This window comes from Chiloscyllium punctatum, chromosome 23, assembly GCF_047496795.1.
Source record: "Chiloscyllium punctatum isolate Juve2018m chromosome 23, sChiPun1.3, whole genome shotgun sequence".
Classification (NCBI taxonomy): Eukaryota; Metazoa; Chordata; class Chondrichthyes; order Orectolobiformes; family Hemiscylliidae; genus Chiloscyllium; species Chiloscyllium punctatum.
The window spans coordinates 92,226,097-92,338,719 of record NC_092761.1 but is presented as its reverse complement, the minus strand read 5'-3'; the positions used below and the strand labels follow the sequence as shown (position 1 = coordinate 92,338,719).

Here is a 112,623-nt window from a genome sequence, read left to right as displayed (position 1 = left end):
GAGTCACCTGTAGTGTGACATGAACCCAAGGTCCTGGTTGAGGTCATCCCCGTGAGTACTGAACTTGGCGAACAGCCTCTGCTCGGCCACTTTGTGTTGTTGCCTGTCCCGCAGTCCATCTTGGAACATGGACACCTGAAGATCTGAGGACAAATGTCCCTGGCCGCTGAAGTGTTTCCCGACTGGGAGGGACCAGGTCTGCCTGTTGATTTTGGCACGGTGTCCATTCATCCGTTATTGTAGCACCTGCTCGGTCTCGCCAATGTACCATGTCTCGGGGAATCCTTGCCTGCAGCATATGAGATCGACAAAGTTGGCTGAGTCACGTGAGTAACTGTCGCATACACAGTGGGTGGTGTCCCCACGTGTAATGGTGGTATCCATGTCAACACTCTGACATGTCTTGCATTGGTGCTATGACAGGGTTGTATAGAGTCTAGATTAGAGTGGTGCTGGAAAAGCACAGTAGGTAGGCAGCATCTGAGGACTAGGAAAATTGACGTTTTGGGCAAAAGCCCTTCGTCAGGAATGAGGCAGGGAGTCTCTAGGGTGGAGAGATAAGTGGGAGGGGGTGGGACTGGGGAGAAGGTAGCAAAGAGTACAATAGGTGAATGGGGGTGGGGATGGAGGTGATAGGTCAGAGAGGAGGGTGGAGCAGATAGGTGGGAAGGGAGGTAGGACAGGTCATGGGGACAGTGCTGAGCTGGAAGGTTGGAACTGGGGTAAAACAGGACGAGGGGAAATGAGGAAACTGATGAAGTCCACATTGATATCCTGGTGCCCGTCACGTTCCTCCTGTGAATGCGTAAGGAATGGCTGTTTTAATATGTTTAAGGCGGAAGCTGGAGAAGTGTAGCATCGTGAGGTTATCCATGGGTTTGTGGTAGATTGAGGTGCTGAAGTGCTCATCATTTGATGGAGATGCATGTGTCCAAGAATGAGATAGATACTAAAGAGTAGTCCATGGTGAGTTCGATGGTGGGATGAAACTTGTTGATATCTCTGTAGTTTTATCAGTGACTCCTCGCCATGTGTCCAGAGGAAGAAAATGTTGTCAATGTACCTGGCGTATAATGTTGGTCGGAGATCCTGCGTAGAGAAGAAGTCTTGTTCAAACCTGTGTATGAAAATGTTGGCATATTGGGGTACAAATTTGGTCTCCATGGCTTTTCTGTGTGTCTGAATGAAGTACTGGTTGTCAAAGGTGAAAATGTTGTGGTCGAGGATAAAGCAGATAAGTTGTCAGACTGTACTCGGAGATTGGCAGTTGATGGTGTTGAGTACTGAGGCAGTTGCCGTGATGCCCGTCATTGTGGGTGTTGCTGGTGTAGAGTGCTGAAACATCCATTGTAACAAGGAATGTTCCTGGTTCGGCTGGTCCGTGGGTGCTAAGTTTCTGTAAGAAATCCATAGTGTCGTGACAGAAGCTGGGGGTCCCTGTACAGTGGGTTTCGAGATGCTCTCACACAGGGTCCCATTGCCTGATGTGATGGGATAGAACTTTGAAAAGTACAGCATAGAACAGGCCCTTTGGCCCACGATGCTGTGCCGAGGATTAATCCTAATGTAAAATAAAATAACATAACCTACACACCTCTCAACTCACTGCTAACCATGTGCGTGTCCAGCAGTCACTTAAATGTCCCTAATGACTCTACTTCCACCACCACAGCTGGCAACATGTTCCATGCATTCACAACTCTCTGCGTAAAGAACCTACCTCTGACGTCCTGTTTATACCTTCCTCCTAACATCTTCAAACTATGACCCCTTGTACCAGTCAATCCCGTCCTGGGGAAAAGTCTCTGGCTATTGACTCGATCTAATCCACTCATTATCTTGTATACCTCGATCAGGTCTCCTCTCTTCCTCCTCCTCTCCAGAGAGAAAAGTCCGATCTTATTCAACCTTTCTTCATAAGGCAAGCTCTCCAGTCCAGGCAGCATCCTGGTAAACCTTCTTTGCACCCTCTCCAAAGCCTCTGTATCTTTCCTATAGTAGGGCACCCAGAACTGGACACAATATTCCAAGTGTGGTCTCACCAGAGACTTGTAGAGCTGTAGCAAAACCTCACTGCTCTTAAACTCGATCCCCCTGCTAATGAAAGCCAAAACACCATATGCTTTCTGAACAACCCTGTCCACTTGGGTGGTAACTTTAAGGGATCTATGTATTTGCACACCCAGATCCCTCTGTTCCTCCACATTGCCAAGAATCCTGTCTTTAATCCTATATTCAGCATTCGAGTTCGACCTTCCAAAATGCATCACTTTGCATTTATCCAGGTTGAACTTCACCTGCCATTTCTCAGCCCAGCTCTGCATCCTGTCTATATCATGCTGCAGACTGCAATGTCCCTCAATACTATCGACGACACCTCCAACCTTCATGTCATCTGCAAATTTACCAACCCACCCTTCAACCTCCTCATCCAAGTCATTTATAAAAACTACAAAGAGCAGAGGCCCAAAAACAGAGCCCTGTGGGACCCCTCTCAACACTGACCTCAGAATACTTTCCATCTACAACCACTCTCTGCCTTCTGTCAGCCAACCAATTCTGAATCCAGATAGCCAAATCTCCCCGTATCCCATACTAACTCTACCTCTTATGCTCACATCCAAATAATTGATAAGTAGTGAACCGAGCACTGATCCTTGTGGCACACCACTGGTCACAGGCTTCCAGTCCAAAAAACATCCTTCCACCACCCTCTGTCTTCTACCTTTGAGCCAGTTCTGTATCCAAATGGCTGGTTCTCCCTGTATTCCATGTGATCTAACTTTGCTAACCAGTCTCCCATGAGGAACCTTGTCGAACGCCTTACTGAAGTCCATATAGATCATGTCCACTGCTCTGCCCTCATCAATCCTCTTTGTCACTTCATCAAAATTGTCATTCAAGTTAGTAAGGCACAATTTCCCATGCACGAAGCTATGCTGACTATCCCTAATCAGTCCTTGCTTTTCCAGATACATATAAATCCTGTCCCTCACGATCCCTCCAATAACTTCACCACCACTGAGGTCAGGCTCACTGGTCTATAGTTCCCTGGCTTGTCCTTACCAACTTTCTTAAAACAGTGGCACCACATTAGCCAACCTCCAGTCTTCCGGCACCTCACCTGTGACTATTAATGATCCAAATATCTCAGCAAGGGGCACAGCAATGACTTGCCTAGCTTCCCACAGGGATCTACCTGAACAGGTCCTGGGGATTATCCATATTTATGCATTTTAAGACATCCAGCACCACCACCTCTGCAATTATAGATCCTCTACAAGATAAAAGATTTTATTTTTAATAATTCAAATAAATGTTGGTGCAAACCTGAAAACCATTCAGTGTAATTTCTCAAATATGTCCGAATCAGAAACAAATCCTGTTTCTTGCTGTGTTGCAATATTTAAAGTGTTAAAAATCCAGGCTGGGTTGGAAATGTTCATATTACTCTTTTAAATCTCCAACAATGAGGTTTAGAAAAGAGCAGTGCTGATTCTCCCCAATAGTAAGTGCTGCTGCGATTCCCTCCTAGCTGGTTCCTATCTGGGATCTTGCTATGTCTGCCAATGATCAAGACCCCAGTTTTTCTGGTCTGACTTTGCCACTTTGGGCAGTACCTGAGAAACGCACATAGTGCAGTCTCGGGTGATGGGGATGGGGGGAGCCGGGGCAGAAAACAGCAGCAACTGCCTGGAAATAAAAGTGATTCCGTTTGTGTTTTCGGAAAGGGGATGAACACCACCTATTGGCTGAGATTAAAGATTCAGCTCATTACCTACTGAAACCAGGCATTTATAATCTACTGGAGTAGCACAAAGCAGCTCCGTACTTAGCTAACTTCATACATTTAACTGAGGACAGAAATGCATCTGTGTATAAAGTATGGAACAAAATATAATAGCCTTGTTTCCACCCCACAGTGTTAATCCAGCTTTGTCCAGCACTGTCACTCCGTAACCCCCTTTTTCCCCCATGACCAGTGTTACTGACTATGGTCTCTCCTGAAGTTACTGTTACTCAGTTACACTCAGGGCGTGTCATGTTGTGGTTGTATCTTGATTACAACCACTTTCTCAGCTATCACCACAAAGCAATGACTGCATTAAATCCAGACCCTGGAGAAAGTAAACACAAGTAGTCCTTGCAGTTTATAGTTTTTGATTAAAACTGGAAGCCTTTGTAGATGATTCCTGTAGAGTTTCCAAACCAGTGATCGGTCCTGGGGTAAAGTTGAGAAGAGCAGGTGCATGGAGCACCATCACCCTCAGGATTTAAACCCCCTCGACTGGAAATATATCAGGTGCACTTGCTCATCACTGTCAGGCACTCTGACAGGGCTAGGGCTCAGGCTCAGGCTCAGGCTCAGGATGCACCAGATGGTCTGTATTGAACTGTCCAAGAAGGCAGCCCCATGAGTCTCTAGGGACAGGCAATAAATGCCAGTGACCCACACATCCCAAGAATCAATAATAGAAAGTTAAGTAATTAGCTCCAATCCTGGACACAGCCAAACATGAATGTCTGGTCAAGGACCAAGTGTGATGGTTGGACAGGAGGACAAGCATGGAGACAGTGTAGAGGATATTTTACTCTGTATTTAACACTAGGTCATCCCCATCCTGGGTGTGTTTGATGGGGACAGTGCGCAATAAACTTTATGCTGTATAGGAGTTTCAATATCAATGATGGTATCAGAACCTGGGAAACAAGATGGTTCACATAATCAGCCTAGAAGATGAATTATTTCTTCACTTCCACAGTAAGAGGGAGTAGTTTTCAACAATGTGAACAGTTCTTGGTTCGAAAAGTCAACAAAGGTGGTGATGCAAAGTTGCCTATCCCTCCATCGGGAGGTGAATTTGAAGGTTTCCCAGTGAAATGCTGACCCTGTTAGCACGCCATTGGACAAACTGTTTTGAGAAGGTCACGCAGAGATTCAGTAGAAAAGCGATTAAGGACTCTAACTGATTACCTAACTAACTAATCATAATCAATCGCCTAGCAGAATTTCTCAAAACATAAAAGTCTACATCAGGACAACGAAGAATTCACTGAACAGAAAACATGTCAAAATGAAATATTTCCTCTCTCCTGACCAACCTCCGATCTTGGGGTCCAAGTCATTGCAATCCACTGGCACCAAAATTTCTCCCCAACTTCCTCATTGATCCCAGTTCAGGATTAGGAGGACTCTGGTGCAATAGAATGACACTAAATGGATGGCTCTTCCAATGGGCTGATACAGGCATGATGGGTGAATGGCCCATTCTTTGCTTTGTTATTTGTTAAATCTAAAAGCACGACTGATTTTATAATCGTCTCTGGTGCAAAACATTACCAACTCTACACGTCCCAGCCAGACTGTACTGTCGTTTGGGCTGAACCTACCCACCTTCACTTCGGATTAATTTCTAGCATCTGGCAGTGATTGTAACTGACAGGCCATGAGCTAGGAAGGATGAACATTTTCATTGAAAAGGAGATAGAGGAAGCTCATCCCTTCTTCCTGCTCAATGCAGAGGTTCTCCACAGCAATGACTGATATCAGAAATGCAGCAAGACCAAAGTGGAGTTCCTAGGAGGCTGGTGCAGGTTAACCTTAGATTCAATTCCCTACAGTACCTCTGCTGCTCACCCTGTAATTATCCACACTGAGCCCGGACAATACAAGCTAAACATACCACAGAACAATCTCCAGTTCTCACTGCTGGCTTCCTCACAACTCCCAATTCAGATGGGAAGAACCATGACTTGGACAAACATTTATTACCCAGTTGTCTGTAATCGCCCCATGAGGTGGTCGTGGTGAGTTGCCATCTCAAACCACTGCAGACCACCTGCTGTGGGCAAATCTGAAATACCTTAGGGAGGGAGTTCACAAATTTCCATCCAATGATAGTGAAGGAGCTGCAATGTATTTCCAAGTTGGGATGGTGAGTGGCTTGGAGGGGGACCTTGTTCCCATGTATCTACTGCCCTTGACCTTCCAGATAGGAATGGCTGTGGGTGTGGAAGATTCTGTCTGAGGATCTTTAATGAATTTCTGCAGAGCATCTTGTAGGGGATACACACTGCTGTTCCGGAGCAGTGAAAAGAGAATGTTTAAGTGAGGGGATCTACACTATTTTTCACTCATTTCTTGGAATTGAGAGTGGAGGTTAAGAATTGAACTTTGAACAGCAGCTTTCTCTTTTTATTAAAACAGAGAACAAAGACAGATTTTCTGTTGGGAATCGGCCTGAAAAAAGTGAAGAACTGATCCAAGAACACTAGAGATGAGCCAGCACCAAGATTCAAAGAGGAGAGGAAAATGATTTTTAAAAAATCACAAGGCATTTTAAAACTAAAAGCATAGCGGTTTATTTGTGGAATGAATGTCCAGAGGAAGTGGTAGATGTTAAAAAGAGACTTAGATAAATACATGAATAGGAAAAGATTTGAGGGACAAGGGCCAAAGTCAGACCCACTCTGTACTACATCCTCAGGAGAATTCATACTCTCAACAAACAGTATTTCAACTCCATCTCAAACATCAAAATCTGTAATTAACAACAAACTTTTAGCTACCCACCTCCATAACCAGTGCTCCTCAAACATTCCAGAAGATTCAGTCGGCCTCAGGAACTACACCATGCAGCTGCCTCCCCCACGCTGATTGATAATGTCACTTCCGCCCCCATCATGGCCACTCCCACAACCACTTCCACCCCTCACAATTCCTCATGAACCACACGTGACATCCCTTCCGCCCCTCACATCATCGCTAATGTCACACGTTCAGTGACTTCCGCCACCCCTACTGCCGTGGGCACCACCACTTCCGCCCCCACCAGCGTCACTCACCTGCATTCCGCTGACACGCCCTCCCACATATCCCACTGTCACTATCCCCACCCCCCAGAGCCCTGAGGGGAACACTACCCCTGCTCATGACCCCACCCCCATTCCCCCACCATCACACCCACTCCAGTTACAGGTTCCGCCCCCAATCCCAGATCCACACCCACACCAGATCCCAGCTCCCAGCCCTGCCGAGTTTTCACCATCCCTCCAGACCTTCCCCTCACTGAGGATGAACGATCAGTCCTCAGCAAAGGACTCACCTTCATCCCCCTCCGTCCACGCATCAATGAATTTAATACACGCCGTGATGTCGAACAATTCATCCGTCGCCTCCGCCTCCGAGCTTACTTTCACAATCAGGACTCCTGCCCACCTTCCGAGGACCCCTTCGCCCACCTCCAACACACTGCATCCACCTGGACACCCCGCGCTGGCCTATTACCTGCCCTCGACCTCTTCATTTCCAACTGCCGCCAGGACATTAGGTAAAGGGGCTGTTCAGAGAGATCTGGGTGTTCTTGTCCACCAGTCAATGAAGGCAAGCATGCAGGTACAGCAGGTGGTGAAGAAGGCTAATAGCATGCTGGCCTTCATAACAAGAGGAATTGAGTATAGAAGCAAAGAGGTGCTTCTGCAGCTGTACAGGGCCCTGGTGAGACCACACCTGGAGTACTGTGTACAGTTCTGGTCTCCAAATTTGAGGAAAGACATTCTGGCTATTGAGGGAGTGCAGCGTAGGTTCACGAGGTCAATTCCTGGAATGGCAGGATTGCCTTACACGGAAAGACTGAAGCGACTGGGCTTGTATACCCTTGAGTTTAGAAGACTGAGAGGGGATCTGATTGAAACGTATAGGATTATGAAAGGACTGGACACTCTGGCAGGAGGGAACATATTTCCGCTGATGGGGGAGTGCCGAACCAGAGGACACAACTTAAAAATACGGGGTAGACCATTTAGGACAGAGATGAGGAGAAACTACTTCACCCAGAGAGTGGTGGCTGTGTGGAATGCTCTGCCCCAGAGGGCAGTGGAGGCCCAGTCTCTGGATTCATTTAAGAAAGAATTGGATAGAGCTCTTAAAGATAGTGGAGTCAAGGGTTATGGAGATAAGGCTGGAACAGGATACTGATTGGGAATGATCAGCCATGATCATATTGAATGGTGGTGCAGGCTCAAAGGGCTGAATGGCCTACTCCTGCATCTATTGTCTATTGACATTAACCGCCTCAACCTGTCTACCCCCCTCCCCCACTCCAACCTCTCACCCTCACAACGCGCAGCCCTCCAATCCCTCTACTCCCATCCCAACCTCACGATCAAGCCAGCAGATAAAGGGGGCGCAGTGGTAGTCTGGCGCACTGACCTCGACACCGCTGAAGCCAAACACCAACTCGAGGACACCTCTTCCTACTGTCCCCTCGACCATGACCCCACACCCCCATCACCAAACCATCATCTCCCAGACCATACAGAACCTCATCACTTTAGGAGATCTCCCACCCACAGCTTCCAACCTCATAGTGCGGGAACCCCGCACTGCCCGGTTCTACCTCCTTCCCAAGATCCACAAGCCTGACCACCCTGGCCGACCCATTGTCTCAGCATGCTCCTGCCCCACTGAACTCATCTCTGCACACCTCAACACTGTCCTATCCCCCCTAGTCCAGGAACTCCCCACATACGTTCGAGACACCACCCACGCCCACCACCTCCTCCAAGACTTCCTTTTCCCCGGCCCCCAACGCCTCATCTTCACCATGGATATCCAATCCCTCTACACCTCCATCCGCCATGACCAGGGCCTCCAAGCCCTCAGTTTTTTCCTCTCCAGACATCCCCAACAGTACCCTTCCACCGACACTCATTCGTTTGGCTGAACTGGTCCTCACCCTTAACAATTTCTCCTTTGAATCCTCCCACTTCCTCCAGACCAAAGGGGTAGCCATGGGCACACGTATGGGCCCCAGCTATGCCTGTCCCTTTGTTGGCTTCGTAGAACAGTCAATCTTCCGTAATTACACCAGCACCTCTTCCTCCGCTACATTGATGACTGCATTGGCACCACCTCGTGCTCCCGCGAGTAGGTTAAGCAATTCATCAACTTCACCAACACATTCCACCCTGACCTTAAATTTACCTGGACCATCTCTGACACCTCCCTCCCCTTCCTGGACCTCTCCATCTCTATTAATGAAAACCGACTTGACACTGACATTTTTTACAAACCCACCGACTCCCACAGCTACCTGGATTACACCTCTTCCCACCCTAACTCTTGCAAAAATGACATCCCGTATTCCCAATTCCTCTGCCTCCACCGTATCTGCTCCCAGGAGGACCAGTTCCACCACAGAACACACCAGATGGCCTCCTTCTTTAGAGACTGTAATTTCCCTTCCCACGTGGTTAAAGGTGCCCTCCAGCGCATCTCGCCCACATCCTGCACCTCCAATCGCAACAAGGACAGAACGCCCCTGGTGTTCACCTTCCACCCTACCAACCTTCACATAAACCAAATCATCTGCCGACATTTCCGCCACCTCCAAAAAGACCCCACCACCAGGGATATATTTCCCTCCCCACCCCTTTCCGCCTTCCGCAAAGACCGTTCCCTCTGTGACGACCTGGTCAGGTCCACACCCCCCTACGACCCACCCTCCCATTCTGGCACTTTCCCCTGCCACCGCAGGAACTGTAAAACCTGTGCCCACACCTCCTCCCTCACCTCTATCCAAGGCCCTAAAGGAGCCTTCCACATCCATCAAAGTTTTACCTGCACATCCACTAATATCATTTATTGTATCCGTTGCTCCCGATGTGGTCTCCTCTACATTGGGGAGACTGGGCGCCTCCTAGCAGAGTGCTTTAGGGAACGTCTCCGGCACACCCGCACCAATCAACCACACCACCCTATGGCCCAACATTTCAACTCCCCCTCCCACTTTGCTGAGGACATGGAGGTCCTGGGCCTCCTTCACCACCGCTCCCTCACCACCAGACGCCTGGAGGAAGAACGCCTCATCTTCTGCCTCGGAACACTTCAACCTCAGGGCATCAATGTGAACTTCAACAGTTTCCTCATTTCCCCTTCCCCTACCTCACCCTAGTTCCAAACTTCCAGCTCAGCACTGTCCCCATGACTTGTCCTACCTGTCTATCTTCTTTTCCACCTATCCACTCCACTCTCCTCCCTGATGTAACACCTTCATCCCCTCCCCCACTCACCTATTGTACTCTGCTACTCTCTCCCCACCCCCACCCTCCTCTAGCTTATCTCTCCACGCTTCAGGCTCTCTGCTTTTATTCCTAATGAAGGGCTTTTGCCCGAAACGTCGATTTTACTGCTCCTCAGATGCTGCCTGAACTGCTGTGCTCTTCCAGCACCACTAATCCAGACGTTAGTGGGACGAGGTTGGTTTGGGGTGATGGTCAGCATGGACTGGTTGGACCGAAGGGTCGGTTTCGATGCAGGCTCCAGCAACTGGTTGGATGTTGAATTGGTCAATCAAGGGAGGACTGGTGCCAACTGGCCAATCACAATTTGAGCTTTAGAAAGGACTGTGGCTTTTTGAAAGCTGCTTTCTTTTTAAACTTTGTCTATCCAGTTATCAAATTGTTGAAGTGTTTGAGAAAAATTTGGTAGGGAATAAGTAAATATTCCTAGAAGTCTGAAACTAAGTGCATTAACCAATGACTTTGGAATTCAGGCAAGACATACTACTCTTCTCTCTTTACAGATGCTGCCAGACCTGCTGAGATTTTCCAGAATCCACAGTAATTTGCTTTTATTTAGACACACATTTCTACTCATCTGTAAACAACTCGTTTCCCATTAATTTCTAAAGGCCTAGTATCCATCGCTTGAAACTGTTTATCGAACTGGCAAATTACAATTTGTATTTTATTTATCCCTCAACTGAGGAGATGGAGTTTAAGATCATAGATAGTTAAAATCTTGTTGCTTATCTGTTCTTCTAAAAAACGTTACTTTAAGCAACAAGTTATAAACTTGCGTCCAAGATGTTATTCATGATGTCTAATTCGGAACACTTGGGCATTCCAGGGTTTAATTGCACAATGCTGCAAACCCAGTAAGGGGGAGGCTGATTTGGTTTGCTGTCAGTGTTGGAACACAAATTACACAACTGTCAGTAACCCCTTTGTGACCAGGACCCCCATTACATTAGGGCAGAGGCAAGAATTAAACTTTCCATTGTAGAGGGTTCAGATAGTCAGAGGACTCAGATTGTTAAAGCCAACTTCACATGTTTAAAATAAAGCAATGCTAACGTTCACGTGGTTGTTCCAGCCAATTGACAGCTAAACACCATAAGACCATTAGACATAGGAGTGGATGTAAGGCCATTCGGCCCATCGAGTCCACTCCGCCGTTCAATCATGGCTGATGGGCATTTCAACTCCACTTACCCGCATTCTCCCCGTAGCCCTTAATTCCTCTAGACAACAAGAACCTATCAATCTCGGCCTTGAAGACATTTAGCGTCCCGGCTTCCACTGCACTCCGCAGCAATGATTTCCACAGGCCCACCACTCTCTGGCTGAAGAAATGTCTCCGCATTTCTGTTCTGAATTTACCCCCTCTAATTCTAAGGCTGTGTCCACTGGTCTTAGTCTCCTCACCTAACGGAAACAATTTCCTAGCGTCCACCCTTTCCAAGCCATGTATTATCTTGTAAGTTTCTATTAGATCTCCCCTTAATCTTCTAAACTCCAATGAATACAATCCCAGGATCCTCAGCCGTTCCTCGTATGTTAGACCTACCATTCCAGGGATCATCCGTGTGAATCTCCGCTGGACACGTTCCAGTGCCAGTATGTCCTGCCTGAGGTGTGGGGACTAAAACTGGACACAGTACTCCAAATGGGGCCTAACCAGAGCTTTATAAAGTCTCAGTAGCACAACGGTGCTTTTATATTCCAACCCTCTTGAGATAATTGACAACATTGCATTCGCTTTCTTAATCACGGACTCAACCTGCATGTTTACCTTTAGAGAATCCTCGACTAGCACTGCCAGATCCCTCTGTGCTTTGGCTTTATGAATTTTCTCACCATTTAGAAAGTAGTCCATGCTTGTATTCTTTTTTCCCCCCCAAAGTGCAAGACCTCACATTTGCTCACATTTGCTCACATTGAATTCCATCAGCCATTTCCTGGACCACTCTCCCAAACTGTCTAGATCCTTCTGCAGCCTCCCCACTTCCTCAGTACTACCTGCCTGTCCACCTAACTTCGTATCATCGGCAAACTTCGCTAGAATGGCCCCAGTCCCTTCATCCAGATCATTAATATATAACGTGAACAGCTGCGGCCCCAGCACTGAACCCTGCGGGACACCGCTGGTCACTGGCTGCCATTCCAAAAAAGAACCTTTTATCCCAACTCTCTACCTTCTGTCAGACAGCCAATCCTCAATCCATACCAGTAGCTCACCTCGAACACCATGGGCCCTCACCTTGCTCAGCAGCCTCCAGTACGGCACCTTATCAAAGGCCTTTTCCCTGGTCTAACCTACTTGTCACCGCTTCAAAGAATTCCAACAGGTTTGTCAGGCGCAATCTCCCCTTACTAAATCCATGTTGACTTGTTCTGCCCCTGCTCTTCCAAGAATTTAGAAACCTCATCCTTAACAATGGATTCTAGAATTTTACCAACAACCAAGGTTAGGCTAATTGGCCTATAATTTTCCATCTTTTGTCTTGATCCTTTCTTGAACGAAGGGATTACAACAGCGATCTTCCAATCTGACTCCAGTGACTTTTGAAAGATCTCAAAAACACCTCTGCTATTTCCTCAGCCAACTCCCTCAGCACTCTAGGATGTAGCCCATCAGGGCCAGGAGATTTATCAATTTTAAGACCTTTTAGCTTTTCTAGCACTTTCTCTTTTGTAATGGCAACCATGCTCAACTCAGCCCCCTGACTCCCTTTAATTGTTGGGAGAGTACTCCTGTCTTCCACTGTGAAGACTGACACAAAGTACTTAAGTTCTCCTGCTATTTCCTTATCTCTCTTATGGGTGGCACGGTGGCACAGTGGTTGGCACTGCTGCCTCACAGCGCCAGAGATCGGGTTCAATTCCCGCCTCAGGCGACTAACTGTGTGGAGTTTGCACGTTCTCCCCGTGTCTGCGTGGGTTTCCTCCGGGTGCTCCGGTTTCCTCCCACAGTCCAAAGATGTGCAGGTCAGGTGAATTGGCCATGCTAAATTGCCCGTAGTGTTAGGTAAGGGGTAAATGTAGGGGTATGGGTGGGTTGCGCTTCGGCGGGGCGGTGTAGACTTGTTGGGCCGAAGGGCCTGTTTCCACACTGTAAGTAATCTAATCTAATCTAATCTCTCATCACTTGGCTTCCAGTGTCAGTTTGAAGTGGCCCAATGTCTACTTTTGTCTGTTGTTTGTTTCTTATGTATTGAAAGAAACTTTTACTATCATTTCTAATATTACTGGCTAGCCTACCTTCATATTTGATCCTCTCCTTCCTTATTTCTCTCATTGTTATCCACTGTTTGTTTTTGTAGCCTTCCCAATCTTCTGATTTCCCAGTGCTCTTGGCCACTTTATAGGATCTCTCTTTTTCTTTAATACATTTCCTGACTTCCTACGTCAGCCATGGCTGTCTAATCCCTCCCCAGATAATCTTTCTTTTCTTGGGGATGAACCTCTGTACAGTATCCTCAAGTATACCCACAAACTCCTGCCATTTTTGCTCTACTGTCTTCCCTGCTAGGCTCTGCTTCCAGTCTTTTTTTGTCAGTTGCTCGCTCATGCCCTCGTAATTACATTTAACTAACACCATTACATCCAATTTTGCCTCCTCTTTCAAACTGCAAACTGAACTTTACCATATTATGATCGCTGCTTCCTAAGTGTTCCCTTAAGATTTTTCATAAAGTCTGGTTCATTACATAGCACTAGGTCCAGAATAGTCTGCTCCCTTGTGGGCTCCATGACAAGCTGTTCCAAAAAGCAATCTTGTAAGCATTCCATGAATTCCCTCTCTTTGGATCCACTGGCAACTTTATTTACCCAGTCCACCTGCATATTCAAGTCTCCCATGATCACCGTGACCTTGCCTTTCTGACATGCCTTCTCTATTTCCCGATACATGTTGCACCCCTGGTCCTGACCACTGTTAGGAGGTCTGTACATTACTCTCATTATGGTGTTTTTGCTTTTGTGGTTCCTCAATTCCACCCACACAGACTCCACATCATCCGACATTATGTCATTCACTGCCAAAGATTTAATTTTGTTCTAAACTAATGAGACAACCCTGCCCCCTCTGCCCACCTCCCTGTCTTTTCGATAAGTTGAAAATCCTTGGATGTTTAACCTCCAGTCTTGACCCCCCTGTAACCACGTCTCTGTGATGCCTACCACATCATAGTCATTCACGATGATCTGTGCCATTAGTTCATCTGCTTTGTTACGAATGCTACGAGCATTCAGGTAAAGTGCCTTAATGCTAACTTTCTTATCATTAGAGATATTGGAAGTCATAAGATGTCCCAAGTTATCCTTCCTTTTTGCTACATTCCCAGTCTGCCTCAAGTTTAAATCCACCTGCACACATGCTATCCTGCTGCTTATCTTTCCATTTAACTCCATACTCCCTGTCGCTTTCACTTTCCCTTCCCCGCCCCCACCCCCACCCCAGAAGTTTAAAGTCATACTGACCACCCTATTTATCCTCTTCACCCGAAATAATCCAGGTTCCAACGCGATCGCGAGAACCTGCCAGCTGTCTGTTCACAGCCAGAAAAACCATCGGCTAATCTCAGGCCAAAACAAGAGAACACGTTATAGCATGGTAAAGGTTTTAAAAAGTGGCTTTTTATTCAATACATTTTCAAACATTTCCATTCTAGCCTTTAAAATTGTTTAAATGGCAAATAAACACAACACAACCTTGACTATATAAATCTATAAAGTAGCATAGAGTTTGTTTGTATTAAAAAAGACAGAGTGCTCACTGAGCAGGGTTAAGAACAGATTGTGCTGACAAGTGCATTGAGAGTTTAAAAATACTGCAACACATTTACAACAGGGATTACCAGAAAGCCTTTCAGCAGAAGTTAGAAGAGTTCAAAAGAGGAAAGATTATCGCTTGGTGTTCACCCAATGATAACGGTCCACTCGAGGAAACAGAAACATGTTAGATGCTCGGTACACTCTGTAATTACCCAGGAACGAGTGACAGCTGTAATCTTCAGCAAACATCTTCCTTCGGAGAAACTTGGGCCACCCAGCTGTCGGGTGGCTGTAGTAATTGTTAGCCTGCAGGGACATGGTTTTGAACAACTTTAAGATTTAAACTGGAGGAAGATACGGGGGGAGAACATCATAAACAGGTTTAGTGATTCATTCATTTTGGTGACTCCTTGTAGTGAAATCATTGAACAACTGTGTCCCTGAAGAGTCTGTGGAACCCCTCTGCTTACTCGGAGACCACAGCCTTGGACCACTTAATCTAGGTTCCCCCCCAGAGACCCAGCCTCATTGATCATCGTCACCACTTTGAGACTGTCAGGGCCTTTTTCAGAAAGGTCCACATGGTCCTTTATTGGAGGGAATCCTGAGGGACAGGATGTACATGTATTTGGAAAGGCAAGGACTGATTAGGGATAGTCAACATGGCTTTGTGTGTGGGGAAAATCAGGTCTCAAAATTGATTGTGTTTTTTGTAGTAGTAACAAAGAGGATTGATGAGGGTAAAGCAGTGGACATGATATGGATTTCAGCAAGGTGTTGACAAGGTTCCCCATGGGACACTGGTTAGCAAGGTTTAGCTCAGGGAATACAAGGAGAACTAGCAATCTGGATACAGAACTGGCTCAAAAGGTGGAAGACAGAGGGTGTGGAAGGATGTTTTTCAGACTGGAGGCCTGTGACCAGTGGAGTGCCACAAGGATCAGCGCTCAGTCCACTACTTATCAAATGATTAGGATGTGAGCATAAGAGGTAGAGTTAGTAAGTTTGCAGATGACACCAAAATTGATGGGGTAGTGGACAGTGAAGGTTACAACGGGATCTAGACCAGATGAGCCAATGAGCTGAGAAGTGGCAGATGGAGTTTAATTCAGATAAATGAGAGGTGCTGCATTTTGGGAAAGCAAATCTTAGCAGGACTTATATACTTAATGGCAAGGCCCTAGAGAGTGTTGCTGAACAAAGACATTTGGTATGCTTTCTTTTATTGGTCAGGTGTATGGAGTACACAAGTTGGGAGGCCATGTTGCAGCTGTACAAGACATTGGTTAGGCCACTGTTGGAATATTGCATGCAATTCTGGTCTCCTTACTATCGGATGTTGTGAAACTTGAAAGGGTTCAGAAAAAGATTTGCAAGGGTTCGTGGGTTTAAACTGTAGGCAGAGGCTGAATAAGCTGGGGCTGTTTTCCCTAGAGCGTCAGAAGCTGCAAAGGTGACCTATAGAGGTTTATAAAATAATGAGACACATGGATAGGGTAAAGAGAAGGGTCTTTTCCCTGAGGAAAAAAAAGGAGTCCAGAACTAGAGGGCCTAGGTTTAAGGCGAGAGGGAAAAGAGATAAAAGAGACCTAAGGAGTAACTTTTTCACACAGAGGGTGTTATGTGTGTGGAATGAGCTGCCAGAGGAAGTGGTGGAGGCTGGTACAATTACAACATTTAAAAGGCATCTGGATGGGTACATGAATAGGAAGGGTTTGGAGGGATATGGGCCGGGTGCTGGCAGGTGGGACTAGATTGGGTTGGAAAATCTGGTCGGCATGGACGGGTTGGACCAAAGGGTCTGTTTCCATGCTGTACATCTCTATGACTAACTTCATGAGCACAACCATTCCATTATCCTAATGAGATCTTCCTCAAAATAATCTATTAGCTCAATCAGGCAGACTTCTCAGAAATTATCTTTTTAAAGTCACCTTTGCTTAGCAATTCCTTCTTTAGAAATAAAAAAGGTGGAAAATATTCCCCTCCCTCCAACTGATAATTAGGTTCTGACAGTCTGTACCAATGGGGGAATTGGCCAAAGTGACATCCCATTTCCTTCCAAACTTTGGGAATTATCCCACTATTTCCCAGTGATTTTCCTGCAAGTGCTTTATTTACTCAACATGCAAACAAGGAACAGGAGGCCACTCAGCCCACTCCTCCATTCAATACCACCCCAGCTGATCCACTTTTAACCTCAACTCTACATTTTGTATAACCCTAATAATTTTTCTTCCCTTTAGTCAAAGGGATACCTCTGCCTTAAATATTTAAGGATTCTACATCCTCTGCCATTTCAGGAAGGGAATTTTTTTTAAAACAAACAACAAAAGTCTTTCTTATTTTTAAACTATGGCCCTAATTCTAGATTCTCAAGAGGAAACATCTTTCAATACCCACCTGGTCAAGTCTCCTCGGAATCTTGCATTTTTAATAAGTAACCCCTGACTCAACTCCAGCAGATACACCGAACCTTTCCTCACAAGGCAATCCACTCATTCCAGGTGTTACTCTAGGAAACCTTCTCCGAATCCCTTCAATACATTCCCATCCTTCAAGTGCAGTGACACATACTGTATGCAATACTCCAGATACATAGTCTCACCAGTGTCCTGTATAACTATTATACTCTCCCTACTCCTGCATTAAATTCCATTAATCATAACATGCTATTAGCGTTCCTGATTTTTGTTGTACCTGCATACTAACGTTGTGATTCATGCACTGGGACGCCCAGATCTCTGGATTCCAGAACTCAATTAGATTTTCTGTTTAAATTCATTCCGTCAAAAGTAGACACATTCACTGAACCCATCTATCTCTTTATCCTCATCATAACTTATTCTGACCTATTTGTCACCAAATTTAGTGACCATAGCCGTAATCCCTTCATCCATAAACCCTTTGTATATAAAAATAAAAAAAAAAAAAAAAAAGAGTGGAGGGCCCAGCTATGAATCTCAGATTCCAGCAGATCACTACTGTCCTGAATGGATACCACAAAGGCAATTTTCAACACTTCAAATTTCCTCATCAGAAAGGAGTGTATTTGTTAGTAAAACAAGTTACTCACCAGCAACTTGACAATTCTAAACATATCTAAGCAAAGGAAAATGTTTAAAAATCAAAAGTGAGGATTTGCGTAAAGACTATTACAAAGTGACTGAGTGACCTTGAATATACAAGATCAGAAATGTTTATAAGCTCCAGGAAACTGGGACAAAATGGAGGACAGAACATTTTCAGCTTTCCCCACCACACCACAGGCCCCAGCACCACCCTACCTGATAAATACGCTTTGGGTTAATCACCGTTGGAATGGTTTGCAATCCTTGACCAGAGCTCCCTCGGCCTTTGAAGCTGGTACAGACTTCAAACTGATAGATACTGTTCGGGTTGTTCACAATTGGTATGGTCTTTCTTTCAGAGAAGACAGAGCAGTCTTTCTGTTCCCCAGCTGGATAACCAGCGTGTGTGTCACCGACAGAGGTAGGATTTGGCTCCTTGTAGCCCTCCTCATCAGAAGAGGTACCAGAATTATATTCACATCCTGCACGCTCTGCAGCGCTGCTGATGTCTTTAAAAATGTCCAAGTCTGTGTTGCTTTCCTCTAACCTGGTCACAATGAAAGGCTGGTTCTTCTCTCCACACCTGCAGTAGATTTTTAAAAAAAAATGTTATATCACCCCCTTCACTGTGAACAAGGCCAGGAATGGGAGATCCTGGAAATCCCATCACAGTTTGTCATTGTCAGTTCAAGTCAGTGGAAGAGCAGTGTTCAAATCCTGTTCTCCCCAGTGTCCTTGTTCTCAAGTGTTAATGTAACCAACTTTTACAATAAAAACATTTGTCCTGAAAGCAGCAGTAATCCCCACAACAGGGATGTAGAAAGATGAAGTTACTGAAAACAGTAAGACAAGTGGCAGGAGTTAGCAGGGAAGCAGGAGACTAAAAGGAGCTGCCTCATTCACCATAGCCCCTCACCTTTCAAATGAATTTGATGCAACCATGTTCAACTGAAGAGTCAGCATTGCTGCCAACTCCAGTCTACTGACTTGCTGAGACAGCCAAGTGGCTAATAAATACATGACTTCAAGGTTTTGGTATGATGGAGACACAGACATTCTGCTTAGTGGTGAAAAACATAACTAGAGGCCATCAATACAAGCTCGTTATCCCAAGAAATCCAACAGGAAATTCAGGATAAAAACTCTTAGCAAGAGCAAGGCCAGAACATGGAATGCACTCCCACAAGGAGTGGTTGAAGGAAGTGATTAGATGTATTTAGGAGAGTGCTAGACAGGCATGAGGGAGATAAAGACAAGAGGATTACAATAGTTAGAGGAGGGTTGAATGGAGCATGAGATAGTTGGGTCAGGTAGCTTGTCTCAAGTACCCAGTCTGACAAAGTTTGTAACCAGCTCCCTCTCCTATAGGGCAGAGTCAGAATCACAGGCACCAGCTGTGGTTTTCATTAAAGGGTAAATCAGGATGTAGTCTGAACCACAGGAGAAGCTCTGGATCAATACTTTGGCTTGGACAGATTCTCACCAACATTTCCCAGATATTCCCCACTGTTCTCCTTGGAGAATACAGCTAGTGATACAGAGAGAACACCAGACATCACATGTTCCTTTAGAAGGAGGTTATTACACGGGATAGTGGGGTGTTTTCCGAGGATTTAAACAGAACAGGAGCTGTCTGTTACCCTCCAGGAGAAGCATTGCTGTGACCTGCACACAGTGGTTACTATGGTCCTGATATTGTGGCAGACGCAGGTCCAATCCACCTAAAAATAGAAGGGACCATTATTCTAACTCCATTCCTCAATGGAGATGGGCTGGTGGGGGGGGGGGGGTAGAAGCCTTAACAATCCCACAGGCACCAAGCAGCCAGACTGATTAAAATGAGCCCTCACCTACACCACACTTCATAAGGATCTACCCAGATAGTGAGCTCCCTTGGCAGCTGTAGAGATGAATATTCGATATTGCTTTCTACACAGGCCTGGAGCAGGACTGGATCCAGAGGCTGACTCTTATTCACCCGGATACACCTTGGATGGGAAACAAAAAGATTAAAATCAGGAGAATTCTAGACCATCACCACTGAGCTAAGGTTAAAAAATCTTTTAACATCTGGCTCTTTATTCAACCTGTAGATAGTTAAAAATAGTAAATTAAAAGAAACAAAGCAAAATATTACAGATGCTAGAAATCTGAAATAAAAAACTGGAGAAACTCAGCTGGTCTGGCACCATCTATAAAGGGAGAAACAGTTAATCTTCTTTGGAACTGATCAAAATGAAGCAAATAATTGTTTCTCTCTCCCCTCAGATGCTGCCAGAGCTAAGTTTCTCCAGCATCTTGGGCTTTTTTTAAATGTCAAAGTCAGTCACCTGATCATCCCAATACTACATTGATTAGTTAGCTTCAAAACAATGAGTTTTCTATTTTATAAAAGTTAGCTACATGTGCAATTGTAAAAGCAAAGTTGAAAAGTACATTCAGCCAGATCTCTTTCAACAATTCAGTTCATATTTTAATCCACTGAAACTTGATGGGGTTTTCCCAGTTGATATTTTAAGTTTACAACAGGTAAATCTTTCTGAATGCAAGAAACTTAAGTCAGAATTGAAAGTTACAACATTGGATGGAGACAGACCTGGAAAAATAGACATTTCCCAGATCAACATGAAATCAAATAAAAAAAAATTGAAAACTGACAAGAGAAATAGTCAGGCCAACATCAACTGATAAGCGCCCTTGATTCTCCCTTCAATACCCCCCAACCAGGACTTTTTTTCCTTAAACAGAGAGTTAAGAATCTTTGTGAACTCAGATTCACTGAGGATTACAACACAATTATAGATCCTCAAGATGGTAGTAACAAGCAAATATCCTAAACGGTGCTGAACATCACTCCCACCTGCAGGTGTTTTTAAAAACAAACCTGTTCAGGGATGCTATAAACACTTCAGGAGCAGCTGGGACTTGAACTCAGGCCTCCTAACCCCAAGCTAGGGACACTACCCCTCCATCACCAACCTGTATGCTTGGCCCTTGGCTGGGTTTCCCCAGTACCAATGATTCTTGTACTTTTCAAACAAGACTTTAGTCAGTTTGCTGCAGAATTTCTCAATCTTCTTTTTGCTGAGTTTCTCATTTTTTTTCACTATTTGGGAAATAAAAACCACAGTTGCAGCAATTTCCTCTTTCATTGTCCAGTCAGTAGAACCTGGAAAGTTACAACATTAAACACCATTTAACAAGTTCCCCTCAGCACTGCAAGTTCCCACAAACAGATGTGACCAGTTACTCTCAGATTTAGTTTTTTTAAATCCCCCACCCATGCAGAGCACCTCTGGAGCAGGTAAGACTCAGGCTTCAAGACACTAGTATTAGATGACAAGTCCCCTGTAATCTCAGTGATAGCTTTAGTGCAGCAGTGCCCCTCCTCCCCAGCCCAATCTAATTAAAGGCTGACTCATCTACAATTAGGAGAGAACATCACAGCAACGTGTGGATTTACCCAATCATCAGGCCATTAACCTGAATCCCATCACTAACTACACCTACTGGAAAAGACTCATTCTTAAATAGATTCACACAACATTTAACTCAGTTATTGAGTGAACTTCCTCTCCAAATCAATGACCTACCATGAGACACCCATCCTATTTGGGAACAATATCAGACAATGAGGATCACAGAGAAAGCAGAAGGCTTAGCTTTCCTCCAATCCAGTTTGGGAATGAGGAATCTCCAATTACAACCCTCCACCACCCCAATGGAGATTATAGCCCACACTGGCAGCTCAGAATGACCTTCCTACTCATTGTTGCCAGACTATGAGATTGTTCCCCTCCAATTGGATACCACCCACTCCCATCTGCTTCCACCACACTTCCCCAAGCCATTCATCTCCAACCCCTATCCCTGCATCTCCAATATATCCCACCCATCATAAATCCTTCCTTTACCCCTTAACCATGACAAAGGATGGATTGAATCAGGAACTCCTTTCCAAGGTACTGAAACAGCTCACAGTTGGCCTTGGCAAAGAAACCAAATTGGAATCTTTGAATGAATCCACTCACCAAAGTCTCCTCCAGATGTGAAATTACCAAGTGCTGTTTCCCAGAGCAAATGTCCACACCCTGGCTTTATCCCCCAATTAACATCATTTAAAACAGATGATTTGCTCATTTTCACTTTGCTGTTTATGGGATCTTACTGTGCTGAGAGCTCCTGAGGTGTTGAGAAGTAATTGTGATGAGGGTTTGTGACAGACACACATGCCCTGTCACATGCACACACACACTCTCTCACCTGTACTCTCTGCGGTGAATTTGCATTTGCTGATATATTCTATTTTGCTCAAAAATGTAGAACCTGCAGGCGGTCAATCTATATAATATTTTGTAAATTCCACTTTGGAAATAGAACCAGTCAGACTCAAGATTGGGATATGACAGACTCTAACCTCACACCCTGTTGTCTGAGCTGAGATGTCACTTTTTAAAATAAAACTTTAAGTTATCTCAGAAGTTCTGAGATTTATATATTAATGAACCAAAAGCTGCAACCCATTCTAAAAGATGAAAGACTTAACAGCAATGTAGGTTTGTTCAATGTATCGTTTCAGTTGCATGACACTGTAATTATTTTGCTATAAATTCTGTGTCTTATGATCCTGATTCACAATCACCTGCTGAAAGAGCAGTGCTCCAAAAACTCGTGCTTCCAAATAAACCTGTTGGACTATAAGCTGGTGTTGTGTGATTTTTAACTTTGTCCACCCTTGTCCAACATCAGCTCCTCCACATAATTTCTTAAAGGGATAACGGCCCAGTTAAAAGGTATTTAACAGGTACTTACTAATTGGGGAATCTAACCAGGTCTGGGAGATGGTTGATAAGGGCTGATTAATATTGTAATGTTTTGTGGAGACTTGATGGGGATGGTATTGTTCTGTCTACTACACTTATCCGGAGGTAAACCCTGTTTGGCTAATAAAGTCTGAAAATACAGTAATGGGTTTGAAAAGGTTGTTTTGATTAGAGAGGGTTATTTTAAATTTGGATAGTAAAATATGCTACAGAACTGTGGTTTTATGAATGAATGAATAAATAAAATAGTGTAGTAAATAACAGGTTAGTAAAGGATTATGAATGAACAACAACCCAATATTATTGAATATAGCAAGCTGATGAGTAAGCTAATAAAGAAATCCTATAACACAATATCTCACAAGGTAAAGAGCGGGGTTCCCAGCCCAGGAGGTGTTCTTCACTGCTCCTTGTAAATGGCCGTGTCTTCTGCTGGCCCCTAGCTCTGGAATTCCCTCCCTCACCCCACCACTTCACCCTGTTCCCCCTTGCTTCTTAAAGACATTGATTAGAACCCTTTCTTTTGGTCACCTGTACAAATTCCTTTTCTAGCTCAGTATCCAATGCTCTTGTAAAGCACCTTGGGGTTATTGTAATAAAGGAATGCTGACAACAATAAGACAGAAGTGAAGGCAACCCAAGGTCTGGTGGCTCAAAGGCAATGGATTTGAGATGAGTACAGTCACATACTCCCATTTATGAACATTCATAAATCACTGGAATGGACACAAGACAGAAAGAGCAGCTCATATTCTGTCCAGGGAGAGCAGCTAATGATTAGACAGAGTGTGAGAGAGAGAGTTCGAGATACAGAGAGATAGAGTCAGATGGAATAAAGTAATGTTAGAGTGTGTGAGATGGAGAGAAAAAAAAATAGAGGCAGATGGAGAAATAAAATGAGATAGAGAAGGAGAAAGATCATGAGCGAGAAGTAAGATGTACAGACAGATAAAAACTTCATCACAGAATTGTCACAGTGCAGGAGAAGATCATTGAGCATATGTCCATGCTGCTTCTCTGAAAGAATAATTCATCACCTTCACTCCCCGTTCATGTATCTCTGTATATTCATTCTTTTCAGATAATTGTCTAATTCCCTCTGGAAAGCCTTGATTAAACTTGCCTCTGCTACATTTTCAGAGAGTACCTTGCAAACCCAAAATACCTCTCTGCGTTCAAAAAACATTTTTCCTCATGTCTCCATCGTTTCTTCTGTCAGAGTCCTCGGATCCTTGTTCACAATATTTCCACCAAGTGACTATTAATTTTTCCCTGAATCATAATTTCTAGAAACTGCCCTGCCATTGGCAGACCTATTAGACGTATCTTCACTCTGTTTTTAAGAAAGGTGAAATGTTTGCTATTTTCCAGTGCTGTAGCAAAACTACTGAGTTCAAGGAAGACTGGAGGTAATTGACAATCTTCCCTCAGTAACTTGGACACATCTCATCCATGACATGGAGGTGCTGGCCTGGCATGGACTGGGGTGGACAGGGTCAGAGATCACACGACACCAGGTTACAGTTACCTGACAAAGGGGCAGCGCTCCGAAAGCTTATGATTTCAAATAAACCTGTTGGACTATAATCTGGTGTCATGTGACTTCTCACCACATGCTTCCCTCCTGGTGCCTTTTCCACATTAGTCCAGTCACTGATTTACCGCTCCCTGACCAGAGATCAACAAGTGGCTCAAAGGTCTGTGATGGTAAAGTTATTTTAAAAATTAAAGGGGAAATTCAGAACTCAAGAACAGGATCATTGGAGGTTCTGGATTAGTGGTGCTGGAAGAGCACAGCAGTTCAGGCAGCATCCAAGGAGCAGCAAAATCGATGTTTCGGGCAAAAGCCCTCCGAAGCCATCTGAAGGGTCGATTTTGCTGCTCCTTGGATGCTGCCTGAACTGCTGTGCTCTTCCAGCACCACTAATCCAGAAACTGGTTTCCAGCATCTGCAGTTATTGTTTTTACCAGGGTCATTGGAGGGGCAGGTTAATCATGCAGTTCTGGAATGTGCCACTGGAGGGCAGTGAGAAATTGTCTCTCATTTCCAGCCTCAGGAATTGGTGCGAACACCTGGTGAGACGTTCAGTAAATTCTGCTGAAGATGCCGAGGATTCACTGCTGGTTAGACCCTGGTGTTTCAATCTTACTGCTGCTTCTCATCAGTTTTCATTCAATGTGCTCACTGCCTGCAACCGCCCCCCCCTCCCCCACCGAAATGATGGTGCCGGTGTTAGACTGGAGTAGAGAAAGTTAGAAATCACACAACACCAGGTTACAGTCCAACAGGTTCATTTGGATTTTGAATTGAATTGGATTGAATTTATTGTCACGTGTACCGAGGTACAGTGAAAAGCTTTGTCTTGTGAGCAATACAGGCAGATCACAGAGTTAAATAGCACAGATAAGTAAATAATAGGTAAACAGCAACATAAACAAAAAACACAGGTACAGGCAAATGTTAAGAGTTTGTGAATCCATTCAGTATTCTAACAACGGTAGGGGAGAAACTGTTTTGAAACCAGCTGGTGTGTGTGTGTGTTCAGGCTCCTGTACCTTCTCCCTGATGGTACAGATTGTAGGAAAACATTGCCAAGGTGGGATGGATCTTTGAGAATGCTGGTAGTCTTTCCTTGACAGTGGGCCTGGTAGATGGATTCTATTGATTGGCCTTTGTGATTGTCTGGGCCGAGTTCACCACTGTTTCCAATCTTGAATGGTACAGTTGCCATATCAGGTAGTGATACATCCAGACAGGATGCTCTCGATGGCACACCTATAAAAGTTGGAAAGGGGATTCGCCGTCATGCCAAATGTCCTCAGCTGTCTGAGGATGAAGAGACGTTGTTGGGCCTTGGTAACCAGTGCGTCCACATGAAGAGTCCAAGAACGTTGTAGATGACCCACTCCCAGGAGCTTGACAATCTCCATTCGTTCCACCTCTGTGCTGTTAATGTGTAGGGGAGCATGATTAACACCCCGTCGAAAGTTGAGTTCCTTGGTTTTGCCAGTATTGAAACCTAGGTTGTTCTCAGTACACCATTTTTCTAGGTCTTCCACCTCCTGCCTGTAGTCTGTTTCATCACCGTCTGAGATTTGACCGACTATGGTGGTGTCATCAGCGAACTAGTAAATGGCATTAGTCTGGTATTTGGCGACGCAGTCATGGGTATACAGGAGTACAGTCAGGGCTGTGTACGCACCCCTGGGGGGCTCCAGTGTTGAGTGTTAGTGAGGATGAAAAATTGTCCTCAATCTTCATCAACCACCTGATGAAGGAGCAGTGCTCCAAAATCTAGTGCTTACAATTAAACCTGTTGGACTATAATCTGGTGTTGTGTGATTTTTAACAAATGCTGAAATGTGAGATAAGGTCCTGCATTTACATGGCAGCCTTCATACGCTCAAATGACACAAAGCATTTCACACCCAATGAAGTATTTCTGAATCACAGTCGTTGAACATAGAACAGTACAGCACAGTACAGGCCCTTCAGCTCTCTGTTGTGCTAAACTTTTATCCTACTCTAAGATCAGACTAACCTCCATCCCCTTCATTGCGCTATCATCTATGTGCCTATCCAAGAGTCGGTTAAATGTCCCTAATGTCTCTAACTCTACCACCACCACTCGCAGTGCATTCCGCACGCCCACCACTCTCTATGTAAATAACCAACCTCTGACATCTTCCCTAAACCTTCCTCTAATCACCATATAAGTATGACCCCTTGTGATAGCCATTTTCACCATGGGAAAAAGTCTCTAGCTATCCACTCTATCTATGCCTCTCATCATCTTGTACACCTCTATCAAGTCACCTCTCATCCTTCTTCGCTCCAATGAGAAAAGCCCTAGCTCCCTCAACCTCTCTTCATAAGACACACCCTTCAGTCCAGGTAGCATCCCTGGAAAATCTCCTCTGCATCTTCTCTAAAGCTTCCACATCCTTCCTGTAATGAGGCAACCAGAACTGAACACAACATTCCAGTTGTGGTCTAACCGGGGCTCTATGGAGGTGCAACGTAAACCCGCGGCTTTTAAACTCAATCCCCCAATAATGAAAGCCAACACAATAGACAATAGACAATAGACAATTGGTGCAGGAGTAGGCCATTCTGCCCTTCGAGCCTGCACCACCATTCAATATGATCATGGCTGATCATCCTCAATCAGTATCCTGTTCCTGCCTTATCTCCATAACCCTTGATTCCACAATCCTTGAGAGCTCTATCCAACTCTTTCTTAAATGAATCCAGAGACTGGGCCTCCACTGCCCTCTGGGGCAGAGCATTCCACACACCCACCACTCTCTGGGTGAAGAAGTTTCTCCTCACCTCTGTCCTAAATGGTCTACCCCGTATTTTAAAGCTGTGTCCTCTGGTTCGGCACTTACCCATCAGCGGAAACATGTTTCCTGCCTCCAGAGTGTCCAACCCTTTAATAATCTTATATGTCTCAATCAAACCCCCTCTCAGTCTTCTAAACTCAAGGGTATACAAGCCCAGTCGCTCCAGTCTTTCAGCGTAAGGTAGTCCCGCCATTCCAGGAATTAACCTCGCAAACCTACGCTGCCCTCCCTCAATAGCCAGAATGTCTTTCCTCAAATTTGGAGACCAGAACTGCACACAGTACTCCAGGTGTGGTCTCACCAGGGCCCTCTACAGCTGCAGAAGAACCTCTTTGCTTCTATACTCAATCCCTCTTGTTATGAAGGCCAGCATGCTATTAGCCTTCTTCACTACCTGCTGTACCTGCATGTTTACTTTCATTGACTGGTGTACAAGAACACCTAGATCTCATTGTACTGCCCCTTTACCTAAATTGATTCCATTTAGGTAGTAATCTGCCTTCCTCTTCTTGCCATACACCTTCTTAACAACACTCTCAACTTGAGTGGCAACTTAGAGGAATCTATGGACGTGGACCCCAAGATCCTTCTGCTCCTCCACACTGCCAAGAACCCTGCCTTTAACCATGTATTCTGCATTCTAATTCGACCTTCTAAAATGAATCACTTCACACTTTTCCAGGTTGAACTCCATCTGCCACATCTCAGCCCAGCTCTGCATCCTGTCAATGTCCCGTTGTAACCTACAACAGCCCTCCACACTGTCCACCACTCCACCAACCTTCATGTCATCGACAAACTTACTAAGTCCAAAATAAGGTTCCATGAATAACAAATGAATAAATGACCCGGTAATTTACTTTAAATGATGTTGATTGAAAGATAGATATTAACCAGGACACATGATAATTCATTTCCCTTCTTTCAGATAGTGTTACTGAATATTTCCCATCCAGTGTATAGCAAACATAGTCTTCATTTAAGTGTTTCATCTGTCCAACAGCCAGCACTCCCTCATCACTGACCCCCTGACAGTGCAGCACTCCCTCAGCACTGACCCTCCAATAGTGCGGTGCTCCCTCAGCACTGACCCCCTGACAGTGCAGCACTCCCTCAGCACTGACCCTCCAATAGTGCGGTGCTCCCTCAGCACTGACCCTCTGACAGTGCAGCACTCCCTCAGCACTGACCCCCCCAACAGTACGACGCTCCCTCAGTACTGACCCTCTGACAGTGCGCACTCCCTCAGCACTGACCCTCCAATAGTGTGGTACTCCCTCAGCACTGACCCTCTGACAGTGCAGCACTCCCTCAGCACTGACCCTCTGACAGTGCAGCACTCCCTCAGCACTGACCCCCCCAAAAGAACGGCGCTCCCTCAGTACTGACCCTCTGACAGTGCGGCACTCCCGCAGCATTGATCCTCGTACAGTGTGGCACTCCCTCAGCACTGACCCTCCGACAGTGTCCACTCCCTCAGCACTGACCCTCCGACAGTGCGGCACTCCTTCAGCATCGACCCTCCAATAGTGTGGTGCTCCCTCAGCACTGACCCCCCAACAGTACGGCGCTCCCTCAGTACTGACCCTCCGACAGTGCGCACTCCCTCAGCACTGACCCTCCGACAGTGCGGCACTCCCTCAGCACTGACCCTCCGACAGTGTGGCGCTCCCTCAGCACTGACCCTCCAACAGTGCGGCACTCCCTCAGCACTGACCCTCCAACAATGTGGCACTCCCTCAGCACTGACCCTCCAACAATGTGGCCCTCAGCACTGACCCTCCGATAGTGTGGCACTCCCTCAGCACTGACCCTCCGATAGTGTGGCGCTCCCTCAGTATTAGGCCTCTAATGTCCTGGCTGTACTGACTCTGGTAGTGCCTCCCTGATTTGTATTTGAAATTGGAGTGAAATGTAAAGATTGAACTGGTCTATTGCAGTCCCCGTGCGTGAACCTGTGGATAGTCATCAGGAATTCTCTGATGCTCATCTCACATCTGAGAGCTATCATCACTCGCTGTGTTCCAGGTTTTCAAACTGAGTGGAACCAGGAAAGACACTCAGGGAGTCCTGCTCTTGTGTTAGTTTGTCTGAGGTCAGATTAAACCAAGCAGCTTGGGACAATGCCCAGGGAATTAGTTTCAAAAAAGCCCATTTCAAAAGTGAGAACAAAATTACTCCCAGAGATTTGTTTGCAGATAGAGGCAATAGGTTTGTTGGACTTTGAGCCACCCGGGTAACAGAGGTATTTCGAGCAAGTCTGAACAGGTCTCATTTGATTACCTCAGATCACAGCTCCTGACTAACGGAAGCCGAGCAAAACAATTCAGTTAAAACCTGTTTTTGCAGCAGGTAAATACCATGGAAGTGTGTGGCCTAATTGACACACAGACCAAGGAAATTGGGCAGAATGTCAGCTTGAATCTCTAACCAGAATCGAATTATCAGCAGCTGGAATCGATCTTTAGCATTATCAATACATCAACAGCAGCTCCCCCTGTTCTCTCAATCTCCCTTAACTACAAATGCACACCATTCCATCAAGAATAGGAGTGGAACCTGTTCTACTCTGGTCCTCACCCACAACCCTATCTCTGCTACACATTGACATCATTGGTTCTGCTTCCCTCTGTCACCATATTTATCTATAGTTTAATAATTTATCTATTTTACTTCCAATTTCCACTCTGCTCTCACCTATACCTGGTCCATCTTTGATCCTCCCTTCCCCTTGCTGAAATGTTTCTCTTTCTAGGGATAGAAAGGCCACTAATATCCAGTATAAACCCACTGACTCCCATAGCTACCTGGGACTATACGTCCTTGCACCTTGCTTCCTATAAAGACTCCATTCTATTCTCTCAGTTCTTTCGTCTCGGTCGCATTTGTTCTGATGAGGCTAATTTCGACATGGGAGCCTCCTGAAGTGACCACATTCTCCCTCATCCAAAGATTCCCCAGCACGATGGTTGACAGGGCCCTCAGCTGGGTCTGACCCATCTCCTACATGCTCTGCCTCACCCTTTTTTTTTCCCCCTCTTGCAACAGTGATAGGGTTCCCCTTTTCTTTACCTACCATCCCACCAGCATCCATGTCCAGAAGATCATCGGCACCATTCCTGCGACCTCCAGTGAGATGCCACCTTCAGACACACAGCTCCCCTCCCCTCCCCTCCCCTCGGACAGTTTCCTCCAGGACATCCTGGTCCACTCATCCTTCACTTCCAATCTCCACACCCCCCCGCCGCACACATCCAGTCAGTACCTTCCTCTGCAAACGCTGAAGGTGTAACACCTGTCTGCCTCCACCCTCCTCCGTATCCAAGGGCCCAGATACACCTTCCAGGTGAAGTAGCACTTTACCTTCCATTCACAGAATCTAGTCGACTGCATTCACTGCTCACAACGGGATCTCCTCTACATTGAGGGAAATGAAGCATAGACTGGGTGACCGCTTTGCAGAACACCCACATTCTGCCACAAAAAAGACCGAGCTTCCCATTACCTGCCACTGTAACATCCCACCCTGTTCCCTGGCCAACATCTCTGTCCCAGTGTTCCATGCGAGCTGGAAGAACAAGACCTCATTTCAGCTTGGGAACCCTGCAGCCCTCTAGACACAATATCAAGCTCAACAATGTTAGGACTTGAGGCACCTTCTGCCATGTCCTGACCCCTAACCCCCACACACCAGGCCTTGTCATCACCTGGTTTGCTATCACACACAACCCATTGTCTGCTACTGATCACACCCATTAGCAGCTATTGATTCCCTGAATTATCGAAGAATGAGAGGAAATCTCATTGAGCTAAAAGATACTAAAGATGGTTGACAATGAGGAAGCTTTATTCCATATCTAATCCCGTGCTGTCCCTGTTCTGGAAATGATTGATGGGGATATTGTGGAGGATACTTTATTTTCAGTTTATGTTGAGTTTAAAAGAGTAGAGAGAGCTTTACCTTTGGTTTGAAAGAGTAGAGAAGGTTTTACATTCAGTCTACAAGGGTACAGAGAGCTTTACTTTCACTTTAAGAGAATAGAAGGAGCTTGTATTCTGTATCTAACCCTGTGCTATCGGTGCCTGGGGAGTGATTGATGGGGACAGTGTTGAGGGAGCTTTACTCTTTATCTCACCCTGTCCTGTACCATGTCTGAGAGCTTGTTGCTAACTCTGGATGAAAACTGCAGAAAGTTTGTTTAAATTCCTGTTTCCAACCTTCTGTGGAAAGAAGCATTTCCCGATGAAGTGAGGCTGGATGAAATAAGATTCAAGACAGTGTCATTAGTTTAAGAGCTTTATCCATCACAGAATCCCTACAGTGTTGTTACAGACCCTTCAGCCCAATAAGTCCACACCAACCCTCCAAAGAGTAACTTACCCAGACCCATTCCCTGACATTTCCCCTGACTAATGCACCTAACCTACACATCCCTGAACACTCTGGGTAATTTTGCCAGTTCACCTGACCTGCACATCTTTAGATTGCAGGAGGAAACCCACACAGACACAGGGCGAATGTGCAAACTCCACAGTCACCTGAGGCAGGAATCAAACCTGGGTCCCTGGCGCTGTGAGACGGCAGTGCTAATCACTGAGCCACTGTGCCACCAACGTGGCATTGTTTTTATAACAAAAAGGAAACTTCTGGATTACTCACGCTATACTTGGAACAACAAAGAGTTAATAATCTTTCATAAGTTCCAGTTGCCCTTAACAGAGCCTCTCAGCTCCAGGTCCCTTCTTGAACTTGTTAAAGAGATCAGCTCCCATTCTCCAGCAGCAGAGACTCTTGGTTCTGGTTCCAACAATACAGGTTGACCTGAGACCATTTGATTAAAATCTGAATTGAGCTGTACTGCAGTGTCATTTAACCTGTGACCAGTCTCTGATTTGTTCATGGCCAGAATGAATGGAATCCAGAGGAGTGTGTTTCTCAGCAGCTCAGGGCTAGCCTCTGGAGAAATATGCAGCCACTTTGTGGGCAGCAAGGTGCCTTTACAGAGACAGGAGGAATGGCCTTAAGGTGAACCAATTTTTGACGGATTACAGTTGAGGGCAGAATATTGTCCAAATATTGCAATAGAATCTATCGTAAACCAATGCTGGACATTGATTGTAGGAATGTACACAATGCATATTGCTCACTCTGCACAGCTCAGCTGCTGTCAGTGAATGGGTTAAACTGATTCCCATCAATGTATTTAAGATTAAATTATGGGTTTTGTGGACTCCTGTGTGGACATGTCCAGACATGACCAGGAGCGAACTCTTCTTTACTCAGGAGTTTCTCTGGTAACCAGCGGTGACGAGGAACTGAAGTTGAATAACTTGGGCTCCCAGAGAATGTTGTATCATTGAGTACAAGTTGCCAACTCTTTCTTCAATTCCTCTTTGTCCACATAGTTTTGGATATTCTCACATCATGGTTACTGTATAAACTTCACCCGGCACTCTGCGCCTCCTCATAATTTAGCCAAAATGTTGAGATTTCAATAGAATTTATTCAGGACACAAAATGCTCTACACTTGAGACAATATTATTTAAGATTCTTTGTTAAGGTGTCAGTCCACAATCTTGCTTCTCCACTTCAGAACGAGAAGAATTCCCTTCCTTTGAAAAGCGGGTAACAGCCAAATCCAGTGAAGGGAGTCTCTGCAGAGATGCTCGTATTCACAAAGAACCTTCTGGCTCCCTGAGGACTTCAGAAAACAATTTCCAAATGAAATACTTTCCCAAGTATAGTCATTTCATTCCATTTTATGGAGAGGTAATGGCTGGATGGTATTATCACTGGACTGAAACCCAGGTAATGTTCTGGAAATCCGGGTTCAAATCCTGCCACAGCAGGTGGTGGAATTTGAATTCAATAAATATCTGGAATTAAGAGTATATGTTTAATGTCGACTATAAATCTATTGTTGATTGTTGGAAAAACACAGTACTGACCCTCCGACAGTGTAGCACTCCCTCAGCATGGACCCTTCAACAGTGTAGCACACCCTCATTACTGACCCTCTGACAGTGCGGCACTCCCTCAGCACTGACCCTCCGACAGTGCAGCATTCCCTCAGTACTGACCCTCCGACAGTGCAGCACTCCCTCAGCATTGACCCTCCGACAGTGCGGCAGTCCCTCAGCACTGACCCTCCGACAGTGCGGCGCTCCCTCAGCACTGACCCTCCGACAGTGCGGCACTCCCTCAGCACTGACCCTCCGACAGTGCGGCACTCCCTCAGCACTGACCCTCCGACAGTGCGGCACTCCCTCAGCACTGACCCACCGACAGTGCGGCACTCCCTCAACACTGACCCTCTAACAGTGTGGCACTCCCTCAGCACTGACCCTCTGACAGTGCACCACTCCCTCAGCACTGACCCACCGACAGTGTAGCACTCCCTCAGTACTGATCCTCCGACAGTGCAGCGCTCCCTCAGCACTGACACTCCAATAGTGCGGCACTCGCTTAGCATTGACCCTCCGACAGTGCGGCACTCCCTCAGCACTGACACTCCGACAGTGCGGCACTCGCTCAGCACTGACCCTCTGACAGTGCGGCACTCCCTCAGCACTGACCCTCTGACAGTGCGGCACTCCCTCAGCACTGACCCTCTGACATTGCGGCACTCCTTCAGCACTGACCTCTAACAGTGTGGCACTACCTCAACACTGACCCTGCGGCAATGCAGCACACCTTCAGTACTGACCCTCCAATAGTGTGGCGCTCCCTCAGCACTGACCCTCCGACAGTGCAGCACACCCTCAGTACTGACCCTCCGTCAGTGCGGCACTCCCTCAGCACTGATCCTGCAACAGTGCAGCACTCCCTCAGCACTGACCCTCCAACAGTGCGGCACTCCCTCAGTACTGACCCTCCGACAGTGTCCACTCCCTCAGCTCTGTCCCTCCGACAGTGCGGCAAACCCTCAGCACTGACCCTCTGACAGTGTAGCACTCCCTCAGCACTGACCCTCCGACAGTGTAGCACTCCCTCAGTACTGATCCTCTGACAGTGCGGATCTCCCTCAGTTTTGACCTTCTGACAGTGCGGCGCTCCCTCAGCATTGACCCTGTGACAGTGCAGCACTCCCTCAGGACTGACCCTCCAACATTGCAGCGCTCCCTCAGCACTGACCCTCCGACAGTGTGGCGCTCCCTCAGCACTGACCCTCCGACAGTGTAGCACTCCCTCAGCACTGACCCTTCGACAGTGTAGCACTCCCTCAGCACTGACCCTCTGACGGTGCAGCACTCACTCAGCACTGACCCTCCAACAGTGTAGCACTCCCTCAGTACTGACCCTCTGACAGTGCGGCACTCCCTCAGCACTGACACTCCGACAGTGCAGCACTCCCTCAGCACTGACCCTCCGACAGTGTAGCACTCTCTCAGTACTGACCCTCCGACAGTGCGGCACTCCCTCAGTACTGATCCTGCGACAGTGCAGCACTCCCTCAGCACTGACCCTCCAACAGTGCGGCACTCCCTCAGTACTGACCCTCCGACAGTGTCCACTCCCTCAGCTCTGTCCCTCCGACAGTACGGCAAACCCTCAGCACTGACCCTCCGGCAGTGCGGCGCTCCCTCAGCACTGATCCTCTGACAGTGCAGATCTCCCTCAGTTTTGACCTTCTGACAGTGCGGCGCTCCCTCAGCATTGACCCTGTGACAGTGCAGCACTCCCTCAGGACTGACCCTCCAACATTGCAGCGCTCCCTCAGCACTGACCCTCTGACAGTGCGGCGCTCCCTCAGCACTGACCCTTCGACAGTGTAGCACTCCCTCAGCACCGACCCTCTGACAGTGAGGCGCTCCCTCAGCACTGACCCTCTGACAGTGAGGCGCTCCCTCAGCACTGACCCTCTGACAGTGCGGCACTCCCTCAGCACTGACATTCCGACAGTGCGGCGCTCCCTCAGCACTGACCCTTCGACAGTGTAGCACTCCCTCAGCACTGACCCTCCGACAATGCGGCGCTCCCTCAGCACTGACCCTTCGACAGTGTAGCACTCCCTCAGCACTGACCCTCTGACAGTGCCCTCTCCCTCATCACTGACCCTCCAACATTGCAGCGCTCCCTCAGCACTGACCCTCCGACAGTGCGGCACTCCCTCAGCACTGACCCTCCGACAGTGCGGCGCTCCCTCAGCACTGACCCTTCGACAGTGTAGCACTCCCTCAGCACTGACCCTCCGACAGTGCGGCGCTCCCTCAGCACTGACCCTTCGACAGTGTAGCACTCCCTCAGCACTGACCCTCTGACAGTGCCCTCTCCCTCATCACTGACCCTCTGACAGTGCAGCACTCCCTCAGCACTGACCCTCCGACAGCGCGGCGCTCCCTCAGCACTGACCCTCTGACAGTGCAGCACTCCCTCAGCACTGACCCTCTGACAGTGCAGCACTCCCTCAGCACTGACCCTCTGACAGTGCAGCACTCCCTCAGCACTGACCCTCTGACAGTGCGGCACTCCCTCAGCACTGACCCTCCGACAGTGCAGCATCCCTCAGCACTGACCCTCCGACAGTGCGGCACTCCCTCAGCACTGACCCTCCGACAGTGCAGCATCCCTCAGTACTGACCCTCTGACAGTGCGGCACTCCCTCAGCACTGACACTCCGACAGTGCGGCACTCCCTCAGCACTGACCCTCCGACAGTGCGGTATTCTCTCAGATCAGTCTTCTGTACCTCTCTCTCTGATGCTGGTCTTGATCTGATGATTATTCTTATTCAGAATCCGAGCTGATTCCTGCTCCTGACCCTTAGTGACTCTGAATAAATGTTGGACTGGAGTGTGTGACCAATCAGTGGTTGATACGCTGTGGGCCGTCTGCTCTCGTCTCTCTCCACTGTCAGTGCTGCAGTGAATCTCTTGTGAACTGGAGACAGTGTAAATAGTGACTGGCCAGGACATTCTCCTTGTTGGAGTTCGGTGGGTATGGCTGTGTGCTACAATGAAAGTTTGTGTTTTTGAACTTAAACAGAGAAACGAGGTTTTTAAAACTTTTAAAAGGAGCAAGATTTTGACTTGTAGGAACCGATAGTGAATGATACGGAGTGACAAGGTGATAGTGAGTGATAGTGACAGGGAGTCATAGTGAGTGACGGAGTGAAAGAGGGTGATGGTGACATAGAATGAGAGTGACAAGGCAAGATAATGAGTGACGGGAGTGATAGTGACAGAACGTGATAGTGACAGAGAGTGATAGTGAATAGCAGAGAGTGATAGTGGCTGACATAAAGTGATAGTGACGGGAGTGACAGTGACAGTGAGTGATAGTGATAAGGAATGGTCATGAGTGACAGGGAGTGATAGTGACAATTAGTGATAATGAATGGCAGGGACTGAGAGTGATAATGACAGGGAAAGAGTGAAAGAGAGTAATAGTGATAGTGTCAGGGAATGATCATGAGTGACAGGGAGTGATAGTGACAGAGAGTGATAGTGACAGGGAGTGATAGTGACAAGAAGTGATAAAGAATAGCAGAGTGATAGTGACAGGGAATGATTGTGACAGGGAGTCAAAGATTAGTAGTGACAGGGAAAGATAGTGATGGAGATTGATAGTGACAGAGACTGATAGTGAGTGACAGGGAGTGATTGTGAAAGAGACTGATAGTGACAGGGAGTGATAATGTGTGACAGGGTAGTTATCGTGACAGAGAGCGATAATGAATGACAGAGAGTGTGACGGAAACTGATAGTGATAATGAGTGATAGGCGTTGATAGTGACAGGGAGTGATAGTGAGTGACAGGGAGTGATAGCGACAGGGAGTAATAGAGAGTGACAGTGAGTGATAGTGACAGGGAATGATCATGACAGGCAGCAATGGTGACAGGGACTGATAGTGAGTGACAGGAAGTGATAGTGACAGGGAATGATAGTGGCAGGGAGTGATAGTGACAGGGAATGATAGTGGCAGGGAGTGATAGTGACAGGGAGTGATAGTGAATGACAGGCAGTGATAGTGACAGGGAATGATATGACAGAGAGTGATGATGACAGGGAGTGGTAGTGACAGAGAGTGATAGTGTCAGAGAATGATAGTGAATGATGAAGTGAAAGTGAGTGATAGTGAGCACAGAGAGTGTTAGTGAGTGACAGTGACAGAGAGTGATAGTGAGCAGGGGTAATACTGACAAGGAGTAATAGTGAGCACAGAGAGTGTTAGTGAGTGACAGGGAGTAATAGTGAGTGGCAGAGTGACAGAGAGTGATAGTGACAGAGAGTGATAGTGACAGGGAGTAATAGAGACAAGGAGTGATTCTGAATGATTGGGAGTAATAGTGAGTGACAGGGAGTGATAGTGACGGGAGTGATAGAGACGGGAGTGATAGAGAGAAGGAGTGATGGTGAATAACAGAGAGTGATGGTGACAGAGGATGATCGTGACAAGGAGTATTAGTGAATAGCAAGAGTGAAAGACAGTGATAATGACAGGGAGTGATATTGAGTGAAAGGGAGTGTCTGGTAGTGATAGTGCATGACAGCGAGTGAAAGAGAGTGATAGTGACAGGGAAAGGTAGTGACAGAGAGTGATAGTGAGTGACAGAGCATAATAATGACAAGGGGTGATAGTGACAGACAATGATAGTGACAGGGAATGATAGTGACAGGGAGTGATAGTGACAGGGAGTGATAGAGAATGATAGTGAGAGGGAAAGATATTGACTGAGAGTGATAGTGAGTGACAGCAGTGATAGTGACAGAGAATTATAGTGACAGAGAGTGATAGTGACAAGGAGTGATTGTGAATTGCAGGGAGTGAAAGAGAATGATAGTGACAAGGAAAGATAGTGACAGAGTGTGATGGTGATAGGGAGTGATAGTGACAGAGGGTAATAGTGAGTGACAGGGAGTGATTGTGACAGGGAATGATAGTGACAGAGTGTGATAGTGACAGGGAGTAATAGTGACAGGGAGTAATAGTGAGTGACAGAGTGTGTTAGTGAGTGACATGGAGTATTTCTGAGTGATGGAGTGGCAGGGAGTGATAGTGACAGGGAATGATAGGAGTGACAGAGAGTTATAGTGACAGGCAGTGATTGTGACAGAGAGTGATTGTGATGGAGAGAGATAGTGACAGAGAGTGATAATGACAGAGAGTGATAGTGAGTGACATGGAGTGATAGTGACAGAGAGTGAGAGTGATAGTGACAGAGAGTGATAGTGACAGAGAGAGATAGTGACAGAGAGTAATAGTGACAGAGAGATAGTGACAGAGAGTGATAGTGACAGGGAGTGATAGTGACAGAGAGTGATAGTGACGGAGAACGATAATTAATGTCAGAGTGTGATTGTGACAGAAACTGATGGTGACAGCTAGCGATAGGCATTGATAGTGACAGGGAATGATGGTGACAGAGAGTGACAGTGAATGGGAGTGATAGTGACAGTGAATGGTAGGAGCAACAGAGGGTGATAGTGACAGGGAGTGATAGTGACAAGGAGTGATACTGAATGGCAGGATGTGATAGTGACAAGGAATGATTGTGACAGGGAGTGAAAGTGATTGATAGTGACAGAGAGTGATAGTGACAGGGAGTGATAGTGACAGGGAGTGATAGTCAGTGACAGGGTGTGATAGTGACAGGAAATGATCGTGCCAAGGAGTATTAGTGAATGACAGGAGTGAAGGAGAGTGATAGTGACAGGGAGTGATACTGAGTGATAAGGAGTGAAAGAGAGTGGTAGTGACAGGGAGTGATAGTGACAAGTAGTGAAAGCGATTGATAGTGACAGAGAGTGATAGTGACAGGGAGTTATAGTGAGTGACGGTCCCGGGGATGTGGGGGTTGGGGAGCGGGCGTGGGGGGAGGGAGGGGGTGTTGAATTCTACAAACTCTGGGGTTGGGGTGGGAGATAATTTCCTGCCCCCTCCTGGGGAACCCGCGGCTGTTCCTGAAACCCCCGGAGTGGGGTGACGGGCACATAGCTAGAGCTGTTGTGGTAGTGTCCCTGCCCCTTGCCCGAGAGGCCCACTGCTCAGAGAGAATTCTCTAGCTGGTACCGGGAGGGGCCCTGTCATAGCCCAATAAACTGCCCCCTCCCACCCTTTATGTGCAACCGGGATGGTATTGAATGGGAGAGCAGATGGAGGGGCGGAGTGGCCTCCTGTTGGTCCTGATCAGGCCCCCATTACTCTTCCATCCCGCATCCTGACCACAGCTCCCTGGGGCTTCCCCCCCCCCTCTCCCCCACCAATTCCCCACCCCAGGGGCGGAGACTCTGCGGCGACCTCAACCCTGGGATCTGCTCAGAATGATTCAGTCACTGAGCGAGCAGACCCTTCGGTCCAACTCGTCCATGCTGACCAGGAATCCCATTTTCAAATCATTCATAAAGATACACTCTTGGTAAACAGACTCTCAAAATTCAAACTTCAGGGACGTAAAGGCCTGATTAAAATTAAAGAAAAATCAACTAATGAAGGAATTGGAATCAGTCAATGGTGGCGAGTCTTAGCTTCTGCAGAGAGACAGAGAGTAGCAGAGTCGGGATTGACTCCCATTCCTGGTGAGTGTGGCCAGCACTGTGAGTTTGGGATTTACAGCTCCAGGGGAATTTGATTTTCCTGGAGAATGTGCATATACTCCCTTCTGTTCCATCTCCAAAAATCTACACCTTCCAGAGTGAAGTCATTCTCTGAAACGACCTTTGAGATATATTTTATTTGGAGGTGCCAAGTTCTCTCTCTCTCTCTCTCGCTCACAAACACACACACCTTTCAAAGTTAAAAATCACACAACACCAGGTTATAGCCCAGGTTTATTTGGAAGCACTAGCTTTTGGAGCGCTGCTCCTTCATCAGGTGGTTGTGGAGCACGATTATAAAACACAGAATTTCCAGCAAAAGATGACAGTGCTATAAATTTTGGATTTTATAATCCTGCTCCACAACCACCTGATGAAGGCGCAGCGCTCCGAAAGCTAGTGCTTCCAGATAAACCTGGGCTATAACCTGGTGTGGTGTGATTTTTAACTTTGTCCACCCTCGTCCAACACTGGCTCCCCCACATCACACTGGCAATACTCAGCTGAGACTGGACTGTGGGCATTCCCTGAGAGTTACCTTTGATCCACATTGCACTGAAATACAAGAGACAGTGAATTAAACAAACTGCTGGACTGTGGGTCATTTCCTCTGTGGGGCTGGAGTCACATGGAGTCCAGGCGGATTTCCTGCCCCAAAGGCCGAGGTGGGTTTTTCCCAGATTTCCCGATGGGGCAGTCTTCCCCGCTTTTCCTGGAGTGGCTGGGTTCCCAGTAAGATTCTGAGGGTTTTGCTGTTGGGAGTTACATAGTGGTTCAGTGTTGGCGCCGCCATTGGGAGGGTTATTTCTGAAAGAAATCGCGGTTTTTATTAAAAAATAAAGATAATTTGGGAAGGGTGTGTGTCACAGAAATGCCTTCACTAAAGTCTCTGAGAGAACGAGAAATAACATTGATGGGAGCAGTTAGCGTTGGGATTAAAGGGATTGGGATAACCACTCGGTGTACCCGGGCTGGGCACTGCTGCTGCCCTGGTAACTGATGCCCAGGGCGGCACACGCACCTTGCCCAGGTATAAGAGGCAGCTTCCGTGTATTGTGCAGGTGGTTGTACATCTCCGGGAGCGATTCGCGTCACGGTCCCCCTGACTACACTCGGTACAAACAGAGAGAGAGCTCACACCGAGCCAAGCCGGACTCTGCCAAACTCCAGCAGCAACAGCAGAAAGGTATGGTCCTAGATCAGGGCGAACATCAGAAATCAAATCCCTGCGTCAAAATCCATTTCGTTTCACGATGTGCTTTTAATTTGTACAATTCGTTAAACCGATTCGTTAAGCCTTCGCCTTCAGTAAAACCGAGTCGAATGTTTCCGCTAAATCCGGTTTTGGTATTTCCGGCACATTCCGTGCATCTAAATATAAATCTGGATTAAAGATGTTTGATTTTATTGGAAATGTTGCTAAAGTCATTTAATCCTTAAGGTACCCACCTCCAAAACGGCAATAAATTAATGCAATTATTAATCAGAATTCCAGACATCGAGAGAGAATTCGCGTGGAAAACTCGTCCATTTATTTATGTTTAAAAGTAAGAAAATCCAATCACATTTGTTTTTAGAAAGAGCTGTGGGAACTGTAAGAGTGAGGTTTATTCTATAAACTTGGTTAGTTTAAAACGGGAAGCGTGTGAACAGCGGAATCGAACCGATTAAAGTTGGTCACCTGGTGAAGTCCATGTTAATCTTTCTGTTTTTCTTACTCAGGTTAACAGCTGCCGTTAACGGGGGGGGGGGGGGGAGAGACCCGAGGGGGGGGGGGAGAGAGAGACCCGAGGGGGGGGGGGGAGAGAGAGACCCGAGGGGGGGGGGGAGGGAGAGAGACCCGAGGGGGGGGAGGGAGAGAGACCCGAGGGGGGGGGGGGAGGGAGAGAGACCCGAGGGGGGGGGGAGAGAGACCCGAGGGGGGGGGGGAAGAGACCCGAGGGGGGGGGGTAGAGAGACGGGAGGGGGGAGAGAGACCCGAGGGGGGGGGGGAGAGAGACCCGAGGGGGACGGGTGGTGAGGGACCCGGGGGACGGGTGGGGGAGAGACGGGGGGGGAAGGGGGAGAGACGGGGGTGGGGAGAGGGAGCGGCCCCGGGGGGGGGGGGAGGGAATGGGGGAGAGGCCCCGGGGGGTGGGGGGAGGGAAGGGGGGGGGGGGGCCCGGGGGGGTGGGGGGAGGGAATGTGGGAGAGGCCCCGGGGGGGTGGGGGAGGGAATGGGGGAGAGGCCCCGGGGGGGTGGGGGGAGGGAATGGGGGAGAGGCCCCGGGGGGGTGGGGGAGGGAATGGGGGAGAGGCCCCGGGGGTTGCGGGAGGGGCCTGGTTTGCAGGCAGTGTAGTTAGCTGATTGCCAGTGGGATTGGGACAATCGCTACTCACACTACCATCAAAACAGGCCGGCAATCTGCAGCAGCCCCTCCCCCAGCAGGCTGACCCACCCCCCATCCCCACCCCCCAATCCACGGGAATACTGGCACCTCCCCCTCAGCTCGCTCCCGCTCTGGAGTAACTTCTTCCCCTGGATTTCCAATTCCTTGGAAAAGTTTGCCCATTTCCCGGGAGGATGCCGTTCTCCAGAGATGGAGTTTGAAAGATTGGACCGGCGTGTGTCTGAGTGATGTGTCTGTCCCAGGCTCAGGGTCCAACTCGGATATCAGGAGCTGTTTCTGTCTCAGCAGCTTCGGGTGAATAAAGTCACCCATTTGATCAATTTTACAACTTCATTTCGTGGAGTTTCCTCTGAGATTGGAGAGAAATGTGAAATGTTTTCTGTCGAATAAAAACTGAAAGAACCGCGGATGCTGTAAATCAGAAAGAAAAAAACCCAGAAATTGCTGGAAAAGCTCACCAGGTCTGGCAGCATCTATAGAGAGAAATCAGAGTTAGCGTTTCCCAGAGGAAGGGTCGCCGGATCTGAAACATTAACTCTGATTTCTCTGCACAGATGCTGCCAGATCTGGTGAGCTTTTCCAGCAATTTCTGTTTTTATTTATATCTTGTATCGAATTAACTGTCAGGGTTTCTTTGGCAAAATGTCATTGGTTACATTTCGGAAGAGCCCGTTAATATTAATGGTCAAACGGTGCGGAAGTTGTTTTTAGCCCGAGCTGTTTGGAGCAGAGGGGGGTTAGGGTTCACATTATTGTATCTGGTAATTTCACGCTGTCTTTCCCGCCCCGGTCGGATTCTGTGTCGGTTTCGCTGCTGGACTCCAGTGTCTGTTGTATTTAGTAAACGCCTGGTTGCCAGGCAGTGTAGTTAGCTGATTGGTAACCGCTAACCAAGCAATCACTAACCACACAGCCAGGTGAACAGGTTGCTACCGCAGCGCGGGAGGTGAGGACCGAAACCGCTCTGAAGGACGAAGGAGCCGGACGGTGACAGACACTGCAACCCACCGAGTTAGCACCAGCTACAGGACCCTAACTTCAACAAGTCTGTCCGCTTTAAATTGTTGTTCCCGTTTTGAAAAGGGAGGCGCATTTCTCCAACTGATTTCTGTTGGTTAAACTGTTGAGAATGAAAGAGGGGATGGTGTCGATTTCTGTTCACTTAGTGTAATGCGCGTAAATAAAAAGAACACAACTCCTCTGTATTTGATGAACTGATTCTGAGCTCAGCACAAGGTCAATGACAAAAGCAGAAGTTGCTGGAAAAGCACAGCAGGTCAGGCAGTATCTATGGAGAGAAATCAAGGTCAAGTGACTCGTCCTCAGCACAAGGTCAACTTGGAAGTGTAACCTTTGAAGAATTTCTCTGGGAAACCACCAGGAAAAACAAATATCGAGAGGCAGCAGCGAGAATAGGAATAGGAATTGGGGTTGGGATGGGGCATGGGAGGGGGGAATAAGAATTGAGATGGGGACAGGAGGGGGCGTGGGCTGGGATTGGGGCAGGCGGGTCAGACAAGGGGATAGGGATTGGGATGGAACAGGAGGTGGGACAAGGCTTGGGATGCGGCAGTAGGGGAGGAAACAGAGATTGGGATTGTGATGGGCGAGAGGGGAAAAGGAATAGGGATTAGGTTGGGCGGGAGGTGAAAGGGGATTGGGATCGGGACAGGAGGGGGAATTAGGATTGCAATAGAGCAGGAGTGGTGGAGAGGGAAATTCCGCAGTTGAGCGGGACTATCGATAATGGTGGGCGACTGGACGGACTCAAAGCCACAGGTTCCAAGGCTCGCCTCACTTTCTTCACAGCCTGACACTCCTTTCTGTCCGGGTCATGCCCAGGTGAATATTTCTCCACTTGCTGGGTGGGTTTGATAAAGCGCAACACGAGCCTCTTTCAGAGGCTAAGTTTTCCGTGCAAGCGAATTCCAGGGAACATTCCGTTCCGCTTTACGTTTGGACCCTTGCTGTGAATTTGGCGGAAATATCGGCAATGGGATGGGTTTTTGGGACAAGCGGATGTTTTTGGAACTTGCATAAATCAGAAGAAAGACGCCTTCCCCATCTCAAGGTATCCCAAAGCTTTTTACAATCAACAGCTCCGTGTAATAGATCCACAAGCCTGACCACCCTGGCCGACCCATTGTCTCAGCATGCTCCTGCCCCACTGAACTCATCTCTACCTACCTCGACACTGTCCTACTCCCCCCTAGTCCAGGAACTCCCCACATAAGTTGAGACACCACCCACGCCCTCCACCTCCTCCAAGACTTCCGTTTCCCGGCCCCCAACGCCTTATCTTCACCATGGATATCCAATCCCTCTACACCTCCATCCGCCATGACCAGGGCCTCCAAGCCCTCCATTTTTTCCTCTCCCGACGTCCCCAACAGTACCCTTCCACTGACACTCTCATTCGTTTGGCCAAACTGGTCCTCACCCTTAACAATTTCTCCTTTGAATCCTCCCACTTCCTCCAGACCAAAGGCGTAGCCATGGGCACACGTATGGGCCCCAGCTATGCCTGTCTCTTTATTGGCTATGTAGAGCAGTTGATCTTCCGTAATTACACCGGCACCACTCCCCACCTCTTCCTCCGTTACATTGATGACTGCATTGGCGCCACCTCATGCTCCCGCGAGGAAGTTGAGCAATTCATCAACTTCACCAACACATTCCATCCTGACCTTAAATTTACCTGGACCATCTCTGATACCTCCCTCCCCTTCCTGGACCTCTCCATCTCCATTAGTGATGACCGACTTGACACTGACATGTTTTACAAACCCACCGACTCCAACAGCTACCTGGATTACACCTCTTCCCACCCTAACTCCTGCAAAAATGCCATCCCGTATTCCCAATTGCTCCGCCTCCACCGTATCTGCTCCCAGAAGGACCAATCCACCACAGAACACACCAGATGGCCTCCTTCTTTAGAGACTGTAATTTCCCTTCCCACGTGGTTAAAGATGCCCTCCAATGCATTTCGTCCACATCCCACACCTCCGCCCTCAGACCCCACCCCTCCAACCATAACGAGGACAGAACGCCCCTGGTGCTCACCTTCCACCCTACCAACCTTTGCATAAACTAAATCATCCGCTGACATTTCCGCCACCTCCAAACAGACCTCACCACCAGGGATATATTTCCCTCCCCACCCCTTTCCGCCTTCCGCCAAGACTGTTCCCTCCGTGACTACCTGGTCAGATCCACGTCCCCCCTACAACCCACCCTCCCATCCTGGCACCTTCCCCTGCCACTGCAGGAACTGCAAAACCTGCGCCCACACCTCCTCCCTCACCTCCATCCAAGGCCCTAAAGGAGCCTTCCACATCCATCAAAGTTTTACTTGCACATCCACTAATATGATTTATTGCATCTGTTGCTCCCGATGCGGTCTCCTCTACATTTGGGAGACTGGGCGCCTCCTAGCAGAGTGTTTTAGGGAACATCTCCGGACACCCGCACCAATCAACCACACCGCCCTGTGGCCCAACATTTCAACTCCCCCTCCCACTCTGTCTAGGACATGGAGGTCCTGGGCCTCCTTCACCGCCGCTCCCTCACCACCAAACGCCTGGAGGAAGAACGCCTCATCTTCTGCCTCAGAACACTTCAACTCCAGGGCATCAATGTCGACTTCAACAGTTTCCTCATTTCCCCTTCCCCCACCTCACCCCAGTTCCAAACTTCCAGCTCAGCACTGTCCCCATGACTTGTCCTACCTGCCTATCTTCCTTTCCACCCTCCCCCGGTCCCCGATCTATCACCTTCATCCCCTCCCCCATTCACCTATTGTACTCTATGCTACTTTCTCCCCACCCTCCTCTAGCTTATCTCTCCATGCTTCAGGCTCTCTGCCTTTATTCCTGATGAAGGGCTTTTGCCTGAAACCTCGATTTTACTGCTCGTCGGATGCTGCCTGAACTGCTGTGCTCTTCCAGCACCACTAATCCAGAATCTGGTTTCCAGCATCTGCAGTCATTGTTTTTACCTAATAACGTGTATAATCATTCTACAGCACAGGAAAGCGCCTGTCACTTGTGCACAGCAGAATCCTATCCGTAACAATGTCGTGATGACCAGATCCCCGATTCAGGGATTGAAAGAAATGTTGACCAGGACGTAAGCAGAACGCCACTGCTCTTGTTCAAAATAGCAAGAATGCATTTTGGATTTCAATTTAATCCTGATGATAAAGATAGTTTACAATCAGCCTTTCCCCCCACCTCAAACCCTTCTTCCACTATACCCGCTCATCAATACAGGCAGACTGATACATGTATCTGTAAATGCTGAGTGAGTGTTTGCTCTCATCGCTATGACAGGCGTCAGAGCTGAGGTTGATAGTTTTCCAGTACAGTACTGTATTAACATCAAGCTACAGAAAGGGAAACACATCAATGAAACAAATACAAAGGTTGCAAGAACAGGACAGAGGCTGAAGATTCTTTCCAGAATAACTCATTTCCCGGCCTATTCCCACCTCACCCTCTCTCAATATCGTTCCCTTAACACCCCACTCCCCCCCCATTGCCAATCCACAAGGCACAAATCAGGAGTGTGACGGAATACTCCCCACTTGCCTGGATGGATTCAGCTCCAACAACACTCAAGAAGCTTGACATCATCCAGGTCAAAGCAGTCACTTGATTGGCATCACATCCACAAGCATCCACTCTGTGCACCGCCGATGTTCAGTAGCAGCAATTTGCATTATCTACAAGGTGCTCTGCAAAAATTCACCAAAGATCCACAAAAATCTCCCAAACCCATGACCACTTCCATCTAGAAGGACAAAGGCAGCAGATACATGGGTGCACCAGCAAGTTACAGAAAGGATTTCGAGGGATATGGACCAAGTACTGACAAATGGGATTGAATTAATTTGGGATATTTGATTGGCATGGATGAGTTGGACGGAAGGGGTCTGTACATCTCTAGGCTTCCGTGCTGTACATCTCTAAATGTACAGCATCTAAATCTCACACACACTGACATGAGACTCTATCACCAATCCTGAGTCAAAATGCAAGATTCAATATGATCACAGCTGATCATCGAGCTCAATACCCAAATCCTGCCCTTCCACTATATCCCTTGATCCATTTAGCCATAATAGCCTTCTTGAAGACACATAATGTTTTGGCCTCAACAATTTTCTGTGGTAGTGAATTCATTAGACTCAGGCATAGAAGAAATTTCTTCTAATGTTTCACCTCATCCTAAACTATAACGCCTGGTTCTGGACTGCCCTACAGTAGACTTGTCAAGCACCATTTCCATTTTGTAAATCCATGCAGACTTTGTTTGATTTTGCCACTGTTTTGTAAGTGCTCTGTGATAAAATCCTTGATAATAAACTCGAGCATCTTGCTCACTATCTACAATTTTCTGTTTTGCACTCTATCTCCCAAGCGATACCAATGTGAGTCTTTCGTTCCCAGTTGTGCCCTTTTCTCATGAAGCTTCCTAAATTGTTGTTGGGAACTAGTTCACAGAAGGACCTGTGTGTGAGAAAACAAGAAATGAGGTGACCTAAATCTTGTTCTAAACAATGAAAAGTTGGTAATATTTTACCGCACAGTACGCCAATATATTAATAATATAAAACAAAGAATTTCGGATGCTGGAAATTTGAAACAAAAACGGAAATTGCTGGAGACACTCAGCAGGTCTGGCAGTATCTGTGCAGAGGAAGCAGAGTTTACGTTTTGAGTCTGGAGACTCTTTATGAAAACGGGATAATAGACAGGCAGCTCAGCAGATGGAAGGGTATTTATTTCTGCTTCAGTAATTGATAGGCATGACCCAGCAGAAAGTGAGGACTGCAGATGCTGGAGATCAGAGCTGATAATGTGTTGCTGGAAAAGCGCAGCAGGTCAGGCAGCATCCAAGGAGCAGGAGAATCGACGTTTTGGGCATCAGCCCTTCTTCAGGAACCAGCCCTTGGTATCCGCATAGCAGCGGGACCATCCCGTCAATGACACAAGGGACTCCCTGCTTTCTAACAGTGTCCATGGTAGTTATGATGGGGAGGTGCTGGTGTTGGACTGGAGTGGACAAGGTCAGAATAAAACACCTCAGCAGGTTATAGTCAGCCGAGGTCAGACACGGTCAGAGGTTAAAGCACACACTTTCAGAGCGCTGCCCTGTCCTCACCTCCCACCTGGTTTGGTGTGATTCCTGACCCTGCTTTTATAAACTCACCAACACCATGTCAGCCGGGCTGGCATCTCAATAATGGCATTTACTGTTTAATTCAAGTCTCATTCCAAGAGAAAGTGGTGGCTATTTCCCAGGACAGTCCCTGGACTCCTGGCCGTTGCCATGGAGAGTCCTCGGGCCGTTGCCATGGAGAGGCCCCTGACTCCTGGCCGTTGCCATGGAGAGTCCTCGGGCCGTTGCCATGGAGAGGCCCCTGACTCCTGGCCGTTGCCATGGAGAGGCCTCGGGCCGTTGCCATGGAGAGGCCCCAGACTCCTGGCCGTTGCCATGGAGAGGCCTCGGGCCGTTGCCATGGAGAGGCCCCTGACGCCAGGCCGTTGCCATGGAGAGGCCCCTGACTCCTGGCCGTTGCCATGGAGAGGCCTCGTGCCGTTGCCATGGAGAGGCCCCAGACGCCTGGCCGTTGCCATGGAGAGGCCTCGGGCCGTTGCCATGGAGAGGCCCCAGACGCCAGGCCGTTGCCACGGGGTTTCCCCAGGCCCGGGTATGGCGGAGGAGCCAGGTCCGGGCTCGGGCTCGGGCTCGGATCCGGAGGCTGAGGACCGCTCCAGGTTCACCGTGTTCACCGGCTCCGCGGCTGAGGACGTGGCCTACGCCAAAGTGTTCTGGAGCTCGCTGTCCCTGCAGCCGCCGCTGGAGTCCCGCCTGGTGTCCGGGGACATCAAACAGCGGCTCAAGGTGGCACAGGCCCCGGGGCACGGCCGCTGCACAGGTCAGGCCGAGGGGTGGGGAGGGGTGGGGGGCAGGGGGCACTGACCGGGGGGGGGGGAGTAAGGGGCACTGACCCGGGGGAGGGGGAGTAAGGGGCACTGACCCGGGGGAGGGGGTGGGGAGTAAGGGGCACTGACCCGGGTGGGGGGGGGGGGGGGTGGGGAGTAAGGGGCACTGACCCGGGGGGGGGGGGGAGTAAGGGGCACTGACCCGGGGGGGGGGGTGGGGAGTAAGGGGCACTGACCCGGGGGGGGGGGTGGGGAGTAAGGGGCACTGACCCGGGGGGGGGTGGGGAGTAAGGGGCACTGACCCGGGGGGGGGGTGGGGAGTAAGGGGCACTGACCCGGGGGGGGGGGTGGGGAGTGGGGAGTAAGGGGCACTGACCGGGGGGGGGGGGGTGGGGAGTAAGGGGCACTGACCCGGGGGGGGGGTGGGGAGTAAGGGGCACTGACCCGGGGGGGGTGGGGTGGGGAGTAAGGGGCACTGACCCGGGGGAGGGGGGCACTGACCCGGGGGGGGGGGGGTAGGGGGCACTGACCCGGTGGGTGGGGGGTAGGGGGCACTGACCCGGGGGGGGGGTAAGGAGGCACTGACCTGGGGGGGGAGGGGGGTAGGGGGCACTGACCCGGGAGAGGGGGGGGAGGAGCAGTAAGGGGCACTGACCCGGGGGGGGGGTAAGGGGCACTGACCCGGGGGGGGGGGGTAAGGGGCATTGACCCGGGGGGGGGGGGTAAGGGGCACTGACCCGGGGGGGGGGGGGGTAAAGGAGCACTGACCCAGGGTGGGGAGGGGGTGCTGACCGAGGGCATTGGGCACTGGCTGGAGGACGAAATTTTCAGTCTGCCGATAAAACATTCACTAACTTTTTTTTGATCTTCCAGTTCAGTGCTGTCATTGTCAACCAACCCAGGAAGACATCAGTAAGTTACAGCTCCTGTGTCACCCAGCCTAACATATAACTTCTCCTGGACCAAAATATCTTTCAAATATTTGCTTAATTAATTGGTGCCATGACCAGGCCGCATTGTGCAGCTGAATCTTTCCTTAGATTTGGTTTAGGAGTGAGTGTGAACTATCAGTGACTGAGCCAGGAAAAGATAGAGGGAATTTGCAGCAGACACAGAAAGGGAGGCAAGGTGCTGCATTTGCGAAAGGCAAATCAGGGCAGGACTTTTCCACTTAATGGTAGAGTCCTGGGAGTGTTGTTGAAGAAAGAGAACATGGAGTGCAGGTACAAAGTTCCTTGACAATTGATTTGCAGCTAGACAGGATAGTGAAGAAGGTGTTTGGTATGCTTGCTGTAGTTGGTCATTGCATTGAGAATGGGAGTTAGTTGATCCCGAAGGGTCTGTTTCCATGCTGTACGTCTGTATGACTCTATGTTGCAGTTGTATGGGATTGGTTGGGTCACAATTGGAGTACTGTGTGCAATTTTGGTCTCCCTGCTATAGGAAGTGAAACTTGAAAGGGTTCAGAAAAGATTTACACGGGTGTTGTCAGGGTTGGAGGGAGAGGCTGAATAGGCCAGGGCTATTTTCCCATGGTAGTGGACTCCAAAGCTGGAGAGCATAGGTTTAAAGTGAGAGGGCCAGTAATCAGAGGGTTTGAGCTTGTCATGCTGTGCTGTTTTCCTCCTGGGGTGACAGTGGAGCGACCACTGGGAATTTAGCAAATTTGCTTATTTACTTAAGGTTGTATTGTTGTCAAAAATGCACAGAGCAGTTTTCAAAGTGGCTATTTTCTCAAATCACATGCCATAAGATGACGAGATATGGGAGCAGAATTAGGTCATTCAGACCACGAACTCTGATCTACTGTTCGATCATGCTTGTGTGCTTCTCAACCCCATTTCCGTGCTTTCTCCCTGTAACATTTGATCAGAAAAGATTTGCAAGGATTTAAAGGTTTTAAAGAGTTATTTATTTGTGGATGTGGATATTGCTGACTGGCCAATATCTATTGCCCATATCTAGTTGCCCTTGAGAAGGTAGTGGTGACTTGCTTTCTTGAGCTACTGCAGTCCACTTGCTTTTGGTTGATCCACAATACCCTTAGAGAGAGAATTCCAGGATTTTGACCCAGCGACAACAGAGGAATAGTGATATATTTCCAGGTTGAAAGTGTGTTGCTGGGAAAGCACAGTCGGCGTTTCGGGCATAAGCTTCGTCAGGAATCCTGATGAATGGCTTATGTCCGAAACGTCAATTCTCCTGCTCCTCGGATGCTGCCTGACCTGTTGTTCTTTCCCAGTAACACACTCTTGACTCTGACCTCCAGCATCTGCAGTCCTTATTTTCTCCTCCTGATATATTTCCAATTCAGGATGGTGAGTGGTTTGGAAAGGAACTTGAAGGAGGTGATGTTTTCATTTATCTATCATCCTTGTCCTTCTAGATGGAAGTGGCTGTGGGTTTGGAAGGTGCTGCCTGAGGTAAAAACAATGACTGCTGGTGCTGGAAACCAGATTCTGGATTAGTGGTGCTGGAAAAGCACAGCAGTTCAGGCGGCATCTGAGGAGCAGTAAAATCGACGTTTTGGGCAAAAGCCCTTCATCAGGAATACAGCAGGTGCTGTCTGAGGATCCTTGGTGAGTTTCTATAGTGCATCTTGTAGATAGTACACATTGCTGCTACTGAGTGTCGGTGATGGAGGGAGTGGATTTGGTGCCAATCAAGTGGGCTGCTTTCTCCTTAACACTCCTGATTTGTGCCTTGTAGATAGTGGACAGGCTCCGGGGAATCAGGAGGTGAGTTACTTGGCACAGTATTCCTAGCCTGTGACCTGCTCTTGTAGCCACTGTGTTTATGGGTGAGTGCAGTTGAGTTTTTGGTTAATAATCCCCAGGATGTTGATACTGGGAGATTCAGAAATGGTAACACCATTGAATGTCAAGGGGTGGCGGTGATTAGATTATCTCTTATTGGCGATGGTCATAGCTTAGCATGTTTGTGACATGAATGCTACTGTCCAGATCTTGTTGCTTTGAACATGGATTGCTTCGGTATCTGAGGAGTCGTGAATGGTGCTGAACATTGTGCAATCATCAGCAAACATTCCACTTCTGACCTTATGATGGAGGAAAAGTCTTTGATGAAGCAGCTGAAGATGGGTGTGCCTGGGACACTACCCTGAAGAACTCCTGCAGGGATGTCCTGGAATTGAGATAACTAATCTCCAAGAACCACGACCATCTTCCTATGTGCCAGGTATGACTCTAACCGAGGGAGAGATTGCACCTGATACATCGTGTGGCTCCTTGATGCCCCACTGGGTCAAATGCAGCCTTGATGTTAAGGGCTGTCTCTTTCCCTACCCTCTGGAATCCAGCTCTTTTGTCCATGTTTGAACCAAGACTGTAATGAGGTCAGGAGCTGAGTGGCCCTGGCAGAACCCAAACTGGGCGTCACTGAGCAGATTATTACTGAGCAGGTGCTGCTTGATAGCACTGTTTTTGACACCTTCCATCACTTTACTGATGATCGAGAGTAGACTGATGGGGCGGTAATTGGTTCATTTGGATTTGTCCTGCTTTTTATGTCCAGGACATACCTGGGTAATGTTCCACATTGTCTGGTAGGTATCAGTGTTGTAACTGTACTGGAACAGTTTGGCTAGGGGTGCAACAGGTTCTAGAGCACAAGCCTTCAGTACAATTGCCAGAATGTTGTCAGGGCCCTTAGCCTTTGCAGTATTCAGTGTCTCCAGCTGTTTCTTAATGTCACGTGATGTGAATTGAATTGGCTGAAGCTTGGTATCTGTAATGCTGGGGGCCACTGAAGGAGGCCAAGGTAGGTCATCCACTTGCTACTTCTAGCTGAAGATTGCTGTGAAAGCTACAGCCTTATCTTTTGCCCTAATGTGCTGGGCTCCTCCATCATTGAGGATGGGGATATTTGTGGAGCCTTCTCCTCCAGTGAGTTGTTTAATTATCCACCACCATTCACGACTGGATGTGGCTGGACTGCAGAGCTTAGATCTGATCCGTTGGTTGTGGGATCGCTTAGCTTATGTTGTTTGACACGCTTCAACTGGTTGACATCTCATTTTCAGGTTTGCCTGGTGCTGCCCCTGGCATACCCTCCTGCACTCTCCATTGAACCAAGGTTGATCCCTTGGCTTGATGGTAATGGTTGAGTGGGGGATATGCCAGGCCATGAGGTTACAGATTCTGCTGGAGTACAGTTCTGCTGCTGTTGATGGCCACAGTGCCTCATGGATGCCCAGTCTTGAGTTGCTAGATCTGTTCAAAGTCTGTCCCATTGAGCATGGTGTTAGTGCCACACAACATGATGGAGGTCACTCTCAATATGAAGGTGAGATTTTGTCTCCACAAGGATTGTGCGGTGGTCACTCCTACCAATACTGTCATGGACAGATGTATCCGCAGCCAGCAGATTTTTAAGAATGAGGTCAAGAATGTTTTCCCTCTTGTTGGTTCCCTCACCACTTGCCGCAGACCCAGTCTAGCAGTTATGTCCTTGAATGCTGCAGTTGTACCAGCTTGAACAGTAGTACCGCTGCTGAGCCATTCTTGGTGATGGACATTGAAATCCCCCACTCAGAGTATGCCTTATTCCCTCGCCATCCTCAGTGCTTCCTCGAAGTGTTGTTCAATGTAGAGGAGTATCGATTCATTAGCTCAGGGAGGACGGTACGTGGTAATCAGCACGAGGTTTCCTTGCCCATGTTTAACCTGAAGCCACAAGACTTAATGGAGTCTGGCATCAATGTTGAGGACCCCCAGAGCAACTCCCTCTTGACTGTGCTGCCTCCTCTGCTGGGTTTGTCCTGCCGGTGGGACAGGACATATCCAGAGATGGTGGTGGTGGTGTCTGGGACATTGTCTGTAAGATATGATTCTGTGAGTATGACTGTATCAGGCTGTTTCTTGACTAGTCTGTGAGATGGCTTTCCCAATGTTGACAGTAGCCCCCAGATGTTAGTGAGGAGGACTGTGCAGGGTTGACAGGGCTGTTTCTATTGTTGTCTCTTCTGGTGCCTCGGTCGATGCCTGGTGATCTGTCCACTCTCATTTCTTTAAGACTCTGTAGCAACTGGTACACCTGAATAGCTTGCTAGGCCATTTCAGAGGGCAATTCAGAGTCAATCATATTGCTGTCAGTCTGGAGTCAAATCTAGGCCAGACCAGGGGAGGTTGGCAGATTTCCTTCCCTGAAGGACATTAGTGAACCAGATGTGTTTTTCCAATAATTGACAATGATTTCATGGTCATCAGTATATCCTTAATTTCAGGTTTGGAGACTTTGAGCTATAGGGAAAGGCTGAATAAGCTGGCAATAGTTTCCCTAGATTGGAGGCACCTGAGGGGTAACCTTGTGGAAAATTGGGAGGGGCATGGATAAGGTGAATAGCCAAGGTCCTTTTCCTCAGGGTAGGGGGAATCAAAACTTGAGGGCATTGATTTAAGGTGAGAGGGAAAAGATTTAAAAGGGACGTAAGGGACAACGTTTTCACACAGAGACTGCTGCACGTATGGGATGATCTGCCAAAGGAAGTGGTGGAGGCTGATACAACTGCAGGATTTAAAAGGCATCTGGATGAGTATATGTTTAGGAAGGATTTCGAGGGGATATGGGTCAAATGATAGATTAGTTAGGATATCTGGTTGGCATGGACGAGTTGGACCAAAGGGTCTGTTCCCGTGCTATACATTTCTATGACTCTATCCCCAAACTAATCAAGAACCTAAACATCTCTGTCTTAAATACACTCAATGACTTGCCCTTCACAGCGTTCTGCGGCAATGAGTTTCACATTTTCACCACCCTCTAGCTGAAGAAATTAATCCTCACCTCAGTTCCAATGATTGTCCCTTTGCCCTGACTCTGTTCCCTCAGGCCCTAGTGTCTCCTATGAGTTAGAACATAGAACATAGAAGAATACAGCGCAGTACAGGCCCTTCGGCCCTCGATGTTGCGCTGATCAAAGCCCACCTAACCTACACTAACCCACTATCCTCCATATACCTATCCAATGCCCGCTTAAATACCCATAAAGAGGGAGAGTCCACCACTGCTACTTATGACTTGCTGAGTGAAGAACCTACCCCTAACATCAGTCCTATATCTACCACCCCTTAATTTAAAGCTATGCCCCCTTGTAATAGCTGACTCCATACGTGGAAAAAGGTTCTCACTGTCAACCCTATCTAACCCCCTAATCATCTTGTACACCTCTATCAAGTCACCCCAAACCTTCTTTTCTCCAATGAAAACAGCCCCAAGTGCCTCAGCCTTTCCTCATAGGATCTTCCTACCATACCAGGCAACATCCTGGTAAACCTCCTCTGCACCCGTTCCAGTGCCTCCACATCCTTCCTATAGTATGGCGACCAAAACTGCACACAATATTCCAGATGCGGCCGCACCAGAGTCTTATACAACTGCAGCATGACCTCAGGACTCCGGAACTCAATTCCTCTACCAATAAAAGCCAGTACACCATATGCCTTCTTCACTGCACTATTTACCTGGGTGGCAACTTTCAGAGATCTGTGTACATGGACACCAAGATCCCTCTGCTCTTCCACACTACCAAGTATCCGACCATTAGCCCAGTACCCCATCTTTTGTTACTCTTACCAAAGTGAATCACCTCACACTTAGCTACATTGAACTCCATTTGCCACCTTTCTGCCCAGCTCTGCAGCTTCTCTATATCCCGCTGTAACCTGCCACATCCTTCCTCACTGTCTACAACTCCTCCGACTTTCGTATCATCCGCAAACTTGCTCACCCAACCTTCTAACCCTTCCTCCAGGTCATTTATAAAAATGACAAACAGCAATGGTCCCAAAACAGATCCTTGCGGAACACCGCTAGTGACGGCACTCCAAGATGAACCTTTGCCATCAACTACTACCCTCTGTCTTCTTCCAGAGAGCCAATTCCTAATCCAAACCTCCAACTCACCCTCAATGCCATATCTCTGTATTTTCTGCAGTAGCCTACCATGGGGGACCTTATCAAACGCCTTACTAAAATCCATATATACCACATCTACCGCTTTCCCCTCATCTACCTCCTTAGTCACCTTCTCAAAGAATTCAATAAGGTTTGTGAGGCACGACCTGCCCTTCACAAAACCATGCTGACTATCCTTGATCACATTATTCTTATCCAGATGTGCATAAATCCTATCCCTTACAATTCTCTCTAAGACTTTGCCCACAACAGAAGTGAGACTCACTGGCCTATAGTTACTAGGATTATCCCTACTCCCCTTCTTGAACAAGGGAACCACGTTTGCTAGCCTCCAGTCCTCTGGCACTACTCCTGTAGACAAAGAGGACACAAAAATCAAGGCCAATGGCTCCGCAATCTCCTCCCTTGCTTCCCAGAGAATCCTAGGATAAATGCCATCAGGCCCAGGGGACTTATCTATTTTCACCCTTGCCAGAATTTCCAACACCTCTTCTCTACATATCTCAAAGCCATCCATTCTACTTATTCGTGCCTCAGTATTCATATCGACAACAATGTCCTGTTCCTGAGTGAATACTGACGAAAAGTATTCATTCAGTGCCTCCCCAATCTCTTCAGCCTCCACACGCAACTTCCCATTACTATCCTTGATTGGACCTATTCCTACCCTAGTCATTCTTTTATTCCTAACATACCGATAGAAAGCCTTAGGGTTTTCCCTAATCCTACCAACTAAGGACCTTTCATGTCCCCTCCTTGCTGCTCTTAGCTCTCTCTTCAGGTCCTTCCGGGCTACCTTATAACTCTCAATCGCCCCTATTGAACCTTCACGCCTCATCTTTACAAAGGCCGCCCTCTTCCATTTAACAAGGGATTCCAATTCCTTATTAAACCATGGCTCCCTCACACGACCCTTTCCTCCCTGCCTGATAGGTACGTACTTATCAAAGACACACAATAGTTGCTCCTTGAACAAGTTCCACATATCAATTACGCTCCTGCCTTGGAATCTACTTTTCCAATCCACACATCCTAAAGTCATGCCTCAACGCATCATACTTTCCCTGCCCCCAGCTATAACTCTTGCCCTGTAGTACACACTTATCCCTCTCCATCACTAGAGTAAAAATCACCGAATTGTGGTCACTGTCCCCAAAGTGCTCACCTACCTCTAGTTCTAACACCTGGCCTGGTTCGTTACCCAGAACCAAATCCAGTATGGCCTCACCTCTTGTTGGCTTATCTACATATTGTGTCAGGAAACTCTCCTGCACACATTGGACATACACTGACCCATCTAACGAACTTGAGTTATAGCTTTCCCAATCAATATCAGGCAAGTTAAAGTCCCCCATAACAACCACCCTATTACTGTCACTCTTCTCCTGAATCATCTTCGCAATCCTTCAACGATTCTAGGACTATTAGGAGGCCTGTAAAAGACTCCTAATAGTTGGAAGCATCTTCTCCACATCCACTCTATCCAGGCTTCTCAGGATTCTGTAAGTTTCAGTGAGATTCCCCCTAATCCTTCTCAATTGCATTGAGTACAGACCCAGAGTCCTCAACTGCCCAAAGTGCCCAAATGCTACCAACTAACCATGAAAACAAGGACATGTCCATAGGCCACCCTGTTTGCTTGGCCTACCCCCACAACTATCCTAACTTTTTTGATTCAAATATTATCTAGCCAAGAATCCTGAATGAATTGATACACACTTTACTTAACCAATGAAGCACTGTGAAATCAATAAATTTAATATTTTCAAAGTACTTATGTGAATATATTTTGGAAATTATTCAAGCTGGCTGGGTACTAAGTTGTGAATCAGTCAAAAATCACCACCAGAGGGTGCAGTTTACAGTGCCATACAAAATTAATCATTTACATCTTCCAGTGCCCATCAGGAAGGGAGGCTGTAGACTGCAGTACTTTAAGATTTTATCAGGGTTTTTTTGAGTCCACAGCAAGGTTATAGCAGATAGCATCCTCAGAATTCCCTCACCAACTCATTGCCTCTGCATCATCTATTTCTGAAATCCTCAGCTATGTTTATGTTACCAGTGAACCCAGCTCTTCTAGTATTCTCCTGGCATGCCCTCCCATCATCCTGCCTTCGCATTGTTGAGCCCGTTCAAAGCTGAGGTGCCTGGGTTCTAATTCTCAGGCATTCTGCTGAGGCTTCTCCGATGTCCACTGACCTCCATTCAATCCTGGTTCAGTAGCTTCAGTTTAAAAGAATTTCATCATCATGTTCAAATTTTTTCTTGGACTTTTCCTTCAATCCCTGTAACCTTCTCAGAGCTCGTAAGTTCTTCTTGATCTCTCATGTTTTGTACCTCAATATTCAGCAGTCAAGGCGCTAATTTATGGAATTCCTTCCCCTAAGCCTTTCAAATTCCTCCTCAGAACCTTCTCTCACCAAGCTTTTAGTCACCTGTCCTAGTATCTCCTCTTGGACTCAATTATTCTTGTCTCATGCACCTTAGAACATTTTATTATGTTAGACATGTTGTCTCAATGCAACTTGTTACTGCACAAATCTGTAGTACGATGTGATTTGGATCAAAGATTAAGCATTGTGGCAGATTGTAAATGCAGACTTCTGCATCGCTAGTAAGTATTGTGAGACTGTGCTCTAACTCACTGTATTGTCAGTTTGGATCAATTGCTCCCTCTGGGTTTGTATATTGTGGATTCAAACCTCAATGCAGGTCGTGAGGTTATGTATAAACATAATGCTGCTGAAGATATAATGGGAGATGAACTACATAGTCCATGGCTATTGTAAGAAGAAAGACTTACATCTGTGTAGCACTTTTCATGATTTCAGGAACTCCCTAAACCCTTTACAGATAATTAAACATCTTTGAAATATTGTCAGAGTTGTAGTGTAGGAAATGTGACAGCAGATTTGCGCACACCTAGCTCCAACAAACAGCAAAGTGATGATTGCTTTTTGGGTGCTAATTGATAATGAACATGAGGAAACCTCCACACTTTTCTTTAAAATAATTCATGCAATCTCCCTTGGTAGACAGAAACAGCCTTAGTTAAATGTCTCATCTGAAAGAGAGCAGTTATTACTGTTCAGTGCACCCTGCGTTTTGCTTTGAAATTTTAACTTAGAAATTGTGCTGGAGCCCTGCAGCAAGAGTTGAATCCATTATTTTTTTGAGTCAGAGTACTGTCGAGGTGGGTACATCTGGCGTACTGTATTGATGATGGAGCTACTCTTGTGAAATGTTAAACCAGCTCCAGTCCTGATATTTTAGTGAAGCTTTTTGAAAAATGAAGGAATTCTTCTGGTATCTTGGTTCTGGTGTTCTGGGCAACATTCTTTTCCCTATTTGACACCACCAAAGCATTAACTATTTATTAATTTTATTTACAATTTGATCGTTCTATGTAAAAAAAATTTCATGATTCACAACAAAAGTACATCCCAGTGAGAAAGATGGATTCCAGGAAGAGGGTAAGCCAACCTTGGTTAGCCAAGGAAATTAAGGATTGCATCAAATTAAAAGAAAAAATCTACAACATCTTAAGTCAGAGTATTGATAAAATTATAAAAACCAACAAAAGATGAACAAGAAAATTAAAAAAGAGGAGAAAAAATACTTTGAAGGTAAATTTGCAAGTAACAGCAAGGCAACTTTAACACCCTTTTTAAATATATAAAAATGATAAGCAAAGCCAAAGAAAATGAGGCTGGGGAAAAATAATGGGGAACCAGGAAATAGCAAAAGAGTTGACTAATGTTTCATGATTGAAGTCACCAATAGCATTCCAAGAATAATAAATAATGAAGAGCAAAAAGGGGAGAGGAAATAAATATAATAACCATTACCAGAGAAAAAAATGCTCTTGGGAAACTAATGGGGCTAAAAGCCAATCTGTCCCCTGAGCCTGATGAAATACATCAGAGATATTAAAAGAATAGCTACAAAGATAGCGGATGCTCTGGTTGTAATCTTCCAAGAATCCTAACAATTACAGTCACAGAGATGTACAGCATGGAAACAGACCTTTCAGTCTGACACATCCATGCCGACCAGATATCCTAAACTGATCTAGAATGATTTGCCACCATTTGGCCCATATCTCTCTAAACCTTTCCTATTCATATACTCATTCTGATGCCTTTCAAACATTGTTATTGTACCACCCTCCACCATTTCCTCTCGCAGCTCAGACCATTACAGGTATTACCATCTGTGTGAAAACGTCACCATCCTCAGAGGATTGGAAAACTGCCAGTGTCCATGTGGAGACAAAGTTCTGCCTTTACATCGTGTTGTGTGGCACTATCACTGTGTTAAATGGGACAGACTTCAAACAGATCTGGCAACTTAAGGCTGGGCATCTATGAGGCACTGTGGACCATCAACAGCAACAGAATTCTACTCCAGCAGAATCTGTAACCTCATAGCCCAGCATATCCCCTACTCAACCATTACCATCAAGCCAGGGGATCAACCCGGGTTCAATGGAGAGTGTAGGAGGGTATACCAGGGGTAGCAAGCATACCTGAAAATGAGGTGTCAACCTGGACTATAGAATCCCTACAGCGCAGAAACAGGCCATTTGGCCCAACAAGTCCACACCAACTCTCCAAAGAGCATCCCACCCAGACTCAGCCCCCTCCCTTACCCCGGTAACCCTGCATTTCCCATGGGTAATTGACCTAACCTACACATTTTTAGACTGTGGGAGGAAACCCATGCAGACACAGAGAGAATGTGTGTCTACACAGATAGTAGCCTGAAGCTGGAATTGAACCCAGGTACCTGGTGCTATGAGGCAGCGGTGCTAACCACCGAGCTACTGGGACTAATTGAATCTCAAACAGCATAAGCAGCAAGTGATAGACAGAGCTAAGTCATCCCACAATCAACAGATCAGATCCAAGTTCTCCTGCCACATCTGGTCATGAATGGTGGTAGGCAATTAGAATAGAATAGACGAACAGAGTATGCTTTATTGTCAATATAAAATACAGTGAAAAGTGCGTACTATCCCCATACCGGGGCACTGTTCACATTAACTTACAATAGAATTTAAAAGAAGAAAACTTAGAGAGTCCAACTTTTCCTTCTCCACTGCTACACCATGCCGCAGCTAGTGTCCCGCTCCAGGCTTCCCAGTCCGCACCATTCCCTGCCAGTGTTCCGTTCCAGGCTTCCTGCCTACGCTGTGTTGCTGCCAGGGACCCACTCCACACAGAAGGAAAAGTCTCAATCGAGGCTTCACAGGCCGACTGACTGACTCTGTTAGCGAGTTTCATGGTGCTCCTGAAGAAGCTGCCTCCTATTGAACAGCTCTCTCTATCGTGTAAGTTTGAGAAAAAAAGGGGAAGAAGTAAAAGTAAAATTTTTTAAAAATGCAGACAAAGAGGACAAGCCTGGGCATAGGAGCCCATATGCTGCTTACTTTGCTGCTGCCATCTTGGCGTTAATCACTGAAGGAGGAGGTACAACAAATATGCACATGCTCAATGATGGAAGAGTCCAGCACAGCAGTGCCTAAGATAAAGTTGAAGCATTCACAGTAATCCTCAGTTAGAAATAGAGTGGATGATCAATCTCGGCCTCCTCCAGTAGTCCCCAGCATCACAAATACCAATCTTCAGCCAATTTTAAAAATCACACAACACCAGGTTATAGTCCAACAGGTTTAATTGGAAGCACACTAGCTTTCGGAGCGACACTCCTTCATCAGGTGGTTGTGACAATCACCTGATGAAGGAGTGTCGCTCCGAACATTAGTGTGCTTCCAATTAAATCTGTTGGACTATAACCTGGTGTTGTGTGATTTTTAACTTTGTACACCCTAGTCCAACACCGGCATCTCCGAATTTAGCCAATTTGTTTCATTCAACGTGATATTAGAGGGCATAGGTTTAGGGTGAGAGGGGAAAGATATAAAAGGGACCTAAGAGGCAACTTTTTCACGCAAAGGGTGGTACTTGTATGGAATGAGCTGTCAGAGGAAGTGGTGGAGGCTGGTACAATTGCAATATTTAAAAGGCATCTGGATGGGTATATGAATAGAAGGGTTTGGAGGGATATGGGCCAGGTGCTGGCAGGTGGGATATTGGGTTGGGATATCTGGTTGGCATGGACAGGTTGGACTGAAGGGCCTGTTTCCATGCTGTACATCTCTATGACTCTAAGCTGTTGGAGGTATAGGAAACTGCAAAGGCACTGGACCTTGACAACATTTCAGTAACAGTACTGAAGACATCTGCTGCAGAACTTGGCTGCTTGTATAGCCAAGCTGTTCCAGAATAGTTAGAACACTGGCATCTACCAGATATTGTGAAAACTTGCCCATTTATGTCCTGTACGCAAAAACGCAGGGCAGATGCAACCTGGTCATTATCACCTCACTAGTATACTCTCGATCATCAGTGAAGTGATGGAAGGTGCTATGAAGCAGCTTCTGCTCAGCAGTAACCTGCTCAGTGACGCCCAGCTTGGTTTCCATTACAGCCTTGGTTCAATAATGGAACAAAAAGCTGAATTCCAGTGGTGAGGTGAGAGTGACAGTCCTTGACCTCAAGGTCACATTTGCTGGATTTTGGTAATGGGAATGGTGGGGTTGGGGAGGGAGTGCAAACTCTCCTCTGGTTGGAGTGATAATTGGCACATTGGAATGTAGTTGCAGTTGTAGGAGGTCAGTCATCTCAGCTCCACTATATATCTACAGGAGCTCCTAGGCCCAACACCCTCAGCTGCTTCATCAATAACCTTCTTTCATTATAGAGTTTAGATGAGAGTGGTGCTGGAAAAGCACAGCAAGTCAGGCAGCATCCAGTTGACGTTTCGGGCAAAAGCCTTTCTTCTTTCATTACAGGCCAGAAGTGGAGATGTTCACTGCTAATTACACAATGTTCAGCACTACTCGTGACTCCTCAGAAACTGAAGCAGTCCATATACTAATCAACAAGATCTGGACAATATGCAGTGTGACAATGCTGTCACTTTAAAAAGGTTATTTTGTGTTGAGTATTTTTGTTGAGAAGTTGGAAAGGCAGAGTTGCTGAACTGACTACTGCAGATGGCCTAAGTCAACAATTTAGGAGGCTTTTAGGATGTCTTTTAGAACAAGTTGTAACAATGGAAGGGAGAGTGGCCAGTTCTCTCAGATCAGGCGTTCTAGTTTTTGTAGCTGTGACAGTCAGAAGCTGTTTGGGTCTCAGAATGGTTGGATTCCTAGCTGCTACTTTTTTCTGTTTTGATGTTGTTTCCTCCTAGATTGAAAACTGCATGTAAGAATCTGTGTCAGAATTTACCTTTTTGCCAAGGTATATGTTAATGGAAAGTTACTGTATTGGGACAGTTAGTTAGTAATAGATACTGTATCTATCACTTGGTTAAGTTTTCAAATGGTTAAGTTATTCTAAATTCCTCTTTCTTTTGTTTGTATTTTAACTATAGTATTTGAATAAATTTTGTTTAGCTTAACGTTGAATAGTTTGACCAGTCGCATCACATCTGGAACACACACTTCACATCGATCTTTAAAATAAGAAAAAGTTACGGTTAGGCTACCTTCTTGAATTATTTTGAGAGGGTCTGGTCAGGTTTGGACTGACAAGTGGAAAGAAAAATGCCAAGCAATGACCATCTCCAATAAGAATCAATCTAATCACTGTCCCTTGACATTCAGCAGTGTTACTATCACTGAATCCACCACTATCAGCATCCTGGAGGTTATCATTGACCAGAAACTCATCTGGACTTCCCACATAAACACAGTGGCTACAAGAGTGGGTCAGAGCCTAAGAATGCGGTGGTGAATAAATCAGCCCCCCATGTGCCTGGTTGTTGCAGCTCCAACAACTCTCATGAAGCTTGACACCATCCAAGACAAAGCAACTGACTTGATTAGCACCTCATCCACAAACATTCACTGCCTCCATTACTGATGCTCAGTAACAGCACTGTATACAATCCACAGAAGCACTGCAGAAATTCACCAAAGATGCTCAGACAACACCTTTCAAACCATGACCACGACCATCTCAAAGGACAAGGGCAGCAGGTATGTGGGAGCACCGGCCCCTGCGAGTTCCCCTCCAAGTCACTCACCATACTGACTTGGAAATGTATCACCATTCCTTCAGAGTCACTGAATCAAAATCCTGGAATTTCCTCCCTAATGGTATTATGGGTCTACCTACAGCACATGGACTACAGCAGTTCAAGATGCAGCTTACCAGTAGCTTTTCAAGGGAGTTAAGGACAGGCAAAATACTGGCCCAGCCAGTGACACCCATATCCCACAAGTGAATAATATAAAAATGTAGCACCCTTATTCAAAAAAGGAAAGAGACAATAACAGGTTAATGGACAATGTCAGTTAGCTCAGCATCGATTACTGGAAAGCATTAGAGCCTATTATAAAGCATGTCATAGCAGAGCATTTAGAAATACAAAAAAGCATAGCAACAGAAAGAGAAATGATCCCTAACAAATATATAAGAATTCGTTTGAAGACATAAAAAAGCAGAATGGATAATGGGGAACCTGAAATATAATGTATTTGGATTTTCAGAAGACAGTTGATATACTATTTAATAAGAGAAGATTCCATGGTGCTGGATGGAGTATATTGGCATAGATAGAGGTTCGGCTAGCTAATAGATGACTGAGATTTGGATTAAGGGTGGCATCTTCAGGATGGCAATTTGTAACTAATGGAGTGCCGCGATGCAGGATCCACAATGATTCACAATATATATTAATGATTTTGATGAGGAAAGTGAATGTACTGGTGCCAAGTTTGCAGATAGCATAAAAATAGGTGAGAAGGCAAGTGGAGAAATGTCAGAGGGATATGTAAATAGATTAAGTGAATGGAATATAATGTGTGAACATGTGATGTCATGCACTTCGCAGGAAGAATAGAGGAGCTGAATATTTGGCAGAATAGTGGCTCAGTGATTAGCACTGCTGCCTCACAGTGCCAATCACATGGGTTTGATTCCACCATTGGATAGCCATCTTTGTGAAGATTGTACATTCTCTCTTTGTCTGTGTGGGTTTCCTGCTCAGATTTCCTCCCATACTCCAAAGATGTGCAGCTTAGGTAGGTTGGCCATGCCAAATTTCCTGTTGTGTCCAGCGACGTGCAGGCTAGGTGGGTTCGCTGTGGGAAATGCAGGGTTACAGGGATAGGTAGGTCGGGTTGGGATGCTCTTCAAGGGGTTGGTGTGGACTCTATGGGGCAAGTGGCCTGCTCCACACTGTAGGGATTCTATGATTCTTTTATTTAAATTGAGAAAGCTACCGCACAGAGGGATTTGGGTGTCCTCATGCAAAAATCAAAGAAGGCTGGCGTTCAGGTTCAGCAGGTTACAGGAGAGCAAATGGAATGTTAGCCTGTCAAAAGAAATGGAGTATAAAATGATATATGGCACTAGTCAGACCATACCTAGATATTGTGAAATAATTTGATCCCCTTATCTGAGGAATAATAGAGTGGTCCTAGATTGTGGACGGGTTCTGCTCTAGAGTCCATTTGCAAGACAATTTGTTTGCAAGTTTGAGCACATTCAGGACAATGGAAAGCAATCATTTGTGATTACAGGAAAAGTTTGTATATCAGATCTTCACATTTCAAAACTCTGCATGGGATTCCGTTTGTAAGTACAAGCATTCGTAAGTTGGATATTTGTAAATCGGGAACCCCCTGTACTGGTATTGGGGTCAGTCCAAAGAAGGTTCATTGGATTGATCACAAGTATGGAGAGATTTCCTTATGAGAACAGATTGAATAGGTTGGGCTTGAATTCATTGAAGTCTAGAGGATTTACAGGTGACTTTATTGAAGTGAAAACTTTCAGAGGTTTGACAGAGCAGATGTGGAGAGTTTGGTTTCCTTGCCCTCCTCCTCTTACAGTAAGGGATCACCCAGTTAGGACAGAGATGAGGAGCAGTTTGTTCTCTGAGGGTGAATCTGTGGAATTCTTTACTGCACAGAGTTGTAGAGCTGGCTAGGTAATTGTATCCATGGCTGAGATGGACAGACTCTTAATCAAGGGAAGGTAAGAGAATCAGGGATTACAGGGTAAGTCAAGGAAGTGGTATTGAGGATTATTTGGTCAGCCATGTTCTCTTTGATTGTCTGAGCAGAATCGATGGACTGAGTAGCTTACTTCTGCTCTTTGCCTTATAGTCACTGCATTTCATTGTGGTTCCTTATTTAAAGCTTTGAAATGGACGTCTTTTCAATCTTTTATTTCTAACCAGAATCTAAGCAACTCCTGATTGAAGCTCACATGCAGTTGAAAGCAGATGAAAAGGCAAGGTTATTAGAGAAGGTGAGTGTATGAAATGTAACGATAGCATTTTGTGGTGAGCTTTCTGACTATGTGCTTCGCCTTTGTACTGATTACTGGTAAGTTGCTGTACTGACACAATATGTCACAGAAAGCTAGTCAGGTGGTTTGGCCCACAATTCTTCTTACAATGAGATTCCAATGCTGTCTGAACTCTTCTTCTATATTTGTCCAAAAATTTGAGATTGTCTAAAATTCTGTTAATCTTATTACAGATCAGGCTGAGGCCTGTCTACTCATCACTGCTGTTTGTGTGACCGATGTTGGGTCTCATTTGGCAACAATTTTAAAATTCTCATTCTCAACTTCCACCTCTTCACAGACTCGCCCCTGTACATTTCAGTTAAATGCTCCTGATCTGTAACATCAACCATAACATGGTAGATTTTAGCTTTCCAGTTCAGAGGAAGGAACCTGTCTGGGTCAGGAACAAGTTTGCATTCAGGGTAATTACAGAACAATTACAGAGGCAAGCTACCTGGAATGAAGTTGGCAGGCATTTGAGAAAATAGTCCAAGACTTCGGCAAAGATACATTCCAGTGAGAAAGAAATCTAGGAAGGGGATAAACCAACCATAGTTAACCAGGGAAGCTAAGGACAACATCAAATGGAAAGAAGACATATATAATGTGGCAAATCTTAGTAATAAGCCAGAGGATTGGGAAAGTTCTAAAAATCGACACAAGTTGACCAAAATAATAATAATGAGTGTAAGCTTGCAAGTATTCTCAAGATGGGCAGCAAGAGCTTCTTTAAATATATGAAAAGGAAAAGAAAGGGGAGTAGTGGATGGAAAATATTTAGATTTTCAGAACGCTTTTGATAGGGTACCACATGTTAGTCTTCTGAATAAGATAATATTCCATGGTGTTGAAGAGAATATATTAGCATGGATAGGGGATTAGCTAAGTAACAGAAAGTTGGGATAAGGTGGGGGGAGTGGTATCTTTGGGAATGGCAACCTATAATGAGTGAAGGCCACAGGCATCAGAGCAGGGACCACAATTATTTCCAATTTATGTTAATGAGTTGGGTGAAGGAAATGAATGTATAATAGCCAGTATTGCAAATGATACCAGTATAGGTGGGAAGGTAAGTGGTAAGGATGATTCAAAGTGACTGCAGAGAAATATAGTCAAGTTAAGCAAGTGGCAAACATTTGGCAGACGGCACACAATGAGGAAAGATGTGAGGTTATGCATTTCGAAGGAAGTATAGGGAATTGAGTGTTATTTAAATGGAGAAAGACAGCAGAAACCTTAAGCACAGAGGGATTTGGGAATCCTCATGCATAAATCACAAAAGCTAGCATCCAAATTATGTCAGTAATAGGAAGGCAAATGGAATTTTGGCCTTTATTTCAAAAGGAATGAAATATAAAAATTGAAAGTCTACCTAAAACTATATAAGACACTGGTCAGACCACAGCTGGAATAGTATGAACAATATTTAAGGAAAGACATACTGCATTGCATGCAGTCCACCAAGGATTCACTACTCTGATTCCAGGTGTGGAAGGACTGTTTTATGAGGAGAGGTAGAGTAGTTGGGCCTGTACTCATCAGAGTTCAGAAGAATTAGAGGTGACCTTATTGAAACATATAAAATTCTTCAGGGACTTAAATAAAACCAAGAACTGTGGATAATGGAGATCTGAAACAAAAACAGAAAATGCTGGGGAAAATCTGCAGGTCTGGCAGCATCTGTGGGAAGAAAGCAGAGTTAGCATTTCAAGTCTGCTGACGCATGTGGGGGTGGGCTTATCCACCCTTCCAGATTTTTCACCCATCCCACATCCTGTTATGACATAGGTTGCTTTTTGCACAGTCACCCATTCTCACGTATTCCTCGGCCCATTATATGGATTGCATTCAGCATAGCTAACCCACCTCCTCACTCTTAGCTCTTATTATCACTTATTCAGCTTTACTTCTCTACTAACCTGCTATGTATAATCTCCTTGTTTCCCTACTCCTTTTACATCTCTCTGTCTCTGGGCTCTGTTTCTGACCATCCATTCTCCGCTCACCTCATCCCCCACTCCCAGCTCCCAATCCCTTCCCCCCAACTTTGGCTTCAGCGTAAATACCATTTTTTCCTAGCTACTAACAGTTCTGATAAAGAGTCACTGGACCCAAAACGTTAACTCTGTGAAGACTACAGATGCTGGAGATGAGTCAAAGAGTGCGGTGCTGGAAAAGTACAGCCAGTCAGGCAGCATCTGAGAAGCAGGAAAATCAACGTTTCGGGCATAAACCCTTCATCAGGAATTATGCTTATGGGCCAAGGGCACTGAAAGGTAAATGGGATGTAGGTGGTGCTGGGGGGAAATTAGCTGGGAATGCGATAGGTTGATGAAGGTGGTGGTGAAGGTGATAGATCGGCGCAGAGGGTGGAACAGATAGATGGGAAGGAAGACGGACAGGTAGGACTGTTCAAGAGGGTAGTACAGAGTTGGAAGGTTGGGATTGGGATTAGGTGGGGGAGTGGGAAGTGAGGAAATTGGTGACATGCATGTTGATCCTGTGGTTGAAGGATCCCAAGGTGGAAGATGAAGCGTTCTTTCTCCAGGCGTCAGGTGATTAGGGTTTGGTGATGGAGGAGGCCCAGGACTTGCATGTCCTTGACAGAGTGGGAGGGGAAGTTAAAGTGTTCAGACACAGGGCAGTGGGGTTAGTTAGTGCAAGTGTCCCAGCAATGTTCTCTGAAATGATCCGCAAGTTGGCGTCCTGTCTCCCCAATATAGAGGAGGCCACAATGGATACAGTAGATGACGTGTGGAAGTACAGGTGAATTTCTGTTGGATGTGGAAGGATCCTTTGGGGCTTTGGATGAGGTGAGGGGGAGAGGCTTGGGTGCAGAGTTTGCATTTCTTATGGTGGCAGGGAAAGGTGTCGGAAGTGGGGGGTGTGGACCTGACAAGGGAGTCGCAGAGGGAATGGTCTCTCTGATACTCAGATAGGGATGGTGGGGACTGTTTGTAGGTGGTGGAGGATGTTGCAATGTATCTGGATGTTGGTAGGGGGGAAGGTGAGGACTGGGGGAGGGGGGAGGGGGGTTGTGTCCTTGTTGCGATTGGAGGGGTGGCTTTCCAGGGCAGAGGAATGGGAAGTAGAAGAGATGCACTGGAAGGCATCATCAACCACGTGGGAGGAGAAATTGTGGTCTTTGAAGAAGGAGGCCATCTGGTGTGTTCTATCGTGGAATTGGTCCTCCTGGGAGCAGATGCGGCAGAGGCAGAGGAATTTGGAATAAGGGATGGCATTTTTACAGGAGGCAGGGTGGGAGATGTCCTCTTTCAGCCATATCCTGAAGCTCTTCAGTCACATCCAGAAGCAGACTCACTATCACAGCAACATCTCCTTCCTCAGACATGGAAAAGTCCATCTTCTGCAGCTGCACCGGCACCATTCTCCACCTTTTCCTCCACTACATCGATGACTGTATCAGCGCTACCTTGTACTCCCATGAGGATGTTGAACAGTTCATCAACTTCACAAACATCTTTGACCTCGACCTTAAGTTCACCTAGACCATCTCGGACATCTCCTCCCCTTCCTGGATCTCTCCATCTCCATTTCCGGCAACCAAATTAACATGGACTTCTACTCCAAACCCACAGCTACCTGGACTACACCTCCTCCCGCCCTGCCTCCTGTAAAAACGCTATCCCTTATTCCCAATTCTTCTGCCTCTGCCGCATCTGCTCCCAGGATAACCAGTCCCACCATGGAACATCCCAGGTGGCCTCCTTCTTCAAAGACCCCAATTTCCCCTCCCACGTGGTCAAAAATGCCCTCCAGTGCATCTCCTACACTTCCTGCACCTCTGCCCTTGAACCCCACTCCTCTAACCGCAACAAGAACAGAACCCCCCCACTCCCACCCCGGTCTTCACCTTCCAACCTAACAACATCCAGATACAGTGCATCATCCTTCGTCATTTCTGCCACCTACAAACAGACCCCACCACCAGAGATATATTTCCCTCCCCACCCCATCTGCATTCCCCAGAGACCATTCCTTCTGCGACTCTCTTGTTAGGTCCGCACCCCCATCCAACCCACCCTCCATTCCTGGCACCTTCCCCTGCCAAGGCAAGAAGTGCAAAACCTGCACCCACACCTCCCCCAATAATCTCCATTCAAGGCCCCAAAGGGATTTACCTGTACTTCTATACACGTCATCTGTTGCATCCAATGTGGTCTGCTCTAGTTTGGGGGAGACAGGACGCCAATTTGCGGATCATTTCAGAGAACATCTCTGGGACACTCTTACTAACCAACCCCACTGCCCTGTGGCTCGAAGACTTTAACTGCCCCTTCCACTCCGCCAAAGACTTGCAGGCCCTGGGCCTCCTCCATTGCCAAACCCTAACTTATTTCTGCCTTGGGACCCTCCAACCACATGGGATCAATGTGGATTTCACCAGTTTCCTCATTTCCCCTCCCCCCACCTAATCCCAGTCCCAACCTTCCAATTCTGCACTACCCTCTTGAACGGTCCTACCTGTCCATTTTCCTTCCCACCTATCTGTTCCACCCTCTGTGCCGACGTATCACCTTCACCCCTACTTCACCTACCTATTGTACTCCCAGCTACCTTCCCCCCCAGCCCCACCCACGTCCCATTTATCTTTCAGCACCCTTGGCCCACAAGTCACATTCCTGATGAAGGGCTTATGCCTGAAACATTGATTCTGCTGCTCCTCAGATGCTGCTTGACCGGCTGTGTTTTTCCAGCACTACACACTTTAATTTTCTTCTTCCAGATGCTGCCAGACCTGCTGGATTTCTCCAGCAATTTTTGTTTTTGTTGTTAGGGGACTTGACAGGTTCAATACAGTTAGATTGTTTCTCCTTGTGGGTGAGTGAAGGACCAGAGGACAGAATCTCAGAACAAGGTAACTTATTTGAGACATAAGAGATTTTTTTTCTCTCAGAAGTGATGAACCTGTGAAATTCTTTACAGAAGAGGACTGTCGAAGCTGGGTTGCTATCTGACATAGATTTTTAATCAGTGAGGGATCAGGATTACAGCCAAAAGGCCGAGAAATTGAGTTGAGATTTATCAGATCAGCCATGATCTCATTAGTGGTCTGAGTAAACTTATTGGGCTGAATGGTTTCCCTGTGTTCCAACATCTTATAAAACACATCTATATTAACACTAGCCCTGTTTTGGTTTGGTGTCAATTTTCATTTATTTATGACCCTGGGAAGTCTCTCTGGATGTTTTTCTACATTAAAAGCATGGTATGAAAGCAAGTTAATGCTGCTCCTAGGCCCTACCTGCAATAGCAGGTGGTAAAAGCAGAAGCCAATGCACTTATTGTGTTGGTGCACTAACAGAAAACTCTGGCTGTGTCACTTACATGCTCCTTTCTGTGACTGTCTCCAACTCTACATGAAGTTCTTGGGGTACAGGATTGTTTTTTTTGTATTTTACCTATTTATTAATGTGAAGGAGAGAAGTGCTTTTCCACATAAGCAATGATGCAGTTATGATCGTGTCACTATGTCTTCTACATTTCATTTGCTGGAAAACCTTTTCACACAGTCAAAAACCATTTCTTTGAAAGAGTCGTGTTTACTCTAATTGGATAACAGAATGCACAGAAAGCAGTTGAATTCATAATTTAAGGTTGTGCTTCTTGATCTTTGAGCAGCTTTTTATTCCGGTGCTTGTTTCAGTATCATATTATTTAAGCTGAAAATGAAAATGGTTGATCCAGAAGCACAAAGATATACAGCACAGAAACAGAGTCTTTGGTCTAACTTGTCCATGCAAACCAGATATCCTAAATGAATGAGGTCCCATTTGCCAGTGTTTGACCCATATCTCTTATTATGAACCAGGCCAGACCCCGTCAAAACATTTCAAGAAAGTAGCCCGGATCCTAACTTTGCTAGATGTTTTAAGCAGGTGTAGAGTGGATATTCCAGGAGTGATGCAGCTGGCCCAACCACTTAGTTTTAAACAAAACAGAATTTATTTGCAAGATTACCAAATGAAACACAAACAAAACAGAATACAGAATAACAACCTATCCGTAAACCCAACAGATTATCCCCCAGCTCAATGACGATGTTCCAAATACTTGCAACAATCCGCATTAACACCCCTTTGCATAAAAAGGAAAAATCCAACACGTTCTTACAGGAGAGATGTCAGAGACAGGGAGGATCAGCATGGACCTGTTTCTTTGGGTCTAGCAGCTTGCTGCCTGACCTGCTGCGCCTTTCCAGCAACACATTTTCAGCTCTAGCAGCTTCTTAACTGACTGACTGCTTTCACTGAATCGTCAGACTGCTAAAACCAAACCAAACCCGAGAAAAGCTGAGCTGGGAGAACTGTCCCTTCCCCTTTCATTGTACAAGTATTATTTTTAAACTTGAAAGCCTTTTGTCTGAAGCAGAATCTGTTAGCTACAATCAAATTGGCCCTAAAACCCTTCAAACCTAAACCTCTTGGAGTCTCTGCGTTTACATCCCCTCTGAGAAATAAAAAACAAGGACAGCACAACCTTGTTAAAGGAGCAGCAGCATCACACCCTCTAAACCCTTCCTATTCATGTCCTAGCCAGATGCTTTTAAATGTTGTAATTGTACCAGCGTCTACCACTTCCTCTGTCAGTTCATTCCAAATACGCACCACCCTCTGCTTGAAAATATTGCCTCTTAGATCCCTTTTAAATATAATTAGAATCCCTACAGTGTGGAAACAGGCCCTTGGGCCCAACAAATCCACACCGGCCCTCTGAAGAGCAATCCAGTCAGACATATTAACCTACCCTATATTTACCCCTGGCTATAACGTACACTATAGGCAATTTAGCACGGCCAATTCACCAAACATGCCCATCTTTGGACTGTGGGAGGAAACCCACGCATAAACGGGGAGAATGTGCAAATACCACACAGACAGTTGCCCGAGGCTGGAATCGAGCCTTGGTCCCTGGCGCTGTGAGGCAGCAGTGCTAACCACTGAGCCACCGTGGTGCTAACCACTAAGCCCACTGCGACTTATTATTGTCTTTCAACTATTAACCACCACCAGACCTGTGCAACCAATTAGAAAAGCCCACTATGGGCATTGCGAACCATCAAATGTGAAGGGGTGGGGAGGGTTGGAAGGGGTGGGGGGGGGAGGTGGGATAGGTAGGGAGAGTGGTGCAGGACTAAATCAAACTGGAGTTGGGTGGCGAGATAAAGCACTGTATCCCCCTCCCCCTCTGGTACCCACCATCTCTCAAGGAATTGATGGATACCGTGTGCTCCCTCTTTAAGGACACCCAGGCATGAATCAGCTCTGCATTTTTTTCAATATCGGAAGTGCTGTCACACTAAATTGGGTCTGCTTGTTTTATATTGTCTAGATATTTTTTCTGATCAGTTTGATCAGAGATGTTATTGCACACTACTACTGCATTGCAAGAGTATTTTCTGAGTCTTTTTTTTAAAAAAAGTATCCATAAGTGCTATCACACATAATTTGGTCTTTATTTTTGTTTTTTTTTAATATCCGGAAGTGCTATCATACACAATTGGTGTAGGAACTAGTTGGGTGAAGGGGAAGGAAGTATAGCAGTTTTAGTCAAAGGTAGTATCATTGACCTTGAACAAGATACAAGTCCTAAATTAGTATCTGGTTGGAGGTGAGAATCAAGAAGGGAACAATGATGTGGTATTTATTGTTGGATATTTATTATAGACCAGTAAACATTCTGCAATGTGTGCTGGAGAACTTTCTGGAACTGTGTTTCCAGGAAAGGGGCTGTGTCTTCTGGCCCTAGAAAATGAGGCAGGCCAAGTGGAGAATGTCAGAATGGGGGCACATTTGGGAAATAGCAATCATAACGTAATAAGATTCAATATTAATATGGTAAAGGACAAAAATCAGTCAATGATTAAGATCCCAGACTGGATCTAAAAGTTGAACTAGAGAAAATTCATTGGTAATGCATTTTGGTAGATAAAAGAGTGGATGATAAATGGGAGAATTTCAAAAGAAAGGTGAATAGGGTGTGAGCTAAACAGCTGAATTTCAAGGCAGAGAAATGTGAGGTAATACATTTTGGTAAAAGAAACATGGAGAGACAATGCTGACTGAATGGTATGATGTTGAGGGGAGTGCAGTAACAGATGGACCTCAGGGTTTATAAGTGGAATTCTCTGAATGTGGTCAGGCAAGTTGAAACAGTTGTTAAGAAGGCTTAGAGGATCCTTGGGTTTGTAAATAGAAGCATTGAATATAAAAGTAAGGAAGTGATGTCTGGAGAGAATTTAGAGGAGGTTGACAAGAATGATACCAGGAATGACCAATTTTAGCAAAGATTAGAGAAACTGAGCTTGTTCTCCTTGGAGCAGAGAAATTAAGGGTAAAGAAGGATATTCTGTTTCTACATGTTGGTATGTCAGTAGCTAGGGATCACAATTTCAAGATTGTCAGTAAGAGAGCTCGGAATGAGATGAGGAAAAACTACTCAGAGAGTTGTTAGTTTTGGAATAGGCTGCCTGGGAGAGTGGTGGAAGTGGATTCCATAGGACATTTCAAAAGAGAGCTAGATATATATTTGGAAGTGATGAACTTAGAATGTTTTGGAGATAGGACTGGAGAGTGTAACTAACTGACTAGCTATTTCAGGAGCTGGTACAGTAATGATGGGCTAAATGTCCTTCTTCTGTCCTGTAAAGTTCTGTGATTCTACTAACCACTGCCAGTAATCACCCATGTAAATATTTAATCACCAATTAAATATTTACATGCAAAGCTCTGTTAAGGACAATACAAACCATCAAAGGTGAGGGGGAGGTAGGGACAAAATCAAAATAGAATTGGAGGAGGAGATAAGGCAGTCTATGCTCACAGCTGAATGACTTTCCCGCACTAAATCATTGGAACTTTCCTTTTCATTTTTGTTTAGCTCCGAACCACCACCACCACCACCACCAAAACCACCACCATCACCACCATAAGCTTTTAAACAAAATCAGCTTATTTAGAGATGTTATTACACACTTTTGGAGCAGTTGGGATTTGAACCATAGGCCTCCAAGTGTCTGCTTTATTATATTTTCTAATTTATCTGTACAGAAATGTTATTACACACACCTGGAACCAGTGAGACTTCAACCCAGACCTCCTGGTGAAGTAATTCCACAGAGACAGGTATCCATTGCCAAGTCACTCTTTATTTACACATGTACAGTCCTTTACTTTAGTACTGCCTCGTTCAGAGTCAGCTACCAGAATGTCAGCATCTCTGACACTCCCCTATTTTATATGTCAGCCAGGGCTCCCTCTTTGAACCAGATTAACAGTCCCAATTAGTCCTGGTTCAGAGGCAGGGACGCTACCACCACACCACAAAAGCCATCTGGGTTTGCTTTTGTTTCTTCTTTTTCTTCTTTTTTCTTAGATCACCTAATACTGAGCAACTTTGCCACCAAATGCACCCTGGCTTTTCTTTTGGTTTTTTACTCCTTTTAACCAGCACCAGTGATCACCTGAATAGCCAATTAATATTTACAAGCATTACAGCTTAAGGACACATGTCTGCTTTATAATTAAAGAAAAATTTTTACTGAACCTCATGTCTAGTCAACCTGTTCAGAGATGTTATACTCAGCTCTGGAGCAGGTGGGACTTAAAACTTGGGTATCCTGGTCCAGTAGTAGGGACATTACCTCTGTATCACAAGAGGACCTCTAAAGTAAAGTGAACTGCATTCCTGGGTGGTTTTGAGCCTCCAGCTGTCTGGTTAACGGCTGAATGTGCTGACCCACTGTGTCACAGAGACTGCTAACAGAGACCTTTATTTTTTATTTAACCTAATTTTTCTAGTCAACCTGTTCAGAGACATTATTACACATCTCTGGAGCAGATGAGACTTGAACCCAGACCCAACCCCTTACAATAACATCATTTTTCAGGTTACTAGTTCCAGCTGGGTAGACCATTGCCCGTTACCATGGAAAGTCATTCGCAATAGACTTTATAAGGCGATTAATTAGTGATTCCTAAGGGCTTGTAGGATTTATCACACCAAGACTGATGCTGATCTTGCATTAAAATCAAAAAAATAAAAATACTCTTGAATTTAGCCTGAGGAATGTGAGAAGATCTCCTCGTCGAAGTGCTAAGAGGTCAAGGGACTCTGATTGAATTCGTTAAAAAAAACAATTTTAAGAGTGAATGATTTTTTTGGAATTTGTAAATGTAAAAGTTATTCTGATGGTGATGCGTCTCTTCTAATACAGTACGCAGTATCAAACAATGTGCATTTCCAAGTTGTAAGTGGTCTAAGAACAAGAACTGTACAGCAAGTGAACAGCCAACAGGAAGTGGTTGACAGGAACCTTGCTAGATTCTTGTATCAGCACTGCTAGTTTTCAAATTTCTGCAGAGCGGTGTTGTAGACATAAAGCCTTGTCCTCTTTCTCTCAGAAACTGCCTGTGGTTTTTAAGCTGTTTTCTGCAGTAGCTAGAAAGAGACTGGGAAATGAGATTTTGGTGTCTGTAGCCAAGTAGATAAGATAACTTATTTCTCTCCATATTTCATAGAGTCATAGAGATGTACAGCATGGAAACAGACCCTTCGGTCGAACCTGTCCATGCTGACCAGATATCCCAACCCAATCTAGTCCCACCTGCCAGCCCCCTCCAAACCCTTCCTATTCATATACCCATCCAAATGCGTCTTAAATGTTGCAATTGTACCAGCCTCCATCACTTCCTCTGGCAGCTCATTCCATACACGTACCACCCTCTGCGTGAAAATGTTGCCCCTTAGGTCTCTTTTATATCTTTCCCCTCTCACCCTAAACCTATGCCCTCTAGTTCTGGGTTCCCCGACCCCAGGGAAAAGACTTTGTCTATTTATCCTATCCATGCCCCTCATAATTTTGTAAACCTCTATAAGGTCACCCCTCAGCCTCTGACGCTCCAGGGAAAAAAGCCCCAGCCTGTTCAGCCTCTCCCTGTAGCTCAGATCCTCCAACCCTGGCAACATCCTTGGAAATCTTTTCTGAACCCTTCCAAGTTTCACAACATCTTTCCAATAGGAAGGAGACCAGAATTGCACACAATATTCCAACAGTGGCCTAACCAATGTCCTGTACAGCCGCAACATGACCTCCCAACTCCCGTACTCAATGCTCTGACCAATAAAGGAAAACATACCAAACGCCTTCTTCACTATACTATCCACCTGCGACTCCACTTTCAAGGAGCTATGAACCTGCACTCCAAGGTCTCTTTGTTCAGCAACACTCCCTAGGACCTTACCATGAAGTGTATAAGTCCTGCTAAGATTTGCTTTCCCAAAATGCAGCACCTCGCATTTATCTCAATTAAACTCCATCTGCCTCTTCTCAGCCCATTGGCCCATCTGGTCAAGATCCTGTTGTAGTCTGAGGTAGCCCTCTTTGCTGTCCACTACACCTCCAATTTTGGTGACATCTGCAAACTTACTAACTGTACCTCTTAATCTCGCATCCAAATCATTTATGTAAATGACAAAAAGTAGAGGACCCAGCACCAATCCTTGTGGCACTCCACTGGTCACAGGCCTCCAGTCTGAAAAACAACCCTCCACCACCACCACCCTCTGTTTTCTACCTTTGAGCCAGTTCTGTATCCAAATGGCTAGTTCTCCCACAATTCCATGAGATCTAACCTTGCTAATCAGTCTCCCACAGGGAACCTTGCCGAACGCCTTACAGAAGTCCATATAGATCTCATCTACTGCTCTGCCCTCATCAATCTTCTTTGTTACTTCTTCAAAAAACTCAATCAAGTTTGTGAGACATGATTTCCCACGCACAAAGCCATGTTGACTATCCCTAATCAGTCCTTGCCTTTCCAAATACATGTACATCCTGTCCCTCAGGATTCCCTCCAATAACGTCCCCACCACTGAGGTCAGGCTCACCGGTCTATAGTGCACTGGCTTGTCTTTACCGTCCTTCTTAAACAGTGGCACCACGTTTGCCAACCTCCAGTCTTTGGCATCTCACCTGTGACTATTGATGATACAAATATCTCAGCAAGAGGCCCAGCAATCACTTCTCTAGCTTCCCACAGAGTTCTCAGGTACACCTGATCAGGTCCTGAGGATTTATCCACTTTTAACCTTTTCAAGGCATCCAGTACTTCCTCCTCTGTAATCTGGACATTTTGCAAGATGTCACCATCTATTTCCCTACAGTCTATATCTTCCATATCCTTTTCCACAGTAAATACTGATGCAAAATATTCATTTAGTATTTCTCCCATTTTCTGTGGCTCCACACAAAGGCCGCCTTGCTGATCTTTGAGGTGTCCTATTCTCTCCCTAGTTACCCTTTTGTCCTTAATGTATTTGTAAAAACTCTTTGGATTCTCCTTAATTCTATTTGCCAAAGCTATCTCATGTCCCCGTTTTGCCCGCCTGATTTCCCTCTTAAGTATACTCCTACTTTCTTTATACTCTTCTAAGGATTCACTCGATCTATCCTGTCTATACCTGACATATGCTTCCTTCTTTTTCTTAACCAAACCCTCAATTTCTTTAGTCATCCAGCATTCCCTATACTTACCAGCCTGCCCTTTCACCCTGACAGAAATATACTTTCTCTGGATTCTTGTTATCTCATTTCTGAAGGCTTCCCATTTTCCAACTGTCCCTTTACCTGCGAACATCTGCCTTCAATGAGCTTTTGAAAGTTCTTGCCTAATACTGTCAAAATTGGCCTTTCTCCAATTTAGAACTTCAACTTTTAGATCTGGTCTACCCTTTTCCATCACTATTTTAAAATGAATAGAATTATGGTCACTGGCCCCAAGGTGCTCCCCCACTGACACCTCAGTCACCTGCCCTGCCTTATTTCCCAAGAGTAGGTCAAGTTTTGCACCTTCTCTAGTAGGTACATCCACAAACTGAATCAGAAAATTGTCTTGTACACACTTAAGAAATTCCTCTCCATCTAAACCTTTAACACTATGGCAGTCCTAGTCGATGTTTGGAAAGTTAAAATCCCCTACCATAACTACCCTATTATTCTTACAGATAACTGAGGTCTCTTTACAAGTTTGTTTCTCAATTTCCCTCTGACTACTGGGGGGTTTATAATACAATACCAATAAAGGGATCATCCCTTTCTTATTTCTCAGTTCCATCCAAATAACTTCCCTGGATGTATTTCCAGGAATATCCTCCCTTAGCACAGCTGTAATGCTATCCCTTATCAAAAATGCCGCTCCCTCTCCTCTCTTGCCTCCCTTTCTATCCTTCCTGTAGCATTTGTATCCTGGAACATTAACCTGCCAGTCCTGCCCATCCCTGAGCCATGTTTCTGTAATTGCTATGATATCCCAGTCCCGTGTTCCTAACCATGCCCTGAGTTCATCTGCCTTCCCTGTTAGGCCCTTTGCATTGAAATAAATGCAGTTTAATTTATTAGTCCTACCTTGTCCCTGCCTGCCCTGACTGTTTGACTCACTTCTGTTCTCAACTGTACCCGTCTCAGATCGATCTCTTTCCTCACTATCTCCCTGGGTCCCACCGCGCGCCCCCCCCCGCCCCCCCCCCCCCACCTTACTAGTTTAAATCCTCCCAAGCAGCTCTAGCAAATTTCCCTGCCAGTATATTAGTCCCCTTCCAATTTAGGTGCAATCTGTCCTTCTCATACAGGTCACTTCTACCCCAAAAGAGATTCCAATGATCCAGACCTCCTTTTTAAATTCCTGCCTAACTCTCTGTAATCTCCCTTCAGAATCTCAAACTTTTCCCCTCCTATATCGTTGGTTCCAATGTGGACAATGACCTCTTGCTGGCTTCTCTCCCCCGTGAGAACATTCTGCACCCTCCCTGAGACTTTTTGATCCTGGCACCAGGGACACAACGCACCATTCTGCTTTTTCTCCACTGGCCACAGAAACGTCTGTCTGTACCTCTGACTACAGAATCCCCTAACGTAATTGTTCTCTTGGAAGCCGACGTACCCCTCGTTGCATTAGAGCCAGTCTCAATACCAGAAACTTGGTTGTTCATGCTACATTCCCCTGAGAATCCATCACCCCCTACATTTTCCAAAACAGCATACCTGTTTGAAATGGCTATATCCACAAAAGACTCCTGCCCTAGGTGCCGACCTCTCTCACCCTTCCTGGAGTGAACCCATCTATGTGACTTTATCTGAGACTTGCCCCCCTTCCTATAACTGCCATCCATCACATACTGTTGCTGTTGCAAATTCCTCATCGCTTCTATCTGTCTCTCCAACCGATCCACTTGATCTGATAAGATTCGCATCCAACAGCATTTATGGCAGATATAATCCCGAGTAACCCTTAAACTCTCTTTAAACTCCCACATCTGACAAGAAGTACATATCACTGTAAAGGCCATTTTTGGTCCTTCACAATCTACAGACCCAGAAAATAACACCGTCTTATTCCCCCACAAACACTGTGTCAGGTTAATTAATAGTTATGGCTTATATTTTAAGTTTACTCAAGAGACTTATCTCCAAAAACATATAATCAAGAAAGAATCCACTCTGCTCACTACTGCAGCCTTTCTCTTGGACAGACTTAAAACAACAATTAACTTCTCTGATTCTGTGCTGTGAACTTTGCCCAACAGTTCCTCCAAGATTAGTTGTGAATTTCACTGTTTGTTAATTTTCCCAGATGCACTCCGATGTCCAGCGATACACGAATTCAAACAGCAAAGGCAGTAACTGTGCAGGTTCTTTCTCTCTCTCTCTCTCCCTCTCTCTCTCTCTCTCTCTCTCCTGCACTGACCTCACCATGTGCTTCCTTTGTCTGCCCTTCTCCCTTTTAAACTGCTATTGTTTTGACTTTCTTTTTCCAAAGTTCCAAAACAATGCAACAGCATATAAAACAATAATTGCTGTTCCTGGAATTCGAGGAAATCACCTCCATCACCTAAAATACCTCAAAAAAAGGAGCAGCTCTTACAGCCAGAAATTTTTCCCGTCCTCCATCTTCGATTACCCATAATGTGACAGGGGTACAAGCAGCTGGCAACTACATGAGGAGTGCTGGACATGTCATGCCAGCTGACAAAGTGAGGATATCTGATTCTCTCCAAACAAAATGACTTGGGTTTCAAACTTTTGTGTTCTGCTACTTCACCCCAATATTCCACCCCTGTCCATTTAATCTATTCCAAAGCAACTGTCACATAGTTGCTATTTGACTGCAGGGGAATCACAGCCTGGTCTGATCCTGTTATTGATGTCTGTAAGTGGAAACTCCAGCATCAGAAATTGTTGGATAACTAGCAAGATCAGAATCCTAGTTACATCCCCTACCTAAACGCAGAGGCATTATCACAACTGATATCAACTCACTGAGAAAATGATTTGGAGGAGCCGGTGTGGGACTGGGGTGGACAAAGTTAAAAATCACACAACACTAGGTTATAGTCCAACAGATTTATTTGAAAACACTGCCTTTTGGAGTGTGCTCCTTCATCAGGTGATTGTGACAACCACCTAATGAGCAGCGCTCTGAAAGGCAGTGTTTCCAAATCAACCTATTGGGCTATAACCTAGTGTTTTGTGATTTTATAATTTTATAACTCAGAAAAGGCTGCATTTTGAACCCAACATTTTTGATAAACATATAGTATGGAAGGTGGTACATTTTCATGACGTTACAATGTTTATTTTATACAGAGAATCTCATTTTTAAAAATTTTCTGGATGTTAGCATTACTCATTGGACCAGGATTGAGAAGTTGGCAATGAGCTCTCTTCTTAAACCGTTTGTTATTGACACATTTAGAATGGTTTCAGGGAGGAAATTCCAGGACTGCTCATGGTTTGTGGCGAGCAACAGTATGTCATGTGTGCTCAGGAAACCACAAAAACAGCACAAAAGAACTGTCAATGTTGTTAGTCTGCTGATGTCACAATTGTGTATAAACCTGTAGCGATGGCCCACAACTGGAACAAGTTTCTTTTAAGAAGTGTTTTTAGTTCATCTTTGCATAGTGTAGTATATTCCTGGAACTAAAATACACACCCTAAGTATTATTTTCTCTATTTGGATTAGGTTTTGCAATGTGTAGCTCTGTGGATCCTTGCTGTGCCTGCTCTTTACTGGGTTATATGGAACGTTCATGAGTATAGCCCTACTCAGCCCCCTCCATCATCTGTTTCTGACATTTTGATGACTGGATTTGTGCCATCTCCTGTCCTTGGCGTGATTTGTTTCCAGTTTCCATCCTCTTACCTCCATCTGGTTTCTAGCTGATCCTTTAATTTCCATCCTCACCATCTTTGTTGCCAATTATGGGGATAGGCTGTTAACTGATCTTCATTATAAACCCATAGATTCCCACAGCCACCCTCAAGTATGCTTCCTTATGCCGTCCTTTCTGCACTTTCTTTCTCATTTCTCAATTTGCTGCATCTGTTCTGATGCTGCACCCTCCACACCAACACCTCTGGTATGCCCATTACCTAAACTGAAAACTCCCACCATATTGGTGATTAACAGAGAGCTTCACTGTGTCCAATCCATCTCTCACATTTCTGGTCTTACCAATTTCCCTTCCTCCTGGAATGATGATTGCATCTTCCTCATCCTCATCCTCATCTGCCTCATCACCTCCTCCGCACCATCCCTGTCTCCATGTTATACACATCCTCCTGCTCCAATTCTTCAGCTTCAGAGTAATGCCACCACCACATGCACTTTTCAGCACTTAGAAGGAACCATTCCTCCTACACCATTTCTCAGTCTTCCCTAACACCCTCTCCCTTTTGCCATGGTACCTATTCATGCAACTCATATCCTCACACCTCTTTACGATCCTTGGGCCTAGTCAGTCCTTCCTCGTGAAACAATGATCTACGTATACTATTTTCAACCCAATGTACTGTACCTGCTGTTTAAATGTAATCCCCTCTGTACTGGGGTGACCAAATATAGACTAGATGTCTGGAGAACACCTCAAAATGTTCTGACCACAGAATGAGTCTTAGCTTCCTGTTACTATCCACCTTTCTCCTACTCTGACCTACCCATGGCCTGCTACGGTGTGCAAAAAAGCTCTATGAAAACGCAAGGCACAATACCTTATCTTTCAGCACTTCACAGCCTTCCCGACTCCATACTGAAATCAACAATATTAACTTTGCCCTTTAGCTTGTTCTGCGTATTTTGAGGATTTTTCTGGTTTGTTCCTATCTTTGTCCCTTGTTGGATTCAATCAGCTGCTATTGTAACATTCATGCTTCATATTGACTTATCCTTTGTTTCTTTTCGTGAGCCATTACCATCTTCTTTGGCTGTTACATGTTGAAATATTTCATTATTTTATCTCTCCTGTCCTCCATCCTATTACAGAACTTGCCTTTTTTTCTTCTCTAACTCTTTCGACCAGTGTAAAAACTTTTATATTTCATCTCTCTTCAGTTCTGATGCAGGGTCCTCTCAACCTGAACATTAACTCTGTTTGTCTCCACAGATGATGCCTGGCAGCTTAACATTTCTGGCATTTTTATGTTTCAATTTTGACAGTGTCAGCTTTGGCTATTTCTGAAACTGTAAGATATTAAGTGTGGCATAGATGAGTAAGACATTATTTTGCACATATTGTATTTGAAAAAATGTGGCAATTTATTTCTTGTTTTGATTATATTTTTCTGTAGACTTTGCCAACAATGTCTTTTCACAGAGTAACAAGCTGCTAATCAGTTAGCTGTCTCCATTTTACCATGTTGGGGGAACATTTCGAGAAGTTAACTCTGAGAAGCAACACACACAGTTTAACACTGGATTGGAGTAAATAGGCAGGTATAATCCATACTGTCCTGTGTAGGTAATCCTCTATCAGTTTACTTCCTGGTGTGCTTAAACCCTTGGCCCCTGAATGCTGTTCCTTAGAGTCATAGAGTCATAGAGCAATGCAGCATGGAAACAGACCATGCCAACCAGATATCCTAACCTAATCTAGTCCCAATTGCCAGCATTTGGCCCATATCCCTCTACACCCTTCCTATCCATGTATCCATCCAGAAGCCTCTTAAATGTCATAATTGTACCAGCCTCCACCACCTCCTCCAGGAGCTCATTACATAACATATCTCAACCTCTATGTGAAAAAGTTGCCCCATAGGTCCCTTTTAAATCTTTCCCCTCTCAACTTAACCTATACCCCTCTAGTTTTGGACTCCCCATGTCAGGGAAAAGACCTAGTCTATTTACCCTATCCGTGCCCTTCATTGTTTTATAAACCTCTATAAGATCATCCCTCAGCCCCTGACACCTCAGGGAAAGTAGCCCCAGCGTATTCAGCCTCTCACTCTCGCTCCAACCCTCCAACCCTGGCAACATCCTTGTAAATCTTTTCTGAAGCCTTTCAAGTTTCACAACATCTTTCCTGTAACAGGGACACCAGAATTGAATGCAGTATTCCAAAAATGGCCTAACCAAAGTCCTACTCTATGTACTGTCAGCATCATGTGAAAAATGATGAACAACATATGAAAACTGACAGGTCTACAATGCCTGGGGGACCTGTGTTTGTGTTAATTGTCATCTCATTGCAGCTTCAATTGGCTACAGGCCCAACTGGATCTCACCACCGATCTCAGGCATTAACTTCAATCACTGTCTCCTGTTGTAAAGAGAATGTGTCTCTCTTCATCTCTGCCATGCTAATCTAATCTGAAATGCCTCTCCCATTTGGATGCCTTCTTGACTTTAATCATTACCTTAGTTTCTTATATCTCCCTCCAGCCTGCCTTCCCTGTCACTTTCCTTCCTTGTCATGCTGCCTTTCCATACCAACAACCTCTTGGACATTTGACCCTTCGATCCATAACCCACCTCATCAAAACCTTGCCTTCCGATGTCTTCTGCTTCTTAGGATAAAATCTCTTTGAATAAGCCTACATTGTGCACATCCTGCCATTTTGCAAACAACCATTGAGGCATCTATCCTCACCTCCATATAAGTAACAACTCCAACTGTTCCATTCCAACAGCTAATGTAAGCTCTAATAAAGGTGTCAGCTGAAAATTTAGTAGCTTCAAACAAGGAATTGCTGTTACTGTAGGCCTTCTATGAAGCTTCAATACCTCCTTCCTTAATTTCATGGCACTTTGTGACAGCAGATCAATAATTAAGAGAAGTCTCTAAGAAAATTATCAACACTGTGTAGAATCAAAAGCTTTGAAAGGATACTATTATAAATCTGAATGAAGTCTCTCCTTCAGTACTTCAGGCATGTATTCAAAAAGAGAGGCCACTCAAACTGGTGTTGCCTCTCTCAAGAAACACCACCAAACAAAGCAGATGAATCCCAAGAGAAAAACCTTTTTAAAATGTGAGTTCCTTTATCCTTCGACTCTGTCTGATATGGTAGAAGCATGATACTAGGAGGTTATTAAGGTAGAAACCAGTAACAGGCACAGCCTCATAGTAATTTCCTCCATCCCTCTACATCTCCCCATTAGTCAGTAGCTGGTAACTTCACTCAGGTCTGGGTGAGTGCTTCCCTCTCTCATCTCTGTCTACTTTGGCTGTTCTATCATTTCCATGCACTTTTGTAGAGCACAGAAGCGAAGGACTGTGTCACCAGATTGAAACATAATGTGAAGTGATGTGGAAAAGGAATGATACAGCAGAGAAAATGCTGTAACAGAAAATGGAGAATGCATATTCAGTGGAAAATCAGAAGTTTCTTAGTTGCAACATGTCCCAGATAAAACAAAGGAATAACAATGTCAATAGTTTTATTATTCACACTGTCAGATAACCAGGAAGTTAATTGTTACTTGAGTACATATTCCCTCTAAATGAAAATGCTGGTAGCCAGGAATGTTCTGTAAATAAATTTACATTTGGAAGAAGTAAATGCTTTTTAATAGTGTATTCTCATAGTGCAAAATGTGCACAAACTATCCTCGACTGGGAATGCTGCCAAGTGTAAGCAATCTGGTTGGATGGGTTTAGAAAGCTGCTGAGACCTGCAGCCTGGCCACACCAGAAGCATCCTCGTCAGCATTCCTATGCTTCTGATTAATAAGGCTATACACTGCATTTTATCCATTAGCATCCATTACATCTTCCTTAGCAATCTGATTAGGAGTCAGGGCATCATTTTTGGTGAAATAATCATTTCATTTCTCAACTTCCATGACAATATCGACAATTGATTTGCAGCTTCCACTCTGTATGAACTCTTGGTGCAATCGAAGTGGAAGAAATTGTTGTATTAAAAAGATGTATGGTGGAATATTCAACTGTATCACTCAGATCAGTTTGAATAATGGCATCAACTACGACTGTTGGAAAAGTGAGGTGTTTTGTAGTGTAACCCTATTATCCCAGAGGGATTGTCTCAGCTTGAAGACACATGACAAGGGACCTTCTAAACCTTTCCTATTTATGTACCCATCCACATGATGATTAAATCTTGTGATTGGTGGATATGCACTTCCTACCTGCCATGTTAGGAAGTTTAGTGCACGGCTGAGTTTATAGGCATTTTTTTTCTAGCAAGAATTGCTGATTAAGTAATCAGGAGCAAGAACCCTGGTTGGTTTACATTCCCCTCCCTCCCCAGCTGAGGAATGATAAGGATAACAGCCTCATCTCATCTGCATCCCATGTGACAATATTTGACTCAAATGGGAATCAAATCTATAAAATATTTATGACTCAGGGGAATTGATTTAATGGCGCAGAATTTCATCAGATAACCAATTCTTCACTGGTATGTGAGCCACTAAATAGCCCATGAGTTCACTGATTAACCATTAAGATTCCTTGGCTAAAGGTCCACAAGCCCAAAAATATGTTTTCTCCCTGTCTTGGGAATGTAACTGAATATGTTCAGATAGCATGCCCGAAGGTGTGCTATACTCTCAGAATCATTATTGACTAAGCAGTGACCCTCTCTGTGACCTGGCATTAGTTGATCCCACTCGGTTATTACACTGTTGCTCAACATACTCACAACAGAACAAAACACAAAGCTCTTCTTAGAAATTGGAACAGTTCATGTAAATTGTCTGCAGCACTGACAAATGTCTGGAGGGACATGAGGTTTACAGATAGTGACAGTTTTAGGGATTTATGGTGCCAGACTGGGATGCAGTTCCCAGTGGTACCAACACCTACAATATTCTCCGTGATTATCAGCAAGTAGAGATTCATGGGTCACTTTCACTCAAAGACTCTTTAACTAATTAACCTTTGAAACTTTTCTCAGCCCATGAATGAAGGACAGGGATGGAATGCTGGTCTTAACCTTTTCATGACCAGGCTATAGCTCTGTATGAGTAGTCTATAAAATACATCATGTGGAGATGCTGGTGTTGGAATGAGGTGGACAAAGTTTAAAAACCACACACTCCCAGGTTATAGTCCAACAGATTTATTTGGTAGTACTAGCTTTCAGAGCGCTGCTCCTTCATCAGGTAATGAGTAAGGAATAGAAAAGGAGTACCAAATTATCTTTTTACATTCCTTTTTAAATAGCTGTTGTGTCTGAACTTGAGGGAACAAAAATGAACAGACCACCTGCAAGCTAGTCCTTTACCTTCTGAATATGAGATGTGACTCTCCTAATAGATCTGGTGGCAACTGTTCTGCCTGATGTGGTATTAATCCATACAATCAGAACAGTTCTATATTTGATCCCCAGTGTGTCCTGAGTTAGCTGATCTTTTCAGGAGTAACTGTGCACATTAAGTAATTAGCTCCAACTCCAGTGCAGGGAAAGGGAAAAAAATCAATCAGACTTCTTGGTCCTGATTCCTATCCAAATTCTACTGCTACAAGAGTCACATTTGTAGATGTGAGAGAAAGGATTGATCATAGTTTAGCTGCAGTGAACTCTCAAGTATGTGACACCATGAACTGGAAAAGCTCAGATGTAGTGAACAGCACTTGGATGAGCTTGCAAAGAAATGTGTGGGACTGTGTCACTGAATCTTAACAAAAGAACATAATTTCAAGTGTTGTGATGAGAACATTGGTAACACTAAATGTTGCATTATCAGTGATAATGATACTGAAGTGAACATTTTGAATACAGTAATTGAGAGGAGTACAATAGGCTGTTTATTCCACATATAGAGTATTGGCAGCTCAGAACTAAAATTCAACAATCAAATAAACAACCATCTCTATTTTATTGTAATGCAGGATTAGCTAGTTGAACCAAAATGAAGATGAATTTACATTCTTAAGATTCATGAATAATTTCAAGATTTCAGGTTGAGGTAGTAGAAACAGGAAGTGCTGGAAAAATTCGGCAGGTCTGGCAGCTGACCTAAGTGTAGTATTAGCTGATTTCAGTAGAGTAAGAAAGTTTGTACAGAATTCAGTGTTGGCTTGAATAAAGTGAATTTAGACTGTATCAAAACCTGGAGGAGAGAAGTGGAAATAGTTATTGTGATTTCATTCAAACAGTTAAGTGAAATTCTATCTTTAACTGAATATTGTTTCCAATTATACAGATTTGCATTAATAAAAGGAAGAGAACAACGGATAAAAACTTGTTTGAAATGATGTGGATGGAACACTTTGAAAAGCTGTTATTGTTTCATTGCTGAAAGCTTCACTGTCACAGGACTTGCAAAAGGAAGTTGTTCTACATTAGGATGAAAATTATAGAATAATTGGAATTATATTAAACATGCTAATTGATCATAGAAATCCCTCTAATTCTATGTACTACCGAAATTCTGCAATGTTACAAAGGAAATGATATGTACATCCATATGAGTTAGGAACAGGAATAGGCCATTCCAACCATTAACCCTGCTTCCCCATTCAATGAAATGACGGCTGATCTGACAATAACCTTAAATCTGCATTTCTACTTATCCCTGACAATTTTTCACTGTCCTGCTTAAAACAATATCTAACTTCGTCTTAAAAACATTGAAAGACTCTGCCTTTGCTGCTGCTTCAGGAAGAGAATTCCAAAGATTCTCAACCTAATGCTTTCAGGCTGGTCCATTTGAAACCTGGATGTTTTGCATTCAGTGCTATTGGTCTATGGAGAACATGGAAGAATTTTCCTGGTTGCCTTCCTCTCTTAATCAAAATAGGCTGACTGGATCTTTACATGTTCTGGGATTTGGGTGGCTGCATTTGTCTTTGTTGACACTTGTTGAGATTAAGAAGTGTGGAGTTTCTCTATATGTGATGGTGCTATACAAACAGGACTTAGTAATGGTATCAAATACCCAAAATTAAAGTTGCTTTTATCAATTGAATAAAGAAGATGCAGAGATTCTTTAAACTCTGATTCCTTGGAGTTGGGGAATAGAGAATTGTACAAATAAAAGCAATTACTACAACCATTCTTTCTTTCTACAGGCCAAGAAACGAGAAGAGATCTTGGCGTTAATTAATAAACAGAGGGAGGAAAGAGTACGGGTAAGATAAATTATTCTTCAGATGATGCAGGCCTGGTTGAGGCTCATGGGTCAGTGTGTACCAGAACCAGAAATCAGACTGTATGTGGCACTAGACAAAGCCCAGATGGAGACATGCACACACAGTATGTTAACCAAACATCCCACTTTAATCCGTTAACATTTTTCTATTGACTAGATCCCAAAGTGATCACGTTCAACCTCACCAGTAATTGTCATGAATTAAGAAATCATTTCTTCCATCTAATTCACTCTCATTTGCCTTTCCTTCACCATTAATTTGAAATAATAACAGAAATTGTTGGAGAAACTCAGTTGGATTTGCAGCATTGGTGAAGTTAATCTGAATGTTCCCCAACTGGAAACCATGGATGAACCAGGAGATCCGCTCCCTACGGTGGCGCGGTGCTCAGTGGTTAGCACTGCTGCCTCCCAGTACTGAAGGCCTGGGTTTGATTACAGCCTTGGGCACCTGTCTGTGTGGAGTTTGCACATTCTCTGCATGTCTGCACCTCTGGGTGCTCCAGTTTCCTCCCACAGTTCCAAAGGTGTCTAGGTTAGGTGGATTAGCCATGAGAAGTGCAGGATTACAGGGATAGGGTAGTTTTATGGGTCTGGGTGAGATGCTGTTTGGAGGGTCAGTGTGGACTCAATGGATTGAATAGCCTGCTTCCACACTTGTTGGGATTGTATAGATACTGAAGTCCAGGTCTGAAGCATTCAAATTGGGCATCCCTGATCTATACAGGGAAATCCATTTATGACCTTTGTAAGGTCATCAGCGATGCCAAGAGGCCCAGACTAACCACACAGACACCTGTCATTTGTGGCAAGGCTTACAAGTCATTACAGGCTACAAAGTGAAGTTGAACAGATTCGCAGGCAACAATTCAGTGCATTCTATACTCACCTTGAACAGAAGGTCAATGGAACAATGTCATCTATCCCAACAGCTTTGGTCACCACCGCAGACATTTGATTGGCCTTCTTGACAATGAATGCATGGAAAACAGTCTATGGCCATGCACTCAAGTCCTGTGTGGGCCAGCTGGTGAGAGTATTTGTAGACATTTTTAACCTCTCCTTACTATGACCTGAAGTCCACACTTGCTTCAAGAAGACCACCTTCAGCCTGGTGCCAAAGAAACATCATGCAGCATGCCTCAATAACTACCACCCAGTGGTTCTGATGTCTGTAATTTTGAAGAGCTTCAAGGGGTTAGTCATGGCTCACATCAACTCCAGTTGACCAAATTGCTCTGATTATTTCCAATTCGCCTATTGGTGTAACATGTCCACAGCAGATGCCATCTCCCTGGCCCTACAGTCATCCCTGGAATATCTGGACAACAAGGATATCTACATCAGCCTCCTACTTATTGACTACAGTTCCACCTTCAACACCATTATTCCAAACAAACTCATTTCTAAAATCTGAGACCCAGGTCTCAGCTGTCTCTGTAAACTGTATTCTTGACTTCCTGACCCATCGACTACAGTCAGTAAAAACAGGTGACAACACCACCTCCGAAATAATCCTTAATACCGGTGCCCAACAAGGCTGCATATTCTTCCCCCAACTGTGTTCCCTGTACACTCACGACTGTGTGGCCAAATTCTGCACCAACTCCATTTACAAGTTTGCTGACACCACCGTTGTAGGGCAGCTCTCAAATAATGACTCCTGGAAGTATTAGATTACTAGATTACTTACAGTGTGGAAACAGGCCCAACAAGTCCACACCGACCCGGCAAAAGGCAACCCACCCAGACCCATTCCCCTACATTTACCCCGTCATCTAACACTACGGGCAATTTAGCATGGCCAATTCACCTAACCTGCACATCTTTGGACTGTGGGAGGAAACCGGAGCACCCGGAGGAAACCCACGCAGACACGGGGAGAATGTGCAAATTCCACAGTCAGTCGCCTGAGGCGGGAATTGAACCCGGGTCTCTGGTGCTGTGAGACACCGTGCCGCCCGTACTGTGCCACCATGCCGCCCATCAGCAACAAACTGTCCTGATCCACCCACATAGACGCAATGGTCAAGAAAGCACAACAACATCTCAACCTCCTCAGGATAAGGGAATTTGGCATGTCCACAAGGATTCTTACCAATCTTTATAGATGCATCTATAATAGGAAACATTCTATCTGGGTGTGTTGTTTGGCATCTGCTCTTCCCAAACCTGCTAGAAACTACAGAGAGTCGTGAACATAGCCCAGACCATTATGCAAACCAGAATCCCATTCATAGACCTCAAATATACTTCTCGCTGCTTTGGGAAATCAACTGACATAATCTCATGCTCCTCCCAAACCAGTTAAACTCTCTTCCATTGGGCAGGAGATATTAAATTTTGTTTTTACATGTAGAATAGCTTAAAGAACAGCTTTCCCCCCTCAGTTATTAGACTTCTGAATGGACCACTCAAATTTTAAATTCAATCTTGATCTTCCTGTCTGTGCACCTTCTCTACAGCCTTAGTATTGTATTTAGAAGATAGAACATTACAGCTCAGTACAGGCCCTTCGCCCCTCAATGTTGCACTAACCTGTAAAACCAACCTGAAGCCCATCTAACCTATACTATTCCATTCTCATCCATGTGTCTATCCAATGACCATTTAAATGCCCTTAAAGTTGGCGAGTCTACTACAGTTGCAGGTAGGCTGTTCCACGCTCCTACTACTCTGTGAGTAAAGAAACTACCTCTGACATCTGTGCTATATCTATTGTACCTCAATTTAAAGCTATGCCCCTCATGCTAGCCATCACCATCCATGGAAAAAGGCTCTCCCTGTCCACCCTATCTAACCCTCTGATTATCTTATATGTCTCTATTAAATCACCTCTCAACCTTTTTTCTCTCCAACGAAAACAGCCTCAAGTCCCTCAGTGCTTCTTCGTAAGACCTTCCCTCCATACCAGGCAACATCCTAGTAAATCTCCTCTGAACCCTTTCCAATACTTCCACATTCCTCCTATAATGCGGTGACCAGAACTGTATGCCATACTCCAAGTGCGGCCACACCAGAGTTTGTACAGCTGCAGCATCTTGCGGTGGGAGAGCACTTTGGTGAAAGTGATCACAACTGCCTCACATTTAGCATAGCCTTGGAGAGAGAAAGAAGCAGTTACCGAGGGAAGATATTTAATTGGGGAAAAGGAAATTATGACGCTATCAGACAGGAGTTGGGAAGTACAGACTGGGAGCAATTGTTCCACAGAAAGGACACAGCAGACATGTGGAGACTATTTAAGGAGCAGTTGTTGCGAGTGATACATGAATTTGTTCCACTGACACAGGTAAGAGGGGTAAGATTAAGGAACCTTGGATGACGAGAACAGAGGAACTTCTCGTCAAAAGGAAGAAGGCAGCTTACCTAAGGTGGAGGAAGCAAGGCTCTAGCACAGGAGCTCAGAAATGGGCTGAGGAGGGCCAGGAGTGGGCACGAAAAAGGCTTGGCAAGAAGGATTAGGGAGAACCCAAAGGCATTTTACTCATACGTGGCAATAAGAGAATGATCAGGGATAGCGCAGAGAACTTGTGCGTGGAGTCAGAGCAGATAGGGGAAGCCCTAAATGAGTTTTGTGCTAATTTTCACTGAGAAAAGGGAACTTGTTGTAAATAAAAACTTAGAGGAGCTGGGATACTGCCTTGACCAGATCAAGATTGATAAAGTTGATGTGCTAGAAATTTTGGAAAGCGTTAAGATTGATAAGTCCCCAGGGTCAGACCAGATTTACCCTCGGCTGCTCCGGTAAGCGAGAAAGGAGGTTGCTAAGCTGCTGGTGAGGATATTTGCCTCCTCACCCTCCACGGGAGTCGTACCGGAGGATTGGAAGGAGGTGAATGTTGTTCCTCTTTTCAAGAAGGGAAATAGGGAAATCCCTGGAAATTACAGACCAGTCAGTCTTACGTCTGTGGTCAGCAAAGTTTTGGAAAGAATTCTGAGGGATAGGATCTATGACTATTTAGCAAAGCATAGTGTGATTAAAGGCAGTCAGCATGGCTTTGGGAGGGGCAGGTCATGCCTCACAAATCTTATTGAGTTCTTTGAAGAGCTGTCAAGACAGGTCAACGACAGTTGAGCAGTGGATGTGGTGTATATGGACTTCAGCAAGGCATTTGATAGGGTTCCCCATGGTAGGCTCATTCATAAAGTCAGGAAGTATGGAATACAGGCAGATTTGGCTATCTGCATTCAGAATTGGCTGGCTGACAGAAGGCAGAGAGTGGTTATAGATGGAAATTATTCTGCCTGGAGGTCAGTGTTGAGTGGGGTCCCGCAAGGCTCTGCTCTTTATAGTTTTTATAAATGACTTGGATGACAAGGTTGAGGGATGGGTTAGTAAATTTGCAGATGACACAAAGGTTGGAGGTGTCGTCAATAGTATAGAGGGATACTGCAGTCTGCAGCGCGACATAGACAGGATGCAGAGCTAGGCTGAGAAATGGTAGATGGAGTTCAACCTGGATAAATGCGAAGTGATGCATTTTGGAAGGTCGAACTTGAATGCTGAATATAGGATTAAAGACAGGATTCTTGGCAATGTGGAGGAACAGAGGGATCTGGGTGTGCAAGTACATAGATCCCTCAAAGTTGCCACCCAAGTGGATAGGGTTGTTCAGAAAGCATATGTTGTTTTGGCTTTCATTAACAGGGGGATCAAGTTTAAGAGCCGCGAGGTTTTGCTGCAGGTCTACAAGTCCCTGATGAGACCATACTTGGAATATTGTGTCCAGCTCTGGTCTCCCTACTATAGGAAAGATACAGAGACTTTGGAGGGGATGCAAAGAAGGTTTACCAGGATGCTGCCTGGACTGGAGGGCTTGCCTTATGAAGAAAGGTTGAATAAGATCGGACTTTTCTCTCTGGAGAGAAGGAGGAAAAGAGGAGACCTGATCGAGGTGTACAAGATAATGAGTGGATTAGATCGAGTCAATAGCCAGAGAGTTTTCCCCAGGGCAGGATTGGCTGGTACGAGGGGTCATAGTTTAAACATATTAGGAGGAAAGTATAAAGGAGACGTCAGAGGTAGGTTCTTTACGCAGAGAGTTGTGAATGCATGGAACATGTTGCCAGCTGTGATGGTGGAAGTAGAGTCATTGGAGACATTTAAGCAACTGGATAGCAGTGAGTTAAGGGGTGTATAGGTTAAGTTACTATATTTTACATTAGGATTAAACCTCGGCACAACTTCGTGAGTCAAAGAGCTTGTTCTGTGCTGTACTTTTCTATGTTCTATTACATTATGGTCCAGAAACTCAATCCCTCTATTCATAAAAGCTAACACGCTGTATGCTGTCTTAACAACTCTATCAGCCTGGGTGGCATCCTTGAGGGATCTATGTACATGGTCACCGAGACCTCTCTGCTCATCTACACGATAAAAAGTCTTACCATTAGCCCAGTAGTCTTTATTCCTGTTGCTCCTTCCAAAGTGAATCACCTCACACTTTTTCACATTAAACTCCATTTGCCATCTATCAGCCCAGCTCTGCAGCTTATCTATGTCCCTCTGTAACTTGCAACATCCTTCAGCACTATCCACAACTCCACCGACCTTAGTGTCTTCCACAAGTTCACTAACCCATCCTTCTACGCCCTCATCCAGGTTGTTTATAAAAATGACAAACAGCAGTGGCCCCAAAACAGATCATTGCGGTACACCGCTAGTAACTGAAGTCCAGAATGAATATTTCCCATCAACCACAATCCTCTCTTCTTTCAGCTAGCCAATTTCTGATCAAACCACTAAGTCACCCTCAATCCCATGCCTCTGTATTTTGTGCAATAACCTACCATGGGGAGCCTTATCAAACGCCTTACTGAAATCCATATACACCACATCAATCACTTTACCCTAATCCACCTGTTTGGTCACCTTCTCAAAGAACTGAATAAAATTTGTGAGGTGCAAATATCCTTCACAAAACCGTATTGACTATCCCTAATCAATCGATTCCTCACCAGATGATTATAAATCCTACCTCTTATTATAACCTTTTTGGACACCTTACACACAACCAAAGTAAGGCTCACTGGTCTATAATTTCCAGGGTTGTCTCTCTTCCCATTCTTGAACAAGGGAACAAGATTTGTTATCCTCCAATCTTCTGGCATTATTCCTGTAGACAATGACAACATCATGATCAAAGCCAATGGCTCGGCAATCTCCTCCCTGGCTTCCCAGAGAATCCTAGGATAAATCCCATCCGTCCCAGGGGACTTATCTATTTTTACATTTTCTAGAATTGCTAATTCCTCCTTCTTGTAAACCTCAATCCCATCTAGTCTAGTAGCCTGTTTCTCAGTATGCTCCTCGACAACATTGTCTTTTTCTAGTGTGAGTACTGACAAAAATATTCATTTAGCACTTCCCCTATCTCCTCTGATCCATGTACAACTTCCCACTACTGTCCTTGATTGGTCTTAATGTTACTCTAGTCATTCTTTTATTCCTGATATACTATAGAAAGCTTTAGGGGTTTCCTTGATCGTGTCTGCCAATCAATGACTTTTCACGTCCCTTCCTGGCTCTTCTTAACTCTTTCTTTAGGTCTTTCCTGGCTAACTTGTAATTCTCAAGCACCCTAACTGAACCTTCACATCTCACCCTAACATAAATCTTCTTCCTCTTGACACGAGATTCAACTTCCTTAATAAGCCATGATTCCTGCCCGCGACAACTTTCTCCCTGCCTGACGGGTACATACTTATCAAGGACACGCAGTAGCTATTCCTTGAGAAAGCTCCACGTTTCTATTGTGCCCATCCCCTGTAGTTTCCTTCCCCATCCTATCCATCTTAAATATTGTCTAATCACATTATGATTGCCTTTCCCCTAACAATAATTCTTGCCCTGCGATATACACCTATCCCTTTCCATCGCCAAAGTAAACATAACCGAATTGTGGTCAATATCATCGAAGTGCTCACCTACTCCAAATTCAACACCTGGCCAGGTTCATTACCCAGTACAAAATATAATGTGGCCTTGCCCCTTGTTGGCCTACTTACATACTGTGTCAGGAAACCTTTCTGCACACATTGGACAAAAACTTGGTCTATCTAAAGTACTCGAACTATAATAGTCCCAGTCAATATTTGGAAAGTTAAAAGCCCCCATAACAACTACCCTGTTACACTCTCTCCTATCGAGAATAATCTTTGCTGTCCTTTCCTCTACATCTCTGGAATTTCTCACTCTGTTCTGTTATCCTAATGCACTTTATATGTTATAATGTGCCTGTACTGCACACAAAACAAAATTTTTCACTGTACCTAGGTATATATGACAATAATAAAATCAAGAGAGAAACAGAGTTAATGTTTTGAGTCAAATATAACTCTACTCTGAAGTCATATCAGACTGGAAACATTAACTTTGTTTCCAAAGTTCTAAAGATTCTGCCAGACCTGCTGAGTTTCTCTGGCGGTTTCTGTGTATAGACAGATTTCTAGCATCTGCAGGATTTTATTTTATTTGATTAGTTAGGTTTGATCCTGGAATTCTTCAAAGAACATTCAGATAAATGAAACCTACATGGTGTAATTTGGTTTCATGAGACTCAGAATTTTATCTGATATTAAAGTGGTACACAAGGATTACACATCTCCCCTCTTCCAGATCCCAGAATTCCCTTCTTAATTTGGAAGTGAGCTACTGCTGAAGCTGAGATTTAAAGCTCTTTTCTATCTTTCTTTTGCTCTTTATGGAGACGAAGAAAATAATACTTAAGAAAAGGAGAAATCTGTAGCTCAAATGAATGGATATATAACAACTGCGAGGTAAAAACAATGACTGCAGATGCTGAAAATCAAATACTGGATTAGTGGTGCTGGAAGAGCACAGCAGTTCAGGCAGCATCCAACGAGCAGCGAAATCAACGTTTCGGGCAAAAGCCCATCATCAGGATGGGGCTTTTGCCTGAAACGTTGATTTTGCTGCTCGTTGGATGCTGCCTGAACTGCTGTGCTCTTCCAGCACCACTAATCCAGTATATAACAACTGCATCATGTTGCACTCGTGAATTCAGGAGTTCCCTCTATGAGATATCATGGCTGCAGGCCTCTCATTCTATGATAGGATGGGTTGATGTTGTCCTGAAAATTACCTTAAACAATATGCTGCTTGGGATTGTGGTTCTTTCAAAAGCTTAATGTGGAGTGACATGGTAGATTTTTTTCTCTGATTTATCAGTTCTTGTGTGGGAGGTGATATTATTGCCATTGTTCCTGACTGTTTGTAGTCTGGAAGTGAAATTGTTGTTACGATATTAATGAGGACAGACTGTTTTCCTTTCATTAATTCTTTCAAAATCCGGTGGATCAACACATAGTGATTCTGTTGGTCCATTGAGGCTGAGCCAGCGAGACCAGAATGTCCCAACTCTAGTCCAATTCCTGGTGTAATCTGGTTTAGCAGTTTTAAAATATGCTGTGCGACAAATTGTCTCAGCATACCTTGCTGGGAATGAAGGTGCTCTCTCCTGATGGCTACTTCATGATTTTATAAGAAATGCACAAAATCAACTGATTGTGATACATTTACATTCGATTAGCTTGGCAACTCATACAGGACGAATGTTCACTTGAGTGCTGTGAGCCCCTCTAAACATTTACTCCACCCTGAGAGGCAGCTGGAGCAAAGGAACTGGGGAAAAAAAATCAAATGCCTAATCTCTTTATCTACTCCCTCGAGAGAGATGGTATTTAACAAAATAAAACAAAATCTATGAGCTGGCTCTGTAGATTCCAACAACACTTCACTAAACACCAAAGATTTGGCAGAATACTTTCGAATTGAAGTTTACAAAGATCCTATGTGAAACACTTGTGTGCTGCAGTAACCAGTAAATCTCATTTTCCTAAAGACATTTTCATTGGTGTTCTCATGAATCCAACTTCTCTTTCAGCATTTCCTTCATGAGTTCTCAGACTGCTAAATAATTAGTCAGAGAGTTATAGAGATGTATAGCACAGAAACAGGCCCTTAGGCCCAGCTCTTCCATGCCAGCCAGATATCCTAAATCAATCTAGTCCCATTTGCCAGCATTTGGCCCATAGCCCAGTAAACCCATCCTATTCACATGCCCATCCAGATGCCTTTTAAATGTTGTAATTGTACCTGCCTCCACCATTTCCTCTGGCAGCACATTGCCTGCATGTACCACCCTCTGCATGGAAAATGGGATTGCACGGTGGCTCAGTGGTTAGCACTGCTACCTCACAGTCCCAGAGACCCCAGTTTGATTATACCGTCGAGTGACTATCTGTGTGGAGTTTGCACATTCTTCCCAAATCTGCATACGTTTCCTCCCACAGTCCAAAGAGGTGCAAGTTAGATGGATTGGGCATACTAAATTGCTCATTGTGCTCAGGGATGTGTAGGTTGGATACATTAGCCGTGGGAGTTGTGAGGATGAGTTGGGGATGTGGGTCTGGGTGGGGTGCCCTTTGAAGGCTTAGTGTGGACTCGTTGGGCTGGGTAGCCTGTTCCCATGCTGTAGGGATTCCATTAAAAAAAAAGTTGCCCCTTCTGTCCTTTTTAAATCTTTCCTCTCTTACCTTAAATCTAAGCCCTCTAGTTTTGGACTTCCCTACCTAGCAAAAATATCTTGGCTATTCACTGTATCCTTGACCCTCATCATTTTATAATCCTTTACAAGGCCACCCCTCAGCCTCCAGCACTCTTCATAAAATAGACCCAGTCTATTCAGCTTCTCCCTGTAGTTTGAAGTCTCTAACTACAGCAACATCCTTGTAAACCTTTTCTGAACCCTTACAAGTTTCACAACATCCTTCCTATAAGAGGGAGGACAGAATTGCACGCACTATTCCAAAAGTGGCCTAATCAATGTCTTGTACAGCTGCAACTTGACCTCCCAACTCCTATACTCAATGCACTTACCAATAAAGGAAAGCATACCAAACGCCTTCTTCACTATCTTATCTACCTGAGACACCACTTCCAAGGAACTATAAACCTGCATTCCAAGGTCTCTTTGTTCAGCAACACTCCCAGGACCTTATCATTAAGTGTATAAGTCCTGCTCTGATTTGCCTTTCCAAACTGTAGCGCCTCACATTTATCTAAATTAAACTCCATCTGCCACTCCTCAGCTCATTGGCTCAAGATCCTATTGCACTCTGAGGTAACCTTCTTCACTGTCCACTACACCTCCAGTTTTTTATCATCTACAAACTTACTAACTATACCTCCAGTGTTCACATCTAAATCATTTATATAAATGATGAAAAGTAGTGGACCCAGCACTGATCCTTGTGGCGCCCCACTGGTCACAGGCTTCCAGTCTGAAAGGCAACTCTCCACCACTCTCTGTCTTCTACCTTTGAGCCAGTCTTGTATCCAAATGGCTGAATTCTCTCTGTATTCCATGTGGTCTAACCTTGCTAACCAGTCTACTACAAGGAACTTTGTTGAACACCTTAATGAAGTCCATATAGATCACGTTCACTGCTCTGTACTCATCAATCTTCGTGGTTAATTCTTCAAAAATTCAATCAAGTTAGTGAGAGATGATTTCCCATGCATAAAGCCATGTTAACTATCCCTAATCAGTCTTTGCCTTTACAAATACAAGTAAATTCAGTCCCTCAGATTCCCTCCAACAACTTGTCCACCACCAACGTCAGGCTCACTGATTTACAGTTCCCTGGCTTTTCCTTAAGCACCTTTCTTAAACAGTGGTACCACAATAGCCAACCTCCAGTCTTCCAGCACCTCATCTGTGACTATTGATGATACAAACATCTCAGCAAGAGGCCCAGCAATCACTTCCCTAGCTTCACAAAGAATTCAAGGATACACTTGATCAGGTCCTGGGAATTCATCCACTTTTTACTTTTTAAGGCATCCAGCACCACCTCCTCTGTAATATGGGCATTTTTCAAGATGTTACCATCCACTTCCTCATATTGTGTATCTTCCATGTCTTTCTCCACAGTAAACATTGATGCAAAATACTTGTTTACTATCTCCCCCATATCTTGCGACTCCACACATATACTGCCTTGCTGATCAGTGAGGGGTTCTATTCTCTCCCTTGTTACTCTTTTTTTATTAATGTATTTATAAAATCCTTTTGCCAAAGCTATCTCATGTCCCCTTTTTCTCTCCTGATTTCCCTCTTAAGTATACTCCTACTGCCCTTAAACTCTTCTAAGGATTCACTCAATCTCTGCTATCTATACCTGACATATGCTTCCCTGTTTTTCTTGACCAAAATCTCAATTTCTCTAGTCACCCAGCATTCCCTATACCTACCTTCCTTACCTTTCACCCTAACAGAACATACTGTCTCTGGAATCTCGTTATCTCATTTTTGAAGGCTTCTCATTTTCCAGCCATCCACACTCAATCAACTTTTGAAATTTCTTGCCTACTACCTTCAAAATTGTCCGTCCTCCGATTTAGAACTTGAACTATTAGATCTGGTCTATCCTTTTCCATCACTGTTTTAAAACTAATAGAATTATGGTCGCTGGCCCCAAAGTGCTCCCCGACTGACACCTCAGTCACCTGCCCTGCCTCATTTCCCAAGAGTAGGTCAAGTTTTGCAGTTTCTCTAGTTGGTACATTCAAATACTGAATAAGAAAATTTTCTTGTACACATTTAACAAACTCCTCTCTATTTAAACCCTTAACACTATGGCAGTCCCAGTCTCCGTTTGGAAAGTTAAAATCCCCTACCATAACTACCCTATTATTCTTACAGATAACTGAGATCTCCTTACAAATTTGTTTCTCAATTTCCTGTTGACTGGGGGGGGGGGGAGGGGGGTCTATATTACAATCCAAATAAGGTAATCATCTCTTTCTTATTTCTCAGTTCCACCCAAATAACTTCCCTGGCATATTCCCAGGAATATCCTCCCTAAGAACAGCAGTAATGTTATCACTTTGAGGAAGTGACAAAGTTGTTTAATGATGCAAGGGCTGTAGATGTCGGTGCATGGACTTCAGTAAGGTGTTTGATAAGGTTCCCCATGGTAGGCTAGTGGAGAAAGTGAAGTTGCATGGGGTCCGGGGTGTACTAGCTAGATGGATAGAGAACTGGCTGGGCAGAGAGAAGTAGTGGAAGGAAGTTTCTCAAAATGGAGAACTGTGACCAGTGGTGTTCCACAGGGATCCGTGCTGGGACCACTGTTGTTTGTGATATACATAAATAATCTGGAGGAAAGTATAGGTGGTCTGATGAGCAAGTTTGCAGATGACACTAAGGTTGGTGGAGTAGCAGATAGTGAAGGGAACTGTCAGAGAATGCAACAGAATATAGACAGATTGGAGAGATGGGTAGAGAAACGGCAGCTGGAGTTCAATCCTGGTAAATGCGAGGTGATGCATTTTGGAAGATCCAATTCAAGAGCAAACTATATGGTAAATGGAAAAGACCTGGGGAAAATTGATGTATAGGGCCATCTGGGTGTTCAGGTCCATTGGTCCCTGAAGGTGGCAATGCAGGTCGATAGAGTGATCAAGAAGGCATACAGCATGCTTTCCTTCCTCGGAAGGGGTATTTAGTCCAAGAGTTGGCAGGTCATGTTATAGTTGTATAGTATTTTGGTTCAGCCGCATTTGGAATATTATGTACAGTTCTGGTTTCCACATTACCAAAAGGACGTGGATGTTTTGGAGAGGGTACAGAGGAGGTTCACCAGGGTGTTGCCTGGTATGGAGGGCACTAGCTGTGAAAAGAGATTGAGTAGATTAGGATTATTTTCATTAGAGAGATGGAGGTTGAGGGGGGACATACTTGAGATCTACAAAATCATGCGAGGTATTAACAGAGTGGATAGCAAGAACTTTTTTCCCAGAGTAGGGGACTCAATTACTAGGGGTCACAAGTTCAAGGTGAGAGGGGAAAAGTTTAAGGGAGATATGCATGGAAAGTTCTTTACGCAGAGAGTGGGGGGGGGGGTGGGGGCGGGGTGCCTGGAATACACTGCCAGCAGAGGTGGTAGGGGCAGGCACGATAGTATCATTTAAGATGTATCTAGACAGATACATGAATGGGCAGGGAGCAGAGGGATACAGATCCTTGGAAAATTGGCGACAGGTTTAGATAGAGAATCTGGATCAGTGCAGGCTTGAAGGGCCGAAGGGCCTGTTCCTGTGCTGTAATGTTCTTTGTTTTTGTTCTTATCAAAAACTCCACTCCCCTCCTTCTCTTGCACCCACCCCCACCCCACCCCATGTGTACAACTGCCTCCTGTTGGTCCCAATCCCCATTAAGAATATTCTGTGCTCTCTCTGAGATATCCTTGATCCTGGCACCAGGGAGGCAAGACACAATTCTGATTTCTTGCTGTCGGCCACAGAAATGTCTGTCTGTGCCTCTGACTAGAGAGTCCCCTATCACAATTGATCACTTGGAACCCAACATACCCCTCATTATATCAGAGCCAGTCTGGGTACCAGAAACTTGGCTGTTCATGCTACAGTCCCCTGAGAGTCCATCATGCCCTACATTTTCCAAAACATCATACTTGTTTGAGTTGGGGATAGCCACAGGAGACTCCTGCACTACCTGCCTACCTCTCCTATCTTTCCTGGAGTTAACTCATCTATCTGACTCTATCTGAGGCTCTTTTCCTTTCCTATAACTGCCGTCCATCACACCCCCTAGTTTTTATGAATTCCTCATGGCCTCTAACTATCACTCCAAACAATCCATGCGATCTGATAGGATTTGCAACCAAACACACTTACTGCAGACATAATCATCATAACATGGAAGTTCTTCCTAACGTCCCACATCTGACAGGAAGAGCACATTACTCTCCTGAAGGCCATCTTTGTACCTTAACAATCTACAGAAAATAGCACAGTCTAACCGCTCCAGGCTAACTTAGTGCCTATGTTTTATATTTTTGAATTTTAATCGAGACAGATCTCAATAAAATGTATAACCAAAAAGAACCCACTCTACTCACTATTTAAAAGAAAAGACAGCTAGGGTACACTGAAAAACCATGCACTTATCTGCTGTTGTGCTGAGCTCTCCCACATACATTCCTCCAAATTTCGCTGTTTGGTGGTTTTTCTGAGACGCACTGTAATGTCCAGAAACACTTGAACTCAAACTGGCAGTAGCTGTGCTGATTCATTGCTGTGTCAGACAGCAGGGTAGGTTTACTTCTCTTTCTCTCACTGACAATGTGAACACTCCCTCTGTTCTCTTCCTCCTTTTAAAGTCCTGTTGTTCTGATTTTTCTCCAAAGTTCCAAAATAATGCAACATCTCATAAAGCAGTAACCCTTGAGCCTGTCTTCTATCATGCAAATGTGCTCCCTGGTGAGTGCTAATAATCATTGGGAGATTTGTCCTTGAGAGCTACGATTAGTGATTCCATCATTCCATGAAATACTGCACTGACATGAGGTAACTTTGGCATGTAGGGTTAAGGAGAATCCAAAGGGTTTCTACAAATACATTAAGGACAAAAGGGTAACTAAGGAGAGAATAAGGCTCCTCAAAGATCAGCAAGGTGGCCTTTGTGTGGAGCTGCAGGAGAAGGGGGGGGAATACTAATTGTGTATTTTGCATCAGTGTTTACTGTGGAAAAGGACATGAAAGATATAGCTGGTGACATCTTGAAAAATGTCCATATTACAGAGGAGGAAGTGCTGGATGTCATGAAATGCATAAAAGTGGATAAATCCCCAGGACCTGATCAGGTGTACCCTAGAACTCTGGGAAGCTAGGGAAGTGATTGCTGGGCCTCTTGCTGAGATATTTGTATCATCGATAGTCACAGGTGAGGTGCCAGAAGACTGGAGGTTGGCAAACGTGGTACCACTGTTTAAGAAAGGTGATAAGGACAAGCCAGGGAACTATACACAAGTGAGCCTGACGTCCTGGCTCCTGACGGGCAGGATATAAATGTATTTGGAAAGGCAAGGACTGATTAGGGATCGTCAGCATGGCTTTGTGCATTGGAAATCATGTCTCACAAACTTGATTGAGATTTTGAAGAAGTAACAAAGAAGATTGATGAGGGCAGAGCAGTAGATGTAATCTATATGGACTTCAGTAAGGCGTTCGATAAGGTTCCCCATGGGAGACTAGTTAGCAAGGTTAGATCTCATGGAATACAGGGAGAACTAGCCATTTGGATACAGAACTGGCCCAAAAGGTAGAAGACAGAGGGTGGTTGTGGAGGGATGTTTTTCAGACTGGAGGCCTATGACCAGTGGAGTGCCACAAGGATCAGTGCTGGGTCCACTACTTTTCATCACTTATATAAATGATTAGGATGTGAGCATAAGAGGTATAGTTAGTAAGTTTGCAGATAACACCAAAATTGGAGGTGTGGTGGACAGCGAAGATACTTACCTCAGATTACAACAAGATCTTGATCAGATGGGCCAGTGAGCTGAGGAGTGACAGATGGAGTTTAATTCAGATAAGGTGAGGTGCTGCATTTTGGGAAAGCAAATCTTAGCAGGACTTATACACTTAATGGTAAGGTCCTAGGGAGTGTTGCTGAACAAAGAGACCTTGGGAGTGCAGGTTCATAGTTCCTTGAAAGTAGAGTAGATAGGTAGATAGGATAGTGAAGAAGGCGTTTGGTATGCTTCCTTTATTGGTCAGAGTATTGAGTACAGGGGTTAGGAGGTCAAGTTGTGGCGGTACAGGACACTGGTTAGGCCACTGTTGGAATATTGCATGCAATTCTGGTCTCCTTCCCATTGGAAGGATGTTGTGAAACTTGAAAAGGGTTCAGAAAAGATATACTAGGATGTTGCCAGGGTTGGAGGATTTGAGCTATAAGGAGAGGTTGAATAGGCTAGGGCTGTTTTCCCTGGAGCATCAGAGGCTGAGGGGTGACCTCATAGAGGTTTATTAAATCAAGAGAGCATGGATGGGGTAAATAGATAAAGTCTTTTCCCTGGGGTGGGGGAGTCCAAAACTAGAGAGCATAGGTTTAGGGTGAGAGGGGAAAGATATAAAAGAGACCAATGCTTTCACGCAGAGGGTGGTACGTGTATGGAATGAGCTGCCAGAGGAAGTGATGGAGGCTGGTACAATTGCACCATTTAAAAGGCATCTGGATGGATATATGAATAGGAAGGGTTTGGAGGGATATGGGCCGGGTGCTGGCAGGTGGGATTAGATTGGGTTGGGATATCTGGTCGGTAAGAACGGGTCGGACTGAAGAATCTGTTTCCATGCTGTACATCTCTATGACTCTATGAAAGCAGTGAAGGTGGATAAATGTTTTAGCTTTCTTTTGTGATATTTGTAGGTGTTCATATTTCACAGCCTGAGGGCACAGGCCTCATCAACCAGCATCTTCATCCCTATATTCTCACTGCTTGGATAAAGCCCAATTAGTCTCTTTGAACTGTGGGTATATTGGAATGCAACCCCCTACTGCAATATTGATATTTTTGAGTACAGTAAATACAGCTCTTCCAACTTGTCAATATTTAAACTATGTAGCCTCCCTGCCACCCCCCACCCCGGACTGCCATATTGCCCTGCTGGGGAGGCAATGGTCTAATGGTATTATTGCTGGTCTATTAATGCAGAGACCCAGATAATGTTCCAGGGATCTAGGTTCGAATCCCACCAGAATTTGAATTCAATAAAAATCTGGAATTAATATTCAAATTATGACCATAAATCCATTGTCGATTGTTGGAAAAATCCATCTGGATCCGTAATGTCCTTCGGGGATGGAAGCTGCCATCCTTACCTGGTTTGGCCTACATGTGACTCCAGTCCCACAGCAATGTGGATGACTCTTAACTGCCCTCTGGACAATAAATGCTGCCTAGCCAGCGATGCTCTCGTCCTGTGAATGAATTTTAAAAAAAGCTTTATTAAGTGTGACTGTAGAAGCATGCACACCTCTGACTTCCTCTTCACTTTAAATATTGGTGTACACTGAGTATTGCTGCTGATAACTGGAAATATGCAGCTGTCTACTTTGTTGTAAATAGTTTGAGGTATGCTCTATTCTGTCCTTGATTGTGTATATTTTCAAGTATTCAGGGCCCACTTATGTGATGATATAAGGCAAATGATATCGTCTTTGTTGGCTGTCTGATATGATTGGGATGATGCTCAGTCCAGACCCTGTAACTACACGAATAGATTGGGTTGTTAAGTCACCTCTCTTTGGGCTGTTTGACCATCTGTTTTGGTAACAAAGTTCATTTTATGAATGCATCATATGTAAGTAGGACAGAATGATGTGTGTGTTTCAAAACAAATCCAACTTCGCATCTTTGTACTGTTCTTCTCAATGTAACAACACTAGATACTGAGCCTCTTTGTTATGTTCAGACTCAATTTTTCAACCATCCCCTTTGCTAGCCTCTTCCACTTCACTCAACATGAACCCAACACATCCTTACTTACACAGTCACTTCGCTTCTCACCTCAATGCTCACTAACTCTCATTAGCATCTATTCGAAGATCCTCATTCTCATTTTCAATCCCTCCATGGCCTAACTCTTCCTTATTGTCTCCAGGTATGTGCCTTAGCCCTGACTACAATTATAGCAAGTTAAAAATCACACAACACCAGGTTATAGTTCAACAGGTTTATTTGGAAGCACTAGCTTTTGGAGCACTGCTCCTTCATCAGGTGGTTGTGGAGAATAAGATTGTAAGACATAGGATTCTGTGTGTGATTTGTGTGAATTGTGGGATTTTTAACTTTATACACCCCAGTCCAATACCAGCGTCTCCAAATTACAATTGTAGCACACTTCTTCCTCCATTCTAATGTTAACCATATTATCTGCAACCACTATCTTGTGTTTGACTTTTACTCCAAACTAAACATACATACTCTCAGCCACTCTATCTCTACACCTCTGTCTTTACCTGTATCTCTACTGGAAGTCAGATTACTGTATTGGTTTTTTTTGGGTAAGACTGAGTATGAGTGATTTAAATCACTTACAACTTTCTCTTTCACAGAAAGAACTATTGGCTCTTCCATATAAACCAAAAAGAATGACACAATCTCCACCGTAAGTGTTGCTACACGCCATTTTTAATCTGTAATGGAATACGAAGAAGCAGTGTGTTATAATTAATCAACAATGTTTCCTTTTTCTGTGAGCATCATTCCATGATATCCTGGTCCAGAATGATTATTTCCCAAACCATTACAGTTTCAGTTAATGTATTCTTCATTCCCTGCTCTACTGTACCTTGTAAAACTTCTTGAGAGATTTTACTCTAAAGTAATTATTGAGTAACAGTGCAAGCTTGATTAACTGGATGGTCTCAGTCTGTGCTGTAAGTTGCATCATTCTGCGTCATTTATGATGGTGATTATTGTTTTTGAGAAAATGGTAAAAGCAGAGAGAAAACAGAAGATTTTGAAAAGGGAAGAATAGGGAGGGCGCAGTGTGGAGTTGATATAATGGAGTCAAGGATGGAACAGTTTTTAAAAACTGGGCACATTCACATTTGACAAAGAAATGAAACTCAAGGTGACCTGACAGCTTTATATGTCATACCTTAACAATTAAGAAATTTGTGCAAATCAGTTCAATGGTCCTTGTCTGCAGCATAGATTGAGATGATTATTGAGCTCATTGGGATTTGCTGTCGTTGATATCTCTCTCTCTCCTGGAGTTTTCCATTTCTTTGTAGGAAACACAGAATGACTGGTTCACAAAATCTAAAGTCTCTCACTTACTAGGCAAAAGCAACAGCTTGCAGCAATGGGTGAGAGAAAATAGACTGGCTTTCTTTAGGCTTTAGCTAGCTTTTACTACAGATAGAATGACTCTAATTTCCAGAGGTCCGATGGTTTCTCACTATAATCATTCACACCCACAAGCTGTTCATCCAGATAGGAGCCAATCACACAGTTGTTGTCATTTAAAACTAGTCACCACTCCACAGATTAGTCAACTACTTGTTACATCTTGTAAATTCCCCATGTGTCCACTTAATCTACAATAAACATCATCACTCGTTCTCCAACCGAGCCTCTTCAGGAGTACTATGTGCAGTTAGAGGAAGGATATTATGACGTTGGAGAGGGTTCAGAGAAGATTTACCAGGATTTTGCTGGATGTGGAGAGTTTGAGCTATATGGAGAGGCTGGATAGTTTTTCATTGGAGCATAGGAGGTTCAGAGTTGACCTTTTGGAGGTTTATAAAATCATGAGAGGCATAGATACGGTGAATAGCAAGAGTCTTTTCCCTAGAGTGGGTTGAGTTCAAAAGTCGGAGTCATATTTTTAAGGTGAGAGGAGAGGCTTTAAAAAGACCATGAGAGGCAACTACTTTTACACAGAGAGTGGTGAGTGTGTGAATGAACTGCCAGAAGAAGTGGTAGATGTGGGTACAGTTACAACATTTAAAAGACATTTGGATAGGAACATAAATAGGAAAGGTTTGGAGGGATATGGGACAAATGCAAGTGGGTGGTATTAGTTGAGTTTGGGAACATGGTCAGCATGGACTGGTTGGACTGAAGGGTCTGTTTCCATGCTGTATGACTCTATGACTATGACTCTATCACAAACAACAGTAGAAAACAGCACTTGAATTTAATGATGCTAACCTGCTTTTAAAAAGTGTAGCAACCCTTCTAAAGTTGTTTTTAAAAACAATCCATTTTCCCATTTCAGTCCACAGTCAAAAGTATAGAAAAATAAAAAGTTACAGTCTTTACACTTTGTGTCTTCCCCTGTATATCCTTCTCTTCTTGAACCACTGCTCCAGACAGTATTTCACGTGGACTGCAGCAGTTCAAGGAGGCAGCTCACTACCACTTTCTCAAAGGCAACTAGAAACAGGCAATAAATACTGAGCCTCAGCCAGCAATGCTGTCATGTCATGACTGAATTTTTAAAAAGTTAAGCCAGAAACAGGATGTTGAAGTAAAAGAACTGAGCCTCAGAAACCAGCAGTGTGGGAAAACATGACCAGATGAGAAAATACGCCTATAACTGAATCAGCATTGTGAAAATTACTTTCCAATGCAGAATCCTGGTCTCTAGCTTTCAGTCTCAGTATCTATAACTCTGTCACGTTTTTCACAATAGGTCTCCATCTGTTTCACTTCCACTACTCTTTAGTCCACTCTGTCTCAGCCTCTCTCTGTGACTCTGTCTACTGTGAGCTGGCGGTAGTGAACTACGTTTAACATTTATTGTTTTCTTGATTCTCAGTGAGTGTAGTTTGAGAGGACAGCCTATTGCAAGGTCCTGTTGTGGGAGGACAGCCTATTGCAAGGTCCTGTTGTGGGAGGACAGCCTATTGCAAGGTCCTGTTGTGGGAGGACAGCCTATTGCAAGGCCTATACCTTTTACCAAGATTCTCGAGCTGATGAGTGATCTATGAGGAAACCATCTGGTTTTTCACTTCCTCTTTTACAGAAGAATGAGATTTCTTCTTTCTGCCATTGTGTCCAAAGTGTAAACAGAGTGTCAGAGTTGCAAATGCAGACTACCATTGCTGTAGGTTTTAGAGGTCAGCTCAATGCATCTTTGTTCAATTCATTCAGGCGTTTCTGGCTGGGTCAACATTTATTGACTATTCTTAGTTGCCCTTGAGAAGGTGGTGAGCTGCAGCCATAGTGCATTTGCTGTAAGTAATTCCACCATGTCATTCGAGAGAGGGAGATCCAGGGTTTTGACCCAATTCATTATTTAGTATTCTGAATAAGCTTTCAGTTTCACAACATCCCACTTAGTGAGTCCAGATGTACAAGATGTGAGAATTCGCCTCTCCTCTCCTGACATTCAGCTTCAGTTGTACAGTAGCGAGCTCACTAAAATGGGAAGAAATACTTCAGTAATAGATTCCCAAAGGAGCCTGGAAGTAAACACAGTGCATGATTCAATCTGAACTTGGTTTGTGCTAACCTCAGCTCCCTAGAAATGCTGTAGTTATACAGCAAATGCATCGGTGGAGGTACCTGAGTGATATTGAGTGGTTCTCAATTATCTTGGCCATGATGACCATACAGATAAACAGCCAGACAGCACAACAGCATCTAAGCATAGATAAAGACCATAAGGTATAAGAGCAGAAATAGACCATTCGGCCCATCGGTCCATTCTGCCATTCAATGAGATCATAGCTCATCTGATAATCCTTAACTTCACTTTCCTGCGTTTCCCTATATCCCTTGATTGCTTTACTGTTTCTAAATCAGTCTGGATATAAGAATAATTAATTACACAGGGCACCAGGATGCAGGAGACAACACTTGCTCCTGACCTGACCCCTCCACCATGAGTCCTTACAGCCCCCTGAATGTTATCAAGGAACCTTCAGGACTGAAGCAAGAATGGTTTATTTTCTGCCTGATAAGTCTAGTTTGTATGAAATCATTTCTTAAGCACATAAAAGTGGAGAAGCTGACTTGCTGCAAAAGGTACTGGGATCAGCATTTTGCAGCTAAATGGATTAGGAGGAGAAGTGTTTGAAAGTGAGGACTCCCTGACAGCACAATGAATAATGTAGTTACTGTTTTTTACATCTTATTTAAGGTTTGACAGTTCAACCTTCGCTGATTCTGCATTGGCCCTAGGTCAGGAACCACACTGAACTGATAGTGTGATAAACACGAGGGTGACATTAAATTCCCTAGTTGTGACTGATTGTCATGAGTTGCAGTCCGCAGTCTGCCAGCTGTTTGTGGGGCCTATAGCTGAATTAGTAGTGACTGAGCCTGCATGACAAACCAGTAATAGACCCACAACCCTAATTGACATTTTGTTTGCCTTTGCAATAAGAAAAACATAAGATGTGTGCTTCTTTCAGCCATTGACTTTCTTCCTATGCAATATTCTTCCTCAGGGCTATTGATAATATTAGTTTTTCAGTCTCTGAGGCCACTTTCATGCTTGTCAGCCTGTTTTCATTTACTTCTCTTAGTATTTGCAGAGGAATAACTCCAGGACTAAGCCACCCAACACTGTACACACCATAGTGTAAGGAACAAGGGCTCCTTGTGCCTACCTGCAGCCATTCTACTGCATAACATGTCACATCTGATTGCTTACAGAAAACCTGCATGCCCAGAGACCAGCAATGAGGCTGAGGAGACCTATCAGATCTTAAGGCAGTTTGACTGAATATTCAGCAAATATCTCGGAGACAAAGTGATATCTAAGTGCAGATGAACTTCTTCCCTGATTTCAATAAATACTATGTTTTCTTTCAGCTGTAACTGATTTGTCTGTTCATTTGTCTGTCCAGTAGTTCTGCATTTCCTCTGAGAGTCACACAGCTGGTACAACTCCTGTGCCTGGGGAACATCAGTCATGTATTGAAGCTGGCTGTTCAAGACTCAAGACATAGCTTGCTTCTAACCAAGCAATAATTCCGTGTGCCTAACCTAGGTGGTGAATGTTGGCAAATATTCAAAATTGTGAGGAATCATAGTCAACCATTGCTGCAGCTATTTTTAGACAATAAGGACTGCAGATGCTGGAAACCAGAGTCAATAGCTGTGAAGCTGGAAAAGCACAGCAGGTCAGACAGCATCCGAGGAGCAGGAAAGTCACCATTTCAGGCCAAAACCCTTCAGGTTGCTGCCACTTGTTTTGACACACAGCTGAGCCCCTGGTCTATGGCTCAGAGAGAAGATCAAAACTAACTTTTAAAAACTCATTTTTTTGCAATATCTCCTTTTGGCTACAGTCTACGTACTGTTTATTACTGGATATTTTCTTGAGGTCTTGTGTGGGCAGGACAGAGACATATATGCACACACCAAACAGACAGGTCCATGGTACACGCTATATTTTGAAAAAGCTTAAACTCTGTATTGTCTATTTCCTCACGGGTTGTAACAGTCTGATTTGCTCATAGGGGAGAACAATGTGGCATTTTTACATTATTCTCAGGTTAAATTATTGACAGCCAAGCCTGTGTAGGTCTGAGCAGCTATTTCTTTTTGTAGACATAATTAAATCAAGAAT

At 45.0% G+C, this 112,623-nt stretch overlaps 2 protein-coding genes across 3 annotated transcripts; one reads left to right on the top strand and one right to left on the bottom strand.

Moving 5' to 3' along the window:
• Window positions 1–14,707: 14,707 nt before the first annotated feature.
• On the bottom strand, window positions 14,708–21,064 carry btg4 (B-cell translocation gene 4). Its single transcript, XM_072593533.1, has 4 exons — window positions 20,892–21,064; window positions 19,763–19,900; window positions 18,129–18,495; window positions 14,708–15,147 (listed from the first exon to the last, which is right to left on the bottom strand). Exons 1-4 carry the CDS (start codon window positions 21,062–21,064, stop codon window positions 14,971–14,973), a joined length of 855 nt encoding a protein of 284 aa, XP_072449634.1. The 3' UTR covers window positions 14,708–14,970.
• Window positions 21,065–48,639: 27,575 nt separating this feature from the next.
• hoatz (HOATZ cilia and flagella associated protein) lies at window positions 48,640–111,869 on the top strand. Of its 2 annotated transcripts, XM_072593512.1 has the most exons (6): window positions 48,640–48,957; window positions 49,838–49,876; window positions 66,161–66,231; window positions 89,611–89,670; window positions 107,645–107,697; window positions 111,705–111,869. In XM_072593512.1, the coding sequence occupies exons 1-6, from the start codon at window positions 48,654–48,656 to the stop codon at window positions 111,772–111,774; spliced, it is 597 nt and encodes a 198-aa protein (XP_072449613.1). In that variant the 5' UTR covers window positions 48,640–48,653; the 3' UTR covers window positions 111,775–111,869. The 2 variants fall into 2 exon arrangements, with proteins under 2 accessions (XP_072449613.1, XP_072449614.1); XM_072593513.1 differs by lacking the exon at window positions 107,645–107,697.
• Window positions 111,870–112,623: the final 754 nt, after the last annotated feature.

Coding starts and splice junctions, on each gene's coding strand:
- btg4 (XM_072593533.1), bottom strand. CDS start 21,064: ATGAAAGAGGAAATTGCTGCAACTGTGGTTTTTATTTCCCAAATAGTG. Junction 19,901..20,891: donor GCCAAGGGCCAAGCATACAG/GTTGGTGATGGA, acceptor TTCCCATCCAAG/GTGTATCCGGGTGAATAAGA. Junction 18,496..19,762: donor CCTTATGAAGTGTGGTGTAG/GTGAGGGCTCAT, acceptor AATCTACTGCAG/GTGTGGAGAGAAGAACCAGC.
- hoatz (XM_072593512.1), top strand. CDS start 48,654: ATGGAGAGGCCTCGGGCCGTTGCCATGGAGAGGCCCCAGACGCCAGGC. Junction 49,877..66,160: donor ACCAACCCAGGAAGACATCA/GTAAGTTACAGC, acceptor ATTTCTAACCAG/AATCTAAGCAACTCCTGATT. Junction 89,671..107,644: donor AGAGGGAGGAAAGAGTACGG/GTAAGATAAATT, acceptor TCTCTTTCACAG/AAAGAACTATTGGCTCTTCC.